Below are 144,179 nucleotides of genomic sequence, written 5' to 3'. Positions count from 1 at the left end.
TGTAATTGATGGTTCATTCGTGCCTTGTCACCTCCAGACTTTACATTTCTATTGCCCTGCTCAACTCCTTCTCTAGTTCTTCACCCTCATCCTTGCCCAATTTCATTGGTTCCACATCCCCCAGTGGATCAACATTGAGATATTTGTCCTTGCTTCAAATGTCTCCATGTCCTTGCACTACCTTATCCCTGCAATCTCCCCTGACCCTGCTCATCCAGCCACTCTCTCTACTCTGCCAGCTCCAGCCTACTTCATGTCGCTTGCCTGTTATAATAATATAAACATAATCCTTGTATTTGATGTATCACTTTCCACATCTTCTAGACATCTCAAAGCTTCACAGAATATACTGTAAAGTGAATTGACTGTATATTTGTGGGCGAAGCGCGACAGCCAATTGCGCACAGCAGTGTCCCACAAACAGTCGTGGATTGAAGTAACCAATTTTTTTGTTTATTTTTCTCATAGGATTACCATCAGGCGTTCTGTTCTGCCCTCTGTAAATAGGTGAGTCTTCAGCCACTTTGCCCTCACAATTAGAACTTTCTTTTCAAATCCCTCACCTCTTAATACATCCACTTGTAAGGACAAGCATAGCTTTGGTTTGTTTCAACCAAAGGATGGCACCTCCAATAATACAGCCCACCGCCAGAGCAGCATTGGAGAGTCAGTTTAGACTGTGAGGGATCCACAACCATCTGATTCAAAGGTGAGATTGCAACCACCTGAGCCAGGGTGAAACCTGTGATTTTTGTGCCTCAGAAAACACTTTTTGGAGTATTGCACATTTTGAAGCACACAACAATAAATTACATTTGTATAGCGCCTTTCACGTCAGAAGGACGTCCAAAGGCGCTGGACAGTCAGGGATCCATACTTGAGCTGGTGGTTGGGATCAAGAGAGGTGGAGGGCAGGGAGGGTGATGTCAGATGAAGCTCTGTTGATAAGCTGAGCAGATGAATAGGTCTATATGAATAAGAATCTTACAACTGATACTCTTGACCAAAGCAAACAACTTGCATTAGTGAGCGGTTCTTGTGAATGCCATTTCGCTTTTTGCTTGGGCAAACAGATCAGCAAAATTGTTCTTGAAGGGAATTACCATTTATCTTTGTAGTACCTAAAAAACGTGATATCATTCATTTAACAACACTTTACATCAATTCTGATTCCACTAAATGAACATAACAGACACCTCATACAAAAGTCTAAATGCTCCTTCAACTGGCTTATACTTTAAATAGGTACAGGTGGCACCAGAGACAGCTTGGGATGTCATGGGCCCAAAATTCCATCAGTACAGTACATGGGTTATGGATGAAATTTTAGGACTGAGTCCAAAATCGAGGGGATTTGCTTGGCTACCTCTTACCCATCTACCGCTACTCCATCCCCTCACACCCCAGGTTTCCGTGCTGCCCACAGTCGTTAACAACATTCTGTCCATTTGCTTCCTGTCCTCCTCGACCTTTCTGCTGCTTTTGACAACGTCAACCATTCTATCCTTCATTAAGTAGAATTAGAATTGATGCAAAGTGTTGTTAATAAAAAAAATTATAAAAAAAACCCAGCAACAACAACAACAATGGCCTGGCAGCCACTGCCACTCGGCCATGGCCTGGGAGACTAAGCCTGCGGGCTGATGCCATCCTGCTGATCGCTTGCTCCCAGTCTCTGCGTGCGCATTTTGGCTGCCGCCCCGACCTGAGCTTCCCCCTAAATGTCTCTTCTCCACCCCCCTCTATCCGCGACTCCTCTTCTGTCCTTCTCTCCCACCACCCTCCCCGCCCTCTCTCTCCTCAACCCCATCATCACTTCCCTCTGCCCCAGCCTGGGCATCCTCCGCCGGGCCCATCGTGGCTCCCGGCACTGGCTGTCCCAGAGCAGCAACCGCAAGTGTCCAATCATTCACTCCCTCTGCTCAAACCACCTCCTTAAGGCAAACCCAACTTCCTCCTCCCTCATACATACCCTCCCCAACTCTCCACTCACACCACTCTCCACAACCATCTCTCCTGTACACCCCAAAATCCTCTCCGCATCACTCTATGCTCCCTCTCCTCCCTCCAGCAAACCCACCCACATTTCCCTCCAAGATGTCCGCTCCCTCTCAAATAAAGCCCTCACCATCCACAACCTCATCCTGGATGAGCACCTTGACATTCTTGGGCTCACCGAAACCTGGTTCTCCCCCAATGACCCCATCCCCTTAGTTGAAGCCCCACCTCCAGGCTACACCTTCCACCATACCCCCCGTCCAAACCAACGTGGCAGCGGGGTGGCCTTCATTTCCAAAGCCTCCATTGGTATTACCCCCTACTCCTCTGGCTGCTTCCCCTCCTATGAGCACCTCACCCTCTTCCACCCTTCTCTCCCTTTGAAAATCCTACTTGCCTAACACCCCCCTAAGCCCCCCAGCTCCTTCTACACAGACATCTCTACCCTCCTCTGTTCCCTGTCCCTCTGCTCTGAACGCCTGCTCATAATGGGCAATTTCAACCTCCACCTAAACTCCCCTTGCATCACTTCTGTCGATTTTACTGCCCTTCTCTCCTCCCTAAACCTCACCCTCCATATAAACTCACCAACCCACAACCGCGGTCATGCACTTGACCTCGTCATCACCCATGGCTTTGACATTTCCGACCTCAGCATAGTGGACAAGGCCATCTCGGACCACTTTTTCATCTGCTTCTCCTCTCGCATCCCTCTCTCCTCCACCAAGCCCTCAACCATCCTCTACCACCCTTGGAAAAGTCTACCCCCTGATACCCTCACAAAGGCCCTCTCATCATCAAATATCCTATCCCTCTGGCCATCCACCCACGGAGATCCTGAAGCAGCCGTCCAGCTGCTCCATGATCGCCTCTCCTCCACCTTTAACTCCCTCGTCCCCCTGAAATCTAGGACCATCTCTGAATCCACCCGATCCCCCGGTATAACAACAATCTCCGCCACTAAGAAACCCAAACCCGTCTGCTCGAGCACAGATGGTGGAAAACTGGCCTGACAGTTCACCGCTAACTGTGGCTCAAGCATCTCCACAGCTACCACCGTTCTTTGACACGCGCAAAAACGGCCTTCTACTCCAACATCATCTTGGAGGCTAAACACAACCCAAAAATCCTTTTTTCCACCACCCACTACTTCCACCACCCACTACTTCCTCCGTGCCCCCCTTCAGGCCTCCTCAATCTTCATATCAAATGCCAAGTGCGAGGAGGTCATGGACTTCTTTTCTTCTAAAATACTTAACATCCGCCAGGCAGCCTTATCCACCTGCCTCTTGTCACACACTACCACACCCTCTCTGTCCCCCTCACCTTCCTCATCATCTGCTCCTACCACCACCCCCATCCTACATTCCTTCCTCCCCATCTCTCCCTCCTCGCTCTCACCTACCATCACCTCCATGAAACCCACCATCTGCTGCCTTGACACCCTCCCCACCAACTTCCTAGTCATCCAGCTTTCCTTCCTCTGCCCACTACTGGCTGACGTCATCAACTAATCCCTCTCCTCCGAATCAGTCCCTGCCTCCCTCAAAACTGATGTCATCACCCCCTTCCTGAAAAAACCCTCCCTAGATCCCTCAAACCCCAGGCACTACCGCCTTATTTCTAACCTGCCCTTCCTCACAAAAGTTCTAGAATGCATTGTTGCCAACCAACTCCGCGTACACCTCTCCTCCCACTTCCTCTTTGAACCCCTCCAGTCCGGTTTCCGCCCACAGTACAGGGACTGCGCTTGTGATAGTCACAAACGATATCCTCTCTATCTGTGACCAGGACTCCCTCTGCCTCCTTGTTCTCCTGGACCTCTCCGCCGCGTTCGCCCCTCAGTGGGACCGCACTTCTCTGGTTCGAGTCTTACCTCACAAACCGCCAGCAGTACATCTGCACAAACGGCTTCTCCTCCCGCTCTCACCAGGTCACCTGTGGGGCACCCCAAGGATCCATCCTTGGCCCCCTCCTCTTTCTGATCTATATGCTCCCTCTTGGGGATGTCATCCGCAGACATGGGGTACATTTCCACATGTATGCAGATGACACCCAACTCTATTTTTCCACTTCTCTTTGCGATCCCCAGTCCACTGATGTTCTGTCAGCCTGCCTGTCAGATCTCAGGGGCTGGATGAGCGCAAACATCCTTCAGTTGAACGTTGACAAGACGGAAGCCATACTCTTTGGCTCTCGTCAACATCTAAAATGTCGCGGCTCTCACCTACTCCACCTGCCCGACTTCCCCCTAAAACTCTCCAAACCCATACGCAACCTAGGCGTCAGGTTCAACTCCCAATTATCCTTCCTCCCCCACATCCGGTCCCTCACCAGCACCGCCGTCTACCACCTCCGATGCATTGCCTGTCTCCGCGAATACCTCTCCCCAAAAGCCGCTGAAACCCTGGTCCATGCCTTTGTCACCTCTCGGCTGGACTATTCTAACACCCTCCTTGCTGGCCTCCCCTCCACTACCATCCATAAAATTCAAATTATTCAAAACTCTACCCGATCACCCCAGTTCTTACCAGATTGCACTGACTGCCTATCCCAGAGATTCTCATCCTTGTATTCAAGTCCCTGCACTCCTCTGCACCCCACCTCTCTGACCTCCTCTCTCCTCAAAACAGTGTCCGTTGCCTTCGTTCCTCCGGGTCTGGCCTCATCCTTGTCCCCCGAGTCCTCCGCTCCACCCTTAGCGTCCGTGCCTTCAGCCACTATGCCCTGAGGCTCTGGAACTCCCTTCCTCACTCCCTTCGTCTCGCTCCCTCCCTTCCCATTTTCAGGTCTCCGCTGAAGACCTTTCTTTTTGACCACGCCTTTGGTCACCTTCCTCCCCCTCCCCCTGGCTCGGCCCCGGGATCTGTTACTGTAAAGTGCTCTGAGATGCCGTCCAGCGTGGAGGGCGCTATGTAAATCCAAGTTGTTGATGTTGTTGTTAAATAAATGATATCACGGTTTTTAGTTAATACAAATGATAAATAGTAATTCCCTTCAAGAACAATTTTGCTGATCTACTTGCCCAAGCAAAAAGCGAAATGGAATTCATAAGAACCGCTCACTAATGCAAGTTGTTTGCTTTGGTCAAGAGTATCAGTTGTAAGATTCTAATTCATGTAGACTTATTCATCTGCTCAGCTATCAACAGAGCTTCATCTGAGATCACTGTCCTCATTATTCAGTACACTAATTTTAATTAATAAATAAAGCTGCTAATGAGTCTTTCAGTTGTTGCTAAAGAGCTTTGAAGAACAGACACCAAGTATAACATATAGTGAAATATTTTTTCCTGGAGCATGATTCTAAATTAAAAAGTGAATTCAATGCCTTTTTTTTTAGAATAATCAAGTTATTGCAGAATTAGCAATTACCTTAGAAACACTTTGAGATATTTCAACATTATAGGCATAATATCTATATAAACAATGCCAAAGAAAATATTTCAAAGGACTTTTATAATAATAATAATATAAAAATAATCCTTGCATTTGATATAACGCCTTATCAAGTCGTTGAGACGTCTCAAAGCGCTTCACGGAATATACTGTAAAGTGTAGTGACTGTGTATTTTTGTGGGTGAAACTCAACAGCCAATTACGCACAGCAGTATCCCACAAACAGTCGTGGATTGAGTTACCAAATTATTATTATTATTTATTGATATATTTAGTGAGCGAGTGAATGAGATAAGATATTATAGCAGCATGAATAACTGTGTAGGGATCAGAAACTGAAAAGGACTCCTTTATTTGAAAAATAATGAAAAGTCATTTACTTGTTTAATTAGAATACCCCTAGTTTGGGTCTCAACTAGAAACAAGTTTATCTGAGGCGATGAGCATATAATAATCCTAATTTAGCAACTGAAAGGCTACAAAAGTGGCCTTAGAAACTGAATATAAGTAGTAATAACCAAATGAGCTGGTGAAGCCAAGTGCCATTCCTTCATTAATATAGGAGGTAGGTTAAAGGCTAGATCCTAAGTCAACCCACTTCAAGAAATTATCGTATGTCCAGGAAGATGTTTAATACGGAAATATTTTACACTGAATCACACTGAGAATACAACATGACATTTCTTTTCCTCTAGATGATAGAGTGAAAGCACTGTGTTGAAGTACACTGCTTTGTTTTTCAACAATACCTGTATATGTACTGGGACCATAGTGCAGTAAGGAAACAATGTACTATTCTAAAGTTCACTCACACAATCCGTGCTTAATTTCACCACCAGACTGGTTGATTGTACATCTATGGATCCAGTTGACCAGAATTATTGATTTTAATGTCAAACTTTTGTAAGACACCCTGTAAAGCAGGAAGCCTTGTTTCCAGCATTGTGGCATGCTGCCAGGCTGCTGTTTCTGAAAGAAAGTTTCTCACTTGTCTATCATGTCCCATATTATAGGATTGTACAATTGTGTATGACTCATATGGACCACAGAATGTGGCTAAGAGGCAAAAGTGCATCTCAGTTTCCCTGCTCATGTTGCTGTTGAGCATTGCCAGAAATAGTAGCGCTGAAGGAATTGTTAGCTCTGGCTCAAACTCAGCCATGACTTTCACAAGCTTAAATGTCTGGAAAAAGGCAAGCTATAAGACCTTGGTTATTACATTTCTTAGAAGTTGTAATTTTTTTATTGCTCCTAGTTTGTGCTATATGGCTGCTTTTGGCAAAATAATTCATCAGGTGCTGGGCTTGGCTGTCTTCGACATTGAGCTGCCAAGAATTCTCTAAAGATTGGGTCAGATATCCTACCTGAATGTCTGGTAAAGTACTGAGGATTATGTTCTTGTTTTTCTGAGTGCCTGTCTCTTGACTGAAACATTTCAGTTGCAGAACATGGTTTGTTTTATTTTAGCACAAAAGCAAACAGCAGATTTGCATTATGTAAGTTCATCACAGCCAAAATGTACGGTAACTCTGTGCGGTAACAGATGGGAGAATCCATCATTAACAATTATGTTGCAATTTGCGCAATAAATCATCGTCCTATGGTTTGTATTAATGCCAAATGATAATGGTAACTGCCAAACATGTTAAACCAATATCTATGCGGTTTAAAACTAGGCAATTATGTTTTGTAATAACTTGTTAAGGCTTTTTAAAACTAGAATTTAATAGTCTACACCTCTATGCAGCCCTCACAGAAATAAAATCCCTCATCTGGAAGCTACACAAAAGTTAAATCTGGACTGTTTTCACCTTAAGAAATAGTTGCATTAATATACAATTAGGGTTAAGGGATATGATTGAGATCCAAAACTTAAATAAATTTGTTCTAATGGTAGTGCTTGTAGCAACATTTACTCACAAATGTCCATAGATTTATCCATTAGTAATCTGAAATAAATAAATATGAACCTAAATGTGCTTAAATAATTACAATAATAATCCTTACATTTGATGTAGTGCCTTATTACATTGTCAAGCCGTCTCAAAGTGCTTTACAGGATATAGTGTAAAGTAGATTAACTATGCATTTGTGGGTAAATGTGGCAGCCAGTTTGCACACAGCAATATCCAACAGCTATGGGGTGAGTAACCAATTTTATTTAGGGGATTGTTGGCCAGGACACCAGCAGAAACTCCCTTCTGTTTTTGAATAGTGCTACGGGGTCCTTGACGTCTACCTGAAAAGGAAGATGGGACCTTGGTTTAACGTTTCATTGGAAGGACGGCACCTCTGGCAATGCAACATATCCCCAGCACTGCATTGGAATGTCCGGTTAGAACATATGATTCCAACGTGAGGCTTGAACTCACAACCTTCTGACTCGAAGGCGAGTTACTGTTTTAATGTATCACTATCCTCAAAACCCAAACACAGCATATAAATTTTTAAGGTCCAGCTATTGTCTAAAGTCACACATGAATTTCACAAGACACCTGCTTTCTATTACGCTTCAAGAACTTCTCACACTCAACGTTTTCAAAATGTAACTAGTGCATTGTAAAGTAGGCCATTGTAGGTGCATTGTAAAGTAGGATGAGGATCCTCATCCTCACCTACAAGGCCATTCACGGCCTTGCTCCCTCCTACCTCTCTGACCTACTATCCCCCTATTTACCTGCCCGTACCTTCCGTTCCTCTGGCTCCGGTCTGCTCCACATCCTCCGCCCCTACCGCCCTATCATCGGTGGCCGGGCCTTCAGCCTCTCAGCCCCCAGGCTCTGGAACTCTATCCCCCAGTGCCTTCGCCTTGCCTCCTCCCTTTCCTCCTTCAGGGCCGGTCTCAAGACCTTTCTCTTCAACTGAGCCTTCAGCTCCCCTCTCGACTCTCTACCCCTCCTCGCTCCCTCCCTTCCCTCCCCTCACCCTGACCATTTCCCCCCTGCTCAGGTCCTGACCCAACTGTACAGCGCCTTGGGATTTCCTCCCGACGTGAAAGGCGCTCTATAAATGGAATCTTGTTGTTGTTGTAGGCCATAGAACAATAATATTGAAAATGGTTATAATTCTGTTCAATTCCCTCCTGATACCAGACAGGAACAGACTAATTACCGGGGGTGAGAGATTTCAGTTATGGAAATCCATTTGAGAAGATAGGACTTTTTCACTAGATCTTAGGAGGTTAAGAGGTGATCTGTGGTCTTCAAAATTATCAAAAGTTTTGATAAATAATACATTATTTTCTCTAGTAGGTAATTCAGTGAAACACAAAAAAAAATTAAAAGGGGGGGGGTAGTAGGAATGTGGAATTCTCTGCTACAAATAAGAGCCCATAAATCATCTAAAAGAGAATAGATAGATACTTGAAAAGAGCAATATTTGGAGAATGAGAGAGTGGGATTAGGCCAGATGTGTCATGTAGAGATAAGCACCAGCAGAACATTGATGCACAGACTTGATGGTAATATTTTGATTTCTATGAGTGAAACAGATTTACTCCCAGCAGTATGTAATTGTCACTTTGACTACTTCCTTTTCCCTTACAGAAGCCAAACAAAACACTGCGTACAAAATACAGTCATTACATTTTACAGTAAATTGTGTTAAGCGATTTGAGATGTCCTCCTGACAAATGCAAAGATTATTATTATAAACAAGGCCTATTCTAAAACATGCCATTCTGAACTTACTCACCCAAAGGTAACTGTTGGACAGGAGGGTTTTCTGGAAATAAAGTGAACTTGCCAATTTCCAATGTGTTACTTTACTATTTTTTAGAGAGGAATGAAACCTCATTTATAGAGATCACAAAAGAATTGCCATGATGAAGATCAAAGACCAAAACATCTTTGCTATGACACATTGGCTATGCAATTATTTTTTCCATTAGCTTGGTAATTGAAAACATGCAACTAGGATAGATAAAGGGACAGATACAGTATAAGCTGATATTCTATTCAGAACAAACCTTTCTTTAAAAGACACAACCTGAATTAGAATTCTCTAAACTCTTTCAGAAATATATCCAGGAAGGTATAAAAAATTATATCTACATTTGTTAAGATAAACGTAAACTCTGTGTATGTGTCTGCATGTGTATGTGCATCTGTGCTTGTATGTATATTTGAAGAATATTTCAAAAGTTGTAAAAAAGAAATGGCAGCTAAGGGGTCCTAGTAATTTGGCCAGTTCCCCTAATATGCTAGTGGTGCTTATGCACATTGGAGGTTTTAGAGACCTGAGAGCGACTCTACTTATTTCTATGAAGGTATCAAAATGTGGTTTTAAAAAATAACATATTACAGAGCAAAGCAAGTTGGCAGTTCAGTCATTCAAGGGGTTATAAATCGATGTGCATGATAACCTTACAGGCTAACCAGCAAAATCTGAAAATATCACGGCAGAAAAGGAAAACAATGAATTCAAAATTAAACAGGGGAAAATAAATCCATGATTGCTTCCAGAAATTCAAATGTTGGAAAGTACAAAATTAAAGTGAAATTCTTCAGAACATCAATGTTTAAGAACCAAATATATGTTACGGTCCACGTTACTAGAATTTTAATGGATTGCGTTAAGCACTTGCGATCTCTCATTGCTAAGGACTAACACAATGTTATAAAAGTGTATACCCAAATAGCAGCCAATGAACAGCACCTGTCATAAACCATTTTGACACTAATAAGGTATGTTAACAAGCCAATTAAATCTTGATGTATGTACAAAGATGTCAGTCCAGCTGTGCAATGTGGGATGTTGAGTGCTGTAGGGTCGCAGTGAAATTGCACGTTCTTCCCCAGGAGGCCTTAACATGCGCTCATTGAGTAATGTGAAGACCTTCTTGTTAGAGGAAGGACAACACTCGCCACCTTCTTAGAATTCTTGAAACTCTTTAACAAAGATTAGATCTCACAGACTATATTCACTATTCAATAAACTAAACAAGAAAGTAATTCTGTGTCACGTCTGGAATTACACACTCTATCTTACATTTTCTGCTACAGTTTCCCAATTGTTATGTACTGATTATCCTTTTTGGGCGGAGGTAAACTGGGACTCCTTTTGAGGTAAGCTAGTTCCAAGGTGACGTGCTTGTTAAAAAAAATCAGTCTTCGTACAACTGCCTTACAACTGAGTGGTTTGCGAGCAGTCTTGTCAGTCCAGTTCCTGAGAGAGATGTGTCTGTAGTACTCCAGGGCACTGCTGATAACCGACCAACCGCCTAGTTAATCGGTTGGACTTGGAGGGGCAGTCTATTCAAGTCCTGCCGATTCACAGTCTTGGGATCCCAGTAACTCTTGCCAATTTCTGTGCCTAATACTCTTTGGAATTAGGTAAGCAGGACGTGCAATCCATTCCAGAGATAGGAATTTTTTCATATGTAATAATAATATAATAATAATCCTTGCATTTGATATAGCACCTTTCACGTCTTCTAGATGTCTCAAAGCGCTTCACAGAATATACTGTAAAGTGAATTGACTATTTTTTTGTAGGCGAAACGCGGCAGCCAATTGCATACAGCAGTGTCCGACAAACAGTCGGCGATTGAGTGATCAATTTATTATTTTGTTTCTTGAGGGATTAATTGTAGATTAAACTCTCAGTCTAGTTTGGATAGACTTAAGCATGATGATGTATTTTTACATGTGTCAAACACTGGCTGACCAATCAAACCACTCCAAAAGGATATGTTGTTATATTGTAAATGATATTCTGGTTATTTTACAGGCCTCTACTGTCTTCAGAGGATGTGCAGTAGTGTAGTGCTTTTGATATTGAACTAGTACAATTCTTCTTATGGTGGCCATGCAATTTACACTCACAAATTTGCTATTTTGAGCATCAAAAAATAGTTGTCAAAGTATCAAAAAAATTATCCATTAATAACATTTATGGAACTGAAATCTACCAGCTTTACCCAGTTTACCCTGTACGCGACTCCAGTCCCTCACTTTGTAATTGACTGTTAAAATGCCCTCTAAAATAACCTAGCAAACCACTCAGTTGTAAGACAAGGTCCACTTACCATCTTCTGAGAGACTAGGGTTAGGTAATAAATCTCCATATTGCTGAGACAGAATGTAAAATAAAATCCCTGTCCTCTTTCTAGTGTCTGGGAAGTTTATAACAACTAATAGCTATCATTCACCTCAATCAACACCAGCCCTGCTGCATTCACCTTGGTACTTATATAATTTCTTTCCACAAGTGTAATGTTCTTTCTTGCCTATATTGCTCTATCTCCATTGTTGTGTCTGCCACTTTTGTAGACTGCAGAGATTTTCATCACGATGTGTGATATGATTGCTAAAATAGGAAATGAAATGGAGGACTTGTTAGGATCAAATGGACAAGGGCAGAGAATTGAGAGAGACACCGTGCAGACTAATAGAGTTCTATAAAAAGCACAATTTGATTTTGTGATGAACACTTATGTTAACCATCTGACCAGAATCTTATGATCATCAAATGGCTTCAAATAACTGAAATCTGCAATGTATCATGGCTTTAGCCTTAGAACTTGTCATAAAATTTAAGATTGTGCAAAATGTGAGAACATTCTTAAATTCAGGCTTAATTTTGAAGCCAGTTTTCTGCAATTTTAAGCTCTTCTACCTTGAAAAGAAACACCTTAAAAGGAATCTTATACAGACATATATGATAATAATTAAAATAAGGGCAGCACTTTCGGATGCACCAAGACAGCAAGATAAGCAAGGCAACTTTAGAATAGAAACCAGGAAGCAACCCTTTACACAGAGCGTATTTACCAACTAGAACAGATTGCGAGGAAGGAAGGCTGACACTGGGCCTTTGGACACATTTAAGAAATGGTTTAATGCTATTATAGGTAGAAGGTTGGGTGAGTATTCTGGAAGGATGAGGATAAAATGGGCCAAATGATCTTTCTCATTTCTACTTCTCTTGTGATCTTTTGATCATCAACCTTGCCACGTGCACTTTGTAGTAGGTTTTACTAACTTATGATCAGGAATGGGAACTCTCACTGGTTTATCTTCCTCTCCAGCTAAGGTCAATCCCAGTTGCTGCCCAGATAACGGAGCACAGATTGGTCCACAAATCCATCTGAGATCTCTGAGCTCCGAAGCACAAGAAACACTAACCCACATGAAAGGGGTCACATAAATTCAAGTTGTTATTGCTGATGATCTGTGATATTCTGCTAGTTCTTTACTCCCTCTATCCCAGTCCATCAGCTATAATCTCCCTGCTCTCTGAAATCTCACCCAAACCCTTTGCCTTTTATCCTTCCCCACCTCAAAATCTTCTTAAAGAGTTTTCTTTTTGAGCCTACCTTCCTGTAACCAACACCATTAAATCTTCCTTCCTCTCCTCCCTCCCTTCACAGTGTTTCCTATTGTTTCTGTGAAAACTGTTTTGAAATGTTCATCCAATGGAAAATATGCTATACAAGTGAAAATTGTTGTTGATATTGCATACTGAGGATACCTGTAACCCCAAAGCCATAAGAGTAGCTAATATCTACAGATTACAGTCAAGCAAGTTTTATTCTGGCACAGTTTCTAACAGTGTGTGTCAGATTTACCTTTGATTTTGTCAATAGATTTTTGTCTGAAAGATTGTTGAAAACAGCAATTTATGGGCAACCTCGCAATTTTCAAATGGGGTCTTTATAATAAGTTGTTAGCAAATCATTTCAGTGAAGAAGCTATATTTCTATTATCATTTACTTGTCGATAGATCATGTTTTGTATACACAGTGATTGTTGTAAGCCAGTAACATTCAGTGCTGAGGCACCAGAAACATGTAAACAATATCATAATGTATTATATCATAACAATTAGGCACATTTTTAAGTTTTACAAAAATGCAATGTACTCTCATCCTCTTCCCTTGGCATATTGGTTGTAATAATGCATTAGAGTAGACCCAGTACTGATGTACCACCTGAGGTTCTAATAATGCTTATTTTATTTTTAACTGCAGGGGGCACTCTTGTCATGTCCTGCATGGAGGCAAATATGATGTGGATTGTCAAAGCCCAAAATAACCATAGTGATTTCTGCTAAATTAAAAAGCAATTCCCAGACAATGGAATTAATTTTTTGTTTAGTATTGGTTTGAGACTGTTTTCAACATGACAACTTGACAAAGTTGTCTGCTGTGCTGATGTGAAGGTGCCCTGAAAGTAGATTCAGATTCCTTCATGAATATACATGAAATGGCCCCTATATAAAATAGGTCAATTGCTGCTATGACACACCAAAATGTGCAGTGTGTTGGCATTCTGTTGAATGAAGATAAAAACAGTACTTACATGGTCAGAAGTATTGGATTCAATTAATTGAAATATATATTTTAGTTTTTTTAAAGATTATTCGATAAATACTAGTTATTCAAATGTTCATTCAGATTTGATTACAAAATATAAGGCCTGCAGTCTGAAGTTTGCCACTCTGCCGGAAGGAAGCATTCAGGTTAAGAAGTAAGTTCTTGTGGTTTATAACAGTAATGGAGGGTTTCCATGAGTAGCTGCTTGCTTCCAGCTCAAAGTTTGTAAAAGTGATTAGCATCCAGATGTGGCTCAATTATGAGGTAAAAATATTGAAAGACCAAATTGCTTATTAAGAGACCCACGTTCAAATCAAAATAGCCAGTACTACATACAACAAAATATAATTATTCCAAATGCTGTCATATACTGAAAAGCATTTGTCCAAATATAAACCATAGTTCAGTTTTGTAAAGTTAGATTTTGGCAGCATCTACTTAACTTTATATTTTAGCTGAAGCAAAGTTTTCCTAAGTTACTCCCCAACTTGATTCCTATCCCAAATTTCAAAATTGCAAGTGCAATAATGGAATCATGTTCTGAGGTCATATATTTTCTGAATATTTTTTACTTAGATTTTGCTTATTTTGAATCAATAAGCCACCTGATTCGATTCCTGGGCAGGGCAAAATGTTGGGCAAGTTTCCTTACTCCACACGCCTCTGTTTATTTAGCAGTAAGTAGGAACCCAGTTGTTAGTCGATTGGATCGCTTTTCTGGGGGTAGTAATTTAAAAAATGTGGTCACTCAATCCACGATTGTTTGTGAGACACTGCTGTATGCAATTGGCTGCCACGTTTGCCCACAAAATATAAAGTCAATTCACTTTACAATATATTTTGTGAAGAGTTTTGAGACGTCTCGAAGATATAAGGCCCTATATCAAATGCAAGGATTATTATTATAATAATGCAACAAAGAAATATTAATATGCTAGTTTATGGCTTTCAGATATAGAAATGAGCAAAATGTAGCAAATTTCATACTTTAGTATATGATATTATTATAGATGCACAATGTATGTACTGCAGTGAGTAATTAAGGATTTTTTCTGGAATATACTGAATTATAAGGAAGTGTCTTTAGCCGTGCTTTCTGTGCCTGGTGCAGTGGTGTGAGCAGTGACCTGACAACCCAGAAATCAACCATTTTCCTATGCCTTGCTTATAAGCTAGTCCATTAGACATTTCAACAACAACAACAACAAGATTGCATTTATAGAGCGCCTTTCACGTCGGGAGGATGTCCCAAGGCGCTGGACAGTTGGGTCGGGACCCGAGCAGGGGGGGAAATGGTCAGGGTGAGGGGAGGGAAGGGAGGGAGCGAGGAGGGGGTAGAGAGTCAAGAGGGGAGGTGAAGGCACGGTTGAAGAGAAGCGCTCTGGGACCCTACCCTGCATGAGGGGCATTATATAAAGGCAAGTTGTGTTGTTGAACCTAGCCCACCATGTTATAACATGGTTTCCATGTATTTATAGATGAACGCAGCAACCAATCTGCACAGAGCAGTGTCCTACAAACACCAATGAAGTAAATAGAGTCCTGTAGCTCAGTGGTTAGAGCACTCGCCTTGCAAGCGAGAGACCTGAGTTCAATTCCAGGCAGGGCGAAACCTTGGGCAAGTTTCCTTACTCCACACGCCTAATAATCCCTCCAAAAAACAAAAACACTAATAAATTGGTCATTTTCAATCTACGACTATTTGTGGGACATTGCTGTGCGCAATTGGCTGCCGCGTTCGCCCACAAATATACAGTCAATTCACTTCACGGTGTGTTCTATGATGCGCTTTGGGACGTCCTCCCGACGTGAAAAGCGCTATATCAAATGCAAGGATTATTATTATTATTATAAATGATCAATTCATGGGGAATGTTTGGCCAAGGCATCCTTCTCTTTTCAAATAGTGTCAGGGGTTCTTTAATGTCTACCTGAATAGCACAGTAATTATGCAGTGCTCCCACAGGACTGCACTGGAGTGTCAGTCGAGATTATGCACTGAATGTCCCAACATAAGACTTGAACCCATGATGTATTGACCTAGAGATGAGAGTGCTACCAATCCAGCCAGGCTGATAAAAATATGGAGGAGAAGGTGATGAGGCTTATAGATAGAAAGAAATATTCACCCCAGTGATGACTAGTGAACTAAATGGGAACACCAGCCTGTGATGCCACAAATTAAAAGGACGCAGGATTGATCCAACACACAAATGAGCTGCATTGAAGAGCCTTGAATTTTCACGTGGGCCCTCTAGTGGACTGATGACAGCATTGTTGGAGGTCTGAGAAAAGCAAATCTCTCTACCTACCCAACTGCAAATAAGTCTGGTGAAGCCAATGCTACCAAACAAAATGTTGTGTTTTTGCCTCCCTAAAAAAAAGCTCCCTTCCCATTCCCATTCTTGCTCTCCTTTGTGAAATACTATTTGTGTCCACTAGGGAATTGAATGGCTAACATGCTCCCAGGCCTCTGTCAATTTATATCTGAAACTAGCCACAGGAGTCAAATGGGAATCCACAGGTATATCAAACTAGAAAATGTATTGACAATATTAGTATTACTGAAATATGACTAGAGCAGAAGGTACATATATGTGGAACCTAGGAGTATAATATAATAATCCTTGTATTTGATATAATGCCTTATTATCTTTTTTTCTGTGAAGTGTCGTGACTGGGTATTTTGTAGATGAACACAACAGCCAATTTGCACATAGCAGACTCACAAACAACCATGGAGTGAGTGACTAATTTTATCTGGGCAATTGTTGCCAGTACACCGGGAGAAACTCCCTTCTCTTTTCAAAAAGTGCCATAACGTCAACTAGTCAGATACAGCCTCAGTTTAACACCTCATCTGAAAGACTTTCCGCATTGCAGCACACCCCCAGCACTGTAATGGAATGCCAGCCTAGACTGTGTGTTCACGGCCCTGACCTGTGACTACCAACTCAGCCAGGCTGACATTGTTTGTGGGACACTGCTGTGCGCAATTGGCTGCCGCGTTTCACCCACAAATATATACAGTCAATTCACTTTACAGCATATTCTGTGAAGCGCTTTGAGATGTCTAGAAGATGTAAAAATTGCTATATCAAATGCAAGGATTATTATTATTATTATCTGCATGTTTTTTTTAAATGGATTGTTTAAACCAGAGGTAGAAGTATTATTGATATGAGATGCAACAACAACAACTTTCACTTATATAACACCTTTACATTGGGTTGTGTCTCGGAGCGCTTAACATTGGTAGAGCTTGACGCCAATCCACAGAGAGAAGGGAGGTGACCCTGAGAGTGTAGCTGAAAGCATGGACACCAATAGTGGAGCGGAGAGGATGAGAGACATGCAGGAGGCCAGAGTCAGCTGAACAAAGTGGATGGGTAAAGGAGTGGGGTGTAAGCAGGTCAGAGAGGTCGGGAGGTGCCATTGCATGAAATGATTTGTAAATCAGTGTGAGGATTTTGAAATTGATCTGTTCTGCAATGGGAGCTGATGAGCATGGCAAGGCCTGGGATAATGGGGGCGTTTAGTACAGATGACTATACGGTGAAGTTTTTAATGAATTGGTTTTAAGGAACGGTGAAGCTAGGGAGATTGAAGAGGAGGGCTTTGGAAAAATTGAGTGGGTAAGGATTTCAGCTGAGACAGGCAATGCAGAGGAGGTATTGGAATGTTAGGGCAACCAGATGTGGGATAACAAGGGCAGCTGGAGATTAAACCTGACACCTACATATATTAAGCTGACATAAATAGTATTAGAAAGAGTGAAGGCAAGAGAATTTTGAATCAAAATGTAACTAGTAAAAGCAATAAAGTAACAATTTGCATTTCTGTAAAGATAGCCAGCTCTGTGGAAGGGGTGGGGGTATAAAACAAATGCCTTTTGCCTCAGAGCAGTCATTAAAATTCATAGTTATAATTTCAGAACACTTTCCATTGTTTTGATACAGTGAGGTATCATAAAAATTCAAGTTTGTTTGGTTTTCTATATTTCTTTTTCTTTCTATTAAAGATATTGGAATGTTTTTCATCACTGTAGCTATTGCATGTTTGGATGCATTCATTAGAAATCATTTGTAAACTACAGTAATTGTATTCTATTTTGAACTAAACAGATAACCAGTATGATTAATATTCAAGAGAACAAGTAAAATTATACATTTTGCCTAGAAATGAATACCCATGAAGCCAATGGAAATCCATTATGGTAACATCACAGCCTCGAGATTTTCTGTGAAAATCTCTAGGCTGTGATGTTACCATAATGGATTTCCATTTTGGGATTTGGTGATTGAAAGCAGATGACAGGCTGCATAATATTCTCAGTACTTTATTCCCAACTGAAAATAATATGACTGGGAGCATGCACGTGAGACTCAACCTCGTCTGGGACGCATGCTGTTTGCCAAGCTTGTCATGCTTCCAGTGCTTGACAATGAGAGTACATAAACACACAGATAGATATTGCTGTTAGAAATGTGTTCTCCCTGTTACTGAAATCAAGACTCTTTCTTGTCTCCATTATATCACATTGCATGTTAACACAACAAATAAATTAACAAATTCATATGTCATATATAGCCAAACCAAAGCTTAAAGCATAGGTTATATATTATTCGTCAGGAAAGCTGCACACATGAGTGATTTGCAAATCATGAAAGGAATGATACCTACTTGCCAAGAAATTGTTGTTTTCTCTATTATATCACGTAGCATGATGGCATGGCAATTGATTTAGCAAACTAACCTGTCAACAGAGCATATTTCCATTCATTCATTTTCCAGTAAGTTAACAAAAATATATTTCTGAATAAAGTTCTGCTTACCATAACATAGTTGCTCAGGCTCTAGAGAAATTAAAATGGAAAACAAGCAAAGCTGGCACCCAGTGTTGAGGAGCTAAGAGAAAATAAAGATGGGGCTATTCAGCTTTGAAAGGAAAAGTCTTAGAGGGGATATGTCTCAAGACCTTCCTCTTTCTCTGCCCTTTGATCATCTTTCCCCCACCTCCTTCCTCAGTTCCCACCTCCTGCTTGGGTGCGAAACCATGACTGTCAAGGACCTTAGGACGCCTTCACAACATGAAAGACCCAATATAATGGTATCTATATCTAACTTTCAGATTGCAAGAAATCGATTATGAGAAGAAACTAGGCAATCACCAGTCAATTTCAAGATTGTTGCTTCTCTTTATTCTTAGCAATGGAACAGTTGGTATCTGACTAATCAGCCTGATTCAGTTGGTAGCATTATATGATATGACTAATGCAAATTTCACATAACTCATACTTTGTATAAGTCATATTAAATATATGGTCCCAAATGATACAACTTATGTAAGGCTTACTGTATATGAAAAAGAAAAGGGAGTTTTTCCTGGTGTTCTGGCCAATAATCTCCAAAATACAATTTGTCATTGCTGTTTGCAGGATACTGCTGTGTGCAAATTGGCTGCCACATTTGCCTACAAAACACAATCATATCCTTTGCAATAAAATTCTGTGAACTGTTTTGAGACAATGAAAGAATACATCAAATTCAAGGATTATTATTGTTTAAAAACTTAATTCAAGTTGGTGAGAGGTGTGAAATTCACATTTTTACCACAACGCTACTTTGTTACCATATGTTTAATTTAGATTATAACCAGTTATAAACTGCTGAATTAAATTTGTTTCATGTTATTTCTGCGTTGTTCAATAGTGTCGGGAAACATTGCCTGTTATAGTAGAGCATGTATGCCGTCTAGTGGTGGAGGTTGACTATGTATATTTCCTGTCATTGCTTTTGCAGCTTTTAAGACATTTGACTTATTTGAGTTTATAATTGAATTCACGCTTGATAACAATATGTTTCCACTTGCAATACTGGGTATAAGTAAATATTATTATGCAGAGTTGATGCAGATTTTCATAATCATTAATTTCCTTGTGTGAATGTCATAAAGCATCAAAGCAGTCTGCAACCATGCTCACTCATGCTTAGCTGCTGCTACAAACACTGAAACCTGAACAAAGGCTCCATATCAAATTAACAGTGACTATAATTTGAAAAGAAAAGCCTAAGAAGCATTCATATTAATTAAGAAATATTAATTTTTTTCCAGTGTTCAGATGATCTCATTTGGTATCACTCTCGCTTCTGAGTCGCCAGTTTGTGGGTTCAAACATCACGTCAGGGTCATTCAGCCCATGACTCAAAATAAAAATGCCAGGCTGTGCATATCCTATGATGAACTCAACCTCATCCACCACATCTCCTGTTTGGGAGTAACTATCAACCTTTGACAGGTACTTTCCATAGACAAACTTCAGGCTGACATTCATATTCAGTGCTGTGGTGGGGGAGGCTGCATTATAGGAAGTGCCTTTTGGATGACATGTTAAACACCTATTTAGGTGGAAGTCAATGATCATATAGCACCATTTGAAAGAGAAGAGTTTTTCCTAGTATCATGGACGTCCATCCTCTAGATAAAATTTGTCATTCACTTCATGGCTGTTTATGGGATATTTGCTGCAGCATTCACCTACAAAATAGACATACATTATAGTAAATCATATGAAGTGCTTTGAGACATCCTCCCGATGACGGTGGAGTTATATCAAATGCAAAGATTATTTTTATCATTGATTTCTCATGTTTGAATCCCAAAGTCTAATTACAGTACTTTGACCACTCCTTCAATGAAACTTGTTAAAATACTTATGTTTTGACAGGAAAACTGATAGCCATTCAAAATAGTGAAGTACACCCCAGATTGATTGAGAACAACTCAAATATGACAACAAAGCCATTGCCGGACATCTTTGCATGTGCACTTTCATGTGTTCAATCGTTATTTTTTGATAAAATTTAAATCTTTTATAAAACTTAAATCCTTTAGATGTTCAATATTTTCTAAAAGAGTGCTAGATTACAAGCATTACTTCATAAAATTGTGAACAAATTAGATGCTGCTTTTGCACTTAGATACACAGCAATTATACTTGATAGCAATTATCTTGTATATATTAATGACCTAGATTCACAGACCCAATGTGATGTAAAATTTGCAGATGATTTCAACTTGGGGGGAAACACTGCAATCAAAGGAAGGAGCAAAGGTCTTGCAAAGATGGTTTCATTTGATAGGCATGAGATGATGACTGGTAGATAAAGTTCAGTACAGATAAATGCAAGGTTCTACACATAGGAAGTAAGAATAGGAAACACATGTAGTCCATGAATGTGATAAAACTTGCCAAGGGGAAAGCTAAAAGCTTGGAGTGTTAATTGAATCACTCAACCATCTTAAATCATTGTGAAGCAATAACAAACAACAAACAGGTTCCTGGATTATATTGCCACATCAGTTGAATTCAGATGCCCAGAATTGCTAACATTGAGTCAATGTCAAGCTGTATCAAGCTCTGGTCAGGCCCCATCTGGAGAACAGTGTACAGTTTTGGTTGCTGCAATATCAGGGAGCTGTAGCCCCAGAGTAGTGTAGAGCAAAATAATGAAGATGATCCCCAATGTTTGAGGAATGAGCTATGAGCATTAATTAAACAAACTCAGGCTCTTAAATCTTGAAAAGAGTCATCTCAGAGGGGACCTTATCTAGTTATATAACATTTTAAATGGGATTGAGAAAGTAAATTCAGATCAATATTTTGGGTGCACTGAGACAGTAGAACAAGCGGACAAAGTTTTACGGTTTCAAAGGATAATTTAATCTAAACTCTCCTGTGACCTTATGAATACCTCAGTTCAAATGCACTTCAACAATATTTATTTGTTCTCAGCATGTAATCTACTGCCACCTGCAGGTCTCATTGCAATTTAGCACCTAAAGGTTAGTCTCTTTCTATACTGTACGACAGTACTACTACTGCACATGACCAGCATTGGGTCATTGTGATCTCCACACCACAACAACCTCCACAACAACTGATCACATGTAATGTGCCAAGGGTCCTGATGCTCAAGGCCTATATCAGCCCCGAAATATACTGTACCCATACTGTCACAGTGCGTAAAATTCAATACAGTACAAAACTCACTACAGACCACAACAGGGACTGTACTGGGTCACATACCCCAGACAATTATACCAGCTACTAGAACTAATTACCAGGGCCATCAGAAAGACATTCAACAAGGTTGCACTCCTTACCACAGGTTATTAATTCTACTTATGTATCATTCCATTCAGAAGATATAGACTCTACAAGGAAATTGAAAATAACAAACTGCATAATAATAATAATAATAATAATCGTTGCATTTGATTTAGGGCCTTATCACATCTTCAAGACGTCTCAAAGTGCTTCATAGAATATACTGTAAAGTGAATTGACTGTATATTTTGTGGGCAAAATGTGGCAGCCAATTGTGCACAGCAGTGTCCCACAAACAGTCGTGAATTGAGTGACCAATTTATTATTATTAATAAATGAAGGAGTCAGCTTGTGTTTTAACCTTCAGATTGATCTTGCGTATTCTTAGCTATCATCTAAAAATACAAGGTGAACCTAGTGAGGAATATCAAGATCAGTATTGCACAAAGAGATGAAATATTAGGCATTATTTTAAAAAGTTAGATGATTAATTAGCATACTTTGACCAGTTAACAAGTTGGCTATTGGGTGAGTCAGTAGCAGGGAAAATGATCACAAGAGTAGTTTGGAAGAAGGCCCTTCAACCCATTTCATTTCATCCTTCCAAAATACCACCAACAACTTGCATTTATATAGCACCCATCATGTGAGTAGTGTTTCAGTCTCTTCTCATTACAACATCCAACTAATTTTTAAAATGTGTCCAATGTTTGCCGACTTTCCTGCTGTTATACTCTGTGATGGCCTCTGAGCATATCAAATTCATTTGAAAATGGAATCAAACAAAAAAAAAACTACATGAAAAGATTTACATATCCCTCCTTGATTTGTTTGTAGCATTGTATTCCTTATGGGGAAAAAAATTGTGAGTTCTCTTGAAGGAAATCAGCATCTTACTGTTGCAAGTTCTGTTCAGGTGAGTCAGACCAGCTGTGTTTCAATTCTTCTTTTGTTTTGTTTTATCAATTTCGCATGCTAGCTAAACATGTTTTCCTGGCCTAACCATCAAATGCATTCATGCAACAATACAGTGTAAATGTGATAATTTATACAAAACAACAAGATGCTCAAGGCAAGAAGAGAAGCAATATTGACTTGGGTCTAAATATTGTACTTTGTGTAAGAGGATTTTAATACTTTTGTGGGAGAATCGTAAAACTTTATTTGTATGTTTGATGAACACAATTTTGCTCTTAAATATGAGAATTATACAGAAGATAATAGACATTGCTACGTGAATTACCAAGCAGGTGTCTGTTTGACCCTGAACTGTCCTTTCTCTCCCACATCTGCGCCATGACCGGCACTGCCTACCACCACCTCCGCAACATTGCCAGACTCCGCCGCTGCCTCACCCCTCAGGCTAACGAAAACCCTCACCCGCGCGTTCGTCACATCAAGGCTCGATTAAAGCGCTCTGAGACGCCGTCCGGCGTGGAGGGCGCTATATAAATCCAAGTTGTTGTTGATTATGGAAACTCTGCAGCTGGTGTACTCTCGCGCCCCAGGCTCCGCGACCCCATCACTCCCACCCTCGCCCGACTCCACTGCTCCCCATCTCCCAGAGGATCGAGTTCAAGATCCTCGTCCTCACTATTAAAGCCATCCATGGCTTTGCCCCCTCCTACCTCTCTGACCTGCTGACTCCCTACCAACCTGCCCACTCCCTCTGTTCAGTGGGCTCCTGCCTACTCCATGTCTCCCCCCCGACCTGCCCTACCATCGGTGGCCGGGCTTTCAGCCTCTCTGCCCCCACACTCTGGAACTCCATCCCACGGTCCCTTCACCTCGCTTCCTCCCTTGCCTCCTTCAAGGCCGGTCTCAAGACCCTTCTCTTCAATCGTGCCTTTGGTCTCCCTCCCACCTCTCTGCCTTCTCTCACCCCTACACCATCCCTCCCCCATCCTCAGGCCCCAACACCTGACTGTTCAGCGCTTTGGGACGTCCTCCCGACATGAAAGGCACTCTATAAATTTAATTTTGTTGTTGTTGTCTGGGATGCTACGCTGCGTGAGAGGCGATAAAATAATGCAACTTGTTGTCATTGGGCATGTGTTGCTAGGCTGTGGGGGGGGCGGGTCAGGTTGCTAGGCTGCAGGGTAGGGGGGCGTTGTTGCTAGGCTGCGGAGGTGGGGGAGGTTGCTAGGCTGCGGTTTGGGGGGGGTGGTTACTAGGCTGCGGGTGTGGGGGGTGGTTGCTAGGTTGCGGGGGTGGGAGGTGTGGTTGCTAGGCTGCGGGGTGGGGGCGTGGTTGCTAGGCTGCGGGGTGGGGGGTGGTTGCTAGGCTGAGGGGGTGGGGGGTGTGGTTGCTAGGCTGCGGGGGGTGGTTGCTAGGCTGCGGGGTGGGCGGTGTTTGCCAGGTTGCGGGGGTGGGGGGTGTGGTTGCTGGACTGCGGAGGTGGGGGGTGGTTACTAGGCTGCGGGGGTGGGGGGTGGTTGCTAGGCTGTGGGATTTGGGGGTGGTTGCTAGGCTGCGGGGGTAGGGCGTGGTTGCTAGGTTGCGGGGGTGGTTGCTAGGCTGCGGGGGGGTTGGTTGCTAGGCTGTGGGGGTGGGGGTGGTTGCTAGGCTGTGGGGGGTGCTTGCTAGGCTGTGTGTGGGGGGGTGGTTGCTAGGCTGTGTGGGGGGGGTGGTTGCTAGGCTGTGGGGGGGGTGGTTGCTAGGCTGTGGGGGGGGTGGTTGCTAGGCTGTGGGGGGGGTGGTTGCTAGGCTGTGTGGGGGGGTGGTTGCTAGGCTGTGGGGGGGTGGTTGCTAGGCTGTGGGGGGGTGGTTGCTAGGCTGTGGGGGGGTGGTTGCTAGGCTGTGTGGGGGGGTGGTTGCTAGGCTGTGGGCGGGGTGGTTGCTAGGCTGTGGGGGGGGGGTGGTTGCTAGGCTGTGGGGGGGTGGTTGCTAGGCTGTGTGGGGGGGGGTGGTTGCTAGGCTGTGGGGGGGGTGGTTGCTAGGCTGTGGGGGGGGTGGTTGCTAGGCTGTGGGCGGGGTGGTTGCTAGGTTGCGGGGGTGGTTGCTAGGCTGTGGGGGGGATAGTTGCTAGGCTGTGGGGTGGGTTGGGGGGGGTGGTTGCTAGGCTGTGGGTGGGTTGGGGGGGTGGTTGCTAGGCTGTGGGGGGGGGTGGTTGCTAGGCTGTGGGGGGGGGTAGTTGCTAGGCTGTGGGGTGGGGTTGGGGGGGTGGTTGCTAGGCTGTGGGGGGGGTGGTTGCTAGGCTGTGTGGGGGGGGTGGTTGCCAGGCTGTGGGGGGTGGTTGCTAGGCTGTGTGTGGGGGGGGTGGTTGCTAGGCTGTGTGGGGGGGGTGGTTGCTAGGCTGTGGGGGGGTGGTTGCTAGGCTGTGGGGGGGGGGTGGTTGCTAGGCTGTGGGGGGGGTGGTTGCTAGGCTGTGTGGGGGGGTGGTTGCTAGGCTGTGGGGGGGTGGTTGCTAGGCTGTGGGGGGGGTGGTTGCTAGGCTGTGGGCGGGGTGGTTGCTAGGTTGCGGGGGTGGTTGCTAGGCTGTGGGGGGGGACAGTTGCTAGGCTGTGGGGTGGGTTTGGGGGGTGGTTGCTAGGCTGTGGGGGGGGGTGGTTGCTAGGCCTGTGGGGGGGGTGGTTGCTAGGTTGCGGGGGTGGTTGCTAGGCTGTTGGGGGGGTGTAGTTGTTAGGCTGTGGGGTGGGTTGGGGGGGTGGTTGCTAGGCTGTGTGTGGGGTGGTTGCTAGGCTGTGGGGTGGGTTGGGGGGGTGGTTGCTATGCTGTGGGGGGGTGGTTGCTAGGCTGTGGGGGGTGGTTGCTAGGCTGTGTGGGGGGTGGTTGCCAGGCTGTGGGGGGGGTGGTTGCTAGGCTGTGTGTGGGGGGTGGTTGCTAGGCTGTGTGGGGGGATGTTTGCTAGGCTGTGGGGGGGGTGGTTGCTAGGCTTGGGGGGTGGTTGCTAGGCTGTGGGGGTGGTTTGCTAGGCTGTGGGGGGTGGTTGCTAGGCTGTGGGGGGTGGTTGCTAGGCTGTGGGGGGGTGGTTGCTAGGCTGTGTGGGGGTGGTTGCTAGGCTGTGGGGTGTAGGTTGTTAGGCTGGGGGTGGGTTGGGGGGTAGTTGCTAGGCTGTGTGGGGGGTGGTTGCTAGGCGGTGGGCGGTGGGCGGGGTGGTTGCTAGGTTGCGGGGTGGTTGCTAGGCTGTTGGGGGGTGTAGTTGTTAGGCTGTGGGGTGGGTTGGGGGTGGTTGCTAGGCTGTGTGTGGGGTGGTTGCTAGGCTGTGGGGTGGGTTGGGGGTGGTTGCTAGGCTGTGGGGCGGTGGTTGCTAGGCTGTGGGGGGTGGTTGCTAGGCTGTGGCGGGGGGGGTGGTTGCGTGGTGGGGGGGGGGGGTGGTTGCTAGGCTGTGGGGGGGGGGTTGCTAGGCTGTGGGGGGTGGTTGCTAGGCTGTGGGGGGGTGGTTTGTAGGCTGTGGGGGGCTGTTTGCTAGCTGGGGGGGTGGTTGCTAGGCGGCGTGGGGGTGCGTTGGTAGGCTGTGGGGGGGTGGTTGCTAGGCTGTGGGGGGTGGTTGCTAGGCTGTGGGGGGTTGCTAGGCTGTGGAGGGGGTGGTTGCTAGGCTGTGGGGGGGTGGTTGCTAGGCTGTGGGGGGTGGTTGCTAGGCTGTGGGGGTGGTTTGCTAGGCTGTGGGCGGGAGTGGTTGCTAGGCTGTGGGGGGGTGGTTGCTAGGCTGTGGGGGGAGTGGTTGCTAGGCTGTGGGGGGGTGGTTGCTAGGCTGTGGGGGAGTGGTTGCTAGGCTGTGGGGGTGGTTGCTAGGCTGTGGGGGGGTGGTTGCTAGGCTGTGGGGGGGTGGTTGCTAGGCTGTGGGGGGTGGTTGCTAGGCTGTGGGGGGGTGGTTGCTTAGGCTGTGGGGGGGTTGCTAGGCTGTGGGTGGTTGCTAGGCTGTGTGGGGGGTGGTTGCTAGGCTGTGGGGGGGTGGTTGCTAGGCTGTGGGGGGTGGTTGCTAGGCTGTGGGGGTGGTTGCTAGGCTGGGGGGGTGGTTGCTAGGCTGTGGGGGGGTGGTTGCTAGGCTGTGGGGGGGTGGTTGCTAGGCTGTGGGGGGTGGTTGCTAGGCTGTGGGGGGGTGGTTGCTAGGCTGTGGGGGGTGGTTGCTAGGCTTGTGGGGGGTGGTTGCTAGGCTGTTGGGGGGTGTAGTTGTTAGGCTGTGGGTGGTGGGGGGTAGTTGCTAGGCTGTGTGGGGTGGTTGCTAGGCGGTGGGCGGGGTGGTTGCTAGGTTGCGGGGGTGGTTGCTAGGCTGTTGGGGGGTGTAGTTGTTAGGCTGTGGGGTGGGTTGGGGGGGTGGTTGCTAGGCTGTGTGTGGGGTGGTTGCTAGGCTGTGGGGTGGGTTGGGGGTGGTTGCTAGGCTGTGGGGGCGGTGGTTGCTAGGCTGTGGGGGGTGGTTGCTAGGCTGTGGCGGGGGGGGGGGGGTGGTTGCTAGGCTGTGGGGGGGTGGTTGCTAGGCTGGGGGGGGGGGTGGTTGCTAGGCTGTGCGGGGGGGGGGGGTGGGTGGTTGCTAGGCTGTGGGGGGTGGTTGCTAGGCTGTGGGGGTGGTTGCTAGGCTGTGGGGGGTGGTTGTAGGCTGTGGGGGCCTGTTTGCTAGGCTGGGGGGGTGGTTGCTAGGCTGTGGGGGGCTGTTTGCTAGGCTGTGGGGGGGTGGTTGCTAGGCTGTGGCGTGGGGGGGTGGTTGGTAGGCTGTGGGGGGGTGGTTGCTAGGCTGTGGGGGGGGTGATTGTAGGCTGTGGGGGTGGTTGCTAGCTGTGGGGGGGTGATTGGTAGGCTGTGGGGGGTGGTTGCTAGGCTGTGGGGGGGGTTGCTAGGCTGTGGAGGGGGGGTGGTTGCTAGGCTGTGGGGGGGTTGGTTGCTAGGCTGTGGGGGGTGGTTGCTAGGCTGTGGGGGGGTGCTTGCTGGGCTGTGGGGGGGTGGTTGCTAGGCTGTGGGGGGGTTGCTAGGCTGTGGGGGGTTGGTTGCTAGGCTGTGGGGGGAGTGGTTGCTAGGCTGTGGGGGGGTGGTTGCTAGGCTGTGGGGGGTGGTTGCTAGGCTGTGGGGGGGTGGTTGCTAGGCTGTGGGGGGAGTGGTTGCTAGGCTGTGGGGGGGTGGTTGCTAGGCTGTGGGGGGTGGTGTGCTAGGCTGTGGGGGGGGGGTTGCTAGGCTGTGGGGGGGTGGTTGCTAGGCTGTGGGGGGAGTGGTTGCTAGGCTGTGGGGGGGGGGTGTGGTTGCTAGGCTGTGGGGGGGGTGGTTGCTAGGCTGTGGGGGGGTGGTTGCTAGGCTGTGGGGGGGTGGTTGCTAGGCTGTGGGGGGGTGGTTGCTAGGCTGTGGGGGGGGGTTGCTAGGCTGTGGGGGGTGGTTGCTAGGCTGTGGGGGGGGGTGTGGTTGCTAGGCTGTGGGGGGTGGTTGCTTGGCTGTGGGGGGAGTGGTTGCTAGGCTGTGGGGGGGGTGGTTGCTAGGCTGTGGGGGGGGTGTGGTTGCTAGGCTGTGGGGGTGGTTGCTAGGCTGTGGGGGGATGTGGTTGCTAGGCTGTGGGGGGTGGTTGCTAGGCTGTGGGGGGTGGTTGCTAGGCTGTGGGGGGGGTGGTTGCTAGGCTGTGGGGGGGGTGGTTGCTAGGCTGCGCGGGGCCTGGTGGCTGTGCTGCGCCTCTCTCTCTCTCTCTCTCTCTGATACGGTTTGGGTGACAGTCAGACCGGAGTGTGTGAGTCTCGGAGACGGGCGGGTGACTCGCGGTCTCGTCTGTTTGCTGTGAATCCGGCATTGCAGCACAAGGAGCCGAGGCGTGAGGTGAGTGGCGGCGCGGCCCGGGAGCGCAGGGCTTGTTCAGCACCGGGCACCAACCCCCCCACCCCCGAGGCCGGCACCAACCCCCCCACCCCGAGGCCGGCACCAACCCCCCACCCCCGAGGCCGGCACCAACCCCCCCACCCCCGAGGCCAGCACCAACCCCCCACCCCCGAGGCCAGCACCAACCCCCCCACCCCGAGGCCAGCACCAACCCCCCCACCCCCGAGGCCGGCACCAACCCCCCCACCCCCGAGGCCGGCACCAACCCCCCCACCCAGGAGGCCGGCACCAACCCCCCCACCCCCGAGGCCGACACCAACCCCCCACCCCCGAGGCCGGCACCAACCCCCCACCCCCGAGGCCGGCACCAACCCCCCAACCCCCCGAGGCCGCAGCCATGGTCTCACTCAATTACAGCAAACACCGTCAGAAAAGCTTCACCGACCCGGTAAACTGACTGGACTGGAACAGAAAGTCTCCCGAGGGGGGAAGACAACGAGCGTTTTAATAATATGTGTTGTGGGTGAGGAGGGATTTGTGTAATAATAATCCTTGCATTTGACATCGCGCCGTATCACCTTTGCTGAACGTCTCAAAGCGCTTCCCGGGAAACGCTGTGAAGTGGAGTGAACTGTATATTTTGTGGTTCTGACAAGAAACTTAAACAATCGGCGACTGAATTTTCCGACCGATTTTGTGGGGAAATCAGAGCGTTGCGCTGGAATTCAAAATCATATCATTTTGTTTGCGCTGCTGCAAAATGTTAGTATGTAATAATAAATAAAATAATAAATAATAATGATAATCCTTGCAGTTGATATAGCGCTTTTCACGTCTTCTAGACGTCTCAAAGCGCTTCACAGAATATACTGTAAAGTGAAATAACTGTATATTTGTGGGCAAAACGCAGCAGCCAATTGCGCACAGCAGCGTCCCACAAACAGCCGTGGATTGAAGTGACCAAATTATTTATTTTATTCGTTTTCGGAGGGATTATTACCCCCGGAAGGCGATCCATCCATCGACTAACAGCCAGGTTTCTACTTACTGGTTGGTAAACAGACATGTGGAGTAAGAAAACTTGCCTAAGGTTTTGTCCTGCCCAGCAAAATTATCATATATATAATAATCCCTGAGTTTGATTTTTTTTTGGAATCAGCCAAGTGTCTGACACATTAACATCTTCATGGTTAAGATTATTCAAACCGAGCTGAGATTTCCATACATCCCACCAACACATGGCAATCCCAGAGTTAGATTGTTGTAATGGTACGCGCACTTTCTCCCTGGAGGGATGCATCCTGCTTATCTAATCCCGGAAAGTATTAGGTGCAGGTTCGCAAGAGCCAAGGTTTGGAAATCCCAGAGCATACGTTGGGTACTGTTGGGAGTCTATCCAGCTAAAAAACAGTTAAAATAATAACTTAGTCACTGAATCCACCACACTGGTGTGCGCAATTGGCTGCAGTCTTTCAGCCACCAAATGTACAGTCAGTTCATTTACAGTATATTCTGTGAAGCGCTTTGAGATGCCTAGAAGATATGATAAAACACTATATCAAATACAAAGATTATTATTTTTATTAAAACCGCAGAGCTTGCCACTGTCTGGCAAGCTTTCCTGATGGTTGTCCATCGAGGACCACCCTAACGGTTACGGTTTTGGTTTGCAGGGTTAACAGCAACTGAGTGTGAAGAGTACCTGCCCTCAGCGACTATCCTCCCCAAATGGTCACTAATTGGTTGTTCAACATCGACAAGTGTGGGTTTAAGCCCTCACTAGGTGGATGGTAGTTACCAGGAAGTCCCTGCGAGTTTCCTGGTGGGCAACACAACTCAGCATGAAACACAAAGGTGATGAAGCACCTTATCACCTCATTGAAATTCTTCAAAGTGATTTACAGGATTTACCATCCTACCCCCACACCATTTCCCCCTCTCTCCCCTCTTGTTTGGCGTTCAACCCTACTTTTGCAAAACAGCCTGAGGTATTGCCCTACATAAAGTACGCTACATAAATACAAGTAGTTGTAGTGACTGCATTTTATAGGCAAACAAAATCTTAAAAAAGATTAGATTGAGTGCTGGGTTGATAACATTTTGCAGGTCAGTTTAACCTTATATGAGAGAGAACATTCAGCTTTTTAATCCATAGAAAACAATGGACTGATTTATACTCTCTGAATATAAATCAGTTCACTGAGCTGGATTAAACCGTGCCTGAACAGGCAATTATGTTTTGTTTTTGTTTTGTTGATATGTACACAGCCTTTATGTTTGTTTTGTTTCAGAAGATTGTCTAAATATTGTCTTAACAGTACAGTATTGAAAAGATGATGAAATGTCAAAGCAATTTATGTTTATAGTAATATTAACACTGTTTAATATTAAACAGCATTTAGCATTAAGATTGACAGTATGTTAACACTTTTTTAAAACAGTTATAATAACATTATTTAAACATTACCTTTTATTCAAAGCCCTGCCACTAGAGAAATGGAAAAAATAAGTGGATCTGGGTGCTTTGCTCCAAAGTTTTCGACATGTTAATAGGCACCATGTATGATGCTGGTGTACATTTGAACATTATGATAATGAAAGTGAAATATGAATTGTTGTTATGTGGTAGTACAGTATTTTGGCATTCTGGTAGACAATTTGAATCTGTTTTGAAATTAAGCTACAAATCTTAGGGTTGATTTCATGTGGAAACTACATTGAATGGTTATAACATTTCAATGTGACAGGGGTGGATAATGATTAATTGAGACCAGCTACTTTTCACCCCTCCTCAGATGAAATGGAGGAGAACTTGGTGATAGTAGAGTTCCCGTGATAATGCAGTTCTTGTTCTCCTGGATGGTGGAGGTCACAGGGCTGTGAGGTGGTGTCAAAGCAAAACTAGTTAGTAGCTGCATTGTATTCTATAAATAGTAAAGACTGCAGTGTGTCAGTGAGGGGCAGTGAATCAAGACTAGAGTCACCAGGTTTCCAATCAAGCAATCTAATTTCTAAAATGTTTGTTCAGCTGTATTTATCCAGCCTAGTATTTAATCTTCTATAATGCCCCTGATGTGAGCCTAGTAGGTTGTGGGAGGTTTTGAGGAGTTCAGAACAACTCTTCACGGATTACTAAGCCTCTGCCTTGGTGTTAATATTACATTGAGGCTCGACTATGCAAACTCATTGCTTGTCTGCCTCCCAAACTCTTCTCTCTACAGTCTGCAGATCATCCAGAACTCTGCAGCCCACATTCTCTCCCACACTAGGCTCCGCGACCCTATCACCCCCATCCTCGCCCAACTCCACTGGCTTCCCATCACACAGAGGATACAGTTCACGATCCTGGTCTTCACATTCAAAGCTCTCCTTGGTCTTGGTTGCCTCTATTTCTGTGATCTCCTCGCCCCCTACCATCCTGCTCGCTCCCTCCGCTCAGCGGACAACGGTCTGCTTCACTTCCCCCGTCTCACTCGCCCCACTATTGGCGGGCGGGCCTTCTGCCACTCTGCCCCACCCTCTGGAATTCCATTCCGCAGTCCCTCCACCTCGCCCCCACCCTTGCCACCTTCAAGACCCATCTCAAGAGCCTCCTCTTCGCCTGTGCTTTCAAACTCGCTGCTTCCCCCCCTACCCTCCACCCTCCCCTACCCCAACCCCCAGCACGGTTCCGTAATTCTGCCTGTCCAGCGCCTTGGGACATCCTCCCGATGTGAAAGGCGCTTTACAAAAGTAATTTTGTTGTTGTTGTTGGTCCAGTTGAGCTTCATGTCATGGATATCCCAGGATGTTGATGGTGGGAGACTCAATGATAATTTTGGCCATTGAAGATCAGGGTGAGCTGTCTGGGTTTTATCTTGCTTTGAGATGCTCTCCAGCATTATATAAAATGTAAGTTTTATTGTAATTTTATTTCATTTATTTTATTGGTCATCCCATGGCAGTTTTGTGGTGCAGATATTTATCTGCCATTCATCAGCTAGATGTTATCCAGGTCTTGCTGCAGATGGGCATGAGTTGCTTCATTGTCTCATGTGTAAATGCAAGTTAAAACATATTGCGATCATTTGAGAGTGTGACAAGAGCAATTAAGAGTGGCGAGTTTAAATTCTGGTCTCACTCAAATGCTACAAATGATGTTTCATCTCTTGTTTCATGAACCAGAGATTAAGTTAAGACAAGCACGTTTAACAAGGAATTAAAAGAGTAGCTTATCTGATGGACCAGTAGAGAAGCTTATTTTCAGTGCGCCATACAGAAGAACACCAAGTAGCTTTGTTCATAGGTGTTCACGGAGTCCTGTAGCTCAGTGGTTAGAGCACTCGCTTTGCAAGCGAGAGACCTGGGTTCAATTCCAGGCAGAGGGCGAAACCTTGGGCAAGTTTCCTTACGCCACACAGAGCCTAATAATAATCCCTCCAAAAAAAAAAAAAAAAATTGGTAATTTTCAATCCACGACTGCTTGTGGGACACTCCTGTGTCCAATTGGCTGCCGCGTTTCGCCCACAAATATGCAGTCAATTCACTTTACAGCATATTCTGTGAAGCGCTTCGGGACGTCTGGAAGACGTGAAAAGCGCTATATCAAATGCAAGGCTTATTATTTTACAAAATCTCTGATACAATACTTGTCTTTGTATCAAGTAGAAGCTGTTTTTGTTTCAATTTTGATGATCTAGAGATTTGTCTGGTGACTTGAGAAAACTCTCCTCTTCGACCGTGCCTTCGATCACCCTCCGTTCCCTCCCCCCCGCCGTCCCTCCCCACCACCCTCCCCGATACTGACCCTCAGCTCGGGTCCGAAACACTGATTGTCCAGCGCCTTAGTACATCCTCTCGACGTGAAAGGTGCTGTACAAATGTAATTTTGTTGTTGTCTTCTACTTTACCTGAGTAGCTCTATATCTGTAATTTCGAGCTATGTTATTAAATAAGCGCACTTTGTCAGAAGGTTTTAGGTTTTAACTCTGACGTGGAACTACGCAATCTATTATCTAACTAGAGCATTATAAATCCTTTGCCACATGTGCTACTTTAAGCTTATTATTGCTTTGAAATGGGATAAATTTAATCCTTCCCCATTGTGCCGTAGCATTCAAAGGTCTTGGAAATAAGGCATTTATTGATCAATATAATGTTAGTTTATGGTACTTTAAGAATATTGTTTCTCTTCTAACCTTGAAGTTGAGCTGACTCCAAGCTGATGTGTTTGGCAATAGAATGTAGGAATCAAGTCAACCCTCTATTGCTGATCTCAATCGTCTAGTTCCTGAGCTAGAAGGGTCTGCAATACTCCAGGGCACGACTGAGGACTGACCAGCCAGCCTGGCTCATTGGCAGGAATTGGACTGGCAGACCGGTCACTGGGGCTAAGGATTTTTCCCTCCCAGCCCGTTAACCCTGTGCAGCAAAGCCATGATGGGTGAGGTGATCTGAGCTGGACAAGCAGTGGGAAGCTTGGCAAAGTACTCCAGCAGTATTCAAATATGCACACTACGGAACGTCAAGCCTTGGCTCTTGCCAACCCTTGCCTAGTACATTCTGATCTTAGGTAAACAGGGTGCTATGCTCCAGGGAGAGGGTGCACGTTCTATTCCAGTCACAAGGAAATTTTCACGTGTGTATAGTGTACACTTGTGGAACTCCCTCTGATTTTTGTATACTCTTAAGCATGGTGTTTCCATTTGTGTCTGACATCCGGCCTACCAAAAATAATTAAGCAAGCTTCCTTGTACTTTGTTTTGTAGGCTTATAGACATTTCTTTTCTCTGAAGTTAACGTGTCTAAATTCTCTTTGGTCAAAATGCCAGTGTTGAAAATGAATCCTGGAATTTATTTGATCTTGTAGTGAACAGAAAGATCTGTTTTGCATAGGTTAATTAACCTGATGATTTAATCAGTGTATACTCAATAAATAGAATAACATGTTTTTTTTCCTTTGAACAAACACCTATTTTTAATGTCCTACATTTCAACTTTCTTTTGCACACTGTAGGTTGGCTGCAAGCTTAAGATATTGGGAGAGGATGTCGTAAATAAATAACATCTCTTGAGTATAGTTCTGAAGAAGATGCCAACAGGTATGGTATAAATAAACATTTTTACTAAAATTAATTGGATGTTGAAATATAAACATCTCTTTGCGATAGACCTTTCAAATATAAATACCAATTATATTTTGTATCAAAACTTGGTTTGAATGGAAGCAGGAGCGTCGTAACTAAACAAAAAGGTGTTGTGATGGTCAGAAGTAGTGTTGTGCAAAAGTGTTCTTGACTACATGGGATTTCTTGCAGAGCAAAGTGAAGCCAAAGTAAAGACAAAGGCTCGATTTGAGGAAGTTTTCAAAAACTATTCTGCTCTAGCGGCTGAAAAAAAGAAATCGAGAAAGAAAAGTGTACAATTGCAAGATAGCATTGTTGTAAGTATACATTATTAAAAAGTATGGAATTAATGACTTGTATTTGATTAATCTTATCCATGAGTGTTCATTTAAAGAATTCCCTGACTCCCCCCCCCTCCCCACCACTACTACATTATTAATAAGTAAGTGATGTGCTATAAATTGATTTAAAGCCTTTACTTTGCAATGGATGCCCCCTGAGCAGAGGTTTTTGCTTTGTCCATTTTCCTGCTGTGTGAGGTTTTAGTGTTTCAACAGTAACTTTTTAACTATTTCAGTCAGTAACTTTTTTTCAAACTGTTTCAGTAACTTTTAATAAACGAATGCTGTTATTGCTAAATGAATAATGGAGGGGGGAGGGGGGGAGGAAGAAGAAATAATGAATGAGTGTAAATAGTGTTATGAAGAGATGGTAAAATCCCTGATAAACCGAGAATAAGTAGTCTCAATACATTATGAAATTACAGTTCAACAAGTTCCAATGTGCACAATTCAGATACGAGTTGAATATTGGTTGTGGTACATCCAGTCTCAATTACAGTACATAGACTATTGAACAAAACCATAACAACAACAAATTACATTAGTATAGTGCCTTTCACAAACGTAATTTGTTGTTGTTATGGATTTGTTCAATAGTCTATGTGCTGTATTTTTTTAAAAAATGGAAAAAGCATGCCAATGGAATAAATCCAGTACTAAACAAATGCTTTGTCAATCCTTGTGTGTTTACTCCTCTTTTGTTTATAATAGTTTCATGAGTTGAATATGTTTTAGTAAAAATAATAATCTTTGCATTTGATATTTTAGTTGAATACAACAAGATGTTTTTGTAATGTGAGGCTGGAGTATTGTGAATAAACACCCACTTTGTTTATTTTAATAGCTTGAAACCCTGAGGAATAAACTCGGTCTTCATAAAGAAAGTGAGAGCGATGAAACAATTTTAAATAACACCTATAATCGTGAAGAGGAAAGTCCACGCTTCACAAAAAACAAGCTGAAGGATAGAGTTTCTGTGGCAGAAAAGGTTAACAATGATGCACTCTATAAGGATACTGAAAACCCAGCAAAGGGTAAAAAGAAGAAAAAGAAATCTGCAATTGAGGAACAGTCATTCAATGAGGAGAAGTCATACAAAAGTGCTACTCAGATTTTGGAAGAACAACTGGAAGCAGTGAGCATTGACCAAACCAAATCCCAGGCTAGTACAAAATCTGAGACAAGGCAACAAAAATCTAAGAAAAAGAAATCAAAAAATGAGTTGGAACATCAACACCACGTTGAGACAGTGTTGAAGAATGACGAAGGAGATGATGCGGATTCCTTAATCCAAGCCTATCAGAAGCAGATAACTGAGAATGATGCAAAAGTGTATAAAAAGGGAAAAAAGAAACTGGAGTCAGGCTCCTCAAAAATCATTTCAATTGTTACATCTCCATTTTTAAACAATGAGCTGATGAAGGAAAAAAAGCAGAAACAGCACATATTATTCGAAGAGGGTGAAACAAGGTAAGAATCCAATAAATTCCGAGACCCTTTGTCAGACTTCTTTCATGCCACTTTATAAGGTGACAGCTAAGTGCAAATTGTTTTGGTTTTATTTTTGTATGATTCATAAAGTAAGGTTACAGTGGTTCAATTAAATAGGGCTTTTCGGTAAACATAGGTAACTTTATTTTTGATAAAAAGTTTACTTGTATGGGCTAAAAGTTAGTTTCTTATTGCTGCAGTCAGAAATATAATGCAGTCCATTTGTTGTGACTTTTTAAAAAATCCGCTTCCCTGGCCCCAGTGCAATGTCCCTTTCAGAGCTGCAGGGCAATCAGGCTGAGAATGATCAGAAAAGGAAAAAGATTCCACAGAGAAGGAAATTAACATCAGAGTCTAAACTAGAAGTGATAAATGATGAAGATAAGAAAACGATCGAGGAAGAGGGAGTCCAGCAAAAAGCAAAAGGAAAGAAGGCCAAGAAGAAAAGTAACAGAGGTGAGCAAATTTTTTCAGTGCAATTTTATTCATGTGATATTTTTATTTTGTTATTATTGTACAATAACATTTGTTTAAATATGTGGCAGAACATAAATTTGCAAAGTGTATATGATGGAGCTTATGTTGAAACATTTGAAAGTGCTTTATTCAATAGTTTAATAAATAGTCTTTGCATTTAATATACCGTAGTGCCTTTCACATCAGGAGGACATCACAAGAGCACTTCACAGAATTTACTGTAAAGACTAGTATAATTTGTAGGCCTACTTGGCAACCAATTTGCACACAACAATGTCCACAGTCATGTGGGTAAAGCATGACAGCTAATCCATGGCAGCAATATCACACAAACTGCAATGAGATGAATGACCTATTTTCTTTATTGTACATTTGGACGTGGGTGGAATGTCGGCTTGGACTTTGGGAAAATATTTTTTCCTTGAAATAGTGCAAATGCAAATTTTAACCTTCACTTGAGCCTCCAGAAGAGGCAGAGGAGACGATGATTTTAAGTCTCAAGGATTACCTTCAGAAATGACCTTATCACATCTCCGTTTATTTGCTATTGGTTTTATATTGTCTACAAACTACACACAGCAACATCACTTTATAGTATATCCTGTGAAGTGCATTGATGATATAAGGCACTATATCAAATACAACGTTGATAATTATTATTATGCCTCTGTTTACCTAGCAGTAGGTAGGAACCCGGTTGTTTGTCGATTGGTGGATCACTTTTCCGAGGGTAATAATTCTTCTTAAATAAAAAAAATTGGTCACTCAATCCACGACTGTTTGTGGGACTCTGCTGTGCGCAATTGGTACAATCTTATAAAACCCTTTGAGACATCTTGATGAAGCAATAACGTGTTATACCAAATACAAGTATTATATTTATGTTATCTTTAGAATGAAAAGAGCTAACAAGATTGAGAAGAACATTTTTTAAAGATAAAGGAAACTTTAAAATTACTTTTTCTTCACTGTAGCTACAGCAGAAGAAATTGAGGCAAAAGAGCCTAAAGATGAAACAGCTACTCCTGACTTAGATGCTGAACCTCAACAACAGAGACCGAAATATGATGACAGTCTGATCCTTGGTGTATATATTCACAGAACAGAACGATTGAAAACTGATCTCCTGGTGTCGCATCCTACAGTCAAAGTTCATGTGGTTGATGAAACCACTGGCCAGTATATTAGAAAAGAACACAGGTGAGGTGCTGATTTAGAAAATCTGTTAAATCAAACACAAATGAAAATTGACTCTAGTTGGACATCACATTTGAAGTGATTAGGAATCAATCATCAGTTTACTAAGTGAAACTACCTGAGGAAGTGCTTATCCACTGCTACAGCTGTATATCTTGGCTGGTACAGAGATGACTTAGTAAAGTTAAAAAGGTCTTGTTTTAGGTTATGAATGGTAGCAGGAACTGAGTAGTGAGTTCATTTTGAATCCTGGGAATTTCACTGGTACTTGGAACAACCAAGCCTACGTGGACGAGGGTAGAGCTGTTTACCCTCATTTGAGAGGACTGAATGTAACCACACCTGCCCATTGACATCTGTCTTAGAAAGGCTTTTTTTTCTCCACTTAGTAGAGTGGACCAGAGGTAATAAAATTCAGCTTTGATAAACAGAAGTGAACCGTATCTCTGAATAGTTTATTTTCAAAAAGTACTTTTTTTTCCTGGTGCACATAGTAAATACTGGTGACTGTAGTGATTATTGTCTCAATCCACCTTGTTGTATTCAGTATATGTTAGTTGGTGTGGCATATGATCAGTGTTTGATAAGGAAAGAAAAGGTACTAGTTGTTAGCAGAATATATTAACTCATCACTTGCAAAAAGTAGATCTGCAGCAACTTAATTATACAGTTTTGTATAGTTATTCCCTGTTATTGCTTTGAGTTCAGAAGAAAGACTGAGAAATGTAGGAGGAATTTTTTAAAATAAAGTATGAAACAGAAACTATTACTAACACAATAAAAATCGGCAAGAAGAAAAGAAAGTTGGTGAAATTTAAATTTGAGTGATTAAAACAAAACAAGACCAAGTTAACATCAAATTGAAATATGTTGTTTATGTAAAAAGAGAAGAAAACTAGAAACCAGAAAGAGAGGACTGAAGATAGAAGAATTGCAATTTGCTTCTGTTGGTAGAAGCACATAAATGTAAAAGGTAATTTTTTTGATAATAGTCCCAATTGGTGTTTGCATTCCTGCATTTAGAGATGGTCATATGCTTACAATAATACAATGTGGAGTCCTGTAGCTCAGTGGTTAGAGCACTCGCTTTGCAAGTGAGAGACCTGAGTTCAATTCCAGGCAGGGCGAAACCTTGGGCAAGTTTCCTTACTCCACACACCTAATAATAATCCCTCCAAAAAAAATCAATAATAAATTGGTCATTTTCAATCCACGACTGTTTATGGGACATTGCTGTGCGCAATTGGCTGCCGCGTTCGCCCACAAATATACAGTCAATTCACTTTTACAGTATATTCTGTGAAGCGCTTTGGGACGTCCTCCCGACGTGAAAAGCGCTATATCAAATGCAAGGATTATTATTATTATTATTATTAACTTGCCTCACCAATGCAAAGTGCTCGCGCAAAAAATGGGGTAGAAACTTTGTACTAATTGTAAACCAATAACTTTCTCTCCTAAAGCCAATAAAAATACACTATATTAATTACCTGATTCATTTCTGAAATACATTGATGATCAAACAAAAGTGTTTTGGAAACCTGGATTTCCAAGTCTTTTCTATCTAATTATCACACAACTGTTCCCTGACTTGCAGCAAAAATCCTCACTTTGTCCATTGGTCAGCAGAAGCAATTTAGACCCTATTCTGTACAAGGAGTGGAGGTGTTAGTCATACTTGTAATCTCTCATGCCTGTTTTGAACGCTGTGCACGGAATATTTTTTGAAAACCACAGGCCCATATATATAATCAGTAGTACAGAAATGATTTTCACGTCCAGGCACGTATATGAGTAAAAATTTGTCTTGTGGTACTCAGTAGTTTATATTTCCTGGGAAACTCATCATCATACATGCTTTAGAGTTTGTAACACTAAATTTGGTGAGTGTGACTCGTACAGATGATGACAGCCATGCCACAGCCAATGGTCTCAGTAAATCTATATGGCTATTTGAATAGTAGGACAACTTTACATTAATTTAAGCTCAGTTACAACTTCAAACGGTTAAATTGATGAATAAACATTTAATTTTGCTGTTACCAAAAATAATATGTGTTAAATTCCTAATCCATCTACTAATATCCATTTCCTGTTCCAGAAAAATATATTTGAGCAGATGGGTCTCATCCACTGTCCTCCTTCAGCATGCAGGTCATGGATGGCCAACTTGCACCCAGAGGCTTGCATTACACATGTGTAAAATAGTCATGCGAGCTGCTTGTGACCCGCAGACTGCAGGTTGCCCATCCCTGGTCTAGAGGAAGTCTTCATATTAATGCTTCCATATAAAAAATGAATATGTCCTAATTAATGCAAATTTTGACTTTCTGTTTTTTTACATGTGGTAATTCCATAACTAAATATCTTCCAGGTTTACTACTAAAACTTCATTTAAATTAGCTTACAGATTGTAATAATGAAAAAGCATTGATCAAAATCCACATGCCTATGGATAGAATTATGGGAATTACTGTTCAGCAGGAGACACCTTTTCTTTTTTCCACAGGAGCTAACAGCTCCAATTCCAATTACATGAGGTGTTCCCTAGTTTTACATTTCACATTTTAAAAGCCTTAATCCTCCTAATTGTTTTGCCAACCTACATTGTATTAAAGTTAAACAGAATGTGCTGGGATGTTATGCACCTAATGATACTTTGGATAATGTAATACATTTCACTACTGATTGTCACTTACGAGACATTCAGTATCCCTATTCAAAAAAATTGCAGATCCATTATTCAAATAGTTTTAATAATCTATAGAACTGAGATGCTTGAATTAGACATTCGATGCATTTAACAAAAAAGTTGTTATTGATTAATTAAAAGTGCTTCCTTGTAACATTTAATTTTTTTTCCTATTAGCAATCGACATGTTACTTCATACTATGAACAAGAAAGTGTGGAACACATCCTTCCCATCATGACTCAGCCTTACGACTTTAAGAAAAACAAGTTGACTGTTCCAGAGTGGGAGGAACAGATCATCTTCAATGAACGATTTGGTTACTTCCTTCAGGAAACTGAGGAAAGTCCTAAAGTCATTCTATTCTTTGAGGTATAAAATGTTTTTGGGGGTGATTGGTACAGTGTAATGCTCTTTTACCTCTTATACTTAAACTTGGATAGTTACAAGTTTATATTTTGTAATGAATAGAATCACAGAATCGTACAGCCCAAAAAGATTGATAAATTGACCCTAGCTTTAACATTTAAGTAGGTTTGACTTCAACCCACGTCCAATGATGTTGAAGCTAAGTTTGACATACGTACATCTCTTGAAAATCGGTAGTATAGTCTCCTTGTTTTTTTTNGGCTCAATTCACAATACTGTGCAAAGCAAATATAAGGTTTGCTTTAAAGCAGTCATACTGGAATTAGGTGCTTTTGTGGTTTTTAATTGAAGCTGGTTTCAAATATATAAATAGGTTCATATTCTATGCAGATAATTTATTTAAAGGAATAAGGTGTGGAGAAAAGACCAGTTCTGCCCAATCAAAACAAATGGACACGCAAGAGAATTGGTTTTAGTAAATGGGTGTTGGGTACACAGAACAAACTAATGGCACAGTTAGTGGAACAATGAAGCATACAATGTTTCCAAAGGAACTAGACTGGTTCCTGTAAATTAGTAAGATTTAGGGTTGTGAGATGATGAGATAGACGCATTGAAGGATTTTTTGCTAAACTGAATGGGAATGCAGTTAGGACCAATGATACATGCTTGCAGATATTACTTTTGAAGTTGGCTTCACTCATAGTAATCCTTACATTTGATATAGATATTTGATATGTATCAACATCTTGAGGCACTTCACCAGTAATTAAAACAACAAATTTACATTTATAATAGTTCCTTTCACTTCAGGAAGACATTTCCAAGGCGCTTGACCATCCTGGCTTGGCAGCCGAACTGGGGTGGAGTAAGGGAATGGGGGTTGGGGGCTAAGGATATCCGAAGACCCGGTCAAAGAGGAAAGTGTTGACAAGTTCTTTAACGAGGTGAGGGAGAGATTGAGTTGGAGGGACTCCAAGATGGAGTTCCAGAGAGTGGGGGACTGCCAATGGTGGGGTAAATAGGATGGAGGGCTTGAAGCAAGCTGGGGCCAGCTGAGCAGAGGGATACTTGTCCCGTATACATAGCATTAGGCTGGGTCAGCTTTAAGACACAAAGATACTATTTGAATGCAACAGAAAATTTGAGATTGTTCAGGCTTCATCTAAGCAGGCATCTTTTCCTGCCATTCTTCCACAGAGAGTAACATTTCATGAGAACTTGTGAGACAGCTCTATTGAACAATCAGCCATCATGGTTTGACCAGTAGCGATTAAAAAGGATTGCTCCATTTCATTTCAATGATTCATTTCAGATTTGGAGTGCAAGATTTTCACATTATCCAGTGTATTTAAAACTGAGTTTGTTTAACAAGAATTTTTTTTAGATGACAGTTGGTTAAATAAATTGTAGCTAAACCAATTCTGACTGTCTTTAAGAGCTACTTGTTGCCATGTATTTTCTAATATCTTTGTTTATTTGAAACTCAAACCAGATATTTTCTTACTCCTAGATTCTTGATTTTGTAAGTATGGATAAAGCTAGAATTAACTATGAAACTCAAAATAGAGAAGGAGGTTGGCGCAGAGTAGCCTGGGCATTCTTGAAGGTAAGGATGGGCATTAATATTCTGAAGTAGACAAGTATTAAGTTCTGTTCTAAGGGTGCTTGTAGTCCACTTATACTTCTCTCCCAATAATAATCATTATCCTTGCATTTGATATAGCGCTTTATCACGTCTTTTGAGACATTTCAAAGCGGTTAAGGGGCCCCACTTCATGAATGAGCCTGGTCAGTAAATGTTGGTTGGCTATAGCAGCTAAGTTGATCTTATTGCTTCATGAGCAGGAACACTGAAGGGCTGGTAACCCAGAGATGCTGATTACAGTTGAAGCAGCTGCTCTGCATCCTTGGTTGAATGTCAACCATGGAGATAGAGCAGCTGCTTCAACTGGCATCAGCATCTCTGGGTTGCCAGCCCTTAAGTAAGAAAATTAACTGAACCTAGAGTCTGGTTTGTATAGCTGACGACTATACAGTACTCTTGCCCACTGAGTCATGGGGACATTCATTTTTTTAAACATAATGGTTTGATAGATACACTTGTTATTCTGTATGATCTTCATTATTATACAACATATTAACATGAAAAATTGCATTACATATTCTACAGTTGAAGGTTCAATAAAATTTGGAAGCAGGTTATTTTGTATGTCTTAATGTAAACTTTTTTTTATTAAACCATGAAATAGCTGGTAGGTGCAAATGGCATACTGAATGTTGACGGAAAACTTCGCCTGCAATTGTATTATCCAACATCAAAGGTCAAGAAGCTGTCCAACTCCATCGAAGTCTTTGAATGGTGGAATAAACTGCCTTGGAAATATTACCCTTCAACTTTGTACGTTACAGTGAAAGGCTTGAAGTTACCTGAAAATGTGAGTCCTAATTTAATATTTCATTTATGCACCGCAAATTGCTTTGTCAGACTTGACACAAGGCTTTCCTAATTTAAAGAACAACTTCTTAAAGGTATTCATGTGAGCCCAGCTTCTATAAATACACAATGCAAACAAGACTTTATATAAGAACTCTTTAAGATTTTAAAACATGTTTTTAAATCTAAATTCTCTCAGAGAATTTGATGATTAAGACTTATTATAAATAAAGAGCAAAATGCACACAAGAGCAACATTGGCTTATGTTTCAGTTGTACCAAATCTGTATGTGTGCTACTCTATATTTTTCTGTAACATTTGAAACTGGGGCATTGATTGTGGGAGAAAGCAGAACATTTACCTTCTAGCATAATGAATATTCAAATATTGTTGCTTCATCCTAAAAGCCTTGGGCCAAAGGCACCTCTCAGTGGTGTAGCATCAGGCCACACAGATAAAAAAGTAGCAACTTCAAACCCCAGCTTATGCTAAGTGCTAGCTGATCACATTGAGAGCAGCAGTTGTAGTGCCTTGGGACGTCCTCCTGACATGAAAGGCGCTATACAAATGTAATTTTGTTATATTTGTTGTTGTTGTTGCTGCAAATGGCCTCACTTTCATGAGGAGAAAATGAGCTTGAATTCTTCATTTTAAGTGCTAAATTGAAAGAGAAAAATTGATAGAAAACTCTTTTTGTTTACCCCCTCCCGCCAATTGTATATATATATATATAGTTACACTTATTCATTCGTGTTTCTATGTGAGGAGTGGAGGAATGATAATGATAATCCTTGCATTTGATACAGTGCCTTATTGGTATCCATATAAGCGCTGTCCGTGCTGCTGCGTAGTCCACACCACTGTCCTCAGTAAATAATACATTAGTCACTCAATCCACAACTGTTTGTGGGATATTGCTGTGTGCAATTGGCTGGCGAGTTTCACCCACAAAGTATACAGTGAATTCACTTTACAGTGTATTCTGTGAAGTGCTTTGAAACGTCTCAAAGACGTGATAAGGCACTATCAAATGTGTGGCCTGAAGGATTATTTATTTATAATTGTATTCTCCTCCAATTTTATCTGTGCAAATCTCATTTTATTCCTATATCACAAGTGGTGCATAACTGGCCATTGAAAAAGAAAAGACTTAAATAACCTGCTGTATATCTGTTCTGATTAGATTGCTCTTTCTGTGCGTTCTATGCTGCCTGTTCAGCAGGAACGAGGCACTATTTCATACTCTGATCTTCAGACTGTGATGTCACAGAAAATTTCTACATCAGTTGCAGATACCCAGAAGGCAGAGATTTTGAAGTGGAACAAATTGCCTGGACAGGTAAAGAAATATAATTTAATATGTTTATAAACTTTATGGAAAAAAAAATCTACTGATACGATCACGATCATTATGGAGCTCAGCTATTTTGTTTTAGAACAAAGGAGATTATATTCTGTTATAAATATTAAACATACAAAGTTTACTGTTGCCTTTTAGGTGTGTCGTATACCTAACAAGTTTGAGCTGTCACTTCGAGGAGGACAGATTGGATGTTTCTGTATCATATTTTCTCACAATGGAAGAAGTTTGGCAGCAGCATGTGCTAACAGGGATGGCTATCCCATTGTAGGTGAGCAACAGTTACTGTGTAGTAAACATGAATGAGTAAGAAGCATATTGTGGAGTCCTGTAGCTCAGTGGTTAGAGCACTCGCTTTGCAAGTGAGAGACCTGAGTTCAATTCCAGGCAGGGCGAAACCTTGGGCAAGTTTCCTTACTCCACACACCTAATAATAATCCCTCCAAAAGAAAAAAATGATAAATTGGTCATTTTCAATCCACGACTGTTTGTGGGACATTGCTGTGCGCAATTGGCTGCCGCGTTCGCCCACAAATATACAGTCAATTCACTTTACAGTATATTCTGTGAAGTGCTTTGAGACGTCTAGAAGACGTGAAAAGCGCTATATCAAATGCAAGGATTATTATTATTATATTGGTAGTAATTCTCACACCAGAATGGCAATGTATGATAGGCTGACACAGTGTCCGGTACTGACTGATGCAAAATCAGGCCATGCCGCTGCTGTCGCAGAGTAAGTGATGTTAGTGGTACTTCCTGCACATAGTGGGCAATGTGTATGGAGTTACATTACCTGCAACCTGATCACCTGAATTTCAGGTCATCAGATTGCTGGTGATGAGATTTCCAGGTTAACAGGACACCACTGATGTAACATCCTGCTTCGTGGATATGCAGAAACAGTTGACGAGTCAATGGCTCAAAAGTTGGCCATTTTCCTTTTAACACGGTATCCAGACACTTCCGGGGGGACACGTTGACCAACCCCACGTGTGGACACTGAAACCAGCTATCTCGCCCCAACTGCCATGTTACAGAGGTTCCACGGTAATACATTTAATAAGCTGTGAAACAATCTTATGCCGCTAGATGGCAGTACAATATCTTACATTAGTTTTTTTGGAGATGTAAGAAATGTTGCTTAAAACGTAGATACATTTTGTAATTGACTTTATGCACACTAAACCAAAATATTATTGGTTTGTTTATTTAGTGTATGAAATTTCTTCAGGACAAGTGTTGGGAGAATTTAATGGGCACCTTAGTATTGTGTACAGTCTGTGTTGGTCAAACGATGATAATACCCTCCTTTCTGCATCATCTGATGGCACTGTAAGGTTAGTGCTACATTCAGAATAACTACTTCTGGATAGAGTGAAATAGATCTGTTTTTGTGGAAATATTACACCAGTTATGAATATAAATCGTATAATTGCCTAAGTTGTACATTCATCCGAGTCACATTCAGTTTCCTATCAAAACCATGCAGATTTCTTTGCACTATATTAATTACCTCCTAACTTGTAACACTGCTCCCCTACCCTCCATTATTCCCGCACTTCCTGTTAAATTTCACAACCATTCCCATACCCTTTTATATGCATCAGCCTAGCTCAATCGATAGCATCTTCTCCGAGTTGGAAGGTTTCAATCTCCATCCTGGGACTTTGAACTCACAGTCTTGACTGACTCGCCAAAGCAGTGCTGGGTATGCACTGCATTGTCAAGAGGAGCAGTTGATTTATTGCCCGCATGGCAAGCCCCACCATTGTCGGTTTTGCTTCAGCTTCTCTGCCCCCACCATTTGGAACTCCATCCCACATTGCCCTCCTTTGCCTCCTTCAAGGCACGTCTGAAGACCCTCCTCTTCGATCGTGCTTTCGGCCACCCTCTCTGCCCTCCCTGTCCCTGATCCCAACCCTCCCCAACCCCCCTGCTCAGGTCCAAATCCCTGACAGTCCAGTGCCTTGAGATGACCTCCTGATGTGAAAGACACTATACAAATGTTATTTTGTATTCTATCACTTCAAGGCTGTTTGTGAGGCATTGCTGTGTGCAAATTGGCTGCAATTTGTCTAATTCCTGTTTTAAAAGCTGTTATGAATTCTTCTTCTACAATCACATGATGAAACCAAAAGTGTTTTGACTGTATAAAGTAACTTGACAGCTTTTCATGTATTTTGTTTTTTTAAATTTAGCACTTATTTCTTTAGTCATGCAGACATTTAAAATTTTGCTTCAATCGATTCAATTATGTAAGTTGTTAGTTACATTTTTGAGAAAACACAATCATTTGATAAGTAATTAACTATTCATTGTTGATGTTTTCAGGGTTTGGGATAAAGAAAGCTATCACAATCCAGCTAAAAAAGTTCTTCCACACCCTTCATTTATCTATACTGCAAAATACCATCCACTTGCTCAGTACCTAGTGGTTACAGGAGGTTATGATTTTGTCATCCGTGTATGGAATATTAATACGAAAGATGCACATGGTCAACTACTTCAGGAATTCAATGGTCACAAGAGCTTTATAAACACTCTGTGTTTTGATGCCGAAGGTCAGTCTAGCTATTTGTACATTTTGTTCATTTCAGTGAGCAAAAATTAACTGCATAAGTTGAAGAGTTGATGTCCATTGGGCAGTTGGTAACATAAATGAGTACAAAATGCATACTACCTTTTTAAAAAGAAATATGTAACAGCTAATTTTTAATTTATATTTATAATTGCTGAACACTTGATAAACTTGTCTCCTGGAGAACAGAAAATTGTTTTTAGTAGATTCGTAATTATTTAATTTTGCATTACAATTAAGACATCTGAACAGCAGTCCATTCCAGTTTATTGTCTACATTTCCAGAAAAGATTTTCAGATGCCTATTTCACATCTTTGGAGCCAGGAATGGTAGTTTGTCAAATGGCTTCAGTGCTCCAAATCAGCTTCCAGTTCCTAATCACTTGTCTTGTACTTCCTGCTGCTTGCTAGAGGTGCACATCTGTGGATTTCTCTTAGAGACATGGGGTTCAGATGAACTATGGTTCAGAATTATTTTATTCAGTTTAATGTTTATACAGTTTGGAAAGCATTTGTTATTTTTGTTGGGAGGGATTAATTATGTTTCTGACATCAATTAAGGTAATAAGCAGAATTTTCCATGTGGAAAACTAGTGAATAGGATCTTAGTCATAAAATCAGTAAAACCAATGGAATATCAACTGAGACGGATCTGGACCTGACGATTTTTCATCTGCATCTTTAGGTTATGCTAGGTCAAGGTCTGTTGAAAATCACTCCCATCAGATAGGCAGGAGTTTGAACAGCGTAGGAGTCTGGGATTCTGTATTTCCAAATAACATTCACAATCTTGAAATATGAAAAGAATTGTACTTTGTTGTCGTTGTTGCATTCAACAGGGATATATGTTGTACTGTTTGAGTAATTTGAATAAATATCTTAATATTTTAAGAATGTTTTGAAACTAATAAAGAGCTTTTAAAATTTAGGGCAGCATATGTTCTCCGGAGACAATTTAGGGCTGATCATTGTTTGGAATACTTCTGTAAAGGAAGACACTGAAGAAAACCTACTTCAGCAATGGAGCATTGACAAGGTAAGATGACAGGAAATTCTTCTGTTTATACATTGAATAAATATTAGTGAATGTATTATCGTAAACTATTGTTTGTTATGCTTTTCCAATACAAACTGCAAGTTTTTATTTGCTCATTTGCATTGGTAGTGACTACTCTGGCATTAACAGTTTATATCTTTATCTGATCATTGGTTTAAAGGCACCACCATCACACAATGTGCAGTAATATAAATTTATTGCAACATGTCCTATTAGCGACTACTTTAATATGATTAACATCTCTCAAAAAAGTTTCACATTAGGTAGCAAAGAACTAACCCAATGAACTTGTTGAAAGTAAAGTAGGAGCTATTGGTAAAAAAATTCATTTTTATACTTGCTCTACTTAATTTGTTGATGAAAACAATTGTCAAGAAGTGCAACCTCATGTAACATGCCTTGCTGTAATATTTTGTTAACTGTTATTCAAAATTTCATTTTATTTTATGGTGCCATTGTGTATAACTTGAGAGCAGTTACTCTAGAAAGCACCCTGTTAAAGGCATGCATTTTATGATCCCCAACCTGGCCTTGCAAAATAATCTTCCTGTGATTGGACAAATATGATATTCCTGTACCTGCTAATCTAATGGTTTGCCTTTAAAATGTGCATAATAGTTTGTACAGGACAGCTTTAATATAATTGGTGAGATGAGCAGGTTGAAAAAGCTGTTACTTTTTTGTACAATTTGAATGAAGTGAACCCTAGAGTCTAGAAAAATCATCAGTGTTGAAATGTTTGGAAAAGAGAAGTTTTGAATTTTATTTTTTAAAAATCTAATGTATTTTCCACAAATTCTTTCTAGGAGATTAAAGAGAATGAACTAAAAGGGGTTTCTGTGAATCACTTAGAGGTTCATCCAAATGGTAGACGTCTGCTAATCCATGCCAAGGACAGCACTCTGAGGGTGATGGACCTGAGAGTGTAAGTTATTGAAGCTATTTGATGACCACCGTCATACTGTTCTAGGGTCTCTCTTGGAATCAGCTAGCATTGTGGTGATACAGCAAAGGGAGAGGGGAACTGAATCCACTGTGTTTAAATGATTGATCAGCCTAGCTTATGAGTGAAACTTGGATGGATAGATATGTTATGTTGGATTGGAATTCTTCCTGCTCTGGTCCAAACTGCAAGCCAGTGTCCTAAGCGACGGTGATCCTTTCTGGATTCTCCAAGAGTAGATATTTGAGATGTGCAGATTGTGCATTGTAGAAATTGCAAAGTCTTGCATATGTGAATTTTCAATAAGTGGAGCAAAGACCCCTAGGCATGATCAGAGACTTCTGCATGTCAGACTCCTGGCTGACCAAAATTAGCAAACTGTTTGATCACAAGACTGAAAATAAGTAAGTTGAAATGTTTATAATTTGTTTAGTGTCAATGCGCAACTAGGAATTTCCTTCACCCTTTATTTGCCAAAATGATTATTCTTTATACATTAGCCTACAACAACAACAAAATTACATTTATAGAGTGCCTTTCACGTTGGGAGGACGTCCCAAGGCGCTGGACAATCAGGGATCCAGGACCTGAGCATGGGGGACGGGTGGGGGAGGGGTGAGGGAAGGCAGAGAGGTGAGAGGGCGACCGAAGGCACGATCGAAGAAGAGGGTCTTGAGACCGGCCTTGAAGGAGGCAAGGGAGGAAGCGAGGCGAAGGGACTGTGGGATGGAATTCCAAAATGTGGGGGCAGAGAGGCTGAAAGCTCAGCCACCGATGGTAGGGGAGATCGGACGGGAGCCCGATGAACGGAGGGAGCGGGCAGGTTGGTAGGGAGTCAGCAGGTCAGAGAGATAGGAGGGGGCAAGGCCATGGATGACCTTGAAAGTGAGGACAAGGATCTTAAATTCGATCCTCTGAGGGATGGGGAGCCAGTGGAGTCGGACGAGGGTGGGAGTGATGGGGTCACGGAACCTGGTGCGTGAGAGTACACAAGCTGCAGAGTTTTGGATGATCTGCAGCTTGCGAAGGGAAGAGATGGGAAGGCCAATGAGGAGAGAATTTCCATAATTGAGCCTTGATGTGATGAATGTGTGGGTGAGGGTTTCGGCAGTCTGAGGGGTGAGGCAGTGGCGGAATCTGGCAATGTGATGGTAGGCAGTGCTGGTCATGGCGTGGATGTGGGGGAGAAAGGACAGTTCAAGGTCAAACAAGACACCCAGGTTCCTGACTGGCTTAGTGAGGTTGAGTGTGCAGCCGTGGAGGCTGATGCTACCAGCGCTCGAGATGAGGCGACATTAGCGTGAGCCAATCAGGAGGAACTCGGTCTCGCTGACGTTCAGTTGGAGAAAGTTGTCCCTCGTCCAGGACGATGTCAGACAGGCAGAAGGTCAGGACGCTAGTAGTCCTGGAGTTGAGGGTGGAGGCAGAGAGATAGTTGGGTGTCATCCGGGTAAATGTGGAAATTTACCCCATGTCTGCGGATGATGTCACCAAGGGGGAGCATGTAGAGGGTGAAGAGGAGGGGACTGAGGACAGAGCTCTGAGGAATGCCACACGAGGCGGTGCAGAGGCTGGAGGAGAAGCCGTTTGCTGAGACAAAGTGGAGGCTGTGTGAAAGGTAGGACCTGAACCAGTCAAGGACAGAACTTTGGAAGTTAAGGTGGGAGGAGAGGCGGTGGAGGAGGATTGAATGGTCCACAGTGTCAAACGCGGCGGAGAGGACGAGGAGGCAGAGGGAGCACTGGTCACACATGCTCAAGATGTCATTTGTGACCTTGACCAGCAATTTCCGGGCAGTACGGAAAGCCGATTGGAGAGGCTCATGGAGGGAGTGGGAGGAGAGAAAAGAGCGAAGCTGGAAGGCAAGAACCTCTCAAGGACCTTGGACAGAAAAGGGAGGTTGGAGATGGGCCGGTAGCTGGATAGCTGTGATGGGTCAAGGGAGGGTTTCTTCAAAGTGGCCATGATAGTGGCTGCTTTGAAGGGGGTAGGAACAGTGCCAGATGACAGGGAAAGGTTGATGATGTCAGCGAGAAGTGGGGCAAGGCGATGCAGCTGGGATTTAAGGAGAGGGATGGGAATGGGGTCCAGGGAGCAGGTGGTGGGCTTCATGGAGGATATGGTGGTGATGATAGAGGAGGGGGTGCCAGGTTCAAAGGTGTGGAAGGAGGATGGGTAGTGGTCGGAGTGTGGGGGGGGAGGGTGGGATTAGGGAGGGGTTGGAAGCTGGGAGGGTAGTGGCAGCTGAGCGGATTCCCTCAATTTTGGACTCGAGCATTTCTTCGCAGTGGGAGTTGGAGGTAAGAATCTGCTAGGCATGTTGTGGAGGGCAGAGGAGCCGGTTGGTGGTGGATTAACCTGGAGTAGAAGGACGATTTGGCCGAGGCGAGAGGGGAGCGGTAGGTTTTGATGTGATTCAGCCAGACGTGCCGATGGACCATTAGGCTGGATTTGAGCCAAGTGCGTTCGGCAGCCTGCACCTGGCCCTTGAGCAAGCGGAGGTGGCTAGTAAACTTGGGTGAGGATTTGGAATAGGAGGCAGTTCGGGAGGTGAGGGGGGCAAGAGCGTCGAGGATGGTGGAGAGGGTGCTGTGGAGGAGAGTAAACGCAGAGGATGGGTTGGTGCGGGAGGTGGGTCAGAGGAGAAGGAGTTCAGAGGACTCCAGGGCAGCGGAGAGGGATTGTGGAGAGATCTTCCATGGGCGGTAGGAGATGGTGGTAGATTTGGAGGCAGTGGGAAGAGGGATATAGGAGTTGAGGGAGATGAAATGGTTGTCAGAGATGGTCTTGTTGGTGATGGTGACATCCGAGACGCTGAGGCCCTGGTGATCACTAGGTTAAGCGGGTGGCCGTGGCGTGGGCAGCAGAGTGGATGTGGAGGGAGAGGTTGAGAGAGGAGAGAAGTCTGAGGAGGTGGAGCAAGAGGGGGTGAAGTGGAGGTTGAAGTCACTTAGGATGATGAGATGGTCGGAGCAGAGGCAGAGGGAAGCTAGAAGGGTGGAGATGTCAGAGATGAAGGTGGGGGAGGATTTGGGGCGGTAAATTAGGAGAATTTTTAGTGAAAGATGGGAGGGATGGCAGAGGCTAAGGTGTTCAAAAGGGGAATGAGCTAGCGGAGACAGGGGGATAGGGCAAGTGACGCCCTGGAGATGAGGGCCACACCACCACCCTCGCGGTTGGGGCGTGGGGCATGGTGGTAGATATAGCCAGGTGGTGTGGCCTCCATGACGGGGAAGGTGTCACTTGGGATGATCCAGGTTTCCGTGAGGGCCGTAATATCAACGTTCTCATCGAGGATGAGATCATTGACGGCCAGGTCTTATTGCAGATGGAGCAGACAGTTGGCGGGGATGTGTGTGGGATGGGAGGCGGAAGTGGATTGGTTGGCAGGGAGGGTGGGGATGTGGATGAGGGAGGAGAGGTTAGCCCCCAGGGTCTGAGTCTGGGGTGGCTTGCGGCGGTAGTGGGGAATGGAGCCGTCGGTGTGTGCTGCTAGACAGCCAACACTGAGTGCCACGATGAGCCCTGGAGGATTTCCAGGCTGGAGCAGAGGGAGGCAGTGGGAGGGTCAAGCAGAGATAGGAGGCGAGGAGAGCAGAGGGAGAGCAGGACAGTGCGGGAGAGTTGCAGGGAGGGGGGCATTTTGAGGGAGGGCCAGCTCGGGTCGGGGGCAGCAGCCAAGATGTGCACACTGAGACGAGAGGCGGCGGATTAGTGAGACATTGTCAGCCTACAGGAGGCTGTGGGGGCTGGAGGTGGTGCAGAGGGGGGAGGACGCTCATTGTGGTTAGCAATGAGATTGCTTACCTCGGCTAGGCTTTTAGGTTTTTTTTTTTGGTTCTGTCTTTTGAGTGTGAAGTCACGTTGATGTCACTTGTTGTTTCTCTGCAGATGCCCTGTTCCATGCTCCGAATCCTCGCTCTGAATCTTAGATATTGACAGATGTGTCATCAGGAATATTTAGTCCCATCCTGTCTACCCAAGGCCTAAAATTCTTTCTCATGACAAGTGCATTCACTCACTTTGCTTTTTCTTCTTATGAGATCCTCATCCTCACCTACAAGGCCATTCACGGCCTTGCTCCCTCCTACCTCTCCGACCTACTGTCCCCCTACCTACCTGCCCGTACCCTCCGTTCCTCTGGCTCCGGTCTGCTCCACATCCCTCGCTCCAACCGCCCTATCATCGGTGCCTGGGCCTTCAGCCTCTCAGCCCCTAGGCTCTGGAACTCTATCCCCTAGTGCCTTCGCCGCCTCCTCCCTTTCCTCCTTCAGGGCCGGTCTCAAGACCTTTCTCTTTGACCGAGCCTTCAGCTCCCCTCTCGACTCTCTACCCCTCCTCGCTCCCTCCCTTCCCTCCCCTCACCCTGACCATTTCCCCCCTGCTCGGATCCTGACCCAACTGTACAGCGCCTTGGGACGTCCTCCCGACGTGAAAGGCGCTCTATAAATGGAATCTTGTTGTTGTTGTTGTTGTTGTATTGCTTTAGGCCATTCTGTTGTTGCAGAGTTTTAATTGTTTTAATTGTTACTTTACCTTTAATATGAAAATAGTAAGAGCAGCACTTTACAAGTATTACGCCTGGAACATCTGCATACTCATTGACCTTGAAATGGATATTCTCTAAATCTGTAAAGTTATCTTGTATGTCAAACTAATAACTAAGACTAAATTTCTCCAACAAGGCTCTGCTGCATGAATTATTTTGTTGCAGTGTTGATCATCAGTAGGTAAGGTGGAGGGCCATTGTCAAGCTCCAAAATTGAAATGTACAGGAAATAGGTTCAATATATCTGTCCATAGAGTCGTCTTCACATTTTGAACCACAGTTGGAACATAAAATCGATCAAATCGAGTTTGCAAATATTCTATAGAAAGACCATTAATGTGGAAGGCAAGGAAGAAAGTCCTTGACTTTCATGAGTCTGTATAAAGGTTATCATTTAAAACCACTACAATATCATCATATTTGATATCAGTGTTGTCTGAATTGAATGTAATAACATTCACTAACTTGTAAACTAACACCCCTACTACAGCATGGAAACACAGTAGAATTCACCCGTTCATTCAAAGTACCAATTTACCCTTTGTCAACTGCATCAATTAACAGCAAGGTCCATCTTATATTTACAGCTAAACCGATAATCCCCTTTCACAAAATACTGCTATTATTGTGCAACATAGCTATAATTTCCCAAATTTCCATTCTAAGACCACTGGCACACAAGGAATTTTGGCTTTCTGATGTCTCTTGCATCTCCTTTCTAGCAGGGGTCACTGATTGTTAATCAGGAGTGGGAACCCCAGCAGACATTGTAGTGCCCCTAACATAGTGGTTGCAACTGCAGCATAGTTCTGGACTAAACTTGGGGATCGTCCAGGCCTATATAATTCATTAGAACACTGGGCAGTACATTTATCCACTGAGCCATTGGCCTTCAATTATTTTTCTTCTCATACAACAGTAATGACCTGTTGTTTCCCAGCAAATATCTCCTGTTGTTTGTTTTATTTTACTATGTTGTAGTTTCCAATGTTTTATATAGTGATCAGGAGGAATAAGAAATTTTAACAAAAGCTTTACTGCACTTTTTTGCTATAAATTCTGAAAATGTTTGCCTCAAGTCTATTTTAAGATGGTTTCAGAGATTCATCACTAGTTTGTATACTAATTGGTATACATTTCATTCTATGTGGAATTAGTACAAACAATGATAGTGCTTATAGTGTTTGGTATCTGTTAAATTGCCTTATTTTTCTTTTGTTTTTTCTAGACTGGCTACAAAAAAGTATACAGGTGCTACAAATTATCACGAGCAGATATGTAGTACATTCACACCTTGTGGGACATTCCTCTTTGCAGGCAGTGAAGATGGAATATGTTATGTTTGGAATTCGGAGACTGGTATGTTTGCATCTGTATTCTCAGTCAGTTTATTTTGGGATCAAGTAATGGTTTTCTTCCAAACTATTTGTGTATGTTTTGTGAATTGTATAAAGCATGTCAAAATACAGTGGTAATTACTTGAGCCTTAATTACATAATTAGCAACAAATGAAAAGGATAACTGACACTGAATACAGTTTTGATGGCCACAACATAATAATAATCCTTGCATTTGATATAGCGCCTTCTCACATCTTTGAGACATCTCAAAGCGTTTCACAGAATATACTGTAAAGTGAATTGACTATATTTTTGTGGACAAAACACAGCAGCTAATTGTGCACAGCAGTGTCCCACAAATAGTCGGTGGATTGGTCCCACAAATAGTTTGCCGCTCCACCCTCTGAGTCGCCATCCGGCCTGGAGGGCACCATATAAATCCAAGTTGTTGTTGGATTGAAGTGGCCAATTTTTTTTTGCAGGAATTATTACCTCTGCCAATCAAATAACAAGCAGGTTCTACTTACCGCTAGGTAAAGAGAGGCACGTGGAGTAAGGAAACTTGCCCAACATTTTGCCCTGCCGGAAATCGACCCAGGAGAATATCCAGGTTCCAGGGACCACAAGGATTAAATGATTAGACAAGCTAGAGTTCTTCAGCCTTGAAAGCAATTGTCTGAGGGTACCTTATTAGATGTCTATAAAATTTGAAATAAAATTTCAAATGGGATTGAAAAAGTAAACCCAGAACTTTACTTTCTAAACAGGTTTGCAAACAATAGTTTCAGAGCACCACAAAGTATTTCTTTAGGCAAGTTTCCTCACTCCACACGCCTCTATTTACCTAGCAGTAGGAATCCAGTTGTTAGTCAATTGGCAGATCGCTTCTCCGGGGGTAATAATCCCTTCAGTATATAAATAACTAATAATAATTTGGTCACACAATCCACGACTATTTGCGGGGCACTGCTGTGCACATTGGACTGTCGCGTTTCACCCCTAAAATACAGTCAATTCACTTTACAGTATTATTATAATTAGGAGACAATTAATGACTGGAGCAGTATGAGGAAGAGTGGCTCAAGTCCAGGATACTGGATTCATTTAAAAAGAGCCTGATGCTCTGATGGTGGGTATTCTGGAAGGATGAGGTAAAATGGGTGAAGAGCCTTTTTCATCTGAACTAATCTTGTGATGTAATCTTTTTCATGGACCTTCTATTTGTGAAAAAAATTACCAGTGTTTGATGGATGGTTTGTGCTTATAATGGGAATAGCATTGTAAATGTATATCACCAGACCTCTAGGATTCATAATAAGATATACTATTATGAAATTAGCAGCAGCACAGTCAAGATGGCCAAACAGTCTCCTTTCTGTGCTGCAAACGTTTTTTGATTGTGAACATGCTAAAGCAAAATGAATGAATCAATCAATCAATCAGTGCTGTAGCCATACTGAATTTTTTTGCTGAGGCAAACTAGACACCCCTTTGTACCCATTTACGAAGATTATTTGAGCGATTTTATTTCTGACCAATGGAGTGCACGGAGTGAGCCAACCAGCTAGGTGTGCGTATGCAGTGAAGCCAATTCATTATAAGCTAGGTTGGGATTTTATGGATCCCACTCGCGACATTATAATGAGGCTCCACTTGGTAAATTTTCTCAGGTGGTTTTCCTCTAAGAAATAAGCAGTATCGTACTTTATTTGAAGCTGAACTTCAATTGAAGAATGAGGAAGATAATTCGGAAGCTAGGTGATCAATCACTGAACAACACTAAAATGTTTCCTGACAAAGTGCTAGAAATTGGAGAACCGAGGTCAGGAGGGATAATAAAAATGCTTGATAAGAAAATGAAACTGAGAAATAGCTATTGTCTAGAATGAGGAAGATAATTCTGAAGAATGTTAAAGCGCTTCCTGAGAAAGTACTAGAAATTGAGGAACCTACTACAAAAAGCACAATAAAAATAATCTTGTTGAGAGAAATTGAAACTGAAAAATAGTTGCTGGCTCAATGGGACAAAATTGCTCGTAAAGGTAAGCATGTGTTAAATGCACATGCATATAAATACTTTGATAATTTCTTGCTCATTTTATCTTAAGTACCTAATTTATAAACCTGTGTTCTGACAATCACATTTTTAAACAGATCTTGAAGTATTTTCTTCACCTTGTTATCTAGAAGCATGTGGTTCAGTGACATAAGTATACACATGAATATGCATTTTTGCCAGAAAGTATAGTCCATTCCAACTTTATTTGCCTCTCTTGGACTCTTCCATCCCATTTTAGTAATTATAATAAAGATGTTGCATTAAGAAAACTATGAAGAGTATTGTAGGTTATATTCAATTTATTTTATGTATTAGTATCAGAAACATTGTGGAGTCCTGTAGCTCAGTGGTTAGAGCACTCGCTTTGCAAGCAAGAGACCCGAGTTCAATTCCAGGCAGGGCGAAACCTTGGGCAAGTTTCCTTACTCCACACGCCTAATAATAATCCCTCCAAAACCAAAAAAAACAATAATCTACGACTGTTTGTGGGACATTGCTGTGCGCAATTGGCTGCCGCGTTCGCCCACAAATATACAGTCAATTCACTTTACAGTGTGTTCTATGAAGCGCTTTGGGACGTCCTCCCGATGTGAAAAGCACTATATCAAATGCAAGGATTATTATTATTATTATTATTAAATAAATATGATACTAGTGACTGAGTTATTTTCATCCTTTCTGTTAGGTGACCAAGTGGCAATGTATACTGAACTTAATTATGCATCACCAGTGCGAGATGTAGCATTTCACCCCCACGAAAACATGGTGGCATTTTGTGCCTTTGGACCAAGTCAGCCAATACTTATCTTTTTGTATGATCAGAAAGGTGAGTTTTCTTGCTAACAGATTTTCTATGAAAGATTATAGATTCATCAAAAAAATTATTCATCTTATGTTTTTATGGCATTTGACAAGTATATCATTTTGTCAATATTTACAATAAGCTATCAATTCACCAAAACATTTGCTTACACAAAATAAATGGAGACTAATTTGCGTAAACTACGATACTCAGTGTAATTCAGTTTACTCAGAATTTGTTTAGTTTTAATCATGTACGAGTGCCGTAGGATTGTTTTTAGTCAACATCAAGACCACAAACTGTGTACTTTAGGTTCCCATGAAACTTCTTCAGTGAGAAAAAAAATCACTTTTCACTGGAAACAAATAGATGTGAGACAAATTAAATCAGCATTAAGTTAATCATGGCATTGGATTGTTATTTTAAAATTGAACTCACAACTGTTAATGACTGGTTTAGTGGCATTAAGAAACTGGAGGCGGAAAGTTGTGTGTTAATGGAGGAGGAAGAATCCTTACATTTTATTGGAAGCAAACAGGATTTTACTCTTCCCAAATATTCTATTCTTCAGTTATGAATTTTTATCTATAATATGTCCATCTGCCCCCTGCCCGTTCTCATTTTATTCATTTCTTTTTAATCTTAGTATGAGCGGTCGATTCACCGGTCATTAGTATATTTACAGACCTTGGCAGTTGAGAACATTGTATTCTCCACTGTTCATTAAATTTACAGACATTTGTGATTGTGAATTTATAGTTGGAGATCCCTTAATAAACTGAATCCAATGACCAAATCACCCCTCAGCCAGTCTGTTATTAGAGTTTTCCTTTAATTCTCCAGTTACATTTTTTTGCTTATTTTCTTATTTTATCCTTTGCACAAAAGATTACTAAATTATAGTATTTAAAGATTTTTGATCAATATCTTTTGTTTTTCTGCCACTGATCAAACCAGATGTATTCTCGCATTCCATCGCAGCAAGCCAGTATTTAAAGGACTGTTATGGACTCCACAGTTCCTTCACCTTGCTCCCTCCCTTGCCTCCTTCAAGGCCCTCCTGTTCAACCAAGCCTTCCGGCACCCTCCTACCCTCCCACTCTCCCTGCCCTCCACCGCTCCTGATCCCAAACCCCAGCTCGCGTCCAAATCCCTGACTGTCTAGAGCCATGGGACATCCTTCTGACGTGAAAGTCGCTATACAAATGTAATTTGTTGTTCTTATTAATAATAATAATTTTGCACTTGATATAACTTTATCACACCTTCAAGACATCTCAAAGTGCTTCACAGGATATACTGGAAAGTGAATTGACTGTATTTTGTTGCTGCTGTTTGGCTTGAATGAATGCAGTTTTGTGGCACAGCTGAGTGGAAGAACGTTTGGAAACAAAGGTCCCCAAAAGCAATAATGCATGTGTGTGTGAAACCTCTGTTTGAATTCAGCACAGATTGTTGACCAAAAAAATGTTTTCACTGACGAATATGAGTATCTTCAGTTAAATTAGTTTCTCAAATCATTTCTGCTGGGGGTTATAGCATCAGGAAGTCAGACGCAGTCGACTAGGTCCAGTGTTTCAGCTGTCGCTTTATAAAAGTTGGCTGACTTTGAGGTTATCAGGTCACTACTGATATAAGTTTCTACACTATAGTGCTATTGACGTCAATTGCTTTGCGATGCAATGGCAAACTTTACCCTGCTTGGTAAGACCACCGCAACCAATACATTAGGGTGCCGCTGCACCTCTGAATCCTGCCAAAAAGCCAGTCTGGTTGATTTGTCATCACTCTCGACTACCTAGACACCACAGGAGATTGACTTGATCTTGACAGTTTGTTGTTATCTTGGAGCTCGCTCAGGAAACTGGCTAGTCATGCTAGAAACTAGGTGAACTATGCTTCCGGTTAGAAGGGGGCTTAGAGAAGAATTGTGCTATAAGCGAAGCAGCGCTATAATAGGGTGCCCTTGTAATAACTACATGTATTAAGTCAACAGCATACTAATACTGGAAATTTAATGTGGCATTCAGACCAAAATGGAAGCATTAGAAATGAGAATAGTACTTTTTATATTTAAATGTCAGGGTCATTAGCATTCAGGTGAAGAAACCAATCTTGATATAGTATTCAATAAATACCTGAGGTGTATTTTCCTAAGTTATTTTAAATACAGCAATAATTTATGACACAAGTTTGGTTGCAAAAGATATCCCTGAAAATTGCATTTACTTCATTACACCACTAGATAGCACCATAGCAATGTTGTGTGAATGATTTTTTGTATGATCGTATATGTGTAACTCATAATGGAACTAGTTTTCTACAGGTTTGACTGAGTGTATCTCAGTGCATTTTGCATTGTAAAATTGTAAGGTATTAAAACCATATGAAGAAGAGAAAGGGGGAGATATTGAATATATGCATTTATTTTCTTTTGATTCGAATACTTTAATATCCCCTTGAATTGGCACAAGCTGTCCACAGTCCATTTAAAAATTTGTACTGACTGCAATAAAGCAGGTAAATTGGAAGTATACTTCTTTATTTGACACGGATCAATGAATCTATGATTCTTGTTGTTATCAAGCCCAAATTGTACGATACATTATGCAGTGATAAATAACAAAATACTACAACGACGACAACGACTTGCATTTATATAGGCCCTTCATGCAGGGTAGCGTCCTGGAGTGCTTAACATAAAATATTATGCCACAGACAAGCTCCAGAGTATGGGATAAACATTCAAGCAGAAGCTGCCAGGAGTATAATTGAATCTACAATGGAATCCAAACTCTACAAACTACAAGTGTTGTGCGCTATTGCACATCCTTACTGCTGGTTTCAGTGATCAGACAAATTCACAAGAGGTTCATATGAACCTTTGGCCTATTTAATCTTATACTTCCAGACCACCAACCCAGCCATAACTTTAACAAGCTTTTTTTTATATAAATTAATGAATCCATCGTTCTGGCCTCAACTACCCATCCTGGGAATCTCTTTGTCATTAATTACTCTCTTCATAAAGAAGAGCTTCCTGGGTCTGTCCAGAAATTGTGCTTTGCAACTCTAAACCTACGCCCTCATATGAGTTATACTGTCAGTGCATTTGAAAATATTATTCTGATTTACTTATGTAATCCAGTTCAAATTTGATATACCTCTAAAAGGTTCCCTCTGAAACTAGGCGCTATATCAAATGCAAGGATTATTATTATTATCTCTTCAAGCCTGAGCAGCTTTAGCTTGTCAAATCGATGCTCACCATAGCTCATTTGCTAACACTGCTCAGTGCTGTCTTCTGCGCTGCTTCTAGAGCAGGAGAACCACTCAAATCACAGCTACCAAAACCTTGTGTAATACAGGTGAGGCCTGGCCAGAGCACTCTACAACTTAAGTAAGACTTTGGGATCTGAACTTAAATGATTTCACAATGTAGCTCAGCATCCTTTTGGTCTTGCGTGAAGTCTAAACAGGCCCAATGTAATGATCAAATAACTCTTATTGTCAGCATAATATCAAGTAAATGTTGAGATTGAGAGCAACAGCATTATCTAAGGATCATTGTTTCAATGACCATGGGAATTCACACTAAAGACGGCATCTCTGATTTTCTGTTTTAACCGAAAGGGCTTATTCCTGAAGGAGGGGCTCTGGGTCCTGAAAAGGGGAACCTGTTTATCCAATAGAAGGTGATGATAAAAATGGGGAAAAAAGGTCATACAGCTCATGTAACTTTATTTGTTGCTTAGATTCATACCCAAGACCTGATCAGGCAATTTTTATTTCACTGCTTTGAGCTAAATCGTTGCAACTGCTACATCCGTTTGTGTATGATTTGAAAGTTACTTCACTGTAGTTCAGGTTGTAGTCTGTTTCATAAGTTTCATTCTAAATATAAAACAGTCAATCTAAGCTATATTTAGCTCATGGTTTCCTTCACTTAATCATGTCTTCTGTTTCAGCACACAGAATGTCACTCCATCAAATCTAAAACATTTTCATAATAGATGGTTTCATCAAATGTCAGATTTAAGGAACTGAATTATGTGCATTGTCAAACAATAGCTATCTGGTACCACAGGCTTTAAATACCAAGTATGCTGAGATTTTAGAAGGATTTCTTTTCGATTACAGAACCGTATTTTGAAGGCGCTTTAACTTCATTTCTGATGCTTCTGCAAAATTAATAAAAGGCTAAAATTCCTTTGATTCTCAGTGATTGACAAATCCATCTTGGAAACTATACAACCTGGCGCTGCACAAAAATTTGAGACAAGTGAATTGGTGCACTGCTATCACAGTTTCTGGCAGCCAGGAGTTTTTATTCCTAATCTAGAAATGACAATATAGATGAGAAGTTAATTACTAAATGTTGAAGAAGCTTTCAGTGTAATCATTAGCATCTTGCTAATGAACAAAATTAAATAGGTCTACAAGTTGTCAAAGATTTCATGATGCATGATGTTGGACAATGTGTAGATCACCAATGTAGCATTAATTATTTTGTAGCTTTAGCATGTGGGAAAGCATATATTGAGCAACATTGCTCAAGATATAGATCTTGATTTTAGGAATCCTTTACCTCTTCTAATAAGACAACATTTTTAAGTACCTGAATGTAGCCTATTAGGAAATAATTTCTGAATTTATTTGACCTAAATTTCTCTTACCCATTTGCACTACAAAATATACAGCAAACTGTCCTTGGTACTGGGATTCATATTTGCGTTTCAGTATTCCAGTCTACTACTCTTGCCCCAGGTGTGCCTATATTCTTCAGGTTTTTTTTTCTCAAGAAATCACTGTTTACCTTTCACTCTTACAAGTTAGATGGTCAATATAAAGTGATGAGCAGTATGTTAATATTACCTGCACAGAACTAAATCCCTAAGAATGTTCAAAACGTTTGTTTCCTGCTGGAAATCTCTTCTGCTACTGTTGTATTCCGACTGTGTTGCAAGGACAGTGGTATTGTGTCACTTCCATATTACTTCATGTTATAACTGCCTAGTTTCTGACCAAATTGACAAGCATGTTGGTTTTGCCCAGGTGTGAGATTTGAGAAGTGTGGGAGTTTTAGTGTCCAAATATCAATACACGGATATGATGTAGGATTCTAAAATTACAATAACATTATTTAACTTTAAAATTATATTTGACACTTTTATAATGAGCAGCAATTCAACTTCAGTGATCAGGGGGAAAAAACATGGTTCATTTTGGTCAGCTGGTGTTGACTCACAAGGAAACTCCAGGCACAAATTGGCCAGAGTCCAGGCTTAGGGACCCCAAGAGTATGCGTTGCAGTTCTTCAGGAGTTTAATCAGCTAGAACTACATAGCTTGCCATTGAGAGTGCTGTCTGGAAAGCTTTCTGCAGCCTATCTAGCTGGGGCTACCCATCCTGTTAGAGCTTTGACTTGGTGGGTTAACAGGGGCCAAGTGAGAAGAATCCCTTCCCCTCCAAATCTTGCTGATGAGTCAGGCTGGCTGATTTACCATCAGTGCTTTGGATAGCAGGTATCAAGCAGTACACCAGGTACAAAAAAGCGTGATAGAAGCTTGAAATAGATTAAGTAAATAAAATTATTTCAAAATATTTTTTCATGCGTTACCCAACATTTCCTGAGTACATTGATTATACTAGAGCTGGTTACGAGGCTCATGTTCATTCGAACCCCAAATTTCAGAGTATCCTGACAGAAACAGAATACTTTGTTTTATGCTAGATTGACATATCCATCTAGTGAGATGTAGTGAGGGTAACCATAACCATTTGCAAGAAGCTGATAGAATAAATTCTGTTTTAATTTGTTGACAACAGATCTCCACCTGGAGCAGTTCCCAGGAGCAGATGGCCCATTGTTCTACCAGCTTCAATGATATCTAGAAATCTGCCACTTGATGGAGCAGTATCCATACTTTTTGAGATATTCTCTGAATTGATCTTCTATCACAGATGTGGAATCTGAAAAAGGAGTTTTGATAGTTACAATTCAGAGATTGTGTTTTTAGCCAGATGGGATATATTGTTTGATTATAGGTTTTGTTTGGAAAATAAGTCAGTGTTGGTAGCCATTGTTGATGAGAAAAGTAAATTATACTCACAAAGTATAGTTTCACTTCTCCAAATAAGCATCACTCAGTATAACTTTTCGTTTTCTCATTCCTAGACTTGTGAATCAACTGAAATGTGAGTGTATTATCTGACCAGATATGAAACAATTCAAATTATTAGCAGAGTCAAACCAAACTGCAACACGTTTATCTCAATTTCTTTTGTTCCACAATGGCAACAAGCCATATCATTATTGCAGTACTTGTGTTGAGAAACATCATGCAGTGCATTGGTTAATGTCAGCAGTGATAGCAGTTGTGACATATTTCTAAAACTACAAGTTGGATACACACTGGTTGTGTTCGGAAAAAGGGAAGAGTTATTGTTGTGCTTCTAATGTTGAAAGACTGTCGGTTGCAAGTTTTAACTAATTAGACATTATTAAAGGTCTTGAAAAGGGACTGATTTGCTGAATGAAGTGTAAATACAGGAGTACGTCACATGTGAGAATGGCTTTTGAATGCTGCAATATAAATTATTCAAAAGAACCAAATGCTTGCTTAGCCTATTTCTAGACTTTGAGCAAACCCTGTACCTTATGGAAAATATTTGTTTATGTAACCTAGGTTATTTTATTCTACATAACTATAGTTAGATGGAAGAACACAGCTTTCTTGTTTTTGACATCCCTCCATCAAAAGCCTTATAAAATCAAATACTTAAAAGTAATTTAAAAAGTTCACTTTCTACTTGGGGATTAATTTTAAATAAATTGTCTCATACCAGCTGTTTCAGTAACCTTTTCCAAGTAGTACCCAATTGGGTTATTAGCACATACTCTTTAAAGAACAATTTTCAAATGAACAATTTTCAAATGAGCAGAAAAAACAAAGATAGTTATTTAGAATTCTTTGAATTAATACTTTTAAGTGGTCCTGATGATACAGTTCATTAAATTAAAATATTGGTATATTCTAAACCTATTAAACATTAATTCTCTCCTGATGGCTTTATTGGTAAATGCAGTTACTATTAAAGTACTAACCCATGCATCCCATAAAGCTGCAGGTCTGATAAGTTGATGTTAACCAGACACAAGTTGAGGTGGTACAATTTGGTGTTGCTGATTTGGGAAGGGGCAAGTGATCCAGGCCTGCTACTCGTGGCTATCCTTTGCTAGATAGCATGTGTGCATGTGCGGACGTTGGATGATGAGATTAGACTCGAGTGTGATGTTCTCCAGGGGCATCTAATCTGCTGACTCATTGTCAAGGTTTACACTTGAAGAATTACTTGGATGAAGTACTGGAGGTAGACCAGCATGTAAAAGTGTACTTTGACAGAAGGAGAAACAATGAAATGCCTTCAGGAAAGGAAGAGGGCATGGAAAAAAATTGTCAGCAAAACAAAAAGCAGTGTGGTTGTGTGTAAACACAGCTGTATTATGAGCAATGTATAAATGTGTATAGATAAAGTTACAGGCACCCATGTAATTTACAAACTCTGAAAGGAGCTATGAGTGATGGAATCAACCAATCATTGTCATTGTGGTTAATCCTATAATTAAGGACACTTGTAAATGTCCCTCCCCATGCCCATCAGTTCCCAACCCCAGCTCTAGTCCAAACCAGGACTGTCAAGTTCCTTATGACAACCTCCCAGTATGAAAAGGGTTATATAAATGTAAATTTGTACTGTATTCCTTCTTGACACAGGTATTTACACGTGGTCTCTAATTAGCTCCATGTTAGGACTTTAAATTCTCATAGCCTAGGCTGACACTCCAATGTAGTGGTGCAAATTGTCAGATTGTGATCTTGTTGGGTGCTATCCTTCAGTTGAGATGTTAAACCGAGATCCCATCTGCCTGTCCAGGTGGACGTTAAAGATCCCATGACACTATTTGAAAGAGAAGGGAATTTCTCCTGGTGTCCTAGCCAACAATCTCCCCAAATAAAATTGATCACTCACTTCACGGCTGTTTGTGGGACATTACTGTAGATTAGCTGCTGCATTCGCCCACAAAATACACAGTCAACACCAGTTTACAGTATACCCTGTGAAGCTTTTGAGACATCCTTCCAATGTGAATGGCACTATTTTAAATGCAAGTTTTTTTAAATACACTTATTTTTCTACATAGGTTGCAAATGGAGCATTAAACCCTATTGTTTCTGAACCAACTTGGGTTTAATAACAACTAATGCTGTATGGAATATTTAGTGGTGATTTGCAGCAATTTTGGTAATGATTCACCACCAAATATGCAGTACTAGCTGTACCCGCTTGTTTAGGTCATAGCTCATCAACGAAAGGAAATACCCACTAAAATATATACAATGACACTCCCCCATGCAAGACCTTTCCGATGAGGTATAAATCATATCTCTACATAGATCGGTTATTGAGGCCTTGACACAAACACACAAACAGTCATTATGTCTTTATTAGTAAAGAAGATAAATAGTATAGATAGAAGAAGAACAGGAGCTCCGATCGCAATAAAGTGCAATTACCGACACTACCTAATCACTTTTCATTGCTTTAGATTGAGAGTAGGGCCTCGAGGGTAATTCATTACATAACAATTGTTTGGATGCAATATCTCAAACCCCTGCATTAACACTGAATATGAAAAATGTCTGATAGCTGGATTGTCCGGATGCTGTTGATGTCACTTTACGCAGCTATGAGCAAGATACACTTCCTTTGTAAAGTGATGTCAGCAGCAACAACAGCAGCAACAAAATTAGAGCCTTTCATGTTGGGAGGACAACCTAGGGCCCTAAGACAGAGCGGAGGTGAGGGCGGAGTGGTAGGATTTGGTATAGTCCAGCCAGATCTGCCGATGGACCCTTAAGTTCGATTTAAGCCAAGTGCGCTCAGCGCCACGCACCTTTGCTTAAAGGGAGCGGAGGTGGCTGGTATGCCATGGTGACTTACGTGAATAGGGGACCGTTCAGGAAGAGAGGGAAGCAAGGGAATTAAGAGTGGAGGAGAGGGAGCTGTGGAGAATAGTGACCGAGGAGGATAGGTCATTGCGGGAGGAAGCCCAGAGGGCAAGGAGGTCAGATGACTCCAAGGCAGCCGAGAAGGAGGGGGGGGAAGATTTTTTTCCAAGCTTAGGATGAGAAGGCATTCAGAGCAGAGGGAGAGGGAAGATAGGAAGGTGGAGATGTGGGGGAGGGCTTGGGGGCAATAGATAAGGAGAATTTTGAAGGAAAGGTTGGAGGGGTGATAAAGGGTAAGGTTCCAGATGAGTAGGGATAGGCCGATTGGGGACCGGGAGGTGAGAGCCATCCTGCCACCATGATGGTTAGGTCGTGGGGTATGATGGAAGGTGTAGCCGGGTGGTTGGCCTGGAGTGATCCCGGTTTCAGTGAGGGCGAGAATGTCGATGTTTTCATCAATGATGAGGTCTTGGATGGTAAGTGTTTTGTGGGAGAGGGAGCGGACATTTTGTAGGCTGATGCGGAGTGGACAGTTGGTGGCGGAATGTGGGGGCAAGGGGAGGAAGGGGAAGAACTGATGGGGAGGATGGGGATTTAGATGAGGGTTGGCCCCAGTGGTCAGGGACTGATGGGCCTTGCGGTGAGAATGGTGGATAGGGCAGTCAGAGTGACTGCTGTTGGACAGCCAGTGGCATCTCCCACGGTGAGCCCGACAGAGGATTCGCAGGCTGGAGCAGAGGGAGACAGTGGGATGGTCGAGCAGGGATAGGAGTCAGGGAGTGCGGTGGGAGAGGAGGACCGAGTGGGAGTAATGGAGGGTAGAGGACAGGTGGGAGCAGCTTTTACCATGCATTACACAGCATCCAGGAAGTGAAGGTGGCCACCTGCATTTGGCCATTTTATAGCACAGGAAGCAAGCCACTCTGCTGCAGAAGCCAGAAGTGAAGCACTTAATAACAGGGTTACTCTTTATGTGGATTGGTCTATTCAAGGAGACAGTGGACCACCTTGTCAAATTCAGGAGGGTATTAGATAATAATAATCCTTGCAATTGGTGTACCGCCTAGGCATGCCAGGAGGATGTCCTAAAATGTTTTATAGGATTTACTGTGAAATGGAGCAACTGTAGGCGAGTGCAGCAATCCATTTGCACAATATCCCACATACAAACATGGAACGAGTGACCATCTATTTGGGGGATTGTTGCCCAGGACCCCAGGAGAAACTCCCTTCTCTTTTCGAGTAGTGCCATGGGATCTTTAACATCCACCTGAATAGGAAGATGAGAGCTTAGTGTAATGTCTCATCCGATGGACGGCACCTTTGACAATGTAACAAACCCCCCAACATTTAGCCAACAATCTGTAGTAATATTTGGTAAAGGGAACTGCTTGTTGCAGGTTGTCGGTGACATTAACTGTGACCATTTTAAGATTTGAATCCTATGTTAATGCTGTAGAATAACTTTCTTTTAGGTGTTGCAGTTAAAGTACATTTTACCATCAATTTTTGATCGATACATTAACTTTATTGTGTAGAACCTAAGATTCGTAATATTATAGTACCTAAGGTTCAGGTTTTAGGATGAAAACAAGGACAGGTAAATAACTGGTTCACCAGAGAAGTCCTTTATAGAGCAGAAAGGCAAAACCATATGAACAATGAACATTGCTGATGTGAAAACTGCTTAAAGGTGCTCTATTCCTATAATTTGCTCCAATAGAATGTGGAAAATACTTCAGTTGGAAGAATGAAATGTATTTAATATGTATTACAAGTGCTGTGAGTATCACATACAGTAGACATTAGTTTGTATCCTTCTAAGTTGTATAATTTGCTATATTAGGAATTTGTAGGTTTATAAAACTTTTGAAAGCTTGTTAGGGGAATTATTCTTTGTTGAAGCATTAGCACCTGTGGCATCTGACTTGAGTTTTTGTTTCACAACAGTTGAAAACATTGACAGGCAATGAGAGTACAATATTCTGCATTTTATCAGTGATCTACGTTTTGATAGATCAACCATGTCGAAAGATTAGATATACTGCAACTTGCTGAGAGCCAACATTAAATTTCCCAGCAATAATATTTGCTTAGTTGCTTATTCCCCCACGGTCCTTTCTCCTTAGGAATGTAGTTGTTAACCAAATAGGCTTGAGTTGGTCTGGGTTTTTTTTTTGCCCCCTCTCCCAAAGTAGAAGTGCCTCACCTTCTGTTTGAATAATTGGGAACCATAGATCTAAAAATCTTTCTGGATTCAGCTTTTTTTCAGTTTTATTTTTCTTGGAGTTATTGTGATTTATAAAACTGATCGCTTTCTGACAAAAATAGCTAACTGATCTTGTTATGTAGATGTGCGTCTGTGCAAACAGCAACAAATTGCACTATATAGCGCCTTTCCCATTGGGAGGACATAAACTATATAATTTACATTCCCTTAGTGTATAGCACTTTATGTGGTGGAAGTTATATTTTCTTTAAGGGAATAGATAATAAAAATTGGTTGGTTTTGAAAACTTTCTTTGAAATCTATCTGCTTTAGTTCAAAATGAGAATAATTGTATTTGAACCAACCACATTGATATTTACAGCACTGATTCAATATTTCTAAATCAGGCAAACTTTGTATTCCTTTTTATTGTAATGTTTAAAATATAGTGAATGTAGTGAGTTTGTGAAAACTAACATCTTTTCTTCTTCCTATCTCCCATTGTAGTTGCACAACAAGATGTTCAAACCATGAAAGGCATCTGTCGATTACGTACTACAGCTACCCCTGGAGGACCCAAGATTTTTGGACGACATGCTGATGTTCTCAATATGTCATATTCATCCTTTTCTTCAGCTGATCATTTTACCAGTATATCGAGGCAGTCCTTGAAATTGCAAAAGGTCAGACAAAAGCTGGACTCCGTTTTGGTATGTATCATTAGTACAAGTTACATATAGTCAGTACAGAACATTTTCTTGAACCTTTGCCAGTAAAGTATATATGATATCACTGAATAGTGTAAGTATAAGAGAACATATACAATTGTCAGTATTTGACAGGATTCTGAGTATTGATATAGAACTGGACATGGGTGCAATCCAACTGGGCATCCATCCAATTCTGAGTCCCTCCGACTCCCTGTCTCCCTCCCTCAACTTGTTCAAGATCTCTCTCAAGGCATATCTTTTTGACTGCACTTTTGGACATCCGACAAGCGCAGGTTTAAGCCCTAAATAGGTGGATGGTAGGTATCAGGAACTCCCTGCAAGCTTCCTGGCTGGCAACGCAACTAGGCAATAAATGTTTGAGAGCTTTGCCACCATCTTCCTGTCTGCAACTCGGACACACGGCCCATCCTGTTGAGCGATTCCACCAGTTAGAGGTGTGGAGCTTAAGCAACAACTGCTTACCCCTCTACAAGCCAATCAAGTTGATTGGAGCCTAATTGTATAATAATAATCCTTGCATTTGATATAGTGGAGTCCTGTAGCTCAGTGGTTAGAGCACTCGCTTTGCAAGCGAGAGACCTGAGTTCAATTCCAGGCAGGGCGAAACCTTGGGCAAGTTTCCTTACTCCACACGCCTAATAATAATCCCTCCAAAACCAAAAACAATAATAAATTGGTCATTTTCAATCTACGACTGTTTGTGGGACACTGCTGTGCGCAATTGGCTGCCGCGTTTCACCCACAAAAAATATACAGTCAATTCACTTTACAGTCTATTCTGTGAAGCGCTTTGGGATGTCTAGAAGACGTGAAAAGCACTATGTCAAATGCAAGGATTATTATTATTATAGCACCTTTTCCTGTCGTCGAGATACCTCAAAGCAATTAACAGAATATTCGTGAATTGACTGTATATTTTGTGGGTGAAACCAGGCAGCCAATTGCATATAGTAGTGTCCCACAAACATTTTTTTAAGGAATTATTACCCATGGAAAAGCGATCCGCCAATCAACTAACAAATGGGTTCCTACTTACTGCTAGGTAAACAGAGGTGTGTGGAGTAAGGAAATTTGCCCAACGTTTCTCCCTGCCGGTAATCAAACCTAGGTCTCCTGCTTGAGAGGCGAGTTCTCTAACCACTGAGCTACAGGATAATTATATTACAGTGGTTGAGATCCAGAATATCCCAATCCTTGCTATAATGAAGCGGTTGCACTGTAAATGTGCCCAGCCAGACAGCTCTCTCCTTGCATGGCTGATTTTGCTGTTGAAAAAAATCTGAGTTTCAGGTTATCACGTTATCTCTGCCAACTTCACTTCCTGTTTGCTGCACATGCTGAAGGCCAGCAAATCTGCCTTTTTGTAGCCTTCCTAGTGACCGTGAACATCTCATGCTGCTTTGTCCGCATGTGCAGCAAACTGGACATGATGTCAGTCAATGATCTAGGAGTTAGCCATTTTAGCCCAAAACGAAGTGACCTGCCTACATGTGTATTGAATGAAGTCAATACTACATCAGTGGTGTTACCAGATTCGCGCTTTAAAAGAAAATAAGTATGTTCTAAAAGGCTGGACTATTCTATTAGTTTGGAATGTCTTGTGAATTGCAACTTGCATTTATATATATCACTTTTCATATCAGATATTGTTTCCAAGTGCTTCATAGATATGGTGCCAAACACTGTTGGGGGGTGGTGGGGGGGAAGGTAATGGAGGAAGGTGTGCAAAAATCAATAGCGAGAAACACTGATGGCCTGGTATAGGTTATGAGTAAAATCGGAGATTATGCACTTGTTCCTGGTTTCAATTTTAATGGTAATCCGCAAAAGCCAAAGAAAAAAAATTAGAATTAAATGTTTTTATGTTGAAAGTTTCTGTTTAGTACTTCACGGTAGGATATCTTTACCTGTGCTCCCATTGTCTGTGGCTCCTGTGTGCTGTTCTCTAATTCGCAAGACATCATGTTTTATGGTGAATAGAGATGTGAGAGAAAAGGCTTTAAAATAAATGGATTTTTTTAAGGCATAAACTGTGTTTATAACTCATCCTTACATCAATATAACGTAGCCAGGAAAATATTTTATTTCAGCTCTACTTTAAATGACAAAAATTAACACAATATAGTATTCCAAATACTGTATACATTTTCATATTAAGCTGTTCAAAAAAGCTTGATAGGGGCATAAAGGATTTTCTAATTTAACAATGAAAATGCGTGCAAGAATACCAAAGTTGTGAGTGAGAAAGTGAAGCTAGCCTTTATTGTAGCAAAGTGAACATACAGAATTCAGTGAAAGTTAAATACTTCTTTCAAAACATTATTTTATCCTTTATGTTTTAATGTGTTGAACCAGTGTGCTGTTCAGCTGTTCAACACATTCTGGTTAATTATTTCAAAAGAAACACTATTATACAGTAAGTAGGATTGTTTAATTATTCAACAGTGACATTAATACTAAAGAGAAGGCCATCTTTATTTTTAATATAGTTTGTTCTGAGGCTCTTGACAGCCAGGTGTTCCTGATTTGTGAAGTCTTAGCCCAGGTGCACACACCCTGTGGGTGTAATCCAGGGAATCCTGCCAAGAGAAGCTGTTTTCCATAAAAATTAGCATTGAATTTTCATGAAAAACTCACAATAGAAATTATTGTTAACAAGGCTATGGGGGCAGTGTGTGGATTGATGCTATTAACAGAAATGTGCGTGTTGTGTATGTGTGGGGGTGTCAATTGATATGCAGGTAGATTCTGGTCCTGGATAGATTATACATTGGGTTTAAGACTGCTAGAAATTTAGATCACAGTAATTTTAATGTGTTAATAACTAGGATGCATCTATCCATGTTGAAAAAGGAAATGGATTCATGGTAACATGTTTGAGAAGCTCCGTTCCATTTTTTTTTACAAAAATCATTGTATTCACTCTTTGCCAATTACATTTTAAGGGTAAAACTGTCTGGGCTGTATGGGTGATACACTGCTCCATCTTAAAGGCACAATCCTTCCCCCTTGTTTTTCTTGCTTGTCTTTATTTTTGTCAGAGTAAGTTCCTGGTGCCCAAACTGTGATTTCAAATTAAATTGGAGAATCCTTTGTTGGATATCAGTCCTCTATTTCTGTTGCTATTTAGCCTTTTCCAGAAGTGAAAGTAAGGGTGATACGTACTTGCCCCAACTATGACCAAGTGCTTAATATTTTAAGCGTAATCATCCTACATCCTTCATTTCAATAGCTAACAATAAAACACGTTTAAAGCACAGCCTCCACACTCGGGTTGCATTAACACATATCCGCCATGTAGAAAGAATTGGTCTTCAAATAGTGCATTCAGATGCAGATTTGTTTTTGCAGGAGTCTATGGAGAACATTTCAGAAGGGGATTACTATTTTGCCCAACCAGGTATGTAAGTGTTAATTGACTACTGTAATAAATAATCCTTATATTTGATGTAATACCTTTCATATCACGAGAATGTCTCAAAGTGCTTCACAGTATATACGGCAAAGTGAAGCGATTATTTTATGGGCGAATGCGGCAGCCAATTTGCACACAGCAGTGATCCGTAAATGGTCATAAAGGGAATGGCAGTTACCTCATGTAAGTGTAATCAGATTACTTGTGTTGTGACTAGATAATTCATCTAAAGCTGCTGAAGTGTTTAAAAACAACTCGCATTTCTATAGTGACCTTCACGTAGGTAGATTAATGTGGTGGTGGGCTTTACAAAGAGAGTGTGGGACACCAAGTGGGGTAACTTGAGAGCTTTCTGTCAAAGGTTGACCTGGTCACCCGTTACACTACAAGGCCTCGATTAGCTTGTAAAATTATTTTTTTAAGTACTATGAAAGCTCAAGCTCCAAAAATCAATGCAGAGGAAAAAATTTGTAGTTAAAATAATAAATGTGGGAAAGGGTAAGATAAGTGAGTAAAATAAATGGTTTGAAATGTTTTGATGTGTTTTGTTCTACAGTGTATTTAGAGTAATAAAATCCACCTGTTGTTACCTTACGTAATTTGAAAAAACTGCTTTTTTCCACCTCCGCCGCATTGCCTATCTCCGTCCGTATCTCATACCCACAGCAACCAAAACCCTCATCTACTCCTTTGTCACTTCCCGGCTGGACTTTTCAAATGCCCTCCTCGCTGGTCTCCTCAGTTCCACCATACACAAAATTTAATTAATTCAGAACTCCACTGCCTGGATACTCACCCGTACAAAACTCTGTACCCCCATCACACCTGTCCTTGCCAGGCTGCACTGGTTCCCAATTACCAAACAGATCGACTTCAAGATCCTCTCACTCGTTTTCAAATCCCTTCATGCCCTCGCACCTCCCTACCTATCCGATTTGCTTACCCCCCCACTCCACCACCCGCTGCCTCCGCTCATCCGGCTCCGGCTTCCTGTTCGTCCTTCGTCCCCTCGCTCCACCATCGGCAGCCGTGCTTTCAGCCACTACCCCTGAAGTTTTGGAACTCCCTCCCTCAATCCCTCCACCTTGCCCCCTCCCCACTTTAAAACCCTGCCTAAAGACCTTCCTTTTTGCTCATGCTTACGGTCACCACCCCCTCCCTCTCCCCCTGGCTCGGAGTCAGAGTTCGCCACTGTCAAGCGCTTCAGGATGCACCCAGCATGAAAGGTGCTATATAAATGCAAGTTGTTGTTGTTGACCTAAAGATCTTGAAATTTCTTTGGATTAGCTAGCAGACATGCATTATGTACATCTGCTCAAATTTTGTCTTTGCTTATCTTATTCAATAGGTATGGTTCCTTTCACGGTGTGGGATAAGAAAAGGGATTCCAATTTCACTTCAATGGACGGACAACACTTCAATATTGTAAGTACTAATTTTTTGGGTCAGCTGGGTTTCTTGACTCGTGCAAAATCCCCCACCATGCTTAAGTTTATCCAAACGAAACTGAGAATTATACGTGTGTATACCATGGAAATTTTGTGTGTATGCACAATGGAATGCGCACTCTAACCCTGGAGGGACGTATCCTGCGTACCTAATTCTGGAGAGGTTTGGGGACCCCAGACTGTGTGTTGGGTTACTGCTGTAATTTATCCAGCTAAAAACGCATAGATTGCCATTGAGAGCACTATCTGGCAAACTTCCTGCTGCTTGTCCAGTTCGGACCACCCTACCTGTTAGGGTTTTGACTTGCAGGTTTAACTGTGGAACTGTGGGACAATCCCTGCCCCCAGTATACTGAATAAATACAGATTGCAAGTAATATGAGAAGATGTATTAAGGTATCAAACTTCATTTTAATATGGATTTATGCAAATGTCTATTAGAAGTTGGATTTGCATGCTTTGTGAAATTTTTCATGTTGCTAAATCTGCACCAGATAGGTTGTCATTTGTGTTATTAATCAAGTAATGCATCTCCAGAGTCATCTGATATTAGTGTCCTTTGCTGTAGAATAGCAGAGTTTCCACATCTCTGGAAATTAGTTCAGGAATACAGATGACAAATTTCCCACTTGGGGAGTTCAAAGGCGTGACTGAATGAATGTAATGGTTCCCCAACTTGCATTTCACGTGCAAGATTGTAGTAGGGATGAGAATGCTGTCATGGTTCTTGTAAATGTCACTATTGAGTTCATGAATTTAGTCTCTGATGGTCTGTACAGTCTACAGCAGAGCTTGTGAATTTAGTCTGTGCAGTTTTCTGTCTCTGTAGCTTGCAGCAGAGCTAGTGAATTTAGTCTGTGCTGAACTCAATTTATGCAGTCATCACATTCTAGATGTGTTAATAAATTTAATAGACAGGACAACAATTTCTTCAACTTTGACTTATGCGTTTCAATTTTTTTTAATTTGATTGGTAATTTGTAATTAAATCAACATCTTGCAAGCCTGGGTGGTGGTCAGGTCACTTAATGAACGATGTGTATAATTGTAAATACAGAATAGAATCATAACTTGTTGGACAATAGATCTATGAAAATGTCTCCCTGTAAAAGTAGTTGATCCTGCCAGTTGACAACTGAACTTAAGAATTGATTAATTGTCCAATATATTCCTACAGCCCTTCATTCCCAGACCTCCTCTATATTACCGTTCAGGCCTGACATAGACAGTTGCTTTTCTAGTATAAGAAACTATACTGATTGGGCAGTAATTCCATTGGACAGTGTCTTTCTATGCTGTTTCTTGGTTGAGATTTTGCCTGGGAAATAGACTGAGTGTGTAGTTGAAGTATAATGAGACGGGTTGGTGCTGGATGACAGGTCTGGCCTCCTCGTCCCCCGAGTCCTCCGCTCCACCCACGGCGTCCGTGCCTTCAGCCACTATGCCCCGAGGCTCTGGAACTGCCTTCCTCACTCCCTTCGTCTCGCTCCCTCCCTCCTCATTTTCGGGTCTCTACTGAAGACCTTTCTTTTCGACCGCGCCTTTGGTCACCTTCCTCCCCCTCCCCCTGGCTCGGCCCCGGGATCCGTTACTGTCCAGCGCTCTGAGATGCCGTCCGGCATGGAGGGCGCTATATAAATCCAAGTTGTTGTTGTTGTGTCGATTCCTGTAGCTCAGTGGTTAGAGCACTCGCTTTGCAAGTGAGAGACCTGGGTTCAATTCCAGGCAGAGGGCGAAACCTTGGGCAAGTTTCCTTACTCCACACACCTAATAATAATCCCTCCAAAAGAAAACAATGATAAATTGGTCATTTTCAATCCATGACTGTTTGTGGGACATCGCTGTGCGCAATTGGCTGCCGCGTTCGCCCACAAATATACAGTCAATTCACTTTACAGTATATTCCGTGAAGCGCTTTGGGACGTCTAGAAGACGTGAAAAGCGCTATATCAAATGCAAGGATTATTATTATTATAAAGCCAACTGCTTACTTTCTAGATTGATTCATTTGAGTAATGGACTACTTAGCAATTGATTGTTGTGTTCTGATTGATATGTGGATCCTCTGCAGATTGCACAGTCAGGTCATGGAGCCATTGTAGTAATGTTTATTTATCATTTCAGTAGGAGCCACACCTAGTTTGGGGATTACTCCCATTACAGTTGACAAAAGTAGGGCTAAAGCTAAATAACTCAACCGTAACCAATTTGTAAGAAATTAGATCTATTAGAAAAATTGATATCCCAGAAATTTTTACAGAAATCCGCAAAGAACACCCAACAATCAAATATATTGTGATGCCCTCCTGGCAAATTCCATGCTTCCATTGAGTCCTAATTGCATGTTTCCGCTGTGACAATTGGTAGACTTTGAACTTCACAGAAACATCCACTTGCACAAAGTGAAAAATTATTTTGGTCGGCCGGGTGGGTGTCTTAACAGATGAGGAAACCCATCACCGTGCTAACAGTATCCAAACAAACAGAGTTCGTGCATTCCATCAAATAGAAAATCCCGAGATATTTATTGGTATAGAATGCACTCTCTCTTCCTGGAGGGACACATCCTGCTTACCTAATTCCAGAAAGTATTAGGTGCAGGTTGACAAGAGCTAAGGCTTGGGGACCCAGAGTGTGTGTTGGCTACTGTTGGAGTCTACCCAACTAAACCTGCAAAGCTAGCTGTTGAGAGCACTGACTGCCAAATTTTCCTGACCACCCTACCTGTTAGGGCTTTAGCTTGTAGGGTTAACAGGAACTGAGTGGAAAGAATCCCTGCCCCAGTGAGTGACTGCTCCAGTGTTTGGGGGCAGACAAAGTGAAGGATTGTAGCATCTAGCCCCCAGATTTTAAACCATTATGTAATAGTAATCTGAAAATTAAACTTACATGACTCTTCAAAGGCCTTCCCTGCCAAAATCCGAATTTCCAGGTCTGACCAATATTTAGCAAGCTATTCACTGCTTCGTGGCTCTTTTTGTCCCTGATACATTTTCAGACAATGAAACAGTTGCTAATATGCTGTGCTGTTATCTTCCTCATCATCATGACCTCCTGCCCACATCAAGCATCTGCCCCCAAGGCGAGCCTCCGTTCAGCTCGTAGTCGCTCTGACTCAGCACTTGTGCACGTGAACAGAACAAAGTTTTAAGCACAATGTGGAAGCCGCACTAGTAGCACATCTCACCTCACAGCAACTCCAATATTCGCTTCTGCAGGTAGAGACATTAAAGGAGACATTACTATAATATTTGATATAGTGCCTTATCACGTTGTCAAGACATCTCAAAGCATTTCACAAGATATCATAAACTGGGTATTTTGTGGGGGGATGTTGTTGTCAATTTGTGCAACTCTGGGTTGAATACCCAATTTTATTTGGGGGATTGTTGCCAAGGACACTGGGAGAAACTCCATTCTCTTTTTTGAAAAGTGCCATGAGATCTTTTAACATCTTTGTAGTTAGGCAGATGGGACCTTGGTATAATGTTTCGTCCGAAGGATGGCACCTTCAACAATGTAGCACACCCTAGCACTGCATTTCTGCATATCTGTCAAACATCAAGCACTGGATGAGAGCTAACTTTCTTCAGTTGAACATCAACAAGACCGAGGCTCTCCTGATTGGCTCCCGTCAGCACCTCCACACCCCACACACCACCTTGCTAAGCCAGTCCGGAAACCTTGGGGTCTTGTTTGACCCTCAACTATCCTTTCTATCCCACAACTGCGTCATGACCCGCTCTGCCTTCCCCCACTCCGCACCGTCGCCCGGCTCCGACACTGTCTCATACCACAGGTCGCCAAAACTCTCATACACGCATTCATAACATCGAGGCTCAATTATGCAAACTCATTGCTCGTTGGCCTCCCCAACTCCTCCCTCCACAGGCTGCAGATCATCCAGACCTCTGCAGCCCATTGTCCTCTCCCGCACTAGGCTCCGTGACCCTATCAACCCCATCCTTGCCCAACTCCACTGGCTTCCCATCACACAGACCCTTCAAGATCCTGGTCCTCACCTTCAAAGCCCTACAGTCTTGCTCTCCCCTACCTCTCCTAACCCCCTACCATCCTGCTCACTCTCTCCGCTCAGTGAACTCCGGCCTGCTTCACATCCCTCATCTTGCTCGCCCCACTATTGGTGGGTGGGCCTTCCGCCACTCTACCCCCACCCTTTGGAACTCCCATCCCGCAGTCCCTCCACCTCGCCCCCTCTCTTGCCACCTTCAAGACCCATCTCAAGACCCTTCTCTTCAACCATGCTTCAATCTCCCTGCTTTCCCCCCTGCACTCCATCCTCCCCCACCCCGACCCCCAGCTCGGGTCCATAATTCTGTCTGTCCAGGGCCTTAGGATGTGCTCCCGACGTGAAAGGCGCTTTACAAATGTAATTTTGATATTGTTGTTGATTGTCAGCATAGACAATGTGGACTCAAAGTCCCGTTGTGGGGCTTGAACCCACAACTAGGGGTTGCAATCTTGGAAATCCTGATCCTGGGATTCTATAAGCTAATGCTGCACGCAAATTCCTGTGACTTTTTGAGTAGAATCTCGGAATTATATAAAGGCCTTGCATGAAAGCGCCACCTAGCAGTGATCAACCATTTGGAGACCCTTGGAGTACCCTGAGGAATGCTTGGAGACATCCACCCAATGTGAAGGTGCCATATCAAATTTAAATATATCGGACGACTTTATTAATTATTAAATAAAACTTGGGGAAACTGCATTTAATCGCTCATTATTCAACTTAATTATTCACTATGTATTAGGTTATGTGTCTATTGAGAAAACATACTTGATGGGAAAAATCACTTATCTGATTTCATTTTTTTAAAAATGTTCTTTTGAGTACTATGCCATTTAACAGGGATATTCCTACTGTCTTTCCCTACTGACAAGCAATCAGCACTTCAGTGTAGGTACTTTCCTACAGTGGAATATGGTGGGGAAAATAAGGAAAGTAATACATTGTCATGTTTAACCTTCTTTTAAAAAATAGTTTATCAAAAGATTAACTTAGATATGAATGGACAACAAATGTATTAGAAGTACTTTAGTTAGCATAGGGTTTCAAGTACCGTATTTGTGTGTACTCAATGCATCTTTAAAATATTTCTAGAGGATATTACCTGCATTTTACTGAAAGGTTGTCTCCTCAACGAACTTTTAATGAATTTCTCATAAGTTTTTAAGTATTGTGAAAGGATGATTTGAATGAGAAGAGAAGGAAATAATCCTGAGGCAATGAATGCCAACTGTAAGCAGACTAATAGTAGATGGGTGTGCCCATAAGACAAATAAAGGATGATAGAAAATTTGACTTGCAAGTTTATGCAAATTGTTTTTATCTACTTTTCAAAGTCAAATGATGGCCTGATGAAGCGTATATATGATCGCGTTTTAGAAAATCTGTAATCCTTTCTTTTTCTGTCAGACGTCAAACTATTTCTGTGTCGAAATTTTACATTTCTAGATTTGTGTGTATTTTAAATTATTTGCATTATATATTAAGAAATGCAAAGCATCTGTGGCTTAACATTCATTCTTCTTAAATGTTCTTATTCCTTTTGTCCAACATCAAGAATTGGGCATCTGTTCTGCTGCTCAATTCAGGCCCTGGCTTGAAAGCCGTTCTAGTGTGTTGTGCTGTTTTTATGGCAGTGAACTATAGTCACATCAATTATAAAACCACAGAAATGTATGTAAGATCAATTATGCAATCTTTCCACAAAATATATTTCATAAATAGTAATTGCTTCATTTTATTTATTCTGTGCCAAAGAAAACTTACATAACATTAAACCAGCAAGCTTAGCACAGAACACTTAATTCAGTGATAGCTGTGAAATGAAGATGAGGTGTGTTGTATGACCAAACCACCAGCAAGTAGATGCTTTTTTTAAAAAAGACAAGTTTTAGCGGGCTTTTTGAGAACAAAAAGGGAATTTGCAAGGCCCTGCTCAAAGTGGATTTTTAAACTAATATATAAGCAACCAATATAATATTTTTGAAATGGAGCAAAATTGTATAGCACATATAGTCTGCTGTATGAATACAATAATAAAATACAATTTGTGAGATTCACCAAAGGCTTTACATATAGAAAATCCAGGTGCAAGGTGTATCTTGGGTGAAACCTCTAGAGCTCCAATCAAATTCCAATCTGTTGTGTACCAGGAACCTAGTTTTGCAGAACTCCAACCTGAGATTTAACATATAAGCAGACTTTCAGAGGGTCAGCCAGAGACGGCAGCCAGTACCTGAAGGATTTGCAACACTGCAATCTTGTTCAAAAGCACAACACAGTGTCAACACAGATTATAGTGTCAACACAGATTATGTGAGTGGGGCTTGAACCCACAACCTTCTGACTCGGAGGCGAAAGTGCTACCACTGAGCCAGGCTGACTCTCTGAATTAGGGTAGTTATTACCTGAGATCCACACAAGTAGATGTTCAAAAGCAACCATTAATATGCTATAAATAATTCTGAAATTGCCAAGTACGCACCACACAGCTTATTTGTAAAAAGGTTTTGGGTTGCAGTAGTACACCACTCAAGTGATGCAGTATGTGTTGAAATGAGCCAAGATCAATGGGCAGCCAAAAAGTAAATACAATTCTTGTTATTGCCCACATTCTTTAATGGTACTCCAGAACTCAATTACTGTGAGTGGGAGAGAAAAAATGCATCATTTGCATTTATCCTACAAAAAGTATGACTTAAAGGCAAACTTGCAGTGCTGCAGAGTGAATAGAATACATTTTTGTTAAACTATCAAACATTGTGGAGTCCTGTAGCTCAGTGGTTAGAGCACTTGCTTTGCAAGTGAGAGACCTGAGTTCAATTCCAGGCAGAGGGCGAACCTTGGGCAAGTTTCCTTACTCCACACAGAGCCTAATAATAATCCCACCAAAAAAACAATAATAAAATTGGTCATTTTCAATCTACGACTGTTTGTGGGACATTGCTGTGCGCAATTGGCTGCCGCGTTCGCCCACAAATATACAGTCAATTCACTTTACAGTGTATTCTTGTGAGGTGCTTTGGGACATCCTCCCGATGTGAAAAGCGCTATATCAAATGCAAGGATTATTATTATTATATTGCTTTCCAGGCAACATTCCATTTCTCCAATGGCAGCAATATTTTCACTGTATAGTCTAACCCACAGGGACTGATGAAGGAGAGCAAAAGGTTTGTGGTCAGGATGATGAAAAGTCTATAAGTGGATGCCATCATATTTAAAAACTGGGAAGTGACACATAAAATTACATGTTGCAAGAGCGGCAGATAATGTAAAGCACCAGATTTAGTCTGTATGTATGTGGAGAGAGAACAGAAAGTCCTTATCTGGTGCAAAAAAAAATAGTTTTCCGTTCCAGGTGTTTGACTCTTTACTGTTGCGACAGTGGTTTGAAATCTGGTGATGTTATACTTCATAACTCAGGAATTTACGGTACTAGGATTCAACACTTATGCCCATATGACTCATTTTGTAAGTTATCTTAGCCTTGCTGAAATTAATGGCAGAAACCTTTTATTGTAATTCCATCAGTAAAATTAATAATAATAATAATAATTCTTGTATTTGATAGTTCTATATCATGTCTTTGAGACAAGTGGTGTGATTGTGAGTGAAGATGGCAGTAGATGGAATATCAGTCATATTTGGCTCTCCCCTGGTGACCCCGTCCCCCCCCGTTGAAGCCTCCCCTCCTGGCTACACTTTTCACCACATCCCCCATTCCAACCAACGTGACGGCAGAGTAGCCCTCATTTCCCAAGCTTCCCTTGGTCTATCCCCTATTCCTTTGGCTGTTTCTCCTCCTTTGAGAACTTCACCCTCTGCCATCCCTATTCTCTCTCCCTCAAAATCCTCCTTGTTTACTGCCACATCCCCAAACCTCCAGGCTCCTTCCTCACCGATATCTCCTCTCATCTCTCATCCATGTCCTTCTGCACTGAACACCTGCTCATAATGGGTGATTTCAACCTCCACCTAAACTCCCCTTGCACCGTCTCCTTGGATTTCACTGCCCTCTTCTCCCTAAACCTCACCCTCCACATCAACTCGCCGACCCACCACCATGGCCACGCCCTCGACTTCACCCATCACACGTGGCCTTGACATTTCCAACCTGTCTTATCACGGACAAGACCATGTTGGACATTTCCTCATCTCCCACATCCCCTTCCCCACTTCCAAGCCCTCCGCCATTTGTTTCTGCCCATGGAAAAAGCTTCCCCCTGAGTCCCTCATGAATGCCCTTTTCCTCGGACCTCCTCTCCCTCTGGCCATCCACCTACAAAGATCCTGTTGCAGCCATCAAGCTGCTGATGGCTGCTGATCTCTCCCACAACCTTCAATTCCTTGACTCCCCTGAAATTCCCCAAACCCACCCACTCCCCCTAGTACAACAGTCATCTCCGCTCATTCAAAATACAAACCTGGACACTTGAGCGCAGATGGCAGAAATCCGGCTTCACGATTCACCACCAACTGTGGCTCTAGCACCTCCGCACCTACCACCTCTCCCTTTCACAGGCCACAACTGACTTTTGCTTAAAGTCATCCTGGAGGTAAACAACAATCCAAAGACACTGTTTTTCACTGTCCATCACCTCCTTCATGCACTCCCTCAAGCCCCCTCTATCCTCATGTCAAACGCCAAGTGCAAAGAAGTCCTAGACTTTTTCGCCTCAAAGATTGAAAACGTCCGCTTGGCTGCAACGTGTGTGTCCCCTGTATCCCCTTCAACCCCACCCAGTCCATCCACACAATCTTTTCCCTCTGCCACAGCTCCTGCCGCTCCCAACTCACACTCCTTTGCCCCCGATTCTCCCTACTCCCTCTCATCTACCATCTCCGGATGAAGCCCACCACCTGCTGCCTCAACCCCTTCCCCACCCAGCTGCTGGTTACGCAAATCCCCCTCCTCTCCCCGCTGCTGGCTGACGCTGACACTGTCAACCAGTCTCTCTCCTCAGGCTCTGTTCCACTCCACTCTGGGTGATCGAAAGCACGGTCGAAGAGGAGGGTCTTGAGATGGGTTTTGACGAAGAAAGGGAGGGGGAGAGGCGGAAGGACCTCGGAATGGAGTTACAGAGGATGGGGGCAGAATGGCAGAAAGCACGCCTGCCAATGGTGGGGCGAGCGAGACGGGGGAGGTGAAGCAGGCCAGAGCCCGCTGAGTGGAGGGAGCGGGCAGATGGTAGGGGATTAGGAGGTCGCAGAGGTAGGGAGGAGCGAGGCCATGGAGGGCTTTGAAGGTGAGTACCAGGATCTTGAACTGTATCCTCTATGTGATGGGAACACAGTGGAGTCGGGCGAGGATGGAGGTGATAGGGTGGAGCAGAGGGAGGCTGTGGGACGGTCGAGCAGGGATAGAAGTCGGGGAGGGCAGTGGGAGGAGAGGACCACGCGGGAGTAGTGGAGGTTAGAGTACATAGGTGGTAGTATTTTGGGGAAGAAGTTCGGGTCGGTTGGCCCCCTGAAAACCGCTGTTATCACACCCCTCCTCAAATAACCGACCCTCGATCCCTCTAATCTCTCACACAACCGTCCCATTTCCAACCTACCCTTCCTTGAAAAGTCCTGGAACGCATTGTTGCAGGTCAACTTCGGTCACACCTCACCCTCCACTCCCTCCTCAAGCCCCTGCAGTCTGGTTTTCACCCTGCTCACAGCACAGAGACAGCGCTTGTCAAAGTCACAAACGCCATTCTCTCTATCTGTGACCATGGCTGCCTCTGCCTCCTCATCCTCCTAGATCTCTCTGACGCGTTCGACACAGTTGACCACGCCATCCTCCTTCATTGCCTCTCCCTCATCCATCTTAATTGGCTGCAGTCGCATGGTTCGAGTCCTACTTAACTAACCGTCTCCATTTCATCTTGGCAAATGGTTTCTCCTCCCGCCCCCACCCGGTAACCTACGGGGTATCCCAGGGCTCCATCCTTGGCCCTCTTCTTTTTCTTGCCTATATGCTCCCTCTGGGCGATGTCATCCGCAGACAAAGGGTAAACTTCTGCATGCATGCGGATGATACAGAAATCTATTTTGCCTCCTCCTGTATCAACTCTTCCATTCCCTTCCTCGACTTCACCATTTTCATCTCGGGGTATAGATTGTCTACAGGTATCTTTTACAAGCCTACCAATTCCCACAGCTACCTGGACTACACTTCCTCCCAACCCACTTCCTGTAAAGACTCTATTTCCTTTTCCCAGTTCCTCTGTCTCCGTCGCATCTGCTCTGACGATGCCACCTTTCACACCAGAGCAACTGAAATGTTTTCCTTTTTCCTTGACCGAAGATTCCCATCCACTGTTGTAGGCAGGGTCCTTGCCCGTGTCCGCCCTATTTCCCGCACCTCTGCCCTCACCGCTTCCCCCTCTTCCCAGAACCTCCTAGTCCTCACCTTCCATCCCACCAGCCTCAACATCCAACAAATAATTCACTGCCATTTCCGGCACCTCCAGCATGATCCAACCACCAAACTTATCATTCCCTCCCCTCTCTTAGCATTCCGAAGGGACCGTTCCCTCCGTGACTCCCTGGTTCATTCCTCTATCACCACCAACAGTTACTCTCCTCCCCCCGGCACCTTCCCATGCCAGCGCAGGAGATGCAATACCTGGCCTTTCACCTCCTCCGATACCACTGTCCAGGGCCCCAAACACAGTTTTCAAGTGAGACAGTGATTTACTTGTACTGCCACCAATGTAGTTTACTGCATTCGCTGCTCACGATGTGGTCACTACATTGGGGAGACCAAACGCAGATTGGGTTGCTGAACACCTCCATTCTGCCCCCAAGTACATCCCTGAGCTTCTGGGTTCTTGCTATTTCAACTCTCCCTCCCACTCGCATTCTGACCTCTCCATCCACAGTCTCCTACGCCATTCCAATGAACCACAGCGCAAGCTCGAGGAACAACACCTCATTTATCTGCTAGGGACCTTACAGCCCTCTGGTCTTAATATTGATTTCAATAATTTCAGACCATAACAGCTCACATTCCCTCTCCCCCTCTTCTGTGACCATTACCACATTATCCGGGTCTCAGACACATCTTTTCTCTCTCTGGTCTGCCTGTTCTGATGCAATTTTCCTCCCCTTTGTTTTGCATCATTAACATCTCTTTAACTCATCTTCCCCTGCCCTCTACGCCATTTTCTCCTATGTTTTCCTTGCCCTGCCTTTCCCTTCTCTGTTGGTCCTTAAAAGCCTCCTCTACCTCCCAACATACCCCAGTTCTGATGAAGGGTCGTGGACCTGAAACATTGACTCACTTTCCTTTCTCCAGTCAAAGGTCATTTATCTTATTTGTTTTATTTAACCTTGGTGCGACTTCCATCAGACAAAAGCATGTTTAAAATGTTTTATTCTCTGGGGAAATTATGATAAAAGATAAGCAGCAGATAGTCTGTTTCAACATAAAGCAGTTGTTCAAGATGGCAGAAAAACAAACCTGTCAGATCCTATCTGTAGATCTGGTAGCCTTCCTGCTAGAAGTACTAGAAATAGTATTTGGTCTTATCAACAAACTGAGAATATGTTGAGTCACTTAGCTAGTAATTGGTACACAGAGATCCTAGTCTTCTTTGAGGGCTGCTGTGCACAATTGGCTGCCACATTTCACCCACAAATCCTGTGTAGTGCTTTGAAACATCCTTCTGACGTGATAAGGTACTATACCAAATGCAAGTATTATTATTGCCATAACCGTGACTGGTGAAAATATTACAGTGCCTAAATGATCATCCCTCAGTTGTTTGTGAAAACAAATAAGCTAAAACTATAAAAAATTGCCATAGATTTTCACTTCAGTATTACTGTGTGAACTGAAACGATTGTCAGTAAGGCTACCAATGTTTCCATATTTTTTTAAAAAAAGCTATGTGATCATTTTGGGGGCATGTTTATATACCTGTATTTACACATCTATATACTTGGCTAGGACTCATTAGTGGTGTAAGCATGTGGGTACAGTGGTAATAATTTCCTCTGCTTTTGTTTTGCCAATAATGTATTATTGGGCGAAATGTTGGGCAAGTTTCCTTACTCCACACTCCTCTGGTTACCTAGCAGTAAGTAGGAACCCCTTTGTTAGTCGATTGGCAGATCACTTTTCCAGCGGTAATAATTCCTTCAAAAAATCAATAAGAAAATTGTTTGTGGGACACTGCTGTGCGCAATTGGCTGCTGCGTTTCGCCCAGAAAATATAGTCAATTCACTTTACAGTGTATTCTGTGAAGCTCAGTGTTAATTCAATGTTAATTCTGCACCCTTATGCTAACACAAGGATTATTATTATTATTTGTTATCTTTGTAGCAATCTTTCTAGTTACTAGTGGAGTCCTGTAGCTCAGTGGTTAGAGCACTCGCTTTGCAAGCGAGAGACCTAAGTTCAATTCCAGGCAGAGCGAAACCTTGGGCAAGTTTCCTTACTCCACACAGAGCCTAATAATAATCCCTCCAAAACCAAAAACAATAATAAATTGGTCATTTTCAATCTACGACTGTTTGTGGGATGTTGCTGTGCGCAATTGGCTGCCGCATTCGCCCACAAATATACAGTCAATTCACTTTACAGTGTGTTCTGTGAAGCGCTTTGGGACGTCCTCCCGACGTGAAAAGCGCTATATCAAATGCAAGGATTATTATTATTATTACTAAGGAAAATATACGCCTCTCGGGGAATATTAAACACAAATGAACTGGTGTAAATTAAACCTCCATCTTGAATCTTTCAGTGCTCCTAGAATTTCAACCCCCACTAGTCCATACATATGAATATAGAACCTTGGTGTATGCTGAAAGCTTTACTGCAAAAAACAAGTTGTGGATCTTGCTTTGTAATTGTGGAAAAGAAAGCAAGAAATGGACAGCTGTGTTCACTGTAGATCAGTGTTTGGATATGAAAATTAGCTCCAGATATGTACCTTCTGCCAGCTTGATCATTGTAGTTGGGTTTACATTTTCTATGGAAAGAAAACAAGAATGAATGCAGTTCAAACAACAGTACCAGTATCCTCTTTTGCTAAAATGTATGCAAAGTTCTCCATAGTTACCTGAACTAAATAGACACTATCTACCAGAATATGAAAATGAGCATGTGGTATGCACATTGCAAAGAATGTACAGCATGGAAACATGCCATTCAGCCGAACCAGTCCGTGCCAGTGTTTATATTCCACAAGAATCAATTCATTTTTCGATGTGATTTTTTAAAAATGGATGTGCCTCCTGTTGTTTTCGAATGGATGCCTGAGGCACATCTCAGTTCACAGATTCTTCCCCATCCCCTATGTAGTTTAGGAAACAATTTGTTTGGTGGTTTGTAGGTTTAATGTCTAATTAGATTTAATGTCCATTTCAGTACATAGATTCTGCTCTATATTCTATTTAGCTTTGTAAACAATTTGTTTGGAGATTTGTTTAATATGTAACTTGCCGAAATTGTGTTTTCTCAGCTAACATTCAAAAGAAAGAATTCTGAATATGTTGGTATTATGCCAGCATTGTTAATTAACCCAGCCATTCCTGATGATTAAAAATATTAGGTAATTTGTACTGTAATGTTTATAAAATGTTTTGATGTCAGTAACTTGAAAATGGTTACTTTCAAACATAAAATAGAATTAAAAGCAGAAGTGAATCCTTGGACATGATCCGAATCAATGGGATGATCTTTACTGACCAGCAATATATATAATAAGGATTACGTTAGCGAGTAACCCAGGAAATTGCACTTTGCTTCTGATTTGCCTTTCCCATTACAGTCCAGGTCAAGACTTTTTCTTCCTGCACCATCATTGCTGTCGCCACACTCCAAGCTGAGGCTCCCAACGACAGTGAGTGCTCATGTGTTACCAAAGCAGTCGTTGACCTCACACACTGGTAAGTATCCTTCATAATTTGATTATAGTTCCAGGTCCTTCAGTTGCCTTTCTTTTTCATAAACTAAAGCTGATGGTACAGTTGCTGAATGTATATTCTATTCTATACATAAATAAATGTATATATTCAGTACTTTACGTACCTGAAAGTAGAAATATCCACAAAAGATGCAAATCCAAATGGAATGGAGTGTATATTATGTCTTTAAGAATAAAATTAAGTTTGCATTGTTGTAAGTTAAACATGTAATTTAGCATATTTCTAAATTATAAAGTGGTCTGTATTACTATTTAAAGTTTTTGATGTGAAAAATTATGTTTACAGCTATTTAAAGAATTTGGAGGGTAAAGATACATATTTTACATATAAAAATGCTACACCAATTATTTTAAATCCAACAGTGAACTGAGACCTGTTTAATTGACAAAAATACTTTGTTGTAGTTTGACTGCCTTTTAAAAGTCAATGGCTATTAACAGCTGATAATATAATAATAAATTATTGTTCATCAGTCACAAATGGTATAATGGATACAACAGATCTTCCACTAGTAGTTTAATTTTATATTGACCGAGGCACTTCTTTATACCTCAGGTGCACAATGCTCAAAATTAGGTGTTTTAGAACTAGCTTGTTGTAAGGCTTCATCTATTTCTGGTCACTTCATGAAGATTCTGCTTATTTACTGGTCGTATGGTTAAACAGGGAAGAATAGCTGTTTTAAAAATTAATGTATAACAATTTAAAATGTACAGCATGAGGCATTTTTTTAAAAAAAGCTTGTGGAAAGGAGATATGAAAGTTTTAAGAATCCGCGTGGTAAGAATCGCTAAATCTCTGTTAAGGAAATGGTTGAAATGAGGAACTAAGCACAGCAATGTCAAAATTTCCTTGGAAATATTGGTAATGAGACAGCAAAATGTTGAAAATTTAAAATATGCTTTTATTTCATTTTCAAAGTTCTTGTAAAAAAAAGTTGAGCATTTGAAATCTAGCAAAACTAGTACCTTCAGTGAAATCTAGAAAGTGCATCAGTATATTTTCCAGAAAGATTGATCAATTTTCAAATCATCCATGTTTGGTAATAGAATAATGGAGTTTTGATATCAGCCACCTCCTGCCCACAAGAATTTGGAGAGTAATCAAAATGCACTTAACTCATCATCCAGATTAACACACATACCAACATGGAGTGTGAATGCATGATATTCAGAACATGTTGTTGCTCAGGACATATCAAGATAACTGTTTGCAGTTGACATAGCTGAAATCTGAATGGTGATATTATTTTGTAACATACATTTTGCTTATGATTTAATTGAATACAGGATTACTTTGAATAGATGATCTCATTGCACTATATCTGTTCTGCTCACTTCCTGACTCTGGTTCCAGGAAATTGGAAAGGCAATTGGAATAGATTTAAGGTGATAGGCAAATAAAACATGGAGAATATTCAGGACACAGATCATCTACATTCTACTTTATACAGAGGCAAACTTAATCATCTCAAGTATAGTGATCCTTCTGCGTAGAAGGTGGAAGAATCGGTGGGAGATGTTGTATAGATTGTAGGCCTTAACGACCCAGTCTGCTGGGACGAAGTGGACTCTGCATTGCAATGCCTTGCTAATGGTAAAGCAGCAAATGCGAATGGTATCAATGTCAAGTGCCTAAAAACTGCACTGAAGGATCGGGTGGAGAACAATGAGGATCTTATAAATTGAAGCCAGGAACCGCTAACTCGCCATGTAGTCACCCTCCTTGAGCTGATCAACAGGACTTTCTCTGAGGCACAAACTCCACTCCGTTAGTGTTTCACAGGGCAATTGTGGTGTCTATCCACAAGAAGGGCCAAGACCTACAAAAGAACCTCACTAATTTCAGTAACTCTTTAGGTGGTGCTTCAGGTAGTCACTGCACATTTATTGGATACATTGGAGGCTCGTGGTTTGATTGGAAAGGAACAGACTGGGTTTGGTTCTTGTGAGGTGTGTATGGGGTAGGCTCTGGCTTTTCATGAAATCAAGGAATGTTGTAAAGCTCAGAGGATCGATTTCCACAGGGCTTCAAACTAGTGAAATCCTGATGGTGAAACCAGAAGCCAAGGGAATAAATACATGGCCAATTTTATCTGGGGGATTTTTGGCCAGGACACGATTTCACCTGAACAGGCAAACCTCAGTTTAAGGTCTCATCCAAAGAACAGCATCTACAACAACGCAGCATACCCTCAGCACTTGGAATGTCAGTGAAAGAGCTCCAAATTGCCGGTGTGATGCTTGAACCCACAATCTTCTTACTAAGAGGCACGAGTGCTACGAACTGAGCTAGGCTGACACCTGCACAATTGCATTTGATAACCAAATATTGCTGTCTACATCTAAATATTAAGAATGCAGGATTACTAAGACATATCCAAATGTTTTTCATTGAGATCAGCGAGAGACCTGAGTTCGATTCCTGGCAGGGCAAAACCTTGGGGAAGTTTCCTTACTCCACATGCCTGATAATAATTGTTCAAGAAAATAAAACAAAAAAATAATAATTTGTTCACTCAATCCACAACTGTTTGTGGGACACTGCTGTGCGTAATTGATTACTGCGTTTCTCTGTATTCTCTGAAGCGCTTTGAGATGTCTTGAAGACATGAAAAGCGCTATATCAAATCTAAGGATTATTATTATTTATTATTATTTGCTGCAACTTTCAAAAATAAGTTCAGCAAAAGTGAATATTCAATCACATACCACAGTATGTCCAAGGAGATTTATTGTTCAAGAACACAAATGTCAGAAAAATTGTATTCAGAAATTAGGCTGTTTTAAGAATTGGGGGCCAAGTTTGTTTCTCACAAATTCATTTTGGGTATCTTGGACTCACTGTGTTCTATGATCTTGAGCGGAATTCTCACATTTGCTTCGTTGTTAAAGACGTCTCCAGAGAGCGCAGTTTCCTCAGTTGTACAACACATTTATTTTGCCCTCAACTGTTAAATCTTTATAAAGCCCAATTTTGTAAAGATTTAAATACTGTTCCCATATCTGGGGCAGGTTGGGATTGTATGTTCAAACATTGCTTTATAATGAGGATCCACTTATCTTGAATACATGTTGTATTTGATATAACAAAAATATATTCCTTAGCTTTAATTGCTGCTGAGGAACCAGAATTTCTACAATTCAATTCTGTCCCACACATTTATTTAAAGTGAACCTTTAGTTCAAAACTTAAGGCAAAAATAGTGAGAATTATGAAGTCATCCCCCTTAGTCCGACAGACACACATTGCTATGCAAAATACAGTATATTTATTTATAGGGTGAAGTTTCCGCTAATATAAAACAGAATATACATAAGAAACCTTCTCATATTCTTTGTTCCCAGAGTCAATGCAAAACAATATCAGATCCAGTATAGATGCAGAATAGTTTGTTTCTTCCCCAAGCATCTTAACCTTAAAATCAGAATAGCACTTATTTTGGATTAGCGTAATAGTTTTAATTCCTCGCACCAGTTGTCTTACTATGGCATATTGCGTGGGGAGCTGTATGCATTAGAAGCTGAATTGAGATACTGGTATGTGATATCACTTGAAACTTTGTTAGTTATTGGGCTCCTATAACCCATTACATGAAACAGTTTGCAAATATTGCAGACTCCACCTCTAAAATTATTCCTTTAGTTGTCTACCAGAAAAGTCCTTCATAACCTTCATTATGCTGTTAAAAATTTTACTGTAGCTAACTAACTAGATTTGCTTTGATTATTCCCTGGAAAAAAAATAGCCGAATCTGAATACAACAATCTTGCCATATTGTACATTAATTTCAGCTATGATAATCTACCAAGTGACAAATGAGTTTTGTCATTTTCAAAAATAATGTATGCCATGTGTTCCTTGTCCCTTTAATTGCCTTCAAGTCACTTCCCCATTCATTCTATGTCAGAGCATCTTCTATGTAGCTATCTTCAGTTTCTTTTCTACTCATGGCTGCAATTACAGGCACATTATCATTTCAGTGAGTGAGACAGATTAATCGTTTCTGCAATGAATGCTGTGTTCTCTTATTTGTCTTTGATTCCCAAATACGATTAATTTTAATTTTACATAGTTGAGTTACCTTCATTGTTTTACTTTAACTTTACAAGTCTTAGCTCTAAACTCAGTTAACTGCAGAAAAGTCATCTTTGGCTGTCAGTAACCACACTAGTTTTCTTCATTGTCTGTCATGGAACCACAACTTCCCTTCATACAAGCCTCTGAAATAACCAAAGTAGATTTGTCATTGGGGGAAGTGTTGGCATAAGATTTTTGATGGCATCCATATATTTGATCAGTTATGGATTATACTGACCGTTTCACAAACATTAATAGAATTTGACAGCTGGAAGTACACTGTTAAATAAAGCTGTCTGCTCGCCCCACGTCGAGACTTCAAACTCACAGTCTAAGACACTGGTGGCCAACCTTTTGCTACGGTGTGCTACAGTCTGAGACCAAGACATATCGCCATGCCACTAAAAAACCTATAATAAAATTAAAAAGAAAAGAAATATATTACTGGAAAAGAAAGAACGCATTAAGACATTCACAATAAAATACCAAACAATTTACTTACTGAATTTGTTTTTTGTTCATGGTATCTTCAATGTTTAGATTCAGTTTTGAGCACGCCACTAGATGAGGATTATTAAGATGATCATTTGTTAGTTTGGAACCGTATTTATTGTTTATGAAGTTCATGGTGGAAAAGGACGGCTCACGGGTGGAGGTTAATCCGAATCTGCACACATATCAAGAGCATAATCATGCAATTTAGGAAAATTGGACCAATTTCTATAACTACTTCATGGCCTGACTTACTGGAGAAGCACACAGTTCTTTGAATGATTTTTAAGTTCCAAAATTTCCAACTGCATTTCTGGTGGATAATGTTCAATCTTAAATGGGCATCAAAGGAATTAGTTTGTGAAGAAATAGCGTTCTAATATTTTGCAAAATTGATGATTTTTTAACTGGTACAAGTGAACACAGTGATCCATGTTTTGGATCAGGTCTCAAAGTGATCAAGACAAAACATTCAAAAAAATATTTGGCCTTGAAAGCTGAAATTAAAATAAACAGAGTTGGAAAAAGGCAATCCTTTCCTTGCAAGTGTGCATCTGGGTTGTTAAGAAGACCGGTAGAGAAAGCAAGGTCACTAAGTCAGTCTTTGTCTTTAAAGAGCTTGCAGTCTTCAAAAAATTCTCCCTTCTCCAAAAGCATAAGCACTTTTTCTTCGAATTCCAAAATCTTTCAAGAGCCTTCCCCTTTGATAGCCAACGAACATTGCAATGAAGGAGTAATTCCCCTTCCTCATTTGCATCTTCAACAAACAAGTTACGAAATGTAATACAACGCACCACAGAATCAAGTACACAAGAGAAGTCCAAGTGTTTTGCCAAAGGGCTTCCTGATCAATAATACAATGGCACTTGAATAACATGCATTCCAAAAGCTTTTCCAACAAAGCAACTCAACCATTCCACAACAGGTGAAACGTTCCACTGGCAGGTGGCTCAGTAACCAGGGGACATAGATTCAAGATAATTTGCAAAAGAACCAAAGGGGAGATGAGGAAAAATGTTTTTGTACTGAGCTGTTATGGTCTGAAAGGGTGGTGAAAGCAGATTCAATAAACAACTTTCAAAGGGAATCGGCTAGGTACTTGAAGAAGAAAAATTTGCAAGGATATAGGGAAAGAGCGGGGAGTGGGACTGATTGGGTAGCTCTTCCAAAAAGTTGGCTAGTGGCCTCCTTCTGTGCTGTAATATTCTATGATTTCTCTTTCCAGTCATAGCAGATGCCCCCGTCTGTACAAATGCTCTTTAATTTGGATCAGTCAAACTTATTGTATTCAATTTTCATTTAGTGCTTCAAAATATCCGCTCCCGCGGATTAAACAAGTTGACGTAATCCAAGAAGTTCCTCAGTTCTATAAAAAATTTTGTTGATACACCTAACAAATTGCCAGTGTGCTGCTTGAACCCCAACCTTCTTACTTAGAGGCACAAGTGCTACGAACTGAGCTAGGCTGTCACCTACCATACAATTTCATTTGTTAACTAAACATTGCTGTTGCCGTGTCAGGAGAATCACAACTTTTATCCAGTACTAATGAAAGTACTTATTGACGGAGATGGAAAATATAATTTGCTTTGACACATCACTAGACAGCTCATCAATCCTTCTAATAACGGTGTTTCGAGAAAGTGCAATTTCATCTACTATTGTTTTAATTTGGGGATCACCGGTATGTGCAGCAAAGATTAACAAACTCTCTTTAACTACTGCTTTCCTGTCTAAATAAGATATTTTCTTCCAAGCTAGTCGTAGGGACATTTCATAGGATGCCTGACCATAGATTCATTTCTTCCTTTTTAATAAAACAAGACTGTTGTACTGTGAAACTGATTTTTTTTTGAAAATAAAATCTGTATGTAAAGTTGACCCAACGGGGTATTTTACGTTGAATTCAGCAAGTGTTTGCTTAAAACACTCTAACTAAAAAAATTTAGGCACAGCAACTGTAGCACCACAAACCAAGCTTTGAGTTGTTTCAACTACATGATGAAACAAAATAAAATTGTATCAAATGCAATGGTGCTGTATCAAATACAATGATTATTATTTCTATCTTGATCTCTGCAAAGTTCATTTTCCTCTTTTAAGGTATACTGACATGGAGTCCTGTAGCTTAGTAGTTGGACTTGGGTTCGATTCCCGGCAGGGCGAAATGTTGGGCAGGTTACCTTACTCCACCTAGCAGTAAATTGGAACCCGGTTGTTAGTTGATTGACAGATTACTTTTCCGGGGGGACTTCAAGATCCTCACACTCTTGTTTAAATCCCTTCAATCTCTGGCACCTCCCTACCTCACCGATTTCCTCACTCCCCAATCCACCACTCGGCACCTCCGAATGACTGGGACCGGCCTCCTGCTCATCCCTCGCACCATTCGCCCCACCATCGGAGGTCGGGCTTTCAGTCACTATGCCCCAAAACTCTGGTACACTCTCCCTCAATCCCTGCGCCTGCCCCCTCCCCTTTTTCATGACCCTCCTGCAAAACCTTCCTCTTCGACAATGCTTACAGCCACCTCCCCCCGGCCCCTGGCTCGGAGTCAGGCTCCGCCACTGTTAAGCGCTCTGAGACTCTACCCTGCGTGGAGGGCACTATGTAAGTGCAAGCTGTTGTTGTAATAATCTCTTTTAAAAAAAACAATAATTTGGTCACTCAATCCACGAGTGTTTGTGGGACACTGCTGTGCTCAATTGACTGCCGCGTTTCGCCCACACAATATACAGTCATTTCATTTTACAGTATATTCTGTGAAGCACTTTGAGATGTCTAGAAGACATGACAAGGTGCTATATCAACAAAAATACCACAGAATTACATTTGTAAAGCCCCTTTCGCGTCGGGAGGATGTCCCAAGGCGCTGAAAATCAAATGCAAATATATTATGTTATCTTTTTGCATACCATTCCCGTTTCTGGATCTTTGGAATTTTCTGTGGGGTTTATATGTGAACCTACCCTTCCACCAGTTGCATAACACTTTGTGCATTCACTTGCCTTCAAATGCTTTTTTGAGTACATTTGCTGCAGGCAGTGAAGAAAGCTAGCACATCAATTATCTTCCATTGTTACCAAAATAATGAAGGAAGTTCAATGCAGGGGGAATTAATGCATTCTTTAATTTGAAGGTTACAGGCTACTAAAATATGTTACCACAAAGTTTATTGCTTTTGATGACGTGCTAATTATTAATTCATTTTATCGTTGAAGACAGCTGAAGACAGAAAGCTAATATCAAAGTTGAAGGTTATATTTACTGATTAGCTGCCAAATACCCTGGGGAAGGCTTCTCTTTGCAGCATTACTCAGCTAGGTAATGATGATGATCATGTCAACCTGCTTGTTTGCGACTTGCAGAGAAAAGTCAGCAGTCTTTTTTCTATGATGAGGTATAAATCAAAAGCAATTTATGACATCCTTACCAGACAAGAAGCACATCAACAGCATAGAATTATACAGCACAGAAAGTACTTTATTTTAAGATTTTTTTTAAATGCCGGAGTATTTTAAGGTTAGTAAAACATTTTATAATTCCTACTTCAATATTCGGCCCATCTCTTTGAAAAGAGCAATCCAAATCAATCCCACTCCCCCGCTCTCTCCCCATAGCCCTGCAAACTTGTCCTCCCCAAATAATTATCCAATTCTCTTTTAAAAGTTGTTATCGAATTGGCTTCCACCACCCTTTTAGGCAATGCATTCCAAATCCAAACAACAACAAAATTACATTTGTAAAGCGCCTTTCAAGTCTCAAGGACGTCCAAAGGCGCTGAACAATCGGGGATCAGGATCCGAGCATGAGGGGGCAGCGTTGGGACGAGGACGGATGGAGAGGTAGGAGAGCGGCTGAAGGCATGGTCAAAAACGAGGGTCTTGAGTCGTGCCTTGATGGAGGCAAAGGAGGAACCAAGGTGATGGGATTGTGGAATGAAGTTCCAAAGAGTCATGGCAGAGAGGCTGAAAGCCCAGCTGCCAATGGTAGGGCGGGTCGGGCGGGAGACATGGAGCACTCCAGAGCCTGCACAACAATTTGCTGTGTGAAAAAAAATTCTCCTCACCTCCCCTCTGTTTCTTTAAACAACCATTTTAAATCGGTGCCTTCGGGTTTCTGACCCACCCGCCAGTGGAAATAGTTTCTCCTTTCGAATCCCTTCGTAATTTTGAAAACTTCTATTAAGTCTCCTCTTAACTTTCTCTGCTCCAAGGAGAATAATCCGAGCTTCTCTAGCCTCTCCTCATACCTGAAGTCTCTCATTCCTGATACCATCCTAGTAAATCTTCTTTGCACCCTCTCAAATGCCTTGGCTTCCTTCCTAAAGTGTGGTGCCCAGAACTGAACACAGTACTCTAGCTGAGACCTAATTAGTGTTTTATAAAGGTTCATCATAACTTCCTGACTTTTGTATTCTATGCCCCTATTTATGAAGCCTAGTATCCCGTATGCTTTTTTAACAGCTTTATCTGCCTGTCCTGCTTCCTTCAAAGATTTACTTAAATGAATCCCCAGATCTCTCTGTTCCTTCACCCTCTTTAAGATTGTACCATCAGCTTATATTGCCTCTCCTCATTCTTCCTCCCAATATACTTCCCTCCAGTCAGAAAAACAACTGTTCACCCCAGCTCTCTGCTTTCTGTCTCCCAGCCAGTTCTGTATCCAAACTGCCACTGTCCCTTTAACACCGTGGGCTTCTATTTTGCTTACAAATCTCTTTACCAGACGCCTTTTGAAAATCCATATGAACTACATCAACTGCACTACCTTCATCCAACCTCTTTGTTACTTTATCAAGTAAGCAACATATTGCTAATTCCAAACAGATTTTTTCCCCAGAATTTATAACTACTCCCTTGCTAGTGAAAACTTCAAGATCAATGTTATTTGTGTAACTTTGTACAGTAGTGAAATATCTTTGCTAACCTGGATAATTTTGTGAGTTTAATGAGGTAGACATTGTTAAAATCATTGCCTGCATCGAGGAAAAGGAATGTTTTTTGTATCAGATTAATGTTGCAATAAAAAGCTGCACCTGAACAGACATTACAGAATAGGTAATACTAGGCATTCTGAGAGGGCTACCAACTGAGACAGACTGATACCTATTTATGAAGAATTCGTTAAAATTTCTTCCATTTCTTGAAATTTCACAGTATTGCTACCTATATACTGTATCCTTCAAAACTTTTTTTTTACATTTATTATCCTTTAACATTGATTTTGATTATTGGTTTTCATGTAACTTCCAACCTTCTAATTTTTGTTTCTAGTTAATTTTAAGAATTTCTGCTTGACCTTTGTATTACTTGACCACTTTATCCAAACACTAACCACAACCAAGTAAATGTTGCTAATAGTGATAGTGTTGCTGAAAGAATTTTGCTGGTTACTCAAAATTTATTTGCTCCAGTGCAGTTTCTTAATTCATAAAGTATTAATGGTGTAATTTAACTGATATAATCAGAGACTCTTGTTCACATTTCATCTTTAGACATACTTTTAAGATTGTTTGCACATTTAATTTTTACTTCAGGAGATTTGAAAATCATAAACTGCCTTATTTTATCATGCAGTGATGGGGCTAAAAGGCCTAGCCAATCTTTAGTCAGCGTAACTGGGCCGATCTAGTTCCTCAACTAAACTTGTTAAATTTGCATGTAGATTGGTGTACTGTATTTTAAAATTGGACTCGTATGTTTCGTTCAGCCTGTACAGCTTTGCTCCTTCCAATTCTGATATCAATCCCCTGAAACATAAACTGGTTGCATTCTACCTGTTGTGTTCTTGTGGATTTTAATTTAAATAGGACTCTTTCATATGGAATTTTCTCAGAAACATGTTGGAAATATGAAGTAACTATCCTAGATCCTCCCTTCACTCAGTGAGTCTCACTTGATGTGCTTTGGATCATTTGGAGCCTAGGATACAGGCTCCAGTTTATACTGCAGTTTATACTGATGCTGAATAGACAATAATAATAATCCTTGCATGTGATATAGTCTCAAAGAACTTCAGTGGATATAAAGTACTGTAAAGTGTACCATATCCAACAAGACAGCACAACCCCAGCACCTCACTGGAGTGTCATCTTAGCTTATATGAGTTCCAAGGCCCGACATTGGATTTGAACCCATGATCTTCTGACTCAGAGATGAGAGTGCTACCAACTGAGCTAATCTGACCTATTTTGAAAGTACTATAAGGTACATAAGGTACATATGAATACTGTTTAAGTCTCAAAAGCAAAAGTAATATTTTAATATTTAAATCAGTCCTGTTGAAATAAACGTTATTTGTAACTATGAATCATGTAGAAATGATAAATATGCTAATTTACTAGTGTTGTTTCAAAATGACATGGCACAGGTTCCAGTGTTTTTTTAAAAAAAGACTACAAGTGAAATTGTGTCGTTAAGATTACTATGTATCAGCAAATAAGACTTTCTCTTTGCTAGGCATTTTTTAAGTTTCTTCCTGAGAGAGAGAGAGAGAGAGATAAAAGCAATAGCTTGGCATCCTTCACACAGGGTGTGGATTTAATTAGGCATTGTTGCAGTCATGGATTCAACGCATTGTATAACTCAAAATACTACCCTGTCAGACTTGTTTGACACAATCAACTTTTTGTAATATTTGTATGTTAATTTTCTCAAGTGCAGGATCTCTGCAGTTGCAAACCGTTGTGTTCATGATCCCACCATCTCACCTTTTGGTTCAAGTTTTTATTAAAAAGGAAAACCTAATCACTGCTCACCCAATACAGATTGTTTTGTATACTGACTTGTGCACTTTATTTCACTTTGTTAAATTATCAGTAAGTTTAATACATCTTTTGGCAACAATTGAAACAAAATTGTCTTTTAATATCTAGGAATTCTAATATACTAGTAGACTAGTGGTTACTGTGTTCGCCTCGCAAGCGAAAGGACCCGGGTTCGATTCCCAGCAGGGCAAAGCCTAAGGCATGCCTCTGTTTATCTAGCAGTAAGCAGGAACCCGGTTGTTAGTCGATTGCCAGATTGCTTTTTTGGGGAGGTAATAATCCCTTTTTAAAAAAAATTGTTCACTTCAATCCACAACTGTTTGTGGGACACTGCTCGGCGCAATTGGCTGTCCCGTTTCGCCCACAAAGTATACAGTCAATTAATAATAATAATAATAATAATCCTTGCATTTGATATAGCGCTTTTCACGTCGGGAGGACATCCCAAAGTGCTTCACAGAACACACTGTAAAGTGAATTGACTATATTTGTGGGCGAACGCAGCAGCCAATTGCGCACAGAAATGTCCCACAAACCGTCGTAGATTGAAAATAACCAATTTCTTTATTGTTTTTTGTTTTGGAGGGATTATTATTATGCGTGTATATTCTGTGGATCACTTTGAGACGTCTCGAAGATGTGATAAGGTACTATATCAAATGCAAGGATTATTATTATAATAAAATTTACTGTAGTTCATGGCTTTTCAACTGTTGAAATAAATGCCACAACAGTTGATTGTCATTAGTTGGCCTGGCTGGGTATGTGACATATTTTCATGATACTTGGACTTCTGTTGTGGTTTGTTATTGATCTATTAACATTACTGTGATTTGTCTATAAAATACCCTTTTGTACCAGACCCATCTGTTCTATTTCCTGCAGGTTATAATCTTCTCTCTGAATTGCTGTTGGTTTAAGATGTATTTGTTCTTTTCTATGTTTGCCTTTTGTTTGTAGCCAATGTGACTCATGTTTATTGTGTTTAGGAAATGGGGTTTAGTGATTGTATAGGAATTTAAATTCATAACAATGTTTCTGTTGTACATGGGAGATTGAATCTCTGCCAAAAGATCTTCCTGTAATTAAGTAAGTAAACAGTAATCAAGTGTGTTTAAATGCATTTTTTAATCTTTGAGGGAGGCACATACTTTTTGTTGATTTGTACTTTTCTATTCCAGCCATCTTTCACCACTTTAAATAGACGTTCCTTTACTTAGGTCAATTTTGATGCATTTTCTTTTTATGCTTTCCAAGATACCTGGATCCTATTCCTTAAACATGGAGGTACCTTGAACAAAGTCTCTGAGACACTTTTTAATTGGGCTGTTGTTGAAAGGTCCTAATAATCTCCACTACATATATTGATTAAGGATCCAACTATGCCTTATCTAACTAGATTTTTAATCCCTCCGTTTAATCCCTCCAATCTTTTTCTTTTCTCATCTTCTGGGTTTAATATGGGGTAATGGTTCCATGGATGTTGAATTTGTTGAAAAAAATGTCAACTTTGGGGTTATTGGGTCACCACTGACTGCTTTGCACATGTGTAGAAAACTAAGTGTATTGTGGCCATTTTTTCTTTTGGAGCAGGGACCAGCTGGCACACTCCCTGCCCGCTAACCAGTTGTGCGCATGCACAGTAAAACTAATCACTGGACCTCACTATAATGTATGGGGTGGGATTTTATGGATCCCAAACACAGTGTTATAATGTGGTTGCACTGCAGTACTTTCTATTAATTGTACTGCACTCTTATTTGTTTCTGAGATCATATGTAGGTCGCTTGTTATTTTTGGCCTTAAAGTGACTTTTGACTGCTTTTTAGAGCTCTTCAGGACTTAATGTTTAATATAGGATGACATTTAGAACCGAATGTGAATTTTTTGCAGTTTTCTATCTTTTACCTGAGATACCATTTTGTCAATTTTTTATATTTTTGTGCTTCAGACATACTTTCAATCTTGTAGATCTTTGTTGCAATGAAACTGATCAGTTACTCAGATTGAAAGTAGACTGTGCAATATACGTATCCTAACAAGGAGAACAAGAAAAAAGAATGCTCAAAATGCAAATAATTTAACAGTTAAGCATAGTTTCAATGCTAAGTCTAAATGTAGTACCAGATCAAAGTATTTTATTCTTTATGTTATTGATGAGTTGAAAGAAATACAATTTTTGTTTAAAGAGCAATAGAAGTCATGTGAAGTCCTGTAGCTCAGTGGTTAGAGTACTCGCCTCGCAAGCGAGAGTACTGGATTTGATTCCCAGCAGGGCAAAATGTTGGGCAAGTTTCCTTACTCCACACGCCTGTGTTTACCTAGCAGTAAGTAGGAACCCCTTTGTTAGTCGATTGGCAGTTCGCTTTTCCAGGGGTAATAATTCCTTCAAAAAATAATAATAATAATAAATTGGTCATTTCAATCCACGACTCTGGGACACTGCCGTACGCAAATGGCTGCTGCGTTTTTTCACAAAATATGCAGTCAATTCACTTTATAATATATTCTGTGAAGCGCTTTGAGACGTTGCGAAGGTGTGATAAGGCACTGTATGAAATGCAAGGATTATTATTTTTATTATTACCATGTAAGGAAATAGTACATCACAGAACATCTAGAGCTTTCCGAAAGCCTTAAAGTCAAGCAGCAAAGTATAAGGTCCTATCTATTTTTCCAACGATCTCTGTGACCAGATGCACGTGAAAAAAATCTTTGTCCATTTATGCTTCGTCATAACTAAGTTTTAACTCCGTTGTGTAAAAATTCTTGATGGTTGATGATACTCACCAATTTCCTGTCTATCGCTCTGGAAATGAATAGTCTATATTCTGAAAGTGCTAACTCAGTGGAGAGTCAGGCGTGGAAAATAAGTGGTGGTTGCAATGAGAAGCAAGTACTGTACAATCTTAGATGCTTTCCCTTTGAGTGTAAATTGTGACTTTGTATATTTCTCTTTCCTTCCTCCTTCCCCCCCCAAAAAAAAATGCACATTCTGTTTTAAGTTTTATCAGTGTTAAAACTCTTTATAGTGAATCGAGCTTTTTTTTTAAAAAAAGAAAAATAGCTCAACACTTTGTCAGTGGCAAATGATGAATTTTGAAACCTAACACCGCTGAGCTGCAAGCAGTCACTCGCCATTTTCTGTAGCCTAAGGTGTTTTTGCATTGCAAATTTCTAAATCCATATGAAGTATGTAGAATGATGGTTGCTCCTACTTTATTGTTGTTCTTTAGTTCTGTTTGTTGCTAGACAGTACATGTTACAATACTGTAATTATAAACTTCAAACTAAATGATGATGAACAGAAGGTTTATATACCTTAAAGTGACAGTAAAATATTAGATTATGTAGGTTCCATGCAGTTAAACCAAGGTTTTCTGGATTAGTAGAGGATGCTAGTTTCTTGAACAAATTAGAGTTAAAGCAAAATGTATAAACTTTAAATAGTGGCAGCAAATGGCTTACTGTGTCTTCGTTTTTGATGCGAAAAATGATAAGGTTTCCTAATACTTAAACCCATTGTTCATAATTGTAATGAGCTTCTTCAGATTTCAAGCAGTTTACAGTATGGGTACAATATTTCCCACTCGTAGAAATACAACTAGAAATTTGTGCAATCTGCTTAAATATTTGAGTACCAAAGCAAACTTTCCACACCAAAGCTCATGAACTTACCATTGAAGGGTTACCACACAAAATATCAAGCTACTTTTCTCTCTCACATACTAATTAGTCCACTTCCAGCATTTCTGCTTTTATTTAACTTTGTAGGAAATCTCATTTTTTTTCTTATCTTTTAATGTGCCCTAGTACTGGAGAATTTTTTTGTGTGAAACAAAAACACAATTGAAAGTACTTGCCTGCCTTTTGGTCATCTCGCCCCCCCCCCCACCACCACCATTCCACCCAGCTCAGGTAAAGAGATTTGAGAAGTCCTCCCACCATGTAATCTGTTATATAAATGCAAATTGTATTGTACATGTAAACAGTAGTCAAATTCCTAGCATGTTTTAAGGTCACCATTGACCTAACTTATGCCTCTAACAGTTATAGAGGTAACACAGTGATGACTTCCACTATTGGCTTTTGAAAACCAACAAAAAGAAGAACTTAGATTACACTTTGTGTAATGACATCACTTAGAATGGTGTTGCATTGTGCTGTTTCGGCTCTTCATTTAGCACTGAATATAACAACAACAACAACAACAACTTGGATTTATATAGATTTATATAGTGCCCTTCAGCGGCTTTTGCGAAGAGGTATTGGTGGAGACGGGCGATATGTCGGAGGTGGAAGAAAGCAGGCTGACAGAACATTAGGGGTCTGGGGGTCGCAAAGAGGTGGAAAAATAGAGTTGGGTGTCATCTGCATACATGTGGAAATGTACCCCATGTCTGCGGATGACATCCCCAAGAGGGAGCATATAGATCAGAAAGAGGAGGGGGCCAAGGATGGATCCTTGGGGGACCCCGCAGGTGACCTGGTGAGAGCGGGAGGAGAAGCCATTTGTGCAGATGTACTGCTGGCGGTTTGTGAGGTAGGATTCGAACCGGGTGAGTGCAGTCCCACTGAGGTGGATGACGGAGGAAAGGTGGTGGAGGAGGAAGGCGTGATCGACTGTGTCGAACGTGGTGGTGAGGTCCAGGAGGACAAGGAGGCAGAGGGAGCCCTGGTCACAGATTGAGAGGATGTCGTTTGTGACTTCCACAAGCGCAGTCTCTGTACTGTGGGCGGAAACTAGACTGGAGAGGTTCAAAGAGGGAGTGGGAGGATAGGCGTGTGCGAAGTTGGTTGGCAACAATGCGTTCTAGAACTTGATGTGATATATTACCTCGGCCAGCAGAAAAATGCAGAAATATTTGCTATAATTGCAGGGAGATTTGAAAATTTTGCAGAAAATTGCGGGGAGTTGATTGGTGTATTGAGGTACATTTTACTGCCAACCTACATTTTTTTACTTGATTGATTAAAAACTAAACACGAGGAAATAACACATATTAGATTGTTGCAAAAATAAATATGATTTGCTTCTTTAATAAAAAATGAATGGCCCATTTTTGGGGGGAGGGTGGGGGGACATCAGTGGGGCTATAGGAGCTCACTACCTCCTGCCTGTCGTGAATTCCTGTAGCCTCACTGTTGTTCCCCCCAGCACTGCACACAGACACAGAGAGACACACACAAACATAGACACAAAGAGATATATACACAGACAAAGGAGGAGAGAAACACGTTCACACAGGGATACTCATAAACACACACGCTCCGCCCTCAGTTCCATTGAGTAAACAGCGAGAGGCCAGTGGATCAGAAACTGCATTTTGTTTTAACGGGGTTGTAGTGAATGAGATTGTTGGTAGAGGTGGGGGGTTGACGGCACACTTTTCTATTGGCCCAGGATATTACTAACCTCTGTCAGTATGATAAACTGCTATTATATGAATATAATGATGACTTGATAAGACACCTAAAATCTTTCAGATTGCAATGGCGATAACATGAATGAACCCTAAGCTAGAAGTTGCACTGCTTTACTCTTCAAGTTATGTTCTAACATCGGAGTTAGTTATGTTTGGAATGGTTTGGAACAAAGCCCCAAGTTTATACATCTTTACTCAAGTCAAAATTTCACTTTATAAGCAATCATCTAATAATATAAAGTCTGTGAACTTAATTTGCTAGTTATGCATCCATCATTCTTAACTGACACATCTGGTACTCATCCTTCATTCACACCAGAATACTGTTTGATTTCTATCTATCCTAAACACAACTGGACTCAACCTACAAGTAAATAGCTCAATAAGACTACCAGTGTGACAAGTTTCCCACACCTACCATCCTTTCCACCCTATCAGTTGTGAAGAATGTCAATTGTGAATGTTGTATGGAATAGAGAAAGCAGGAAACGGGTAAACGTTATCAACAATGAGGAATTTTCAACCTTTAAAATCAAAGCAAGAAAATAACATTTCTGTCTGTCTGTCCGCTCTTTCTCTCAAGAAGTCATGGTGTAGAGGCTGATCTTCAATGCCAGTGGGAGAATGCTGTATTATCAGGCTAACTTTTAAATGAGTCTTTAAGGTCCTGCTACCTTTTATCAGATGGATACTAAATGTCCCAATACATTATTTGAAAAAGAAAATAGCTTCTTCCCCCCTTCCAGTATCACAGCCAACAATCCTGCAGATTAATTGGCTGGGACCTTGCTGATGCAAATGGCTGCCACGTTTACTTTAAAGTCACTACAAAAACTACAAATGATAGAAATTACGTGTGAGGTGCTTTTGAGGTGTTTTGTGATTCGATGGTATAAAAATTGTAATTTTCTTTACCGATAAAGGTCCTAAGTGCAATATGTGACCTCTCTGATCAGTAATTTTGAGCCTGAATTCATATTCAAGACTGCCAAAATTCATTTTATTCTTGTTTTCAGTTTGGTCAGACACATGTTTTCATCCCTTCTCAATTTTTACGTCAAATTTACAGTTTACATAGCATCTTTCCTGTTGGATAATAGTGCTTTTCACGTTGGGAGGACGTCCCAAAGCGCTTCACAGAACACACTGTAAAGTGAATGGACTGTATATTTGTGGGCGAACCCGGCAGCCAATTGCGCACAGCAATGTCCCACAAACAGTCGTAGATTGAAAATGACCAATTTATTATTGTTTTGGGTTTTGGAGGGATTATTATTATTAGGCGTGTGGAGTAAGGAAACTTGCCCAAGGTTTCGCTCTGCCTGGAATTGAACTCAGGTCTCTCACTTGCAAAGCGAGTGCTCTAACCACTGAGCTACAGGACTCCACAATGGTTCCAAAGAGCTTTACACAAGTGGCTGAGCACCTGGGGGGGGAAATCTGACCAAAGTACAGTAAAAGATCCAAGTCTTGAGATGGGTTTTAAAAGTAGGGAGGGATGGGGCGAGTCAGAGGGATCTGAGATGAAGTGTTAGAGAGTGGGGGCAGAATGGCTGAAAGCTCGCTCACCAATGGAGGAGGACATGAAGCAGGCCAATATACACTGAACGAAGGGAGCAGCTGGTTCAATAGGGTTGCAGGGGGTCACAGAGGTAGGTGTAATTATATGCAATCCAAAGTACACGTATGTTAGTAAATTTCTTTATCATCAACTCAAAGCACTCAAAACCGCTAACTATAATTACACCAATTTGTTCTCTTCCCAGTTTGTACTTCCTGTCTTTATCTCATTGGCTCTTTCTTAATTGTTCTTTAATTGTTAAAGGGATATCCTACAGTAGGGTGAGGTGAGGCTCTGGCGGGATTTGATTGTGAGAATGAGAATCTAGACGTCTCAAAGCGCTTCACAGAATATACTGTAAAATGAATTGATTGTATATTTTGTGGGCAAAATGCAGCAGCCATTTGCGCACAGCAGTGTCCCATAAACAGTCGTGGATTGAAGTGACTAATTTTATTCTTGTATTTTTTCTTGAGGGATTATTATCAGGCTTGTGGAGTAAGGAAACTTGCCCAAGGTTTCGCTCTGCTGGGAATCAAACCCAGTACTCTCGCTTGTCAGGCGAGTGCTCTAACCACTGAGCTACAGTAACGACAGAAGATAGGCAATTTTGCAGACATCATCCATGGCTAAGATGGGCTTCTCCAGCTCTATTTCAATACTGCTCAGAAATTGGCTTCTGGGAGGTACAACAGCACATTAGGGTTGGCTGTCCTGCAGTTCCCTCCCACCCCTTGTAATAGAGAATCACGTGGCTAAACGGCTCTGATATTCTTGACGACACCTTAGATAGGGTGAGGGTACTGACCCCCTGCCTCCTAATACTTTATGGCACTGGCAAGGAAGTAGTAATGATTTCTGTTGCTATGCTATTTTTGAACTGGCTACAAGATTGTAATGTGCTATTATGAAAGATTATTTGCTCCCCAACAAGAAATGGAATCTTATTTTGATTTTATTTAATCCTCTCCCCAGAAATTTCCCTAAACCCAGCAGAACAGATGGCCTTAATAATTGACTGTTCTCAACTCATTAGCACAACTTGTGTATACCAATCATTTGATTTTTTTTGTCAAGAAATCACCAGATGATGAGAGGATCGGATTAAGAAGGCCCCCTCAGCCTCTTGTCCTACCAGAATACCAACCCAGCTGACCTCCCAGTTACACTTCAAGCTATTTTTTAAATGAGTTCAGCAACACACCAAATGAGAGACTCTATGGGCAAGAGACAGTAAAAGTAATTTATTTGCGTCGTAAATAAAATGTCTGAATTACCTGTAGTGAGAATACTACAAATTATTCATAGTAGAAGATAAAAATTCAAAGGAATATAGGAAACCAGGAAGGGGTGGAGCCCATCGAGTCTGTTTCAGCAGTTTATCAGATCTTGAATCTTAACACTTTATGTTCTGCGATTGACAGTGTGTTCTGAAGCAGCTGTTGGTGCATGTGCTGCTTCTTACATTTACAATTAGCCATTGCATTTGAAAAATACTTTGTGAAAGGTTAATGGATAAAAGGTGCAGTGAAATTAATAAAAGATAATATCTCAGGATATAGTATATAGTTTGGGACATGACATGTCAAATGACTGCCAGAATGGTGGAAGACGAACTAGATGGACTTGGTCTTCTTTCGCCTAGCAAATTCTTATATTCATATATGTTCTTATGGCAGGTAAACTGCATTTTACAGAATATTATTTGAGAAGATCAAGCAATTGTTGATTCTGTTTAAAAAAAATGAGCATTTTTGGTTACTAATTTATTTCATTTTACCAGACATTGGTATTTTATTATTGCTAATTGCTTGTAGGCTAGTTTAATTAATTATTCCTAATCCAATAACAGGGTAGATTCTAGCACACTTTTGCCTTGCATCAGAAGCTTATGGGTTCCTCCTATATGGAACTCGCAGTTTAATATTTGGATCCACAGCATTGATATTTTTTAACCCACTTGTTCTATAAATGCTGGAATATAAAAGAGAACTTTTGAAAATACATTGAAGACATTTGCCATATTGCTTCTGCTTATTCATTTCCCCCTTTCTGAGTCACTAGTGGCAGATGAAGTGTGTCTATCTCGATGAAGATGGTTTATTTTCAGATCAGCATTTGATATTATGATAGTATCCTAAATAATTTTTTTTTGCTAAGATGAGTAGCTGTAAAACTTAAATGTGTTTTACAAAGCTGCAGTACAATAAAGGGAGCCAGATTACATCATTCACCGCAGAATATTTCAAAACTTCCATCTTAACCCCGAGATTGTGCCATAGCTTTGTGGGCACAAGCTAAGCCAGTGATAGTTTAAACCATGCCTGTAATCTTCCTCTTTGCAGTTTGGATTTTTATCTCCAACTCTCATCACTGCAGTTTGGACATTCAAATCTATTGGAAGTGGGCTGACATCATGTGACAATAGGAAGAAGCAGAGTTTTGTTCCTTTGCAGCATGCTACCATGATCTTTTGTATATGCAGAACAATTTTCTTTGATAAGCCATTCTTAAAGTGAAAGGTCGAAGTGCCAAACGCCATTATGTCCATCTGCGACCAGGGCTTCCTCTGCCTCCTCGTCTTCCTTGAACCCCCTGCTGCTTTCGACACCACCAACTATATCCGCATCCACCGCCTCTCCTCTCACCTCAACCTCCACGGCGCTGTCCTTGACTTGTTCAGATCGTACCTCTCACACCGCCAGCACTTCATCTCGCCAGCAAACAATCTCTCCTCTAGCCCCGGACCGTCGCTTTGTCCTTGGTCCCCTCCTCTTCAATATCTACATGCTCCCTTGGGGTCAACTTCCACAGAATGTCTGTCAGACATCAAGTCCTGAATGAGAGCTAACTTTTTTCAGTTGAACATCAACAAGACTGAGGTTGTCCTGATTGGCTCCTGTCAGCACCTCCTCACCTCAGGTGCTGACAGCATCACCATCCATGGTTGCCTACTCCACCTTGCTAAGCCAGTCCGGAACCTTGGGGTCTTGTTTGACCCTCAACTATCCTTTCTACCCCACATCTGCGCCATGACCCGCTCTGCCTTCCCCCACTTCTGCAACGTCGCCCGGCTCTGCCACTGCCTCCCACCGCAGGCCACCGAAACCCTCATACACGCATTCATTACATCAAGGCTCGATTATGCAAACTCACTGTTTGTTGGCCTCCCCAACTCCTCCCTCCACAGGCTGCAGATCATCCAGAACTCTGCAGCCCGTGTCCTCTCCCACACTAGGCTCCGCGACCCTATCACCCCCATCCTTGCCCAACTCCACTGGCTTCCCATCACACAGGGAATACAGTTCAAGATCCTGGTCCTCACCTTCAAAGCCCTCCACTGTCTCGCTCCCCCCTACCATCCTGTTCGCTCCCTCTGCTCAGCGGGCTCCGGCTTGCTTCACCTTCCCCGCCTTGCTCGCCCCACTATTGGCGGGTGGACCTTCCGCCACTCTGCCCCCACCCTCTGGAACTCCATTCCGCAGTCTCTCCGTCTCCCTTGCCACCTTCAAGACCATCTCCAGACCCTCCTCTAGACCGTGCTTTCGATCTCCCTGCTTCCCCCGCCGCCCTCCCCCACCCCTACGCCCAGCTCGGATCTGTAACTCTGTCTGTCCAAGACCTTGGGTAGTCCTCCCAACATGAAAGGCGCTTTACAAAAGTAATTTGCTGTTGTTGTTGTAAGGAGAATAGTTTCTCCTTGAGAAGTGCATTTTTTTCTGTTAGAAATAGCACTTTGTGGAAACCACTACGCTCTACTGGAAAAGACCTGCTTTGATAATGTCCAGTGGGACTGTCTGGCTAGGTGTTAAGGAGAATGGTTTTGTATCCTTTCTGGATACTGACTCTTGACTCACGAATATAGCAGAAATATTTTCTTGATATTCGCAGTATGACCAAAAAACATCGAGCCTACGGTAAACACTAAAAGTAGCTGTTGATGCAATAAAATAATCTTTATATTTTGCCTCTCTTAAGTAAGATCTCAATGTATACATTATCAGATTAATTTGCAGAGTCCTGTAGAACAAAACTGTCTCTTCCTATTGTGACATGATGCGCCCCATTTTCAATGCATCTGAATGTCCAAATTGCAGTCATGAGAGTAGGAGATAAAAATCCAAACTGCAAAGGAGAAAATAACAGGCTTGGTTAGTTTGTGCCCACAAAGCTATAACATAAAGTCCCATAGCATAATGTGGAGTCCTGTAGCTCAGTGGTTAGAGCTCTCGCTTTGCAAGCGAGAGACCTGAGTTCAATTCCAGGCAGGGCGAAACCTTGGGCAAGTTTCCTTACTCCACACGCTTAATAATAATCCCTTCAAAATCAAAAAAAATAATAAATTGGTCATTTTCAATCTACGACTGTTTGTGGGACATTGCTGTGTGCAATTGGCTGCCGCGTTCCACCACAAATATACAGTCAATTCACTTTACAGTGTGTTCTGTGAAGCGCTTTGGGACGTCCTCCCGACGTGAAAAGCGCTATATCAAATGCAAGGATTATTATTATTATTATTACAGTGGTTAGTTCTCGGTTCACAAGCGAGTGGGTCTGCATTCAATTCCTGGACGGGGCAAAATCTTAGGCAAGATCCTTACATGCATCTGTTTACCCACCAGTAAGTAGGGACTCAGTTGTTATCGATTGGCAGATTGCTTTCCGGAGGTAATAAAACCCCACCACCACCCAATAAAAATTTGGTCACTCAATCCAAGACTGTTTATGGGTCAATGCTGTGCGCAACAGCTGTGTTTCACCCACAAAATACACTTTACAATATATATTCTGTGAAGCTCTTTGAGATGTCTCAATGACGTGATAAGGCACTATATCAAATGCAAAGATTATTATTAAATGTTTTTGTCAGCTGGGTGTGTGACATAAGCAAATCCATCAGCACACTTGACAGTCTCCAAATCTAACTACTGAGAGTTCCACGCACATATGATTTCCTTTGTCTGATATGGAGTGTGAGCTCCCTCCCCAGAGGTTGTACTCTTCTTAATCCATAGGTTTGGCACGGGTTGCCAAGAGCCTAATTTTGGTAACCCCAAAATTTAGCCAGCCGAAACTTTGCAGATTACTATGGCAACCAACCGCATGCTTTTCTAGTTAGGGATCATCCATCAGTTGAGCTTCCAAAGAATGAATCCTAATCCTCAGTGACTGGTCTGTTGCTTCAAATTCTGCTATTGAACCAAGTTGGGTGCCCCTCATCAGCAGTGCCTGGTGTACTGTGGACTTGACTCAGAACCAGAAAGTCCATCATATCTACTCAATTCCAATCTTCCATGTCACTTTGGAGCTAACAGTCCCAAGAGAATCTACTTATCTACTTACCTCTCTTCATTTAATTGATAGGTAGACACAGGGTCTGAAGGCCTTTATTGAAAATGAAATTGATTATCTCTGTATAATTTGTTGTAAAATCCGAATTACAATGTTTTATTATACTGACTGAGAAAATACTTCAGGTGGGCCTATTATTAAGAGCAATTCAACTTGACTTGAATGTTTCCCCATTTGCAATACTTTGCATCTCTTGGGCATGCTGAGGCTCAGATAGTTCCCTCTCTCTCTCTTTCTCACTTGAATTATGCAGTGTTCTTTGTTTCCACTTGTGCATTACCCATTTGTATTATACCTCAACCAAAGTTCAGTATATTGAAGACATCAATTGCTATATTTTCAGTTTTATGATTAGGTGCATTGAAAAAGAGATAATAATAATAATAATCCTTGCATTTGATATAGCACTTTTCATGTCTTCTAGACGTCTCAAAGCGCTTCACAGAATATGTTGTAAAGTGAATTGACTGTATATTTGTGGGCGAAACGCAGCAGCCAATTGCGCACAGCAGTGTCCCACAAACAGTCGTGGATTGAAAATGACCAATTTATTTTTGTTTTGTTTTGGAGGGATTATTATCAGGTGTGTGGAGTAAGGAAACTTGCCCAAGGTTTTGCCCTGCCTGGAATTGAACCCAGGTGTCTCGCTTGCCGGGCGAGTGCTCTAACCACTGAGCTACAGGACTCCACAAAGTTCAAATGTCACCATCAAGAATTCTGTTCTATTGTGCCTTCTCCCCATATTAATACCAGTATTGACATTTCCTACTACATATATTAAATGGCACAATCAATTTGGAATAAGCAAAATCAAACTTTAGAACACTCCTATTGTGTAATAATTACAGCTTAAAGCTGAGCAGGAACCAGCTCAGTCTTCTTCCCAGTTGTGATAAGGTGAATTAGACGTATTAGATGTATACTAAATGTTTTTTTTTAAAGTTCTAAACATTTTTTGTTTAAAAGCTATTCACAAATGTAAGAAGTTTCTAGGTAAGAAGGACGGACACTGCTCAGAAAAGTGTAGAAAAACAATTACGTTTTCCACAGATTCCACAATTTTCAGCATTTTGTGTTTTCTTCGATGAAAGTTAAAACCGCTTTCCAGCACTGTACAATTCAAAAATGCCAAAGGACTTTAAGCTGTTAGTGGGATATTGCTGTGCAAAACTGGCTGCTGCATTTTGCTCACAAAATACAGTCAATTCACTTTACAGTATATCCTGTGATGTACTTTGGGACATCTTGATGACGTGATAAAGCACTATATCAAATCCAAGGATTATTATTATTATTCTTAATAGCAGAAAGTGGTGTTAATCCATCTGCCTATATAGCTACAACAGCCTCAGATTGTGCCAAGCTGACTATGAACCAATCATCAAAAAATTGGATTTATCAACTCCGACAAGGCTTATTGTTGAATCTTATCTGTTGAATCTATATCAAAGTTTCTGAATAGAAAACTCTTTTGTAATGTGTTGAATGTTACAAAGATGTACAGAGCTTAAAGTATTTGTCACTATTCTTTTCGACCGCGCCTTTGGTCACCTTCCTCCCCCTCCCCCGGCTCGGCTCCGGGATCCGTTACTGTGAAGTGTTCTGAGATGCCGTCCGGGTGGGAGGCGCTATATAAATCCAAGTTGTTGTTGTTGTATTCTGCCTTCTACCAAATTTGGATGTAGATGCTGCTTTTCAAAATTCTGTTCAGTAAAATATTACAGGAAAGCATCATTTGTTTTTGTTTTTACATGGATTATATGATTGACTTCTCTGTGGTCTTTACTTTTTGCAGGAGTTTTCAATCCAATCAGGCAGAATATGGGCGGACCTCCATCAGTCAGACTACAGACGGTATGGGTTCCAATCTTAATCATTTTAAAGACTTTCCAAATATTTATGTTTTTTATTTCTAATACCTAAAAGATGTCAAAATGCAGTGTTAAAAAAGGTTTACAGTGTGTTGTAATATATCGTTGCATCATGCTGAACTTGGTTACCTCTTTCTAATGATAAGGTTTTTACACATGACTGAAATATTATTATAATGTTTAATTTGAAAATATTCAAATCAATAAGTTGATAGCTATGATACGCTGGTCATTAGATTGAATATTCTTTCTCCTGTGTATAACATACAGTGCTGAATCTGAGATATTTTACATTTTTTTATACTTTGATTGAATAAACAATGATCTCCCACTTTTATTTGTAAATATGAGAAGAAGTCCAACGTTCTGACAGAGTCAAAAGGAGATTAGAGAGACAGAGCTCTCTTATGTAGACAGTCTCTGTGTTTGTACACAGTCCCTGCTCCCTCCACAATACAGTAAATCTCACATTAGTCGTATCAGTTGGGACCATACATTTAATATGACTTATGCAAAGTATGAGTTATGTTAAACCTGCATACAATATAAACTCTTGAACGGGGCTTGGCCAGATGTACGACTTAGGCGAGTTTTGATGTGTACACCACAGACAGTGCTAACAACAGGATGCCCATCTTTGTTCGCAAAGTCTTCTGGTCCACAGTGCTTTTGTTAGTTTTTAAACATAGACTGATGAGTAAGGCTGTAAGAAAATCGAGGGCACAATTTGTTGCAGAAATTGCATTTTTTAATGCACACCAACTTTTTATGTTTGCTGCAACTTTAAAATGACAGCAATGAATGTGCTCCCCCATTCGACCACCCACCTGTCCATCAATCCATTCTGCACTCTCATTTGTCCATCTACCTGGCGGTAGGATGATCAAATGACAACTATCGGTAGGCTGATCCAATGAGAGAGTGAGCTGATTTGATGGACAGATGGTTGAGCCAATGGGAGTGAGTATTAACTGTTGGTACTTGAGCATGAACTGACCGCACCAAAACCACAATTTTAACAAACTGTGGCCAGAACTTTTGGACCAAAAAAATCACGACTTGTTACAGCCATACTGATGAGTATACCTAAAGGACCATAGCAACTGGGATCATTACAGCAACTGAAAATAAGAAAATTATTTTTTATTATTAATAATAATCCTTACATTTGATGCAGTGCTTTTTATCAGGAGGATGTCTTAAAGTACTTCAAAGGATATACTATAAAGTGTAGTGACTATATTTTCTAGTCAACCATATATAATGTGGATTGATTATATTGTATCAATATATTATTTTATTTGTATTTATTTTTGGTTCTGTTGCATCAGTTATGGCAGCGTGTGTGTATGTGACTTTCAACAACAACTTCCATTTACAACAACAACAACAAAATTACATTTGTAAAGCGCCATTCACATCAGGAGGATGTCCCAAGGCACTAAACAGGCAGGGATCAAGACCTGAGTGAGGGAGGGTAGGATTGGGTTGAGGGAGGGGAGAGAGGTAGGAGAGCGGCTGAAGGCAAAGTCGAAAAGAAGGGTCTTGAGTCTTGCTTTGAAGGGGGCAGCAAGGCAAAGGGATTTTGGGATGGAATTCTAAATGGTGGGGTCAAAGAGGCTGAAAGCCCGGCCACCGATGTTAGGACGGGTCCGGCGGGAGACATGGAGCAGGCCAGAGCCTGCTGAGCAGAGGGAGCAGACAGGTTGATAGGGGGTTAGCAGGTCAGAGATGTAGGAGGAGACAAAGTCATGTAGGGCCTTGAAGTTGAGAACGAGGATTTAGTAGTCTATCCTCTGAGGGATGGGGAGCCAGTGGAACCAGGCGAGGGTGGGGGTGATGGGATCGCGGAGCCTGGTGTGGGAGAGGACACAAGCTGCAGAGTTCTGGATGACCTGCAGATGGTGGAGTGAAGAGTTGGGGAGGCCGACAAGGAGGGAGTCTCGTAGTCGAGGCTTGAGGTGACGAATGCGTGTATGAGGGTTTCGGCAGCCTGAGGGGTGAGGCAGTGGCGGAGTTGGGCAATGTTGTGGAAGTGGGGGAAGGCAGAGCGGGTCATGGCATGGATATGAGGGAGAAAGGACAGTTGTGGGTCGAACAAGATGCCCAGGTTCCTGACTGGCTTGGTGAGATGGAGTGTGCACCGTAAATGCTGATGCTGCCAGTGCCTGCGATGCGGAGGCGCTGGCACAAGCCAATCAGGAGGGCCTCGGTCTTGTTGACATTCAGCTGTAGAAAGTTTGCTCTCATCCACAGACTGTCTGTCAGACAATCTGTCAGGACGTCAGTTGTTTTGGAAAATAGGGTGAAGTCAGAGAGATAGAGTTGTGTGTCATCTGCATACATGCGGAAGTTGACCCCATGTCTGCGGATGATGTCACCAAGTGAGAGTATGTAGAGGTTGAAGAGGAGGGGACCGAGGACAGAGCCCTGAGGAACACCACACAAGACTGTGCAGGGGTTGGAAGAGAAAACGTTGGTGGAGATAAATTGGAGTCCATAAGACGTAGGAGCAGGAGTAGGCCATTCGGCCCCTCAAGCCTGCCCCGCCATTTAATAAGATCACGGCTGATTTTCTAACTTAATTCCATTTACCCGCCCTATTCCCATAACCCTTAATCCCTTTATCCTTTGGAAATCTATGTACTTCAGTCTTGAATATGTTCAAGGACTGAGCATCCACAGCCTTCTGGGGTAGAGAATTCCACAAATTCACTACCCTCTGAGTGAAGAAATGTTTCCTCAACTCAGTTCGAAAAGGCTGACCCTGTAGAGTCCTGTAGCTCGGTGGTTAGAGCACTCGCTTTGCAAGCGAGAGACCTGAGTTCAATTCCAGGCAGGGCGAAACCTTGGGCAAGTTTCCTTACTCCACACGCCTAATAATAATCCCTCCAAAACCCAAAACAATAATAAATTGGTCATTTTCAATCTACGACTGTTTGTGGGACATTGCTGTGCGCAATTGGCTGCCGCGTTCGCCCACAAATATACAGTCAATTCACTTTACAATGTGTTCTGTGAAGCACTTTGGGACGTCCTCCCGACGTGAAAAGCGCTATATCAAATGCAAGGATTATTATTATTATTATTATTAATCTTGAGTCTATGACCCCTAGTTTTAGATTCTCCAACCAGGGGAAACAGTCTCACGGCATCTACCCTGTTAAGACCCTTAAGAATCTTATAGGTTTCTATAAAGATCACCTCTAATTCTTCTATAGTCTAGAGAATATAGGCCTAGTTTACTCAACCTATCCACATAGGTGAACCCCCTCATCCCAGGAACCAACCCAGTGAATCTACCCTGCACCCCCTCTAAGGCAAGTATGTCCTTTCTTGAATAAGGAGACCTAAACTGCACACAATATTCCAGGTGCGGTCTCACCAAGGCCTTATACAACTGCAGCAAGATTTCCCTACTCTTGTACTCTAACCCTTTTGAAACGAACGCCAACGTGGCATTAGCCTTCCTAGTTGCTTGCTGTACCTGCATAATAACTTTTTGTGACTGGTGTACAAGGACACCCAAATCCCTCCTGAACACTAACACTACCTAATAATCCGCTTTTCTATTTTTACTACCGAGGTGAATAACTTCACACTTCCCCACGTTATACTTCATTTGCCACCTTCTTGCCCACTCACCTAGCCTGTCTATTTCCCTTTGCATTCTTTGTGTGTCATCCTTACAGCTTACTTTCCCATCTATCTTCATATTGTCCACAAATTTAGATATGTTAAGTTCTATTTCCTCATCTAAATCATTGATATAGACTGTAAATAATTGGCCCGAGCACTGATCCTCGTGGCACTCCACAAGTCACATCCTGCCAATCTGAGAAGGACCATTTATCCCTACTCTCTGTTTTCTTCCTGTTAGTCACTCTCCAATCCATGCTAAGACATTGCCTTTAATTCCATGGGCTCTAATCTTATGCAACAGCCTTTTATGTTGCACCTTGTTGAATGCCTTCTGGAAATCCAAATACACCACATCTACTGGTTCCCCCCTATCTAACCTGCTAGTTACGTCCTCAACAAACTCTATAAGATTTGTTAAACATGATTTCCCTTTCATAAAGCCATGTTGACTCTGCCTAATCAGGTTATGATGAAATACGATGTCCCTAATTAAAGACTCTAGAATTTTCCTTACCACCGATGTCAGACTAATTGGTCTATAGTTCCCCATTTTTTGTCTCCCACCCTTCTTAAATATTGGCGTTACATTTGCAACTTTCCAAAAATGGGAACCGTTCCAGAATCCAGGGAATTTTGGAAGAACAAAAACAAAGCATCCACGATCTCTGCAGCCACCTCTTTTAAAACCCTTGGATGCAGGCCTTCAGTTCCAGGGGATTTATCGTTTTTTAATCCTATCAATTTCTCTAGTACTATTGGTTTACTGATGTTCATTTCTTTAAGTTCCTCACTAACATTAGCCTCCAGGTTCCCCTCTATTTTCGGCAAGTTTTCGGTGTCCTCTAACGTAAAGACAGAAATTAAATCATTGTTTAATGACTCTGCCATTTCTTTTTTCCCGTTATAATTTCTCCTGTCTCTGCCTGCAATGGACCCACATTCACTTTTGATAGTCTCTTCCTCTTTATGTACTTGTAAAAACTCTAGAATCTTTACAATCTGTCTTTATGTTCCTCGCTAGTTTACCCTCATATTTCATTTTCTCCCTCTTAATCAGTTTCTTGGTTTTCCTTTGCTGTTCTCTAAAGCCCTCCCAATCCTCAGGTTTACTGCTCTTTTTGGCAGTATTATAGGCCTCTTCTTTTATTTTTATACTTTCCCTAACTTCTCTCGTTAGCCAAGGTTGAACCAATTTTCTCGTGGTATTTTTATTTTTCAAGGGAATATGTGATCGCTAGGAATTATGTATTATATCTTTAAACGTTTGCCATTGCTGGACTACCATCATATTTTTTAATCTAATTTCCCAGTCTATTTTAGCCAAATCTTCTCTCATACCTGCAAAGTTGGCTTTATTTAAATTTAAGATATTCAACTATATCACTCTCTAACTTAATACTAAATTCCATCATGTTATGGTCACTCTGCCCTAGAGGAGCCTTAACTTCCAGATTGCTGATTAGCCCTATTTCATTACACAAAACAAGATCTAAGATAGCCTGTTCCCTGTTTGGTTCCCCAGCATGTCGTTCTAGAAAACTATCTCTAATGGATTCTGTAAACTCATCCTCCTATTTACTTTTGCCAATTTAGTTTTCCCAGTCTATATGAAGATTGAACTCACCCATGAAGATTGAATACCCAGTGTATTCTCCTTGCTACATGCTCCTCTAATTTCCTGATTAATACCCTGCCCAATACTGTAACTGCTGTTTGGGAGTCTATAAACTCAATAAACAAATGTTGAAACGTTTAATTGAAATATTAAACATTTTTGCTTATCATTAGGGGTTTTTGTGTGTCCAAATTACATTTTAGGCATGTAGCATCAATGAACTCGGTGTGCTGAAATCATTTAAATGGGTTCATACTTGTCAAATGGTTATAGCTATTTACAAAATAAAGTTGTAATAATGCACAAAATATTTTAACTTGCATGCTATACTTATGAAATAATTTAATTTGAATTCTGTTCATTAGCACTATCATATTGTGGATTTATGGTTGATAGCTAAAGGGGGAGATTGTATTAAAATAGATCAACTTCTGAAACTCTTGTGCCCTTGTTATATTTAACAAAACATTCAATATTTTTGTACATGCTCTATACAAGATAGCAACTATATTATTTTGAATATTTATTTGAATCCAGACTCTATGAAAGAATATTTTGAGCTTGATGGTTTGAGCAACCGTAACACAATATAGTTTAAGAATTTGCATTGACTGCAGCCGAGCACTATATATGAAAAAAAAGTAGTCTGGTAATTATTAACTGCTAAAGATTGTATTGTCAGCTTCACCTGCATCATTCTTTAATGATCTCCAATGTGGTTAAAGCACTTTTGACTGCCACCTCATCGATCAGTGATCACGTCTTAGCACTGTACGATTCTGGAACATTTAGCCATTTTAGTGTTGAAGTGAGTCATTTTCTCACCCATGCACAGAGACACGCGCGCTCTCTGTCTCACACACTCTCTCTGTCTCACTCTCTCTGACAGCTGAAACTGCTTAGTCTAGTTTCAGTGATTGTGCACACGTGAGTAAGCATTTCCATTACTGGGGGATTTCTTGAATCTGCCTTTGGAAAAAGTTTACAGCAAGAAGATTCCTGGAATCTACCAGTAGTGACATGTAGGAGTAAAAGAAAAAGTTCTTGCTGAGTGAGAAAGCAAGATGACAACATAGCAGGAAGAAAAATCATCTTAAGGGTTCACAGCAGGAGTTAGAGCCAACGGATGGTGACTCAAGTGGAAGAACCCAGAAATGATGTAGCGGGAGATAGATCTAAGAAGTGACACAGCAGAAGGAGAGGAACAATTTTTTTAAGGTTCCCCTGGTAACCTTTAAACAAAAACACCATCAGGTATAATACTAAGCCATACAAGTCAGAAGATGGAAGGTTTGAATTGAAGTCTTGTTATCTAATCTGAGGTAAGGAAAGAGTAAAGAGTGCTAAAGTTAAACTTAATACCCCTGAGCTAGAAAAAAAATTGTGATTCATCCTCCTGATTGCTATCTAGTGAACCTCATGAAAAAATACTTAGGTCCATATCACTGAGCAAGGATCAGAATTGGTGGCAATCACATTGACTCTGTGCTGAAAGATGGCTATTTTGTTTTTGAAGTTGCATCCTGGGCCTATGAAACCACACTCCCAACAACAGAGGAGGAGGGAAGAAGATATGCAAAATAAAAGCAAAAAGGCTTGTGTTCCCATGATCATTTAAGTTAAATGTATGTAAATCGATTTAATTTAAATTAATTGTATTAGTTTTGCCTCGCTGTGGCATGGGAAGAGTACCCTTAAAATGTAATAGAATCCTAGTTACGGTTTCCCTTTTTCCCCCAGCATCTCAAAGCGCGTCACAAGATATGCTGTAAAGTGGATTGACTTGTGTTTGGGAGAAAAACACGGCAACCAGTTGGACGCAACAACAAAATACATTTGTATAGCTCCTTTCACGTCAGGAAGACGTCCCAAGGCGTTGGAGCAATATACCCACAAACAGCCATGGAATTAATGGTCACTTTTATCTAAGGGATTGTTGGCCAGAACACCTGGAGAAACTCCCTTATTTTTTCAAATAGTGCTATGGGATCTTTAATACCCACCTAAACAGGCAGATGAGACCTCAGTTTAACGTTTCATCCAAAGGATGGCAGCTCCGACAATGCAACACCACACAGGTCTGCATTGGCATTAGGCTGTGTGATTCCTAGTCCAAATGTGGAGCATGAACCCTCAACCTTCTGACTCAGAAGTGAGAGTGCTACCACTGAGCAAAGCTGACATACAATGGCAAATCAAGTACAATGTGACCATTTTGTATTCTTCAGCTTTCTGTGTACAAATACACAGAGATTAGCTACACTTTACAGAAAACTCTGAAATACTTTGAGGTAATTTGATGGGATAAAGCACTATATCAGATTACAAGGAATTCTTGTTATCCTACCTAGTTAATACATGAAAACTTAAGAATGCATTTTTAAAATTTGTTATAAATAATTCTATAACACCTATAACATTGAATGTCTCAAATCTCATAAAATTTCTGTAGTTATTGACTATTTGTAGACAATATCAACAAAATAAGGTGCATACTCATTCATTTTCACACCTCTATAGCTTAATTCCCACCCCCATTGGAAAATATAATCTCAATCTCAATTGGAAAAATGCTGAGTTTGATATCTAAGGGTAATAACACACTGTATCTCAATAACATTTCAGGTATTTGTTCCAGTGATATGATGCTAATTTAAATGAATTTCAAGTGTTTGTGTCAGGATGGTGCACGTCCAGATGTCCAGCAGTAGTGCTGTATATCCTTTAGTGAAATAAAATTGCTTTTTGGTAGAATATACAATGTTATATATCAATTTATATCAAAAAGTGACAAAGATAACCAGAGGACTACAGACCGATAGTCCTAATTTCCCTATCTGTTGTAGGAAAAACCTTGGAGGGTGATCTGCAGAGGGAATAGTGACATACCTAAAGATGTGTAGAATTATAAGACAGAGTCAACCTAACTTTATGGAAAGGGGATTATTCATTACAAATCAAGTGGACTTTAAGGATGCACTTGATTAGTCATGAATCTTGGGTTTGCACCCAAACTGCGGGATAAATCAGAAGATTGGGGTTCAAGCCCCAAGACTTAAACTCACTGTTTAGACTGATACTTCAATACAGTGCTGGATCAAAATTGCATTAGCTATGTTTTGGGTGAATCAAGAAACTCAGGCCCATCTTCCAGTTCAGGTGGATATTAAAGATCGCATGATAGCATTTGAAAAGAAAAGAGAATTTCTCCCATTGTCCTGGCCAAAAATCCTCCAGATAAAATTAGGCATTCAACTTCATGGTTGTTTGTGGCATATTGCTGTGTGTAAGTTGACTGCCACTTTCACCTGCATATACAGTCACTGCACTTTACACTAAATCCTGTGAGACGATTTGATGACATGGTAGAATGTCGTATCTTGCACAGTTTTTCTTAATATATATATATAATGTGAATTGACTATTGTTCGTGGGGAAATGCGGCAGCCAATTGCGCACAGCAGTGTCCCACAAACAGGCTTGGATTGAAGTGACCAATTTTTTTGAAGCAATTGTTACTCCCGGGAAAGCGATCCGCCAATCGACAAACAACCGGGCTCCTACTTACCACTAGGTAAACAGAGGTGTTTAGGGTAAGGAAAGTTGCTCAACATTTTGCCCTGCCGGGAATCAAACACAGGTCTCTTGTTTGCGAGGTGAGTGCTCTAACTACAGAGCTACAGGACTTCCAAAATGATTTGGAAGTGGGGACAAGTTGACGTTGGAGAGACAAGTTCCCTCCCCACCTAGTTAACTTTGGGAGGTGTTTTGATACGTCCCCTTGACATATATAAATTGGTGGTCGTGTTTGTACAGTGAAAGGCAATTGAATTGACAGTTGGAAATACATTTCAAAGAGTGACTGGGAATGTTCACATTTGAAAAAAGGTTCAGGGAGATCTTATTGAAATATTCAAGGTCCTAAAAGGTATAAATAAAGTGAACTCTAATAATGACTTCTTGGAAGATTTTCGTGAAGGAGATTAATGTTATACAATCCTACATACTGAGCCAGAGAATTATCTTGCTTTTTTGCTGGGTTAGCAGAGAATCAAAGACACAGGTGAGAGAAAAGGAGAGAGATTGGTGAAGACGTGCAAAGCAAGGCAGCTGGGGCAGGAGATGATTGAGTGGAAAAGAAAGCATTGAACAAGGTTGATTGTGGACACAATGAAGTCTCACATTTTAAGTTGCAGGTAAAGATGTAAGGAACATGGGAGGAAGGAAATAGATGATGGAGCAGAGAAGTTTATATCTAATGCTACATCCTCCAATGCTGTTCTCAAGCAAATGGTTATCCAGTTTGGGTTCCTCCTGACGTGAAAGGCACTATACAAATGTAATTTGTTGTTGGAAATCTTCGCTCAATGTCAATGTTTATGCAACCTTGCTATGCTCTTGTTTGTTTATGGAAGTTGAGTGAATGAGGAATTAATGTTGGATTACTTATCTTCCTCATTCTTTGAAATAAGTTCAACTTCCACATTCAAAAAGTCCTGCACAGTCTTTATATCAATTCTGTTTTTCAGATGAAACTGTGTTTTTTAATAGGCCAGTGTGAAAGTTCGGATCTGTGATATATTAATTAACAAAATTGCAAATTATTATCATTACATTGAAAGATGTTCTCAAATGCGATTTGATTATGTTCATCGAATCTATGAATATAACCCCCCCAATCACAATGGCCTGGCTCACCGGATCACAGTATAGAGTGCCAGTTTGTGAAATACCAACCTTCGGGTACACATATTAAGATGGGGGGAGTGGGGGAGCTTAGTTACATCCATGTACCAGGGTTATCTTTAGTTTCAATGATGATAATTATCACACTTGATATAGCACATTATTATATATATAGGCTTGACTATGCTAACTCCCTGCTTGCTGGATTTCCCAACTCTTCCCTCCACAAACTGCAGATTATTCAGAAGTCTGCAGCTCGTATCCTCTCTCGCACTAATCTCCATGAGCAGATCACCACAATCCTTGCCCGACTCTGCTGGCTCCCCATCACCCAAAGGATCGAGTTGAAGATCCTCATCCTCACCTTTAAAGCTCTCCACGTTTTGCTCCTCCCTTTCTCTACGACCTAATAAACACTACCAACCTGTCTGCCCAGTGGGCATTGGCCTGCTCCCTGTTCCCTGCCCTATCTGCTCCACCATCGATAGTGAAGCCTTCAGCCTTTCTGCCCTCACCTCTGCCTCGCCTTCTTCAAGGGCTATTTCAAGACCTTCCTTTTTGACTTTGCCTTCAGTCATCCTCCCACCCCCATCCTCCTTGCCCTCCACCCCTCTTGGCTCTAATCCACAGCTCAAGTGCAAACCTTCACTGTCCCATGCCTTGAGCTTCCTTCCAATGTGAAAGACGCTATATAAATGCAATTTATTATTTGTTGTTATTGTTGTTATCACATCAAGATGTCTCAAAGTGCTTCACAGAGTTTTTCCTGTAAAGTATGCAATTGCTATTGGCAAGTACGTTAAAGAGGTTATCAAAAATTGATTTTTTTAAAAAAAACATAATTTCCCAGAATCATCAAATCAAACTGCTTTGTTGTTGTATAGTACAATATTGAGTTAGGACTTATTGCCATCATTGGTTTTATGGGACTCAGAATTTTTTATGTTCAAACCTCTGTTTATTTTTGCCCTCAGACTTACTCATATCCTGCAACGCCATTATACAAGGTAGAGGTGGTTTCCAGTGCACCAGTACAAGAAACTGTAAGTAGGCATTAGTCTTTGAATGGTAGTATCAGGTGGTTCTGTTGATTATCTACATCCAGAAAAGGCTGTTACCAATTCCTGAGAAAAGGCAGTTTTCCCCATACACCTGGCTGGTATATTCTTTTCCTCTTTTGTAATATAAATTTTCAAAGAGCCAGTACACACTTGATGGGCTGAATAGCTTTAATAATAATCAATAATCCTTGCATTTGATATAGCGCTTTTCACGTCGGGAGCGACTTCTGTTTTTGTTCCTTTTTGTACTCCATTTAAACTGTGAGGAATTATAATAATAGCTGCATTTGATATAGCACCTTATCATATCATTGAGATGTCTCAAAGTGCTTCACAGGATATACTGCAAAGTGTGTAGTTTGGGTCAAAATGCAGCAGCCAGTTGTCCCACAACGGCAATGTGCCACAAACAGCCATGGAGTGCATGACTCCAATTTCTTTTGGAGGATTGTTGGCCAGGACAAGAGGAGAAACTCCCTTCTCTATTCGAATAGTGCCATGCGATCCTTTAATATCTGCCTGGACAGGCAGACAGGACCTCGGATAATGTCTCATCTGAAGGATGGCACCTCTATCAATGTAGCACACCCCCAGCACTGCACTAGAGCATCAATCAGACATACCTGCTGGGGGTATTTTGCTAGTGAATCTATTCTTCTATTTCACACGTGGAATTAAACAATACTTTTAATTTGTTTTCAAATCTGCATATTTCCAAAACAATAAGATTAACATTAAGACACTAAAAATATCTGCAACCATATAATAATAATAATCCTTGCATTTGATATAGCGCTTATCACGTCGGGAGGACGTCCCAAAGCGCTTCACAGAACACACTGTAAAGTGAATTGGCTGTATATTTGTGGTGGAACGCAGCAGCCAATTGCGCACAGCAATATCCCACAAACAGTTATGGATTGAAAATGACCAATTTATTATTATTTTGTTTTTTTGGAGGGATTATTATTAGGCGTGTGGAGTAAGGAAACTTGCCCAAGGTTTCGCCCTCTGCCTGGAATTGAACTCAGGTCTCCCGCTTGCAAAGCGAGTGCTCTAACCACTGAGCTACAGGACTCCGCTTTCTGTGTTGTACATTTCTATGGTTTATCTAATTCTATGGATGGAGTAGTTGTTGCCACTTCTAACAAACTCTGATAAGCTATCTGCAAAGTAACTAGGTGGATTTCCTTTTTTTACTGTGTTACACATCAGAGAACCAAAAGAAGAAATATGTAAGTTGTTTCACAGAATGTTTTAGAGAATACATCACAGTAAATCTTCCTGATGCTCCCGTTTGCTTACTGGAAGTATTTTATGTGATTATCATAATGTGTGTATTGTGAAGAAGGGGAATTCTAGCATCTGTAGTTAGTTGTATACTATGTCTTTTACATTTTTTTGAATATAATGACTCAATGAATTAGTGTTCACTGTGTGGCTTAAAAGCACGTCCATAAGACAGTGGTATATATGATACCGTGCACTGGAAAAAACACCATCACACCTTCAAGGAAGAGCATCTCCTCAAAGGAGCCCATGGTGCCATCTTGACTCAGTTGGTAGAACTCTTGTCTCTGAGTCACAAGTTGGCTGTTGTGTTCACTTACAAGCTGAACAGTCATTAAGTACACTTTACAGTAAATCCTATGAAACACTTTGATGTAAGAGGCACTATATCAAAAGCAAGGATTATTATTATTATGTATGTCATGCCAACTCACAATAACTCTGTTCTGACTTGTGATCTTATCAGAGTCAAAGTTTTACTGGTTGGCCTGACATAAGTTGGTTTCTCTGGAGGATACACATTTTATGCCCCAAAGTGGTATTTGTAGTGTCGTTTTCCCAAAGGGCATTTGGAACCCTTAATATGATACTAAATGATAGATCACGGGATTATACCTGCAATTCCTCTTGCTGTAAATTCACAATTTTAATAAGCTATTAGATGAGATGTATGGGTGGATTCTGGGCCCTTCTCTGCAGACAAAAAATCAGAAGATTTTGCCTTTGTTTGTGCTGCTTGTAACTGCTGGCTCAAGGGTGGCATTTGCACGCACATTGAAACAAGTCACATGCATATCTTTCCATCAGGAAATTACTGTCTGATATAAGAATTGTACTAAAAGGGGGAGAGAATTTATTTTTTACAACATAGAGAAAATTAGTAAAAAGACAATTTTTAAAAAATTTACTAAATTAATTTGTAAATTAAGTGTTTCAGTTTTCCAGGTTCCTTGGTAATGTGCTGATTTTCAAATTTCATATTTATATATTACTGACACTTTCAGTATGACGGTGTTTCCTCATAATGATCATTGAATGTACAGCTGTCATGTAACTTTTATTTGCAAGATATTATTAGTGCTAAAAATCCCACTCAGACTTTCCAAAATGTATCAATGTGTGATTGGGAATTAACCTTTTGAGTACAAGTTTCAGTGTGCACGCATTTATTTTTTATCAAGTAGCAGCTGCAAAAAAGCACTCAAAGGGTTAAACTGTGCTGCTCTGTCAATGAGAGCTGTTTGATCTGTAATTTTGGAAAATAGCAGTGCCTGTCTTGCAACATTAAAACTACTCGATGTTTTTCATTACATTGCTGTTTCAGTTGAAAGTGTAGTTTTGTCATTTTTTGAAAATGTGTAGAAACTTTCACAAGTAGAATTTCAATAACAGCAACTTGCACTTATGTAGCGCCCTCCATGCAGGGTAGTGTCTCAGAGTGCTTAACAGTGGCGAAGTTGATTGGTTTTAGGTTGATTGGTTTTAGGCATAGGGTTTTGGTGTTAAATTCTTAGAACATTTGCAGGTGAGGCTACAATTAATGTTTAATAAGTTATCATTAACACAACAGCAGATGTTGTAAAGCTATCTTCTCAAAGTGGAATGTTTAACCATCTCTTGAATCCCATGGCCCTTTATCTCACAACTCCTGCTATGTTCCCACCACCCCTATTTCCATCGACAAAACCCTAGACAGCCTCAAGTCTTACCATAATGCAGCTTTGGTTTCAGCTGCCTTGCTGCAGGAGGAAGTTAGTGTTGGGGGTTTCACTCTGTGGCATAGTTGTGATAAAACTGTGGCGGTCTTATCTCTCTTAGGTCGTAGCTCTTTATGACTACACAGCGCATCGATCAGATGAGCTAACCCTTCAGCGCTATGACATTATCCAAGTGCTCTACAAAGATAATGAGAACTGGTGGTTTGGTAGACTGGCCAATGGACAGCAGGGCTATTTTCCAGCGAATTATGTGGCTGATGCAAGTAAGCTTTTGGCTTCCTCTTCTCTTTTATTAGTACTGGGATAGAGAATGTGAGATTTTTTTTCTGTTTAAAAAAAACTAAAATAATTTAATGATCATGTTAAGTATGGGACTTTTTAACAAACAGGAATTCCTGAAGAAGAGCTTACGAATAACGAGGACCATAACCCTGTGGTACCAAATGGCAACGATGAGGTAGAGGAGAGGTCGCCAACCCCAACCAAGGTACATAAGTTGATCAAACTCAGTGATTAGAAGGAATGTTCTGATTTGGTGAGTGGTCACAGCAGTTCCTTATTTATTCATCTGTAGAATGAATCATCAGTAATGTGGGGGAAAATCCTTTCATGGTCATCCTTCCTGGATGTCACTACTTCAAAACTCTGAAGAATTTGGTTCTGTTTTTTCTTCTTTTGAAGAGCAGAACGTTTTGTAAAGTTAATGATGGTGACCTGTATGCCACCATCTGTGATCATGGTATTGCAAAGTTAGCCAGAATTCAACATCAGAATTCAGGGAATGGATGTGTGGGATTTGTCTGTTATTCTATCACAAAAATACTTGGGTGAAAATCGTGACCCGTGTTGTGTTCACTGTTAAAAGTAAACGCAACCTGTTGATTTCTGAATCATTCACTGATCTGCAGACATGTTTGGGCCAGAAGCCAGCCATGCTATGCATTGAACTGAGAGTCAGAATGCAGAATTGGACATAAACATGATTAAAAACACAGCTTTTAATCAGTCCCCAGCACCACGTCCTGTGGGGCAGCAATCCAATATGCAGTGAGCAGTACAGCTGGCTTCAATCCCAGAGTTGTGAGTTGGGGAGAGGGTATAGTTGATAGTTAATTAACCAGTCACTTTTACATCAATGTGGTAATTCACATCGGTTTCAAGTAGTACATCATAGGTTGCAATTTCAATCCCATTGGATGTTTGCATTTTGTACACCTGAAAACTTTGCCTGCAATTGAGAAGTCCACGTGATTTCTAAATTGTAAGTAAGAAAGCAGATGAGTGTTTTTATATTAGCTTCATTTAATATCTCACACAAGCAAACAAATTAATTGTTTTGATGCTTATCGTTTTTAGATTATATGAAAGCCTTTTAAACAAGCCTTTTAACATTACTTAAATCCTGCACACCAGAAATTGAGGTTATGTTTGCTGATATCTGTGTGAAGAACCAAGGTCTGTAGTGGAGGACTCCCCAGAAGTTGTAAGAAAAACAGGAACAGGTTATACAGCCCATTGAGCAGCCTTCACAGCCTTTTTTGAATTTAGCTGTACTTTATACTTTTTATCTTGTTTCCCCACTTGTCTCCATATCTCTTAATACATTTTAAGTGGGGTCTCCTTGGAGCTAAACAAGGTGACATGCCTGGAATGTCGGAATTGAGCCAACCCTCTGTGGTGCTCTCGGTAGTCCGGGTCCTGAGCCAGGCCAGGATCCGCAGTATTCCAGGGCACTGCTGATAACAGCACAGCCAGTCTGGCTCATCAGCAGGACCTGGAAGGGGAGACCAGGCACTGGTCTCCCATTCAGCTCCTGTTAACCCTGCAAGTCAAAGCCCCAAAGTGCAGAGTGGTCCTATCTGAACAAGCAGCGGGAAAGCTCGCCAGACAGCAATATCAATAATAATAATAAAGCTATGTGGTTTTAGCTGGTTAGACTCCAGCAGTACCTCCACACACACTCTTGGGTCCCCAAGCCTTGGCTCTTGCCAACCTGCGCCTGCCTAATACTTTCCGGAATTAAGTAATTAGGATGTATCCCTCCAGGGAGAATGCACTTTCCATTCCAACAATTTATCTGGGATTTCCATGTGTAGGTGGGATTCATGGAAATCTCAGCTTGGTTTGGCTACAATGGTTTGGCACGGTGATGGGTGATTGGTTTCAGCATGTGTCAGACACCCGGCTGACCTTAAAAAAAGCACTCCCTAACTGTACATCTCTGGCACATCTTTACTTCGTCTCAGCTGCTTTCTTTACTCAGCCTTCTGCACGCCCTCCACCCTATCTGTGGGCTTTCAGCCATTCTGCCCTTGCTTTCTGGAGTCCATCCAACTTGCTCCCTCCCTCCCCTTATTCAAGGCTCATCTCAAGACATAACTCTTTGACTGTGCTTTTCGTCATCTATCCCCTCCTCACCCCTTCAGCTCCCACCCTCATCTTGGTTGCCCACCCAGCAGTGTCAGTCAGTTCAAGATGTTCTTCCAAAAGCACGATATAAATGTAAAGTATAAATGTAAAGCTCCCTCTTAAACACCTCAATCAATTCTTCATTTCTGACGATCTGTCCTCCCGACGTGAAAGGGGCTATACAAACGTAATTTTATTGTTGTTGAGGTAGTTTGTTCCACAATTCTAAAGCTAAGCTTGAACTTTAAAAGTCAGAAAGTTGCGGAAAGAAAGTAGGACTAAGGGAAGTAAAGAGTTGCATAGTTTTGAATTCCTGGGACAAAATATGTTGGAAGAGGAGATGGTGATTTATGGTGATCATTGAAAGGTCCTCAATACACACACCCATGATTCTGCCTTTCTGAATCCTTTTACATAGACAAATATTGGGCATCCCCTTGTTCACTTTTGCTATGTTAGTGTTCTTTATTCTGCTACTCACAAACCTTCACATATCCAAGTTTATCACAGCTTCCTAAAAGCAACTTTGAGAGGCATATCAACAACTACAGTTAACAGCTAAAGAAAATTGGTAAATTTGGTAAATAGTTATACCAGCTATGCTTGTTTTCACTGATGATTTTATGTTGCTGGCAGATTTGTCTATGAATCTCTTGGATTTTACTGAACATCTTGAACTATGATTTAAACCAGCAGGATATGATAATGGTGGCCTCAAGTACAGTATTAAGATTATGGTTCAAGGGGAGACCTAGAAGGTATTGATCTGTCCCAGATTTTGATGAGGATGTCATTGGAAACAATTTTTCAGGATTATGCTGAGAGTTAATTCCTCGGATACTTCGTTTTCCTTGAAGAGAGAAAAAAACCTCAAACGTTCCACCATTAGGATGTAATTGCTTTCTCAAACTGTCACAGAATTTTCTGTGAATTGCAGCCATTGAGACAGGGAACTTTTAAGGACGCCATATTCCCGGGTAACTGAAATCTGCTGTACTCATTCAAACCAACCAACCGTTTTGACTTGAACTTTACAATGCCCCTAGAGGATATTATTTCCATTGTGGAGTCTTCCATCTAAAAGTAATCATTAACCTCAAAGTACTGTTTTGCTATTTTCCATAGTAATAAGAGACCAACATCAATGATGCCTCCAACTGCTCCCCTCCTACAATCCTGCACAGTGCGGATTGGTCTTATCCCATGCCTTCCACATACTACTGCAGAGAACACCTTGATAATCCTTGCAAATAATCCTTGCATTTTGATATAGCGCCTTATCACATTGTTGAGACATCTCAAAGCGCTTCACAGAATATACTGTGAAGTGAATTGACTATCTTTTATGTGCGAAATGAGGCAGCCAATTGTGCACAGAAGTGTCTCACAAACAGTCGTGGATTGAGTGACCAAATTATTTATTTTTATTTACTATTTTCTTTCGAAGGGATTATTACCCCCAGAAAGCGATCTGCCAAACGACTAACAACCGCTTATTATTATTATTATTGCTAGGTAAGCAGAGACTTGCGGAGTAAGGAAACTTGCCTAAAGTTTTGCCTTGCCTAGGACTTGAGCCGTGGTCCTGTCACTTGCGAGATGAGTGCTCTAACCAATATACTACAGGATTCCACTTGATACTCTATTGGGTAATCATTTTGTGCAAGTGTGAATAAATACCTTTGTGTTTCTATTTTGCAAACCTTTTTCACATGGAACTTGGTTAAAATCTTGAGTTTGTTTTTTCTCAATGTATGTAATTATAGAACATACAGAATGTTAGAATCAATTTTGGTACACGGAAAAGGATTTTCTTTTATTGTGGTGGGAAAGTACTTCTGCAGTTCTGCAAGTGTTAATAAAAATAACGCATGAAAATTTAAAATATGGCCCCAGGTGTATTTACCAGTTGTCTGTACTGTTTTGGTTTTCCCTCAGTATGTAAAGTGGTATCTCCTGTATCATGGGAAAGGTAGAAGGCTTATTGTTTTTCTCTGAGCTTGTAGATTGTAACCACACACGGGTGTATCTTCGGGGCAAACAAGTTCAACTTTTCAAACAAGCTGCATACATTCCAAGTACAGGAAGCCTGTGGCTTTACATATGTGTCTAAAGAAAAAAAGTGTGAGCCCACCCTTCCCCCTCCCCTTCTTTTCACTGATCCACCTTTTGTTCTCCTACAGATGTCAGCAGTCATCAGCAAGGCAGGGGAGCTGAAGCTCATTGCTGAGTATGACACAGATACAGAATCACCTGTGAAACCGTAAGTAACACCATTTCAGATCAACGCATATCAAATCTGAGCAGCTTTCAGTTTTACTAAGAAATATAAACAGTGTTTCCTCGAACTATTTCCAAATTAGAAGAAAGCTGTTCGCAGCATACAAACATCTGGGATGGTGGTGTGGTAAGGGCCTGATATCAGCAAGGTTCAAGTGATGCCTGTAACCAGGCAAGGATTTATGGGAATATAGAAATATTGAATGGACAACCCTGAAACAGGGCACTTGGCACATCAAGTGATATTCAATGGCAGTGGTATTTTTCTCTACGTGAGCCACTGAGTCTAATCCCACTCTCCTGATTGCTCACTGTATGCCTGTACTGCTACCTTTAATGATCTTCTCAAATAACTGATTTATTAAATAACTTTCACAAAGTCTTGAAGCATTTTATAGAGAATAATTGGTAATTAGGTGAATCTTATGATGTAGGCAAAGAATGCAGCAATATTCTCCAAACAGCTTGCATTTATATAGCGCCCTTCATGTAACATAATGTCTCGGAGCACTTCACAGATACAGATAGATGCTGAGCAAAGTAAGGGGGGGAAGATGATTGTAGACTCCGTCAAAGAGGTTTTGAGGTAGGATGAATAAAGGGCCAAGCAGAAGTATGGGGTAAGAGATGATCACACAGTTGAGGCGGTGCTAGGGCACAAACGGATTTATGGCTCACTTTTAAATACCACCATAACCTCAGGACCTCACTTTTCAACTGTGCTTTTGGCTAGCTTTCTCCATCCATCCTCAGCTCTCCCTTCTTGGTTCCCAGTCAGCTGTGTGAAGCGCTTTGGGATCTCTTCCCAGTGTGAAAGGCGTAATATAAATGTAAATTGTTGTTGTCTTGAATGCCTCAACTCCAAACTCTTCCCTGAACTTTCATGAATCAAATATGAACTTCAAAGAACTATTCAATTTTTGGAAGGAGAGAGAATGAACATCAATAGTAACATTGTGTCTTGTTTACAGCAGCATGAGTTCGAACCACACTCATCTTGTTCATACCTCAGTGTGAATAAAACATCATTAAACAATGAAACAATGGTCCCTCAGAAATCTGCTAACCTTTATCCTTACCATCTTTTGCATAGAAATATTTGTGGCTAGGACAATTTTTTTAAATTATCACACTGAAAATAACTTGATGGTTGAATAAAACTTATTGAATTCCAGTTTGTTAGCGGAAGGCTCCTGCAAATGTTCTGTTTCAGTGTGGGAAAGCTACAGACTTGATTTCTGCCACCTACAAGCCAGCAATGGAGCTAAACTGACAGCATTGTGGCAGTAAGGTCCATAATTCAAATTGTTCCCACCTTTTCAAATAGAAGAACACTCAGTCTGCAGGAAAAGGAAAATAAGCACTACATTAAATAAAATTACCATAGGAAGTCACTTAAAATGTATTGGTATGCATTGCATTGGTCTCAAGTTAGAGTATAGGTATATCGGGCACCTTTTTTTTATGTGAGACACTGACAGTGTCATTTGTCAAATAATAACACGGACTGGAAAGATTCAGCTGAGTCATGTTTATGGTACAAATTTTATTTTGTTTTATTTTGTACCACAAAGCAATTCATTTTCTTTTTTCTCTCTTTTCAGGGGTCCAAGACGCTATTGTGCGTGAAGGGCCCTATAGAATTGCAAGAAGATGTAGGTCTCCTGTGCCGCATACCAGAGTAGTCAGTTATTTGCCATTCTCACAAGTTTGGCTAGTTTCTGCAGTTACCCCATCCCTTCCTATGGGGACATTTGTTTTTACCTCATTGGTTGCCCTCCACGTAGTATGAAGTATTGGGAAAGTGATTTTGTGAGGTATTGTGGCTAATACTGCATAAAGCAGTATCTTGGTGTACTAACTAACTAAAACTTCTAAATTAGTCTATTTTTGTTGTATTTCTTCACATATAATAAGCAAACTTTATATTAATTATAGTTGCTAAAGTATAATTCTAATACAGATTTTTTTAAATGCCACACAAATTAGGAACTGCTAACACTTCACAGGAAATAAAACTTAAGTTATGTTTTCTCACCTTCCAGTCACAGTGATAGAATTCTCTTGACTGTGTGTGTGTATGTTCGTGGACACACGAGAGCCAGCAAGTTCAAGTGTGAAAAAAGCTAAGAAACGATCATCAAATATATATTATCTCCATGTACTTACCCTTCACCTATTTTGCTTCCAGTCATCTTTTCCCTCCCAGTCGAGTTCCTAGTCAGAATTGTTGAGGGCTTTGAGATGTCCTCCCAACTTGAAAGGCACTATATAAATCTAGATTGTATTAGATGATCAGCAATGATGCACCAATTCTGTTAATGTTAACAAATCCATGATCCTACTACTTTTGTAGCTGAACAATTGCAGAAAGATTTTGTAGTTTATTCTGATGATATAATTTACCAAGATTACAGGAAGTACCTTGTTCAGGTAAACGTGTTGACTCTCATCCCAGTTTATAGTAGGCATAATGAATCAGTAAATAACTGACTATGCAACAAAGATATTAGTGTTTTCAAAGGAATATAAATCATAACCAACATTGCAATATTTACAATCCACAGCCATTTGAAATATTGTTTGTGTAGAAAAAAATGCACTACACTTTAAATATTTGTGCAAAATCTATGTACTCATGCTTTCAGTAAATATAGGTCCAGTAGAAAGGAGTTGCGTAGTACAACAAGTTCATTTTAGTATCGTTTTTATTATCCTTTTATATCTTTAGTTTTGTATTGATTTCAATATCCTGTCAATATCCTTGTAGAAACCAGGAGACGTGCGTAATTTGAAAGTATTGTATAATTGGCCCTGAGTGATAGACTGCACAGAGGTCTAAAGTTTTAAAGTGGAGATTTATACAGCAGTTACTTATTCAAGGCATAAGCTTTACAAAACAATAACAATAGTGTGCAGATGTCACTAGTGCTTTCTGAATTCCATGATTCATATGGTCATATATTATGATAAAGTGATTCTGGAGTTAAAACACTCATTAAAGTATTTGCATAAGAAGCATATTTGGAATAAGGGATTAATGTTTTCTTGATGATAAGATTTATAATTCAATTTGAATTGGGCTAATGTACATTATCTATGTTATCAAGCACTGCGTTCCTAGTCTAGTTTTGAGTATTCAAACCAAAACAACAACAAATTACATTTATATAACTTTAATCTGTTGGGATGACATCCCAAGGCGATGGGAGGTTGAGGGTTTGCACCTGAGTGGGATTTGGATTCTGGTTGGGTGGAAGACAAAGAAGTGGGAAAATCACCAAAGGCGGTTGTGTCAAAGAGGAAGGTCTTGAGTGGACTTTGAAGGATGTGAGGAAAGGGATTCCGGAATGGAGGTCCAGAAAGTGATGCAGAGGTTGAAGGCCCAACCACCGATGGTGGGGTTAGCAGGGTGGGGAACGTGAAGCAGGCCAGTGCCTGCTGGACAGAGGGAGAGGATTGGGGCAAGACCATGGATGGGATTTAAAAGTGAGGATGTGGATCTTGAACTCGATCCTCTAGGGCAGTGTTAGCTAATCTTTTTGGTTGGCCAACAAGGTGGGGCAGCTTCTTGAAGGTCCACAAGCCTAAGTTTGGCTGGCACTGCTCTAGGGGATATGGAGTCAGTGAAGGAGGGCAAGGATAGTGATGATAGGCTCACGGATCCTGGTGAGGAGAAGACATGAGCTGCAGAGTTCTCAATGGTCTGTGGCTTGTGGTGGGAAGAGTTGGGAGGTCCAGCAAGCAGAGAATCGGCATAGTGAAGCCTAGACATGGTGAAAACATGGATAAGGGTATCAGTTGGCCCAAGGGGAGAGGCAGTGGCGGAGGAGGGCAATGTTACGAAGGTGGAGAAAAGCTGAACGAGTCAGAGCACAGATGTGAGGTTTAAAGGACAGTTGGGAGTTAAACAAGATACTGAGGTTCCACACTGGCTCCATGAGGTAGAATGTGCATACACGTAGATTGATGCTGTCAATGCCTGAGGAGAGTGTTTTTAAAATGAGTGTATTTTTTGTCTAAGACAGTGTATCAGGTGATGAGGTTTGAATCAGTATTTTTGGGAGAGAGGAAATCACAGGGACAATATCAGATTTGCTGTATTTTCAATGCCTGTATTTTATACTGTGTTTTGGAAGGGTGTGGTTTTATTTCTCCTATCCTTAACACACAACAGCAGCAGCTCATATAGTTCTACAAATGGGTCATCTTCCAGTACCTTAAACAAGTAACCATTCTTTACTGAATCATTGACAGTGTGGCCCACACACATTTTCAAATAGATGTCACCAGTTAGTGAGTTGAAGTTGGATCCCTGGTTGAATTCCTTCCCCTTCCTTCCCTTTGTGCAGAATTATTGAGGCCAATTTCCACACCAGTTGAGATTGTCTTATTAAATACAAACCTATATAGTCTAGATAGTTTACGAGCATACCAGGTTGTGTATTTAACGTCTGATCAGTTGGAGCTAGTTATTTACTGTGTTTAAATTCCTTAAAACTGAAATGTTGTGTATTATTCTGAATTGTTTCCCAGAAGCATACGATCATACATTTTTCCCAAATTCTCTTCTACCAGAGAGCCAAAATGAATACTTACTACCTAAAAATGGAATGAAACATTGCATGCTGCAGTCACTAATCTGTGTCCAAAAATGTACCCTTCTACTTCAGATTATCAAAGAAGAAGAAAGTAAGGCAGGCAAATGCAGCAATTTCTCAATCCACTTCTTTAGTCACAAGTGAGGAATCTGGAACATCTGTAAAGAGCATGAAGAAGAGAAAGAAGAAAACGGGTGAAGAATCCAGTGTGAGAGGAGAGGTTAATGCTGCTTTTGTGTTGGGGTAGAAAAGCTTTCAAATAAATCCAATCAGATCAAATAGATTTTTTGAGGGATTGATTTATAATGATGTGGAAGAATGGAAAAGAACAGTATTATTTTTTATGAAGTATTTTCACTTGTAGTAGCTTTTTACAGCCTAGAAAACATTCACTGATGTGATACAATTGGGCTCCTCAAGCAAAAAAAACTTAATGAAGGAATTACCTGTAAAAATTCGCAAACATCTAATAAGATGTCAAGTCTTATAAACAATAAACAAGTCTTCAGGAAAACCATTCGGATGTTATGTGAGATTCATTATTTAATGACTTAATTTGCCAAAGGCCTAATTTGCAATGGTCTTTTGTTCAGCTTTACCATAGATTGAGTTCACATCAACTGAAGTAAAAGCATCAACTAGGACATGTATAATTTATTTAAACAATCATTGTTACTCAGACAATTAATGTTTTACTTTCCTACGTTTTTATCACCAGCATTTTGAAGTTCTGTTTGAGGTTAAAATATAACTTCTGCTTATATTTAATGAAACTTTCAATGTTATTTTCTATTGCTGTATTTGGCAAAAATCTTTGGTTTTCTATTTATATTCTAAGTTAATGCATTGCATTAAATTTAAAGCAGTATAATTTTATTGAACCATTTTTATATCAGTAAAAATTGAAGGGAAAGTTAATTGAAGGAAATGTCAAATGTCAAACCCATTCCCGGCAATCTTTATCCTTTGTTAAAATATTTTATATAAGCTGAAAACCTTTCTATGTCCAATCAGTTAACCCTGTCTAATTTAAAAAATATAACTTTTGAAAATATGTTTAACCTGTTTTTTGTATTTTTCCATAAATGAAAATTTACTTTTCTAAAGTATTTCGTACATATTGGGAGGTAAAGGTTGTAACTATCATAAATTGGATTTTCAATACTAGAATTTTTAATATTGATGCAGTTTTTGGAAAACTGAATTTTTAAAAATTATTTTAGCCTTAATCATACAGCCAAAGCAATGCTGTCACTTGCAATACTGTTCAAATTATGTGGACATTTAACATTGTGGGTCATTAATTATTTGATATGGAAATTCTCCAACTCGTGGCTTTTATAATTATTTTTCTGTAGAAAATGAATGTAATTTTAAACAATAAATGTTATTTTATTATGAAGCTTTTTATTTATTTGTCCAGTGGAAAGCCTAAAATGGTGCAGCTCTTCATTCAGACAGATTATAGAACTGTTTCCAGTGGCGATCATGTATTTCTTTACCGTCACTTTTGACTGGAATAGCAGCTAACAAAATTAAATTAAACATTATTTTATGGTAGTCTTTAATAACACTTATAGCCAAACAAATAATGTTACAATAATATTTTTGTAAGTTATACATTTCAATAACATTTTAAGTATTGGAAAAAAACATTGCTAAATCTGTCTGTTGGTATTTGTGATGATGAGATTGATACCCTGTTAAATGCCTCATTATCCAAACATAACTAGCAAAACATAACATGACTAAATAGTGTTTTTATTTTATTTAAAGCACTTTCTCAGTGCCTAAAGAAATACACCATGATTTAGTAAATTATTTGCATTACGTATTTTCACGTCCATTCTCACATTCTGTCTTTGATCTTGACAATAAGGCAATGTTCCTTATTCTCTGCTTTATTTCCATTATAGATTGTATTAGATCACTATTGACACTTTCTTGTTTTTTATCATTTGAATTTTAAATAATCTTTGTAATGGACTTTTTTGTAAAACAAAGGAGAAAGCTAATCCCTATAATAATTTAAAATGATGGGAGAAACAACTTGATTATTTATTCCAACATAAATAAATATGTTGTTTATTATTGTTAAATGTATATTATTATTGTTGAATCTTTACAAAGAAACTGAGCTGTTTGGGGATTTCTAGTAGCCATTTTTCCTATATAAATAAATCAGGTATAATTCGGATGCGTCCGTATTATAACCAATATAAGGGTTTTCAGTATAGAGAATAGTTTCACACTATCTGATTAAATAATGTTAAAAAGATTTCTGCATCTAAATTACAAGTGATTTACCTATATAAGAAAGATAGTTACTAGGAATCCTAAAACATTTGTTTCTTTGGAAAGATTCAAGTTGCTATTTAAGTTCTGACTACAGCTGAATTATTGCAGGGATTAGCTTTCACATTTGTCCTAGAAAAATGTTGTCTATCAATATTATATTAAAATTCAGATAATTAAACATATTCCTATGTATAGCATTTTTATTTCATGTAATATTGGTCACTCATTTCAATTGTGCCACTGCGTTTGCCTACAAATACACAGTCACTTTATTTCACAATAATTCCTGTGAAGCGCTTTGAGACGACCTTCCAAAGTGATAAGGCTCTATACCAAATCCAAGGATTATTATTCTGTTATTACAGTTTAAATCACTCGGTAGAGATAGTTTCTAAATGGTTTTCAGTGATGGTCAGCCAGACCAATAACACTGCCACGTTACATATAAATTGATGTTACTTTTCTTAGTATGTTTGAACTTGCTAAAGTAGCTAATTTTTTGCAGGAGGTTGATATTTTGGTATTTTGTCAAGTCATTTCTGAATAGTTTTATTAACATTCCCACTTGCACCGATGATTATAGGGTTATGTTTTATACTGCACATACGATTGCATTTAATTTGTAGATCAATATATTTCCTGATCTTCTCTAGTTCCATATTTCTTACGCTGTGATCACTAAGGAAAGCCACATCAGTAAGGCTACAGTTACAATCTAATTGGTTCTTTATGATAATATTTTGTTTGTTACAGATTACTGTTATGGCTGTATGTACTTGTAAATCCCAGATTATTGTAATGTTATTTTTTGATGTCACTTTTCTTGGTTGATGTTCATACCAGTTGGTCTTTACTTCAATATCAAAGTGTTTACAAATTGTCCAGTGAATATATTTAGCTATACTGTTATGTTCATTGCGTACTCTGATTGTGTTAGGGCTGGACATGATGACAATATGCAGTCTAATCTTTCTGGTGCTTGATGACATATTCGGAATTTTGTATCAGTGTTTCTCTTTAAGACCTTATTTTCATAATAACAGGTAGCAATAGATTGGCCTTGTGCTGATATTATGAGAACTTCTGTTTCGGCTTTCAGATCCCGTTAGTAAAGCAGTTGTAGATTTGGTTCATATTTCGGCCTTGTTCGTTCATTTCACTTGGAAATTGACCATGTATGATTTTGCTTTTCCCATTCGTTTTTCTACAATCTATCATTTTCTTTTTAAGGACAATTTTAATTTCATGTGCCATTTATGTTGGTTCTGATGAGCTGCTGTCCATATATTTTTGTCATATTCTTGTTTGATCTGGATTGCTTCTTCAATAATATAATGTTTTTTCTCTGCTTTTCATGTTTTTCTATCATTTTGATACTATCATTGGGGTTTGTTCTGCTATTTTCAACTAAACCTATAATTGTTGATTTATAAGATGCTTCAATTTCAATCAAGCCTCTTCCACCTCCTTTTCTTGGTATATAAATATGTTGGACACCAGCTCTTATATTAATGGTCAACAGTTTGAGCATTTTTATATCTTTCAGATCTTTGATCATCCAATTGATTATACCAAAGCTATTATTATTATTATCATTACAGGTTCTCTATGATTTCCTTATCTGTCTGATTGTTCTTGTTCTAAGTTACATTGGTAAATGATTATTGGAATTATTCATAATGTAAGTACATGAATTATACAGTCATGTAGCAGACAGATTTTGTTTGCATAGTTTACCAATGTAACTTATTTTTTATGTTCATTCATGGTGATGTTTTAAAAGTGAAAGGAAGCACTCAAATAATAATCTCATAAGAACAGTTACATATTGCACTATTTTGATCATGATAAGCAAATAAACCTGTCAGTATCCTGCCTATGTCTTTGCAAAATGATCTGGACAAATACTCTCAAGAGCAGTGTCTTGTCGTGGTGCCGAAATTGTTTGAAGGATGGAGAGACTAATATGGGTGGATCACACCCAAGTTAAGAGTAATTAGGATAACACATGAGGTCATGACAGCTGAAAGTCCTTGTTGACAAGTAGCCTAAAACTGCAGGTCGGCCATGATTGTTTGCTGGTTAATTGAATGTCAAGATCACTTAGAGTGAACAATGGTCCAATATAAGAAGGCATAGACAGAAATGAAACATGGCTGGGCTGGCAGCCCTTCTGCAGGACGGGAGACTTTGAGTTACTAATGAGGTACAATATTCATTACTTCTTTCTGCTCTAATTCCTTGAGTGAATGGGACATCCTTTTTCCAAGGCGGGAATGAGAAAAGGCATAAACATTTGTTTTGTAAATACTAAATACATTTCTATGAAGAATTTGAAATTACCTTTTTTTTGTGCAAAACTGCTCACAGTTATACTCATCTACCGGGTTTAGGTTTGAACTAGGAATTCGTTTAATTTTTTAAAATTTGCTCTGCAAAACTTAGACTGAGGTTTATCTTTGTCTGAGTGTTAGATTTATTTTTCCTAAATTTCAGGTACTTCATTGTTCTATTTTCATATGAAAGTATTGTTTTGTTATTAATCTTTTAGCTAACAATAAATGTTCAGTGTATCAACACCTCTCTGTATCCTAATGCGTGGAATTCAATTTGGAAATAACACCCAGAAATAATATGAATATAATAGGTAAGACTGATCTATTTATAACCACATTAATGTACTTTGTTGGGATACTTATCTGCAATGATATAAATGTACAATTATGATGTTGGTATCTCCCATGGTGCTTGTGTGTGTGTGTAAAAACAAATTTAAGATTAAAAATGAATGAATGTGCAGTGCCTCTTGGTTTCAAATCAAGTCATTACTAACCTATATCATATTCTACACAATACCTTATGGCCAAATCTCAGAATGCTGTTATTATTTATGTTGTGTACCTGTTTCTTGAAAAACTCGTTTTCAAGGAAATGAACAACAAATCAGAAACCTTTGATACAAGGATCTATGCCCTTAGTGTCAGCGCTAAAATGTACTGATGTGGCTCATTTGAAAACCTATTGTCAGCATCAACTGCTGTCCTAAAAGCATCCAGAGTTATTGCTGTGCTATTGAGCTTGATCAGCTCCTGAGCACATTCTTGAAAGTGAAGGCATCTAGAGATGTTAAAAAAGTAATGAAATTAACTGAATGTATTGCATTCATTATGATGTTGCAGTGCGCACTGACCTCCAACAGTCACTTCTGTAGCTGCCTTAAAAAGTAGAGTTGTTTCTTGATCAATGTTTTAACGAGTGTCCAATAATGTATCAAGGAATAATATGTGTATTGAGCTATTTTAACCTTAAAGTCGAGGAGTGTTTTGCGTGTGTTTTTTATTTTAAAATTATTCTCCATGCATGAATTACAAGAATGAGTTCATGTCTAGTTTTGAAATTAGTTTGCTGAATGGTTCAGCAAGACATTCTCAAGCATAACTTGAACTTGTCACTCTTATTCAAGTACAGAATGCTCTTGCACAGCCGGAGTTCCAGAGGGCAGAAAGATATGGCCCCCTGCAGTTCACAAGTGGAGCATTGCATAGTAACAGGCAGCACAACATCCCTGCCACATGCCAAAACTCCTCCAATGACTCTCTCTCCATTCAAAATAATGGAATGGCTTTTGCTCCCATACAATAGGACATCGGGGAAAATAAAGGATGTGTTCAGAACACCACAATTCTTATTTCAATGTAGTGAATGTCATTGCAATCCTAATGAATTAGCTACTCTGATCTTCGGCTGGAAACTAATAGTTTTAAATTGAAAGCAGACAAAAAATGTGAAGAGTAGTGAGTGGTCATATTTTTCTACAGATGTGACTAGCTGACCCTGCTCAAGAAAGATAGTAGAACGTATTAGCTGTTAACCACTTGAAGATTTTTGTGATCACAAATATAGAA

General features: G+C 40.9%; 1 protein-coding gene and 1 non-coding gene across 4 annotated transcripts; one reads left to right on the top strand and one right to left on the bottom strand.

Annotated features, from left to right (window-relative positions):
• Window positions 1-28,348: 28,348 nt before the first annotated feature.
• On the top strand, window positions 28,349-139,371 carry ahi1 (Abelson helper integration site 1). Of its 3 annotated transcripts, none has more exons than XM_007893016.2 (27): window positions 28,349-28,553; window positions 34,549-34,633; window positions 34,850-34,974; window positions 35,843-36,468; window positions 36,752-36,945; window positions 37,941-38,166; window positions 41,033-41,225; window positions 42,736-42,831; window positions 43,475-43,660; window positions 44,844-44,999; window positions 45,159-45,291; window positions 46,237-46,360; window positions 47,355-47,584; window positions 48,531-48,637; window positions 49,465-49,583; window positions 55,379-55,509; window positions 58,235-58,375; window positions 70,082-70,284; window positions 73,657-73,705; window positions 75,069-75,145; window positions 88,967-89,084; window positions 114,599-114,657; window positions 125,592-125,660; window positions 128,787-128,949; window positions 129,076-129,173; window positions 133,279-133,358; window positions 138,049-139,371. In XM_007893016.2, the coding sequence occupies exons 2-27, from the start codon at window positions 34,624-34,626 to the stop codon at window positions 138,221-138,223; spliced, it is 3,888 nt and encodes a 1,295-aa protein (XP_007891207.2). In that variant the 5' UTR covers window positions 28,349-28,553; window positions 34,549-34,623; the 3' UTR covers window positions 138,224-139,371. The 3 variants fall into 3 exon arrangements, with proteins under 3 accessions (XP_007891207.2, XP_042189245.1, XP_042189244.1); XM_042333310.1 differs by lacking the exon at window positions 28,349-28,553 and adding an exon at window positions 32,313-32,389; XM_042333311.1 differs by lacking the exons at window positions 88,967-89,084; window positions 129,076-129,173; window positions 133,279-133,358; window positions 138,049-139,371 and having other exon boundaries at window positions 128,787-128,847.
• On the bottom strand, window positions 107,968-108,043 carry trnav-gac. Its single transcript has one exon. It is a non-coding gene; the product is annotated as a tRNA-Val (tRNA).
• Window positions 139,372-144,179: the final 4,808 nt, after the last annotated feature.

The sequence above is a fragment of the Callorhinchus milii genome, unplaced genomic scaffold (genome assembly GCF_018977255.1).
Source record: "Callorhinchus milii isolate IMCB2004 unplaced genomic scaffold, IMCB_Cmil_1.0 Scaffold3, whole genome shotgun sequence".
In the NCBI taxonomy this organism is placed as follows: Eukaryota; Metazoa; Chordata; class Chondrichthyes; order Chimaeriformes; family Callorhinchidae; genus Callorhinchus; species Callorhinchus milii.
The sequence above is the reverse complement of the archived record's forward strand: the minus strand, read 5'-3'. Positions and strand labels throughout refer to the sequence as shown.

Bases quoted from the DNA above. Each gene is read 5' to 3' on its own strand.
- ahi1 (XM_007893016.2), top strand. The intron at 41,226-42,735 runs GTATAAAATGTT...TCTTACTCCTAG, and splicing joins AAGTCATTCTATTCTTTGAG to ATTCTTGATTTTGTAAGTAT. The intron at 46,361-47,354 runs GTTAGTGCTACA...TGATGTTTTCAG, and splicing joins TCATCTGATGGCACTGTAAG to GGTTTGGGATAAAGAAAGCT.